This window comes from Aquarana catesbeiana, linkage group LG13, assembly GCF_042186555.1.
Source record: "Aquarana catesbeiana isolate 2022-GZ linkage group LG13, ASM4218655v1, whole genome shotgun sequence".
NCBI lineage: Eukaryota > Metazoa > Chordata > Amphibia > Anura > Ranidae > Aquarana > Aquarana catesbeiana.
In genome coordinates this window covers 53,069,376-53,213,554 of record NC_133336.1, presented here as the reverse complement: position 1 = coordinate 53,213,554, position 144,179 = coordinate 53,069,376, and the positions used below count along the sequence as shown (strand labels likewise).

The 144,179-nt window shown below is 44.1% G+C and overlaps 2 protein-coding genes across 2 annotated transcripts; one reads left to right on the top strand and one right to left on the bottom strand.

The window, feature by feature from the left end:
- Positions 1–48,741: 48,741 nt before the first annotated feature.
- Positions 48,742–89,991, bottom strand: BAG5 (BAG cochaperone 5). The gene is made up of 2 exons (XM_073609168.1): positions 89,678–89,991; positions 48,742–58,790 (listed from the first exon to the last, which is right to left on the bottom strand). The coding sequence occupies exon 2, from the start codon at positions 58,757–58,759 to the stop codon at positions 57,401–57,403; it is 1,359 nt and encodes a 452-aa protein (XP_073465269.1). The 5' UTR covers positions 58,760–58,790; positions 89,678–89,991; the 3' UTR covers positions 48,742–57,400.
- Positions 89,814–104,592, top strand: COA8 (cytochrome c oxidase assembly factor 8). Its single transcript, XM_073609170.1, has 5 exons — positions 89,814–89,979; positions 97,352–97,549; positions 98,015–98,078; positions 99,414–99,504; positions 104,198–104,592. Exons 1-5 carry the CDS (start codon positions 89,872–89,874, stop codon positions 104,283–104,285), a joined length of 549 nt encoding a protein of 182 aa, XP_073465271.1. The 5' UTR covers positions 89,814–89,871; the 3' UTR covers positions 104,286–104,592.
- The last annotated feature ends 39,587 nt before the right edge of the window (positions 104,593–144,179 follow it).

The following is a 144,179-nucleotide window of genomic DNA, read 5'->3' as shown; positions in this document are numbered from 1 at the left end:
ATCTGTGTTACATGTCAAATGCAACTGGAGCTAATGATTGCAGCATACGCTGTATTTTAAACACAGCAAATGTTACTTAGAACTGGATTTCTCATTAACGTGACTGTAATGTAAAGGCATATATATATATATATATATATATATATATATATATATATATATATATATATATACACAGTGGGGACGGAAAGTATTCAGACCCCCTTAAATTTTTCACTCTTTGTTATATTGCAGCCATTTGCTAAAATCATTTAAGTTTATTTTTTTCCTCATTAATGTACACACAGCACCCCATATTGACAGAAAAACACAGAATTGTTGACATTTTTGCAGATTTATTAAAAAAGAAAAACTGAAATATCACATGGTCCTAAGTATTCAGACCCTTTGCTCAGTATTTAGTAGAAGCACCCTTTTGATCTAATACAGCCATGAGTCTTTTTGGGAAAGATGCAACAAGTTTTTCACACCTGGATTTGGGGATCCCCTGCCATTCCTCCTTGCAGATCCTCTGCAGTTCTGTCAGGTTGGATGGTAAATGTTGGTAGACAGCCATTTTTAGGTTTCTCCAGAGATGCTCAATTGGGTTTAAGTCAGGGCTCTGGCTGGGCCATTCAAGAACAGTCATGGAGTTGTTGTGAAGCCACTCCTTCGTTATTTTAGCTGTGTGCTTAGGGTCATTGTCTTGTTGGAAGGTAAACCTTCGGCCCAGTCTGAGGTCCTGAGCACTCTAGATAAGGTTTTCGTCCAGGATATCCCTGTACTTAGCCGCATTAATCTTTCCCTCAATTTCAACCAGTCGTCCTGTCCCTGCAGCTGAAAAACACCCCCACAGCATGATGCTGCCACCACCATGCTTCACTGTTGGGACTGTATTGGACAGGTGATGAGCAGTGCCTGGTTTTCTCCACACATACCGCTTAGAATTAAGGCCAAAAAGTTCTATCTTGGTCTCATCAGACCAGAGAATCTTATTTCTCACCATCTTGGAGTCCTTCAGGTGTTTTTTTAGCAAACTCCATGCGGGCTTTCATGTGTCTTGCACTGAGGAGAGGCTTCCGTCAGACCACTCTGCCATAAAGCCCCGACTGGTGGAGGGCTGCAGTGATGGTTGACTTTCTACAACTTTCTCCCATTTCCCGACTGCATCTCTGGAGCTCAGCCACAGTGATCTTTGGGTTCTTCTTTACCTCTCTCACCAAGGCTCTTCTCCCCCAATAGCTCAGTTTGGCCGGAAGGCCAGCTCTAGGAAGGGTTCTGGTCATCCCAAACGTCTTCCATTTATGGATTATGGAGGCCACTGTGCTGTAAGGTCTTATATAGACAGGTGTGTGGCTTTCCTAATCAAGTCCAATCAGTATAATCAAACACAGCTGAACTCAAATGAAGGTGTAGAACCATCTCAAGGATGATCAGAAGAAATGGACAGCACCTGAGATATATGAGTGTCACAGCAAAGGGTCTGAATACTTAGGACTATGTGATATTTCAGTTTTTCTTTTTTAATAAATCTGCAAAAATGTCAACAATTCTGTGTTTTGAACGTAAATGATTTTAGCAAATGGCTGCAATATAACAAAGAGTGAAAAATGTAAGGGGGTCTGAATGAATACTTTCCGTCCCCACTGTATATATATATATATATATATATATATATATATATATATATATATATATATATATATATATATATATATATATATATATATATATATATTTTTTTTTTTTTTTAAATAACAAACCTGTTCTACTTACCTGCTCTGAGTAAGGGTTTTGCACAGAGCAGCCCCGATCCTCCTCTTCTTGGGTCGGTCTAGGCCCCTCCCTCCTGCCAAGTGCCCCCACAGCAAGCAGCTTGCTATGGGGGCAGCCGAGCTGCTGCTCTGTGTGTGTATTCTCACACACAGCCATGGCTCGGCCCCGCCCCCGCTCTCTCCTCATTGGCTCACTGGCTGTGACTTACAGTAGCGGCAGTATTCCTATTTCACTACTATGCGTGTACAATTAGTTTGGACATCTGCAAGTTAGTGTCATAGTGACAAATGCTAGGGTAAGAGGGATGTGCTGACAGCTGGTGCCACCCCCCATCTTTTCCTTTTGTAACAGGTTTGCTTAAATTTACAAATATAACAGGCAAAGCGAGACTTCCTCTTTGCAATTGCCACAGCATGTAGGCAGACCTGGAATCTCGCCCTAACAAATTACTGAGGAAACAAGTACATTAAGTAATTCTCCAGCACCTGGCAATGACACAAAGCCTAGTTTTCGGTTTACTGTCCCTTTTACTATTCTCCCATGTCAGCAGGTTTTCTTATTGAGTAATATTGGTTTCACTCTTCTATATGCACCAAGCAGATGTATCCCGCAACTCGTCTGACTTTGTTTCAACTTCCTGCAAGAGGTCAAGAAAGGTTTTTGCACGAATACAATTCTAACTGCAGCAGCAGATGTGAGTGCGGTGGGGCCCATCAACGCTGTAGACCCAGTCCAAAAAAAGACTAAGTTTCTAAGGATATTCCTGTCATTGTTTGTCTAAAGCAGGGGAGTTCTCTGTTTGATTCCCAACATGGAAATTGTCCACATGGAGTTTGTTTGTTTGTCCTATTTGTACAGGTTTGCTCCTAAAGACACATAGGTATGGTAACTCACTTCTGAACTGTCCCTCGAGTCATATCTGCCATTCTACAAGAATGTCCTGGCTTATTTACCACAATCCCAACGTCACATGAATCCGGGCTGGTGTTCTGTTCCAAAAGCTTGTGCCAACACCCAGCTTCCACATCTTTGCTGCTCTTTTGGGTAAAGTCATATCCAGCCTGGCAGTAGCACTATAGTTCTGCGAAAGTGAGGCAGCGGTGCAGGACGCAGAGTAGCAGAGTAAGCAATGTTGATGTTGAGGTCCCTCACTGACACCAATATTCCAGCTTTTCCCCACCATGCACCAGTGACCCCTCATTTAAAAACAAATTCCCCCTTTCCCTCCTTCACTTAGCACCAATACCCCTTCCCTCCCCCAGTAAACACCAATACCCCCTTTCTCCCCACTAAATGCTAATGCCCCTCCTTTTCTCCCTTCTGAACACAAATGTCCCCCTTCCCTACACTGAACATCAGGGCACCCACCTCTCCCCATTGAACACACCCCCTCTATTTCCTCCCCACTGAGCACCTATGACCCACCCTTTCTCCCCAGTGAACACAAATGCCTCCCCTTCCTCCCCAGTGAACACTAACCCCCCCCCTTTCTCCCCACTGAACACTAATGCCCCTTTTCTCCCCACTGAACATTAATGCCCCCTCGTTTCTCCCCACTGAACACCAATTCCCCCTTTTCTCCCCACTGAACACTAATACCCTATTCCTGCCCAATGAACACAAATGCCTCCCCCTCCTCCCTAATGAACACTAATCCCCCCCCCTTTCTCCCCACTGAACACTAATGCCCCTTTTCTCCCCACTGAACATTAATGCCCCCTCGTTTCTCCCCACTGAACACCAATTCCCCCTTTTCTCCCCACTGAACACTAATACCCTATTCCTGCCCAATGAACACAAATGCCTCCCCCTCCTCCCTAATGAACACTAATCCCACTAAAGTTTTTTTGGATAATACCAAGAAAACATTAACAATTTAACAAAGTGTATTAATACATAGTTAAAAATATATGTAGCATAAAAAGTTAAGAATATAATTTTATTGCATCACAGATGGCATAATCAGAGTAGGCGATGATATGATGTTATTATCCCGACATGTTTCGCCCAAAAGGGCTTCCTCAGGGGATTGAATCAAAGGTTCATCACTATTCAGAAAAAGAACAAGGAACTAATACCATGATAGAAAAAAGTTATGGAAAAACAATACACAATAACCAATACTTTATACATCAAATTATAATATTCACCATATCCAGCCATTCAATTGCTTACCTGGACAGAAACTCCCAAACAGCCAAAATGGAGCCAAATGGACAACCCAGAGGACACAGGACAAATCGTGCAGCCACAGAGGGCCCACAAAGACCAAGCTACAATATACATAATTATAGGTAAGTTACTTGGGTAACATAAAGGAATATGTAATATGTATCAAAAAATATGTAAGTGATACACCTTAAGCCAGCCATAAATGATGCGATTTTCTTTCCTGCAACTACGGGTTGCAGGAAAGAAAACTGCTTGATTTCCCCCATGGGGGGATGGGGGAATCCCTCCCGCAAAACTATTGTGTACTCCTGGCGGGGGGTGCAGAGGGCCGTCCCTGCCGGAAAAACAGTGATTATTTATTACTAGTGACTGTATATTTGCATGTAAATATCTTCCATGCTGGTTGTACGCAAGTTGATCAATGGACCGACTTGGGTACAATCAGCTTGCCCATGGATGGTTTAAATCTCGGCCGGTCCCTGCTGAAGCTGCTGAAATTCAAACCATCTATGGCCAGCTTTTGACACCTATGGCATGATTTGGTAAAATAAACCTGTTATAAGGAATGTATAGAGGCTTCTTCTGAACGTAATAGATGCAGTCTGGTATGTTGATCCACTGGCTTCAGTATTTTCTCCTCTGATGTAGAGGAAACGTGCAGATCTGCTGCTGGGACATCAGAACCTTCGCTTTTCATTGTGTGTATGCCATTTGCTGAAATTAAAAAGCAGCTTGCACAGTCATTATTATACCAGTGTTAATCTAGTAACTAATAATTATTACACGTTCATGTCTGGCTTCTCCAGTCTCCTGGGCTGGTTGCTGTCTATATATGATTCATTGGTCTATGATGCTCAAGCACTTGTTTACAGCAGTAATCTGGAACACCATGCATGCAGTCTTCTAAAGGTAACTGTCATTTATAGACTTACACTGCCTCCTGCTGCAAAAAAGGTGTTGGTGTAACTACATAGCGGAATAACTAAATATTCGGTATAAAGGAGGTAAAAAAATAACACAAAAAAAAAAAACAGACCATAACGCTGAAACAGATTTTTGCAACTTTAGCATGAGGTGCTAAAACTGTACACATCTTTGCAACTAGTTTGTGTATACAGATGATTGATACCTTCTTTTTTTAATATATATAACAGGGAAACTGAAAAAATTATAATTTAAATTAAATTATAAAAAAAACTGAAAGATATAAGAAAAATAAAAGATGGTAAAAAAATAAATAAAAAATGCACATATAATAACGGCGGTGTAGCACGCCACTTGAACCATCTGTCACCCAGAGTGGGTCTCCTTACTGCCAGCACTGTGATCATCCACCACAGCTTCATACAGCCTTATACCAAGTGGTTTAATGTTCTGCTGACTGCTTATGCTGAACTAAAGAAACCTATATGTGTCAGAGAGGTTACCTGGTTGGGCGCCGGTGCGCACCGGGGCGCGTTGGTGCGCGTGTTCCTGTGCGTGTTCCTGGGGGCGCCGGCGTGTCTAGTCTGGCCGGCCATGGTGTGCAGGGTGGCGTCTGGGCGCGTACGCGCATTCGCGCTAGCGCGCGTCCGCCTATGGGCGTTACTGCGGGCGTGCCTGGTGGTGCTGGCGTGCACGCCGGTGTTCGGGGACGCGCTCGGGTACGCACGAGCGCGGCGTTTGGCGCCAATCTGCTTATTTAGGTCTGCCTCAATTCCTGATCGGTGCTGCCTGATCAACAGCTCTGTGTCAAAGTTCCGTGATCCTCTCTGTGTTCCGTATCTCTGAAGTTCTGACCTGTTACGATCCGGCTTGCCTTTTGGACCTCCCTGATTGCTGCCTGAACCTGACCCTGGCTTGTTTGACCCCGCTTTTGCCTGCTCCTTTTGTACTTCTGCTGCCAGCCCGTTGCCGGCCTCTGCCTGTGTGTGACCAGCCTAGTAAGCTCCTGCTCAGCATCAGTTCCAGTGTTCCTGAGTTCTACCTGCTGCTAGAAAGACCACCTTTCTCCAGTATCCATATACCAGGCCCTCATAGCACTCCGTACTCGCGGGCTTCCTGTCTGCTCTATCAGGGGCCCCGAGTCGGATACATAAGGGAGCCTACCCTCTGCCCAAGCGGACTCACCTGTCTGGTAAGTGTGGGACCTGACAATATGTAAGTGCTATTTTATTTTTGTAATCAACTATACCAGCTTTTAATGAGATCCTGAGCTCCTGTTTATGTCTCCCTGTACACGGCACCTGCAGCTCCCCAGGTATGGGAAAGCGCTGGAGATATTATGCTCAAAGACTTTTAAGCTATTACATGTCCATGTGCATGAGGCCTTACAAAGCGAAAAAGTAGCTATTCACACATATATAGTATTAGGGGTTACATATACCTTAAAGCAGCCTTTTTCAACCAGGGGGCCAGGGCACCCTGGGGTGCCTTCTGGGTTCTTCAGGGGTGCCTTGGAAAATGCCTAAAAAGTGCCCCAAATAGCTCAAACATTGTCAACAAGCCAGAGGATGGCCTACTTTTTTGTTACACAAAGTTGAAGATTTTTATTGTGCAGCATTACAAACCCTGGGCACCGTGTGGGCCAACTAACCACCGATGACATTATAGGTTGAGAAGGAGGACGTCTGCCACCCAAAGATGTTCTTGTTTGCCCATCTCTTCAGCACTGGGGTCATGTTAGCTGATGGTGAGAACCCCAGAGAGCACTGAGAGCTAATAAGAGCAATGCAGAAATACTAGTCAGTACCAGTATGCAAAGGTGTATTTGTTTTGGAGGAATAAATTACCTCTCACGTTGTGTGTCCCATGTGTGTAGATGCTGCTGTGTTATGAAAAAATTATTAGTTTCATTTTTTACATTTTAGAATGTAAAAAACAAGGGGGTGCTTCGAGGTTGTGCAGAATTTCAAAGTATGCCTTGATTGAAAAAAGGTTGAGAAACACTGCCTTAAAGTGTATGTAAGGGCTCATTTGCACAGGTGCTTAGCCCTGTATCGCGTAGAGCCCTTTGTCTACCGAGCTGCGTGCAGGAAAGCCATATTAATGAATTGGCATGCATTGGTCGTACAGACTCACTGGACCCTGATGCAAAGCCTGTGCAACTGGATTCGTGTGGGTGAGTCCGTAAAGCCAATATGTGCCCATTCATTAATGTGGGCTGCCTTCGTGCAGCTTGGCGCTGGGACCCAGGAGTAAACAAGGGGCTATACAGAGCTGAATGCCCGTATGAATGAAACACATAACTTTAAGAAATATTTAGCCTTTTAATACCTGCAGCTTTCACTAAAATTACCTGAATCAGAGCAAAGAGTAAGAGAAAATCCACAAACTAGCAAAACGCACAAGTATCAGCTTCCAATGTCCAATGGCCGAACTAACAACGTGATGCACTCTAATTGGAAACCTAATCCAGTCAGAAGGATGGTCAGGAAATAGGACAGGATGATCCTGCAGCTTCCAGAAGAGACCAGGAATGATACAAAGCAGCTCAAATAAAAAAACAGAAGCGTGGGATCCTCATTAGTGTAATAATAATAATTTATTAAAAAAATAGCACACTTACAGCTAAAAGTTTTGAAAATCAGCACAGGTGGTAAGAATCCCCAAGGTAGAGACAAAGCAAGGCTGTATCCAGGAAACGGCAACCTCAGATCCCCTGGCCAGCATCACAGGGACCAGCTCTAACAGATGTCAAAAAACCGCCAATGGTCAGCATAAAGTGCTGCTGCCTAATGCCTCCTGGTAACCTTTGCGTGGTAGTGGAATGAGAAGGGTGCTAACATGTTTCAAAGGACAACCCTTCTTTCTCAAACTCTTTAGAGAAAGAAGTGTTGTGTCAGGGCTGAGCTCAGCCCTTCCTTCTCTGAGCTGGTCGCTCAGCTGTTGGCCAGTTGCCAGCTCCTATCTCTCCACAGTTACTCAGCTGTTGATGATATCCTGCTCGTCAGTCCTGCCTACTTAAGCCGTCCAGTCCAGAGGATCTCTGCCTTTGCCTTGGTCAACATCACAGAGACATTCTCCTGCGTTCCTGTTTAAAGACTTGCTTTGCTGACATCCCTTCTGGATCCAGATCCTGCTTGCTGTTTCACTACTTTGATCCCTGACTTCTGGCTCGGCTGACTATCTGTTCCAGTTACTTAACGTTGGCTATGTTTTGACTACATTGGTTCTTTTTACTTTTTTTATTAAACAAGTGTGATTTAACTGTACTTCTGTCTCGGTCTGATTTCATGGTTTCTGACATGTTGTCCTTCAAAACATAATTATTTATTTATTTATTTATTTATTTATTTATTTTAAATGTTGATGATTATGGCTTACAGCTAGTGAAAACCCCAAATTCAGTATCTCAGAAAATTTGAATATTACATAAGACCAATAAAAAAAAGGATTTTTAATACAGAAATGTTTGCTTACTGAAAAGTAAGTCTATGTACAGTATAGTATGCACTATACCAATACTGTACTTGGTCGGGGTTAATTTTGCATTACTTGCTGCATCAATGCAGCGTGGCCTGGAGGTGATCAGTCTGTGGCACTGCTGAGGTGTTATGAAAGCCTAGGTTGCTTTGATAGTGGCCTTCAGCTCATCTGCATTGTTGGGTCTGGTATCTCTCATCTTCCTTTTGACAATACCTCACAGATTCTCTATGGGGTTTAGGTCAGGCGAGTTTGCTGGCCAATCAAGCACAGTGATACCATGCTCATTAAACCAGGTTTTGGTGGTTTTGGCAGTGTGGGCAGGTGCCAAGTCCTGCTGGAAAACTAAATCAGCATCTCAATAAAGCTGGTCAGCAGAGGGAAGCATGAGGTGCTCTAGAAGTTCCTGGTAGAAGGCTGTGCTGACTTTGGACTTGATAAAACATATTGAAACAACACCAGCAGATGACATGGCTCCCCAAATCATCATTGACTGTGAAAAATGTTGCATTTAATTTGGAAATCAAGTTCCCAGAGTCTGGAGGAAGAGTGGAGAGGCAGAGAATCCAAGTTACATGAGGTCCGGTGTGTAGTTTCCAAAGTCAGTGATGATTTGGGGAGTCATGTCATCTGCTGGTGTTGGTCCACTGTGTTTTATCAAGTCCTTTAATGCAGTAATTCATGCAAAATGAGCCCTGACCAAGTATTGCTGAAGTGCATACTATACCATACATAGACTTTCTTTTCAGTAAGCCAACATTTCTGTATTAAAAATCCTTTTTTTTTATTGGTCTTATGTAAGATTCAAATTTTCTGAGATACTAAATTTTGGGTTTTCACTATCTGTAATCCATAATCATCAAAATAAAATAAAGAAATGCTTAAAATTATATCACTCTGTGTATAACACATCTATATAAAATATAGGACTTTCACCTTTTTGAATTGAATTACTGAAATAAATTAACTTTTTGATGATATTCTATTTTTTTGAGCTGCACTTGTATACTGCATCTAAGCACCACACACCAAAATCGCTATATAACCCATCCATTCATGTCTCCAAGCTTTATTTAGCTAAGAAATCAGTTTGAAAAACATTCTTCTAACATTTCTGGCCATAGCCATCTTGAGTAAAGGCAGATAATTCACGTAGCATTTACTTCCTAGAATCCATCTGCCATTAGCTTAGGCATGCATGCAGGAGGGTGTGCTTAGCTGAAAAACCCCCTCCTCCTCCTCTGTATGACATCATTTTCATAGGCCTGGAAACTGGGACGTAACTGAAGAAATGTAAAAAAAAAGTTTAAAACCAGTAAATATAATATAACTTTCTATCTATTTACTAATGCTAGCAGAATAAGGATTAAAAATAGTAATTCTTGATTGGAAGAGTGAAGTTCTGTTTTAACTTGTACAATAAAATATTTGGTGAATGCCAGGTGAAAGTATTGCTCTGTCAAAAGGCTGGTAGCCAAGAATGGAAATTAACAGTCCCCAAGAAGCCGGTAGGTTAGGTCATTTTTAAATGTATAGAAAATACATTGCCTGCAGAGCAGAAGTCAATGGGAGAACCTTTTCAGTGTGTTTGCTTACTCCTTATATTCTGCTGTGCTTTCTGCGTGGTAGTTTTAAATTAAGAGATGACTAAAGAACGTGTTTGTGTTTTTTACACCTAATTCAAGCTCCTCTATGCACTCTCCTGATTGAATCAGCATTTTGTCAGTTTTAACAATCATTGTAGCAGATTGACTAAAAGGCAGATCCAATTCTGACCAGAGCATTTGTAAAACTGGCTAGTTTAAAGGAGTATTAAAGGAGAAGTCCAGCCTGAGCTTTTTAGGCTGGGCTTCTCCTATGGGTCACAGGAGTGCAATTCGTTTTGTCCGATCTGTCCACCGCAATTTTGTGGTCTCGCTTAAAAAAAAAAAAAAAACGCAGATCGCCGCTATTTCTAGTAAAAAAAAAAAATGCCATAAGTCGATCCCCTATTTTGTAGACGCTATAACTTTTGCGCAAACAAATCAATATACGCTTACTGTGATTTTTTTTTTACCGAAAATATGAAATATGGCCTAAACTGATGAAGAAATGTGTTTTTTAAATTTTTTGGGGGGATATTTATTGTAGCAAAAAGTTAAAAATATTGCTGTTTTCAAAATTGTCACTCTTTTTTGTTTATAGCTCAAAAAATAAAAGCTGCAGAGGTGATCAAATACCACCAAAAGAAAGCTCTATTTGTGGGGAAAAAAGGACATAAATTTTGTTTGGGTACAGCTTTGCATGACCGCGCAATTGTCAGTTACAGCGACACAGTGCCGTATCGCAAAAAATGGCCTGGTTATTAAGGGGGAAAATCTTCCGGGGCTGAAGTGGCTAAATAATATACAGAATGTAGCAGGAGGGTTCCTGCAGTGTTGGGAAGATTTAGAGACATGGCTGCATTAGTTCAGAACCAGAATAATCAGTGGTGAAATGTTGCTGTTGAAATTCTTGAGCAATTTAAGGGATTCATCTAGACTGCATATACCCTAGCTTTACCCATGTAATTGTATATTTAACAGTCTTTTTTCTCATTGCTCTTTTTTTCAAAGAGTAATAATTATTAACTTCTCTTCTCAGAATGCCCAGTTTTCAGCTTTGATTTTCTACAAGCTCAAATGCCAATCTGCAAAGAAACAGAAATGAAGGGGAGAGCCGGTTTGACATCTGCAACACTCACCTGAATCAGCTGAAGTAGGAAGCCGTGCAGATGATCCAAACCATCAATCAGGCTGCATGCCTGCCAGATCTCCTGAATCTCACCCTAGAATGTGGTCACTATATCTTTGAGGCCCGATCCACACTGGTGCGACATACGCACCAACTTTGGGAGCACGTTGCATGACGTGTATAAATCAATGGTTCCCTATGAGAGCCGTCTTAACTGATCTGACACAAGTTGGTCCGACTTTGAAAAAGGTTCCTGCACTACTTTGGTCCGACTTTGAACCGACTTCAGCCCATTCAATATCAACATGGGGACAAGATGATTTGGGGTGGGGGGCACCCCCATGTTAGGGCATGTGGCCTGGTATGGTCCAGGAGGGGGCACTCGCTTGTCCCCTCCTCCGTTCCTGAGCTGCCGGGCTGCGTGCTCGGATAAGGGTCTTGTATGACCTTTGGGGGAACCCCACGCGTTTTTTCTTTTTTTTTTTTGGTGTGGGGTCCCCCCCTTAAGATTCATACCAGACTCAAAGGGCATGGTATTGTCAGATCAAAGTCGGATCTTGTTCATTGAAGTCACATGGAAGTCGGACATGAAGTCGTAGGGAAAAGTTGGAGCGGAAGTCGCCCGACTTCCATGTCGTACCAGTGTGAACTTGGCCTGAAGAAGGAATTCCTGATGATTGCAAGGCAGGTGGGCAGACAGTCTCTAAAGTTAATGAATATTTTCTTGGGGACAGAAGGAAAGGACTAAGATGGCCCCCAAGGGTAGGGGAATTCCCCAAGTTCCAGTGTGCAAGTGACAGTACACCCTGATGGCCTTGGTGGGGTTTTCAGTTCAGTGATCATACAGGCAAAGCAATACCTAGAGGGGATGGGAAGCAGTTCACTTCCCCCTCCATGCCATTTAAGTATCCCTGATCACCAATGACTTATATTTTAGCATTCTAAAAAGCCCAAAAAGCCTCAGGCAAGGTTTGACTGCAAGTATATTTGTTTGTTTTTTTAAATTAAACCTGCTATTTCTCAACCCTTAAGGTCAACAGGCAACCGGATATTGAGTTTTTCTTAGGTAAGTTTAAAGTGCCACATGTGACAGACTTCAGCCACCCTGACTGGGCATCTCCGCCAAGAAGCTGCTTCCCAAGCTCTGGAACACAAGACCAGTGAATCTGGCTATAGTTACCCCAAGATCTAGGCAGTACTAGATTTGGAGCAAACCGGAATGAGAACTGTTTATTGAACAAACTCACACAGAATATATACCCAACAGGAGGACATCCCCCCTTCTGATCATATTACCCTAACAATACAACCTGTACACAGGAATATAATTAACATGAGCTAATTAACTAGTCACTTAAACCAGCCTAGGTGACTCAATGCCCACCCAGACAATGTTGTGATTAATCAGATATCCCCACTTCAAGTCAGACTTTCCAGCACCGAGCTCACAAAGTACACTATGCATTATCATAAGTATAAACACAGATCCCCTTCAGACAATAGCAGGGAACCCCTGTAGCAGACTGTCCGGCTTCTACATTGGAGTGCATGGAACAGAGGCAAATGTGACCAGCTCTTTCAATTAACATGTATAGTTCAGAATCAAACAAACCAGGAATCGTCTTCTTCATATATTTCCTGAGGGATATTGTTGATAAGTATTACTGTCCCATTTGAAGTAATCCAGACCACATTCTTAGTGTCCATTAAGTAGTTGTCCATTATTTGCTCGGTCACCCTGTGCCCCTAATAGACACAGGGTGACTTACACATAAGAGGGGCATGGGGAGCCGAGACAGGGGTTTCCCAACCTCTCTAAGGTAAGCTGGGTTCCACGGGCCCCCCGCCCAAAAGTGACTCCCATCACATCTCTCCCCTTTCGGCAGGAGACTAACACAGGAGAAGACCCCAGACAGGTTGACTTCAAAGTTAGTCCAGTGCCCCAATGCCCGTACCCACGCAGTACCCCAAAAAAAATTGTCCCGAACAGAGCATGATTCACCCAGTCAACTTTTGCCTCTCTCATATAACATACCCGCTGCTGAGGAGACGTGCAGATTGGCCCTTCTCCCTGGAGTCCTTACAGCCACTGGAGAGAAGACAGGGTGGCTGGACTCACTCCATTATGCTGTTGGGCATCTGGGCCGACTGCCAGCACCCCTGGGGTATACAGGTGGGGACTGTAGTTTCATCCACTCCCTCAGGAAATCCATTCTTTGTATGTTGAGGCCAGAGGCCAGCAGCAATCTGCGCTGTTGCCAGTTCTTCTGCTGGGTTGGTGTCATCATTCTGCGGTGCCGCCTGCTGCTGGGAAGGGAAGCCAGCTGCTCCATCTTCCTTACCCTCATCTGGCAGTGATGACATTTCTCTGTCACTGTCTGCTAGGTGCATGGATCCTTGCTGGGGAGGGAAAACTATTTCCCCCATCCTAGCTGACTGTTGGGGAGGGAGGGCGAACACCTCCTCTCCTTTCTCCACCTTTATCCTGATCTGCTGCTGGGGAGTGACCACCACCTTCTCACCCTGGGCATCCGGAACTGCCGCGGGTGTGGGGCAGAGGTCTTGGACCCTCTGTCCGGTTGTCAGCGCTTCAGCTGGAGAAGTTTCTTGTAAAACTACAGATGCTGCTGGCAGGAAATCCCATGTCCCTGTCAGTGGTGTGGAAGAAAGGCCGGCTGCCTCTTCTCTCAGGAAGGCTGAAGCTGCTGTTGGTGCTCGGCAGAGCTCAGTGATGTTCGGCCCTGATGTCAGCTGTTCCACTGGGAAGTAAACTGAAAAGTCATTGGCCTTGCACACATTCTCCAGGGTCATCAACTGTTGCAGGCAGAGGTCAGCAGCACTCTGCCCTGATGCTAGCTCCTGTGCTGGAGGTTCAATTGGTTGTTCCTCTTCAGCAGAAAAGCCTATTAAATCCCCAGTCTCTAGAAATGTTGTCTGGGGATAGAGGTTCACCATCTCCTGTCCATGGAACCCAGAAGATGCTACTGGTGCTGGGCAGAGGCTAGCAGAGTTCTGCCCTGTTGTTAGCACTTCAGTTGGAATTTCAGTAAATGTTACATCCGTCAATGAAAAGTCAATTAACTCCATGCTTTCTGTAATCTGTGGCTGGAGAGGGAGGACGACCACCTCTTCTGCCGAGTCTTTGAACTGCTGCTGGGGAGTGACCGCCAGCTTCTCACCCTGGGCCTCTGGAACTGCTGCGGGTGTGGGGCAGAGGTCCTGGACCCCCTGCCCAGTTGTCAGCGCTTCAGCTTTGGGGACAGCAATCTCCGGAGTTTCCACTGTAGATTCTGGGGCATGCTGCTGAACGTGTTCTAGCAGTTTCCTGTATTCCCTTTCCAGGTGCTGTTCTTTCCTTAGCAAATATTCCAGATTAGGTTTAAGCTCTGAGACCCCTACAAGACCGAGCATAGCCTCTCTGTATTCTTGGAGGTCCGCGAGGGTAGGTTCCCCTTTATCGTCAAATACAAAGACATTTATAAGGCTCTCCCACAGCAATCCAGGTCATATCCCTCTGGAGAGCATTCTGTTGTCTCCCCTAAATATTCCTGCTCTGCGTTCCATTGCAGAACCCAATATCAATTGTCCAGCTCTATCTCCTGCTGGACCAGCCTGTCCAACTCAGTCACCCATTGCTCCTGGGGCCGCTCTCTCGGGAATGCCATCCGCAACTCCCGTTGGTCACTGGCCCATTGCTCTGGGGTTGGAAAGCACTTGCCCTGGTATATACCAGCGACCTGGGGGGCTCCAATCCAGAGCCCTACCCAAATCTGCTGCCTGAGCTACAGGTATTCATCCACAGACACAGTACTGGAGTATGCTGAAAGGACTATCCGCAGCAGCCCCGGGAACTCTGATGCCAGGTCCATATCTCTGATGCGGCAAATGAAGTGTGCTATCCCGATCTTGGATCTCGGTGGAGGTTTGGATGTCCCAGACTTCAGGAAGCATCCCACTGCTGCCAACCAAATGTGATGGACTCCAGGCACCCTGACTGGGTATCCCTGCCTAAGAAGCTGATTCCCAAGCTCTGGAACACGAGACTAGTGAATCTGGCTATAGTTACACCAAGAACTAGGAATAACCAGTTTTGGAGCAAATCAGAATCATCTTCATATATTTCCTGAGGGATATTGTTGATAAATATTATTGTCCCATTTGAAGTATTCCAAACCACATTCTTAGCTTCCATTAAGTAGTTGTCCATTATTTGCTTGGTCACCCAGTGCCCCTAATAGACACAGGGTGACTTAAGCATAAGAGGGGCATGGGGAACCGAGACAGTGGTTTCCCCACATCTCTAAGGTAAGCTGGGTTCCACGGACCCCCCCACCCAAAGTGACTCCAGTCACACCACACCCCTATACATTGTAAAGTTCTCCTGGCTCCTCTATCCCCTTGAGAGATTTATAGGTGTACAGACTCTCGGTATCCTTTTGATAGGATTTTTGTTTGTGCTGGTGTAAGTACATTTTCAGTCTTTGATGGCAGTCAAGCCTATGTTTTTTTCTGGGTCAGGGTTTGAATGACTCAGGTAGGCTGGATGACTCATCAGCAGCTTCTCTGGCAACTCCTCCCTGCTATCTGAAAACTGAAAGAAGATTCCAGAAGCAGTTGAGAGGGGGCTAGAAGGAGCTAGCTGGGGTGTTCTGAGGGCCCTAACCAATCCCTAACAGAAGGGTTGGCAGGGGGCAGGCCCCTCAAATACTCTGGGTCAGCACAACAGGGGCAGTGTGGAGTTCAGTTGGAAGATGGAGTGGAGTAGCTCCCCAGTCTGGGCCTGGGCACGGAAGGGACCCCTCTTCGTGACACAGAGGGATCCTGACCAGGAGGCATGGGAGCAAGAAGAGGAGAGCAGGACACTGCTGGGCAAATCTCCAGGGAGAAAGACAGTCACACAGGCTGAGGAGTGTTGCAGTCAGAGGGCTGAAAGGCATGCCTTAAGGAACTGGGTGCAAGCAGTCTGGAATGGACTGTGGAGAAGTAGCCAGGAGGGCTAGTAAAAGGGGCAGCTGCAGCCAAGCGGGCTGGCAGTGTCTGAAGAGGTGAAACTGGGAGCAGTAGTCACAGAAAAGTACAGCTCGCACCAAAGACCTCCCTTTTTGCTACACAAAAAGGGGCCGGCGTTCCCTGCCTGCGAAGGGCATTTACAGGGTTCTGACTGAATCAGTGTTGGATCAAAACCAAAATGCTAGCTGATCCTGGGAATTGTAGTTCTACAACTGGGAGGTAGAAGAGAGGAGTATGTACAGTGGATATAAAAAGTCTACACACCCCTGTCAGGTTTCTGTAATGTAAAAAAATTAGACAAAGATAAATAATTTCAGAACTTTTTCCACCTTATGTGACCTATAAACTGTACAACTCAGTTGAACAACAAACTGAAATCTTTTAGGTTGAGAGAAGTAAAAAAATAGGATTTTTATAACAGCTTACCCGTAAAATCCTTTTCTTTTGAAGTGCATCACGGGACACAGAGCTATAGTAATTATGTGGGTTATAGTCCACCTTCAGGTGCTGGACACTGGCACACCCTAAACAGGAAGTTGCCTCCCTATATAACCCATACCAGAAGCATCTCAGTTTCGAAGCAAAGCAATACACGTGTATACTAGAAAAAGGGGCGGGACCTCTGTGTCCCTTGATGTACTTTAAAAGAAAAGGATTTTACAGGTAAGCTGTTATAAAAATCCTATTTTTTTTCATCGTACATCACGGGACACAGAGCCATAGTAATTACTATGTGGGATGTCCCAGAGCAATGCCAACTGAGGGGAGGGAAACGCAACAAAAGTAGGGCACCATGAGATCAGAGGACTTATACTGCTGCCTGCAGTACACTGCGCCCAAAGGCGACATCCTCATGTCTTTTTACATCCACCTTATAGAATCTGGTAAATGTATGGATTGAAGACCAAGTTGCGGCCTTGCAGATTTGAGCCATGGAGGCTTGGTGATGCACTGCCCACGAAGCACTAACAGCCCTAGAGGAGTGCGTTTTGATTTGAGAGGGTAGAAACTACCTCTTTAAACCATAAGCTAGAACGATTACTTGTCGAATCCATTTAGAATAGTAATGATTTTTCTTCCATAGAACAGGGTTCTGGAAAAAATTAAGATAGAATAATATCCTGGTTTAGATAAAAACCTGATACTACCTTCGGTAAAAAGTTAGGATGAGGACGCCATACTACCTTATCCTTGTGAACAATAATAATATGGCTCTTTACAAGAAAAAGCAGCCAATTCTGATACCCTTCTTGCAGCAGATATGGTTACCAGAAAAATTAGTTTCCTTGTCAAAAAAGGACCAAGGGAATACGTCGTATTGGTACAAAAGAAGGCTGTTTTGTAATGCCACCAAAAACTAAATTCAAGTCCCAAGGGTTCAGGGGTGACCTAACCGGGGATTAAGCTGTGTTACCCCCGAATAAAGTTAGGAACCAAAGAAAGCCTGTCCTTAGAAAGCACTCAAGGCCAGCTTTATTTCTCACTCCATCTGCAGAAAGTCAAGGATTCTACCTTTGACCTATTTCCTGGTGGTTTCACACCAGGAGACATATGCTTCCCAGACTCCATAATATATAATTATGGAGGCTGGCTCCCTTGCATTAATCAAGATAGAAACCACTGAATCTGCAAGCCCACGTTTCTTCAGAGAGTGGGTCTCAATAGCTAAACCGTTAAATTTAGCATTTGTAAAGTAGGATGGAATACCGGACCTTGCGAAAGAAGGTCTGGCCGTGGCAGTAGGGTCTATGGGTCCCCTACTGTCATCTTTACGATCCCTGCATACCAAGATTTCCTGGGCCCCGCTGGAGGCCACAAGAATCACCGACTTCCCTTCCTGCTTGATCCTGCTAAGAAGTCGTGGACACAGGCAGACTAGGAGGGAATGCATAAATCAGTGCGAACCGATTCCACGGCAAAAGCAAGGCATCTGTTCCGCATGCTAGCGGATCCTTTGTTTTTGACACAAAGTTGTCGATTTCTTTGTTGCACCTGGACGTAAACAGATCTATGTCTGGGATCCCCCATCTTTGACATATTGACAGGAAGATATCAGGGTGAAGGAACCATTTTCCTGGGAACAACTGCTGGCGATTCAAGTAGTCCGCCTGCCAATTTTAAATACCTAAAATGAAGACCGCCGATAGGCAAAGTACATTGTTTTCTGCCCAAGATAGGATATGATTCACCTTTCTCTGGGCTGCACAACTTCTTGTGCCTCCTTGGTGATTAATATAGGCCATTGTTGTGGCATAGTTGGATCAAATCCTTGCAGGACAATACCGTAAAGGCACTCAGAACCAAGTGCTCTGCCTGAATTTCTAGAATGATAATGGGCAAGGTCATTTCTGATCTGGGCCATTTCCGTGGTAACTGAAGGAAGGATTTTCCTCTTTGCAGATTTTTGGATATTAACCATAAACTGAGGCTCCGACATACCCAGCCTACAGTACCTGATATTTCCAGGTGGTCCATCAGGGTGATGTGGCCAAAGGCTTTGGAGTCAGACACATTGGGAATCTAGAGCTTGAACCCTTTGTTCCAAGCCGATAGGATAATGTTTTGCAGCAGTCTCGAATGAAACTGAGCATAAAGGAACGGCCTCAGCACAGTGGAGCTCAGCACAGCACATCTTCACTCGTAACCAACACCTTAGACACTGGCGAAAAAACTGAGATGCTCCCGGTATGGGAGGGGTTATAAAGGGAGGCAACTTCCTGTTTAGGGTGTGCAGTGCCAGTGTCCAGCACCTGAAGGTGGACTATAACCCACATAGTAATTACTATGGCTCTGTGTCCTGTGTAGTACAATTAAAGAAATATAAACGAATATAATATGGTTGCATAAGTGTGTACACCCTTAAACTAATACTTTGTTGGAGCACCTTTTTATTTTATTACAGCACTCAGTCTTTTTGGGTATGAGTCTATCAGCATGGCACATCTTGAGTTAATATTTGCCCACTCTTCTTTGCAAAAACACTCCAAATCTGTCAGATTGCAAGGGCATCTCCTGTGCACAGCCCTCTTCAGATCACCCTGCAGATATTCAATCAGATTCAGGTCAGGGCTCTGGCTGGGCCATTCCAAAACTTTAATCTTCTTCTGGTGAAGCCATTCCTTTGTTGATTTGGATGTATGCTTTGGGTTGTTATCATGCTGAAAGTTGGAGTTCCTCTTCATGTTCAGCTTTCTAGGCGAAGCCTGAAGGTTTTGTGCAAATATTGACTGGTATTTGGAACTGTTCATAACTCCCTCTACCTTGACTAAGGCCCCTGTTTCAGCTGAAGAAAAACAGCCATAAAGCATGATGCTGCCACCACCATGCTTCACTGTGGGTATGGTGTTCTTTTGGTGATGTACAGTGTTGTTTTTGCACCAAACATATCTTTTGGAATTATGACCAAAAAGTTCAACCTTGGTTTCATCAGACCAGAACACATTTTCCCACATGCTTTTGGGAGACTTCGGATTTTTGTTTGCAAAATTTAGCCGGGCTTGGATGTTTCTCTTCTTAAGAAAAGGCTTCCGTCTTGCCACTTTACCCCATAGCCCAGACATTTGAAGACTACGGGAGATTGTTTTCACATATACCACACAGCCAGTACTTGCCAGATATTCCTGCAGCTCCTTTAATGTTGCTGTAGGCCTCTTGGCAGCCTCCCTGACCAGTTTTCTTCTCATCTTTTCATCAATTTTGGAGTGACGTCCAGTTCTAGGTAATGTCACTGTTGTGCCATATTTTCTCCACTTGATGATGACTGTCTTCACTGTTTTCCATGGTATATCTAATGCCTTGGAAATTCTTTTGTACCCTTCTTATGACTGATACCTTTTAACAATGAGATCCCTCTGATGCTTTGGAAGCTTTCTGCAGACCATGGCCTTTGCTGTAGGATGCGACTATGAAAATGTCAGGAAAGACCTACTAGAACAGCTGAACTTTATTTGGGGTTAATCACAGGCACTTTAAATGATGGCAGGTGTGTACTGACTCCTATTTAACATGAGTTTGAATGCCATTAGTTGTTAACAGCCCACCAAACACAGCAGCAAAAACACATTTTACCATGTGAAAAAACACAACTGTGCATTTCCTTGCACTTCAGAAATGCGCTGCACCAAAAATCACAGTAAAAAAAAAAACGCACCAAGCTCCACTCTAAAAAAAGAAGTTCTAAAGCTCTAAAAAAAAAGTTCTGAAGCTTCTTTGGAGAGACTGTTGCGTGCAGGGCAGCAAATGCAGGTGGATGGGCTGTCCTAAGTGTAATGAGTGAAAATGCTCCAAAACACCCCCCTCGCTAAAAAAAAAACAAAACACATGTGGGAATGCGAATTCCCGCTATTCAGAGATGCGAACTGGGCTTGACAGCTGAGTGTTTCTGTCCACTCCCTCCAATGTACTTGTATAACGAGGGCCATACACTATGCAATCTGATTGTATATTGTGTATTTAGTGAGAAGGGTGATCACTGATTGATTGCATTTCATTTAAAAAACATGCAGCTGGGAATGTGTGGATAGGTAGGTGGGTAGATGATGCAGTGTGTATGCTAATGAGGTCAGCTGGTCCACTCCTTCCTGTGTCATAACCTCTAGTCTGTCCAGGAAGTAAGACATTACTAATGGATACGTCTGGAAACATGGATGAGGACAAGTAAAGTAAGTGTCTGTAGATTTAATGGAAAGCTTGAATATTTTTGCAAAATAAGTACATGAATGCTATAGTGGTACATAAGGGAGCTGGAATTTAGAAAAAAAAAACGTGAACAAAAGGTGAACTTATCCTTTAATGCTTTTCCCCAACTTTTTTTTTTTAATTTGCAGATATTTTACGTATAGATAGATAGATAGATAGATAGATAGATAGATAGATATAGATATAGATATAGATATAGATAGATATATTTTACAAGGACTTTTCTCTTTTTCCCAGTGTGGCAAGAAAAAAAAAGTTTTAAAAAGAAATGATAAGCTTCTACTGCTGATCTCCTTCTAAAAATGCTACATTCCTGGTTGTCATACCGACTCTCTGGCTTCTATAATGGCCCGGAAGAAGTCTGCAGATCCTGAATGCTTGCTTGTTTCAGGCCAATAAAAAAAAGTACTAAAGTATGAAAAGCAACCTGGCATTTTGAAAGGTGGTTAATGAAGGCAGACCAGGTATTTCACTCATGAAAGGTTTCCTTTAGCCTCAGTTCACATTAGCGCAATGGGACTTTGATGTGATTTACAGTGCAACTTTGCATATTATATGGAGCCAAGTCACATGGTAATTCATGCTAAGTGGAAACATTTCCTAAAATCATACCATTCTGAGTCACACTGATTAGAACAGGCACCATTGAAAACAATGATATTTCCCTTGTCGTATGATTCTTTGCGACCCAAATCGCACTAGTGTGAACTAGGTCTTAATAATTGAGATTATTTTTTTTTCCAATCCAATAGTTTAATTTTTTTTAATAAAACAACAATACAAAAAAAAACCAATACATTTCCCACAAACCCCCCCCCAAATAAAAAACACATTTCCTTATTTGCGCCCACCAGACTACGCATCAATCTTTACTCAAGATCATTCTTTTCATAAATGCTCCTTAATGGAAGATATATATACTTATCACCCTCTTATACCACTATTAGTTTTCTTCAGTATCATTAATTCACTCAACTTATTGTTCAGACAAGCTGGAGATTAGCCACCAATGCCAACTTTTTAGGACTTTTTTAGAGCTCCTCCTATGTTTATATGTCAATTCCTCTCGTCCTAGATTAAGATTAATCGCCCTAATCCATTGATCTATCCATTTTTGTATTAGAAGTTTTATGAGCCATATACATAGTTCTCAGCCACAGAACATGCATTGTAGCTGGAAGGGTGCCTTCTAATATAATCCATAGCAATGCTATTTTTTTTTTGCTATTTTTTTGGTTCAAAATGAACTTGTGTGAAACATAACAAATGTAAAATATCAAGGACACCCTCCCAGTAGCGATGCAGTTTGGGACATCGCCACAGCATATGTATATGTGTACCTGTATCAGTATTGCACCTTTGACAGTTTGATGTATCTGCTTTACCCCAAGAGTATAGCATTAAAGGGGTATAGTGGGATCCATGGGCGTAGCATAAGGGGTTGCAGGGGTCACAATCGCAAGCCCGCCCCTAGCTCCAGGGGGCCCCTGCAGCCTCCCTGTCATATTATCATATCCTCCACAAAGTCCAGCTTCGATCTGCCCTAGGGCCCCACAGCCATGCTCCAGTACTGGGCTTCCAACTTGCCTTCCACAGTCCACACCCCTCTGTTCTCATTGGCTGAGGAGAGGCTGTGAGCCATTTCCTGAATGGAGAGGAGCACGAGGTGAGAACAGCCCAGGATGGGGAAGTGTCTGTGCTGTATGCTGGCAACATGGAATGGTAACCGAGCTCAGTGAGTTAAGAGGAGGAGAGTGCCGTCCTATAGCCACGATGGGAGCGATGTCACTGGTGAGGTAAGACACCGCTCAGTGTCTTCTAGTCACTAGCTGGGATTCTCTGTACCCCCATCAGGGGATGTCCACTTACCCCACTTCCCTGACAACTGGGGAAAAGACACGCACCTCCGGGAGATGACCTTCCCCCACCTGCCAACACTGACAGAGAAACCTTCAGAAAATGCTAAAACAAATCCCTTAACGCCTCCTGAGGGGCCCTCTGAGGGGCTGTAGGCTCCAGATTTCATGTCACATGGCTTTGCCCCCCCCAGATCTAAATTTTGCCCCCCCCCCCAAAACCCCCTGACCACCCCCTCTGCCCTGGATGCTATCCCACTGCTGAGCTTCTTTGCCAGTACAACACTCTATACTGCTCCTCCGCAGGGCTGAAATCACATTCCTTTACAACACAGCCAGTCAGCCATGATCTGCATAGGGTGTATTTGCCTACTGCAACTACACTGCCATTCCGACCAGGGGATTTCACGGGTCAGAATGGCAACATAACAGCCAGATACACCCTGTGAAGGCTGATAGACTGTGTGTAAAGTATGTGATTTCAGCGTTGTGTATTGTGGGGGAAGGAGCTGTTTACAGTGCTGGAATGGGAAAGGAGCTCTGCCAAATAACCTGCCAGGGGTCCCTGTCCTTTGATTCTCCAGCAGTGATCCCTGTCTTCTGATTCTCCAGGGGTGAACCCTGTCCTCTAATGTAAGGAGGAACTCTGAGAACTCTTAAGCCACTTTGAGTATTTTGGCGTGCGGTGGGTGTATATGCACACACGGTGGAAGTGGTGGGTGGTAGTGGGGGGGCCCAGGTCAACTTTTGCATCGGGCGCACAAGCTTCAAGCTACACCTCTGGTGGGATCTATAGATAATAAATAACTGAGACATTGTGAGGAGGATAAGGATACTTCAAATAGATTCTTCAGAGCTTGTTCCCACTCTTCGTCACTGAGTGTCTCTAGATCCCTACACCACCGCCCAAAGCTGTTCTCTTGTGGATTAGTTCTAACTGTCATTTGAAAAGAAGAACATATGCTCCCTATAAGTCCCTGATTAGAGCGTTTTGCAGTTACTGCCAGAGTTAAGATTGATGAAGTATTGTATTTTAATAAAAGAGTCCTTGCTTGACTCTGCAAAGCATGCCGTAGTTGTAGATATTGAAACAATAATTTTAATTAGGCAAATGATATCTTTCTGCCAGTTTATCAAATGGTTGCAAAACCTCATTATCAAAAAGTTGACAAAGAATTCCAGCCTTCTTCCATAAATCAAAATTTTCAAGCTTCACAGCCTCAGGCAATTGCAGATTATTCCATATAGGCATATATTGGGTGTTTTGTCCCATATTCAGTGTCTTTTTGAATATTAGTCCAAATCTTATTATTCAATTAAATGTATGATAACTACATTTACTATAAAAATGATAAGCTACTATTAACTGTACCGGTGAATATAATTTGCTGTATGGGATCCTCATAATCTATAACATTCCATCCATTTAATTGCTGAAGTTGGGATGACAGAAAATACAATCCGGCATTTGGGACAGCCAGCCCTCCTTCATCTTTGAGCAACTGCAAAATTTCCAGTCTAATCCGGGGATGTTTATATCTCTAAATATGTTTTCTAAACAGGGTGTCCATTTGTTTAAAAAATTTCCTAGCGAGCCATACTGGACAGTTATGCAACAAATATAATAATTGTGGCATCCATATCATCTTTATCAAATTTGCTCTATTATCATTAAAGGGAGTTTACTCCAAATTTACCCCACTTGCTCAAACCGCTTAAATAATGGGACTAAATTCCTCTCCACATATGTATTTACTTGTAACTTGTACACCTAGATATTTAAATGTAGAAACTACAACTATTTGAGAGGCTGAATTTGGCAGATTGGTCACCAGGAGTCTACAGGTAGAAGAACTGACTTATCCCAGTTAGTTGTAAAACCTGAGAAGAAGCCATGTATATTAAAGACATCACTGCCTTCAAAGAAGATGGCGTGTCTCCCAAAAATAAAAGTGTATCATCTGCATATAAGGCAATCATATCCTTTCCTTAGGGTCTACGAAACCCAATAATATTTGATGCTTGGCGAATAGAGGCAGCTAACGGTTCCAATGCCAGTGCAGTTGAGATGATTACATCTGAAGCCTTATCATGATTGTTGTGCATTCTCCCCAACCAGGATTTATCACATTAGTACTTATTCATGTGATAACACCTCTCCATATAGAAACCTAAACTATACATCTTACAAATGTAAAAAATTTGTATTGTAATAAAAGCTTTCCTTGTTTGTGGTGTTTGTTATTCCTACCACACAGTTACTTAGGTATTCTTCATACAGCTATACATCTTTAAGCTGTGTTGGAACAAGGAATACCAGAGGTTTAATATGTTAATTAGATGACCAGAGGAACATTCAACAATTGAATGTTACAAACTAAAAATTGAATCCATGAAGGCAGAGGCACGGAATTAAATATATTAAAGCAGAACTAAACTGCATCTGAGCACCAAAAAAAACCAAAAAAAACTGAAGTTAATTCATTTTTAACCACTTCAATACCGGGCACTTTTACCTCCATCCTGGCCGATTTTCAGCTTTAAGCGCTGCCACACTTTGAAAGACAATTGCGCGATCATGTAACACTGTACCCAGACTAAATTTTTATAATTTTGTTCACACAACTAGAGCTTTCTTTTGCTGGTATTTAATCACCACTGTTTTTTGTTTTTTTTTGCCAAATAAAAGAAAAAAGACTGAAAATGTTGAAAAAATGCATTTTCTTTGTTTCAGTTATAAAATTTTGCAAATAATCATTCTTTAAATTTAGGCCAAAATGTATTCTGATACATTTCTTTGGTGAAAATAACCTAAGTCAGTGTATATTATGTACTGACTGCCTATCATTTCCTGAGGCCCAAAAATGTTAGAACAATACAAATACCCCCCCAATTGACACCTTTTTGGAAAGTAGACAGTCCAGGGTATTTAGTAAGAGGCATGCTGAGTTTTTTGAAGTTGTAATTTTTTTGTCATCATTTTTTGGAAAATGAAAAAGTGAAAAAAAAAAGTCACAATTTTTTTACATACTGTCAACCAGTGCAGTCCAGCGTCATCATATAACTGGTGTGGCGGTGATCAGGGATACTGACTGGTGACAGTGCAAAATAAAAAATACAATTTAAAAAAAAAAAAAACATATATTTTTTTTCATTACATTTTTTTTCGACATTTTCTTTTAACACACTGTGACCAGAGAAATATAATGTTACCATAGCAACATTGTAATACTCTGGGAAAGTGATCATTTTCTTTTACACACTATGATTGCTTATAGCAATTAATTTTATTGCTATAAGCAAGCATTTTACTGGATTAAATCGATTTAGTTGGTTTTATTGTGATTAGCTGTGATTGGCCTTAGCTAAATCACATGGTACAGATGGGCTGTGATTGGCCCTGTCTGTACCATGAGATCACTGTGACCAATCACAGTTAGTAACACAATTGTACACAATGGATGACATGAAAGGAAGCCATCTATTGTTTACACTTGTGACGAGAGCGATTGGTCAGTCATCACATGGGGCCGGTACACTGATCAGTTATCGGGCAGGACTTTTGTCGATCTGGGTGGACTTCATATAACATTCTCACGGTGCCACGCTGTGCTAATGTTCAAAGCAAACTAACCCATCCATGTATGCATGCTTTATTTTGTAGAGAAGACACATGGAGAAACACCCCCTAGCATTTCTTGCTGTGGCCATCCTGAGTAAGGGCAGTTGATTCATGTAGCATTTATGTCCTGGAATCCATCTTCCCTTAGCGCAGGCATGCAGGTAGGAGGGTGTGCTTAGCTAAGAAAGACCCTCCTCTAGATGAAAGAAAAAATGTCCATGAAGACTCCTGGGATACATGACATCATTGCTTGCATTAAGGCAAAAAATGTTTAGGCATCAGCATCCCCCCTTCTACTTACCCGAGCCCTCATTTGATCCAGTGCTGTGCATGCCTTCAGCTCTTCTCTCCCCTCACTTCCAGGTCTTGCTGGCTTTGCTAAAGGCACTGGGAGCCATTGGCTCCCAGTGCTGTCAATCAAAGCCAGTGATGAGGGGATGGGGCCGAGTCCCGCTGTCTGTGTCAATGGACGCAGCAATGGGGCTCGGGTGCCCCCCATGGGAAGCAGCTTTCCATGGGGGCACTGGACAGAGGGGAGGGGCCATACAGAAAGGGTATCCCCCAATATACAAAAAGGGACTTTTAAGGCAACTAGTATACAAATATGATTGTGTAAATAAAATGTATTATTTTTAAAAAAATTGGTGCATACATCACCATATACCAAACATATTAAAAAATATGACAGAATTGAGTAAGATAGGAGAATTCTCCTGGTGCTTAGCCCGACGTGTTTTAGGACCTGTGAAGAGTCCTTTCTTCAGGGGCATTCCATAAGGAGATTAACAAATTACAACACTCAATCCAACAAGGATCCACATCTTATCTGTCAATGGATAAAAGAATAATCACTTGATCATCCGAGTCACTCCGGTATCCCTAAATGTATTTCATAGGAAGCAAGCCCAAGACCCTCTTTTCTCACACCCATTTAACTGAGAATTTAGGATGGTGATCACAGAGGGCTGGATGATGAAAGAATATTTCCAGCCGATCATGGGTCTTAGAGATGTTAGCTGTTAATCAAGGGTCTGTAAGTATGCCAAAGAGAAAATTCCTTTGAATCAAAGAAAACGGCTAGTGTGACTAGAAGAATCCAAGACGGCAGGGGGACTCGAAAAGAGTTTGCGGATGCTCTGTGCAATTCTATTGCACAGAGCAGGTAAGTACAGACATGTTTGTTATTTAAAAAAAAAATTACCTTTACGATCACTTTAAGAAATGTACAAAAAAAATGAGTAAAAAGATATACAAGTAAGGCGCTAACTCAAATAAAGAATGGTGCAAAATCATTCATTCCAAAAATAAGCGAGTTCCACAGTAACCCAATTCCATAGGTTAAGGCAAGGAAAGTCCTCACAGAATATTCCAATCACCGTGGTAAAGAAAAATATGTGCAATAGTGAGTTAATGTTTTGTCTGTGCGCCACCATCAACCGTATGTGAGAAATGCAAACTCACCAGAAACCCAAATTAAGTAAACCTTATGACAATCAGATTCCCTTGAACAGCCGTATATATGAAGGGGATGGGTCTCAGCTCCAGAGATGTCTCCTTACATTGATGTACCATAAAAGCTAGGGAGAAGCATAGAGGATATCATAGTGGAGTAGGTTTATTAAAATAAATGTCCCAGCAAGTGAATAACAAATGCCCACTTACATTTATAGGTGCTATAAATCAGCACCAACATGTACAGCCAACTCAATAGACTCACCATCTCTCCAAGTCGCGGTGTACGTTCCAAGACACTGGAGATCCGAACCTAGAAACCGGAAGTGACGTTGATAAGGGCGGATGCGCAGCCTCCATGCATTTTGTGATCAACACGTCATTAGGAAGCTTACCCGCTGCCATTTTCTTGAAGCCTTATATACCCCACCATTCATTTTCATTGGCTATTAAAGACTCTCAAAGAATCCGATTGTCATGAATCTGCAGTAATATGTTCATGCCCTGTCTGTCTGCTTACCTCTGGTCTGTGTATCAGCATTAGGGCCTGCACTCTCACACCTGCATGGTAAGTAATCTTCCCTCAGCGTGACTCCACCCTAGCCTCCAACAGGAACCACTATTTAACACTGCGTTCTCCAAGCCTGCCTTGCCCGAGCAATATTGTGTGTTTGGCTTCCTGTGTGCTTTTTGCCGTGTGCTCTATGCATGTTTCTGTTTACCGATCTTGGCTTGTTCTTTGACTATCCCTGCCTGCTTGATACCCCCTTTGGCATGTTCTTTGTCTATCCTTGTCTGCTAGTTGCCCCGACCTTTGGCTCATCTCCTGACTATCCCTTGTTGTACTGGACTGCTACTTCTTCTCTATCCTCCAGTAGCCTACCGTGAGCATGAGCTGGGAGACCCTGGGGGCCGCGACCTGGAGCCAGTTGCAGCGCAGCCAACCTCACCACTAGATGATCTGGTGAACACCTGCTGGCTCTTAGACTCCACGCCCTGGGGAATCTTATGCTCTAGCTCCCAGTGGGATCCGTGTTGGTGCTCCAGTGGACCTGCTTTCCTGAACCACCCAGAGTTCCATCTGCAGCAGTCAGCCGTAGGGTCAACTACCTTAGCGGGGCACTCCTGATCCCAACATGTGCATCTGTCACCTGGCCTCAGTTGACCTTACAGTTTGCTTGGGCCATGGATCCGGCTGATGTGCTGCTACCTGCTGCTGATCAGCTGCAGGGCATAATCCGCAGACTCGAGACCCAGGAATCTAAATCAGACCCAGGTTAAGCGATTCCTTCAGGATTTGGCTTCCCTTTTTGAACAACTTCAAGCCTCCTTAGGATCCCCGGTTCGACAACCTCAACTGCAATCTGCTGCCGTATCATTTACGGTCACAATCGCTAACCCTTTGCATTTACCAGCTCCGTCCCATTACTCTGAGGTTCCAAGGTCTGCAGGGGCTTCCTTAGCCAGTGTACCATTCATTTAGAAAATCCAGACTCAAAAGCTCCCATCTGATCGGGCAAAGATAGCCTATATTATTTCCCTCCTGCCCGGCGAGGCTTTAGCCTGGGCTGCCCCTCTGTGGGAGAGGAATGATCCAGTGGTTTCAAGCCTGTCTAATTTCTTGAAACTCTTTCGGAATATCTTCGAGGAACCAGGTTGTGTCTCTTCAGCGGCCAATGCCCTTTTACGTCTCTGCCAAGAGTCTGCTTCTGTGGGACAATATGCTCTTCATTTCCTCATACTAACTGCTGAGCTGAGCTGGAACAATGAGGCCTTAGTCGCAACCTTTTTGGGTGGCCTTTCTGATAGAGTGAAGGAAGACTTAGCAGGAAGAACCATCCCCACTGATCTGGACAAAGTCATCTCCTTGTATTTTTTTAATCAAAACTTTATTTGTTGATGCAGCAAATAATCATACAGGTATATCGCAAACATTGATAGGGCTGAATACAGTAACAATCTGTCATGTCTTCAAATATAACAATATATGTTGCGCTGCACCATTACATAACCTTTAAGGCAAACTTTTAGCACTTGGTTGGACAACTTGCAAATCAGAACATGGTATTTTGCTTTCACTTTCTTTTTGCCATCGGCTTTTGCTACACCAAGTGTTTAATATAACAGAACTGAAACTTTTAACTGTTTTTCTCTTTCCCTTCTCCTTCCACCCCACCTCTCCATTTATTTCTCGCTTTTTTAGAGTCGCAATAGTCTATCCATTACTAGTTGTGGAGGGGGGGGGCGAGAGCCGGATCAGACAGCCATGACTGCCAGATAAATTCAAATTTTGTCATGGCATTCCTGTGACGATAGGCCAGTTGTTCCCTAATCAAGAGTGAGTTTACATATATAATCCATTGTTTCCCTGTAGGTACAGTAGGTGCCATCCAGTGTCTGGCTATAAGCTTTCTAGCTAAGTATTGTAGTCTAGTAATCATAATGTACATTCCCCTCTGGTACGTCTCTTCATCAATCGCTACCAGTAGACACACCAGCGGGGTGGAGGGCACCGGTACCTGTGCCAGCCGGGAGACAGTCTGTGTGACCTCAGTCCAATACCTGTTGAGCTTTGGACACTGCATCAGCATGTGAATGAAATCACCTTGGTGTGTTTTACATTTTGGACATAAGGGTGAATCCCTCAGGCCCCATGCATACAGTATCGTTGGCGTCCGATAGGTTCTATGCAGAATTACCAGCTGGTTTAACCTATGGGAGGCCGAAATGGAGACAATAGGGATCGATTCCAATGCCATGTCCCATTGATCACCATCAATCTCTCCAATGTCCGTGACCCATTTAGCTCTACATTTCAACGAGGCATGGTCCTGGGTGTAGGACAACAGTACTGAGTAAATTTTTAAAATCTGCCCCTTCCTGGCATTCGCTTGAAGTAGCTCAATTAGGAGTGGGGGTGAGGTCGCGGTCCGGGAGGTTATCTGTCCCTGAGCCTGCAAAGCGTGTCTGAGTTGGAGATATTGATAAAAACATCTAGTGGGGAGTGTAAATTCTGAGCAAAGTTGCGCAAAAGATTTTAATACATTCCCTGTACATAGCTGTGGAAAAAACATATCCCCTTGCGTTTCCATAGGGTGAATCCCTCCAGTTTATTGAGTTCTGGGTATCTTGAATTATCCCAGAGAGGGGTGAATCCCAGGGGGCCCTTGACCTTCAGTGCCTCCCGGGTTGCCTCCCACATTTTTCTAAGAAGACCCGCCATTGGGGAGGTCGGGAGCAAGCAGGGAAGATCAATTTCAAAATGGGAGCCGGCTTTCAAGTCTGGGTTAGTTAGGGTTACTAAACGTACAATAGGATCATCTGAGACATCTCTTCCCCACCCTGTGATCTGCTGCATTTGGGAGGCCAGGAAATATAATTTGGGATGTGGTCATCTCCTTGTATAACCAGATCGATATTAGTTTTCAGGAAATGACCTTGGAAAAGTGACGCCAGCACTTCGTGGTCCATAGTCAGCCTGAGCTCCCCTCTCTTCCACCCGTGGGAGCATTCCCTGCCAGCTGAAGAACCTATGCAGCTGGGCCAGACCAGGCTATCCCCCGAAAAACGTGCTAGGTGCAGAACTCTGGGCCTGTGTCTCTATTGTGGGGCAAAGGTCATTTTCGTGACACATGCTCACTTCATCTGGGAAACGCTCGGGTCCAATACATCTGGAAGGTGGACCCCAAAAATTACCTTCCCGTCTCCTTCTTTTGGTGTTCCTTCATGTTGGTGCTTCCTCCCACTCGATCTTGGCTTATCTGCATTCCGAAGCCACTGGCAATTTTATGGACTGGAGAACTGCATCTTACTTGAACCTTACCCTTTGACTCCTCACCACTCCATTGGTGGTCTCGGCAATTGATGGCACTGTTCTTCCAGGGGGCCCTATCCGTTTCCTGATCCTCCCTATTCAGTAGGGTAACTCCACCAGGAGTGGATATCCCTCCTTATTCTACCTAAGGCCTCAACCCCTATCGTATTGGGCCTTCCTTGGTTGCAGCTCCACTCTCCACACGTTGACTGGACTTTTGGGCAGATCCTGGCTTGGGGTCCCTCCTGTTTCTCATCCTACCTAGTCAAGGTTGCCCCTAAGGAGAGACTTCCTGTTGCCACCACCTCAGTATCCTCTGCTAGCGATTTGCGGGATGTGTTCTGTAAAAAGTCAGCTGAGGTGCTTCCTCTTCACAGGTCCTTTGACTGTGCCATTGACCTTGTTCCCGGAGCAACTCTGCCCAGGGGTCGTACCTTTCCCCTATCCATCCCAGAGACCCAGGCCATGTCAGAGTATGTTGCGGAAAATCTAGAAAAAGGATTCATCCCGAAATTCTCATCGCCTTCAGGAGCAGGGTTTTTTTTTGTTGCCAAAAAGGATGGTACTTTTAGACCCTGCATTGACTATCAAGGCCTAAACGCAGGAACAATCAAAAATCTATACCCCTTACCTTTAATATCGGAACTATTCAACAGGTTGAAAGGTGCCTCCATTTTTACTAAGTTGGATCTCAGGGGTCCATACAATCTGATCTGGAACAAGGGAGGGTGATGAATGGAAAACTGCGTTTAACACTAGAGATGGGCATTACAAATACTTGGTCAAGCAATTTGCCCCAGCTGTGTTACAAAACTAACTAAATCTTCAGGGATCTGCTTTACCAATTTGTTGTCATCTGGATGACATTCTCATCTTTTCGGATAATCTGTTTGTTCACAGAGACCATGTCTGGATTGTTCTTCAGTGCCTTCAAGAAAATAATCTGTACGCCATGCTGGAGAAATGTTCTTTTGAATGTTCTGAGGTCCTGTTTCTGGGATGTTTTGTCTCCAACTTCAGTCTTCGAATGGTTCCTGTAAAGGTCTCGGCCCTTACCAACATCCCTCTTCCTGCCGGTTTTAAGGCCACACAGCGCTTTCTTGGGTTCACTAATTATTACAGTTCATTAGGAATTACTCCTCCTTTGCTGCGTCTATTATCGCCTTGATCAAGATGGGTGCTAATGCCAAGGAGTGGCCCCCTGAAGATGTCTCTGCCTTTCACGGTTTGAAACAGACCTTTATGGCTGGACCTTTGTTGAGGCGACCTGACCCTGGGGATCCATTTTTTATTGAAGTGGACGCTTCCTCAACTGGGGTGGGAGCTGTGCCTCTTCAATCCTTTGGAGGAAAAACATCAACCATGTACGTTTTTCTCCCCAAAAAATTCTTAGCTAAGCACACCCTCCTACCTGCATGCCTGCGCTAAGGGAAGATGGATTCCAGGACATAAATGCTACATGAATCAACTGTCCTTACTGGTCTCACATAGCCATGGACTTTATCACCGATCTACCACCGTCTGAGAATAGTACGGTCATTTGGGTGGTAATTGATCGGTTCTCCAAGATGGTTCACTCTTCCTGGTTTCCCTTCTGCTCCTGCTTTGGTTTCCATTTTTGTTAGAGATCTTCTGCCTCCATGGGGTTCCTTCCCATATTGTTTCTGACAGGGGTGTTCAATTTACATCTCATTTTTGGAGAGCCTTTTGCAAATCCATCAATATTGTCTTGGATTTTTCCTCTTCATATCATCCTCAATCCAATGGACAGACTGAGAGGGTTAATCAGGAGTTAGAGGTCTTTCTCCACACGTTAGTTTCTGCTCATCACGTCGATTGGTCCTCTCTACTCCCATGGACAGAATTCTCTCACAACAATCATGTGAACATCAGTTCTCAGAAGACACCCTCTTTCACAATTTATAAAAAACACCCTGAGCTCCCTCTTCCTATGACCTGTTCTCCGGCTATTCCAGCTTTGGCTACGGTTCAACAATTATTCAATTCTATTTGGGGTAATGTTTATGATTCCCTCTGGGCAGCTGCTGATAAATTTAAAGGTTTCGCCGACCGTAGTAGGCGTAAGCCACCTTCTATACAGACTGAAGACAAAGTCTGACTTTCCACCAGGAACATCATGCTCCGGGTTCCTTCTCTGAAATTTGCCCCAAGATTCATTGGCCAATACACTATAATTTCTAAGCTAAATCCGATTTGTTTAAAACTTCAAATCCCTAAAAGCCTCAAGATCTCAAACTCTTCACGTTTCCCTCCTGAAGCCTTTAGTCCTCAATAAGTTATCTTGTCCTCTCCCTACCTTGGTTCCAGTCTCTGAGGATGATCAGGAGTATGAGGTTAGTCCAATTATGGATTCCTGGCTCTGTAAAGGCAGTCTTTAGTACCTCGTACATTGGAAAGATTTTGGTCCAGAGGAGAGGTCTTTGCTCCCCGCATCTGATGTCTTTGCATCCTGTCTTTTGAGGTGGTTTCATTTGAGGTCCCCCTGCAAGCCTGGGCCAAGCGAGCGAGAAGGCCTGGTAAGGGGGGGGGGGAGTAATGTCATGAGACTGCAGTAATACTTTCCTGCAAAGTCTGTCTGCTTACCTCTGGTCTGTGTATCAGCCTTAGGGCCTGCACTCTGACACCTGCATGGTTAAGTAATCTACCCTCTGCGTGGCTCCACCCTAGCCTCCAACAGGAACCACTATTTAACACCGTGTTCTCCAAGCCTGCCTTGCCCAAGCAATATTGTGTGTTTGGCTTCCTGTGTGCTTCTTGCTGTGTGCTTGTCTGTTTCTGTTGCTCTTATGCTTTAGCTCCCAGTAGGATCTGTGTTGGTGCTCCAGTGGACCTGCTTTCCTGAACTACTCAGAGTTCCATCTGCAGCAGTCAGCCGTAGGGTCCACTACCTTAATGGTGCACTCCTGACCCCAAGGGTGTGCATTTGTCACCTAGCCTCAGGTGACCCGACACTGATTTAAAATTACCCAAACATTGAAGTATTAAGATTATCAACATTAAAAAGCCACTGTACATGTCTCACCTTTACAGGTACATACAACCATACTAACAAAAATTAAAACCATTTATTAACAAATCCATTTAATTGTTTAAAATTTTATTTTAAAAGTATTAAATTGCCAAGATCCAAGACTCAAAGAACCCCAGACCCAGAAAAAAAAACAGAAAATCTAAAAATAAATAACTCCCATACCTATATTAAATCATTTAGTTCCCATACAATATATCTATAGTGCCATCTTGTGGTTAGATCACACATTACATCTAAATGTTGTTCCAACCAGCAATCTCATTAAACCATATCTAGGATTTTAATAGTATAAGATTAATTTATTTATTCCTTGTATTCAATAAAGAAATGAATGCTAGTTAATTCTCTAAATTAGTTTAAGTAAAAATAGGGGTCAATAAAAACGATTTTTCAAAAAAAATAAAAAATAGGGGTGGGGTCTTAATAATCACACTAGGGTTAAATCATGACTGCCACAACCATTAACTTCAATATGAGGTGAATACCCTAATCTATATATCTAACAGTTAGAAATTTAGCAATTTAGATCAATATCTATATTGAGTCCTGATGGAAACAAATGTATTCACCAGGTTTCGTTCTGGGATATCTGTCTACGAAGATCACTTCCTCTCCAATGTCTGTAGACTCTATCTATGCCCACAAACCTTAGATCTGAGGGATCCCTATTGTGTATTTTCCTAAAATGACTGGACACATTATGTTTGATACATCCCTTTTTTATGTTATTAACATGTTCATTTATTCTTTTAAAAAGGGGTCTAGTGGTTCTACCCACATATTTCAACCCACACGGACAAGTGGATAGGCTACATGTTTAGTATGGCATAAATTTATTAAGATCATAATTCCTTCCTGTAACACCATGGAAATTCTTTACTTTCCTTCTTTTATCACTAGCGGTTCTACAGGAGATGCACTTGCCACATCTAAAGAAGCCTTTTCTGTCCAAGAAGGTGGTAGGTCTTTTAGGAGGATCCAAAATATTTTTAGCGATTCTATTTTTTCCATATATAAACATTGTTTTTTGGGGGCGTATTTTACTCAAACTAGGGTCTTTCAACAGAATCAGAAAGTGTTTACGTACATTTTTTTCTACGCTTTTATATTGGGTGTTCTATCCTGTAATAAAGGCCATATGAACCTGTTTTACCTTTTTTGTTTTTTGTGTCAAAAACTTATTTCTCTCCTTTTTACCAATCTCATCTGTTATTCTTAGAAGATCTTTTTTTTATAACCCTTCTCGCTAAATGTATCCAAGTTTATTTTATGCACCATAGTTTATGTTATTTGAGTTAGCGCCTTACTTTTATATCTTTTTACTCCTTTGCAAGATGGTGTCATCCATTTTTAAAGGGGAATCTGCACTCACGTTTTTTATTGTGATTATCTTTTGGCACCGCTACTTGTTATTTTACACAAAAACATCTTTTTTTTTAATCTAGTAAATATAATATAGCTTTCTACCCATTTACTAATGCTAGCAGCATAACGATTAAAAGTAGTTAATGTTGATCGACAGAGTTTAGTTCTGCTTTTAGGACCTAGTTTACAAGGCAAAGAATGATGCAGTAACCCATAACTAACCAAAGTTTCTTTCACCCATCTGAGTGCAGAAAACTGGGATATATTTGCTAATGCTGCAATACTTCTCTTTGGTTGTACTTTAGTGAAATTATCATGAAACAAAGCTTTTTTACGTGTGACACTCAATGATAGCCCCTGCATTCTGAAGGCTTCACTGAAATGGATCTAAAATTCAGACTCAAGATTGCATTGTATCTATTAGATTGTAAGCTCTCAGGTGCAGGGCTCTCCTAACCCTTTTGTACTGAATTGTAACTATAACATTTCCCTATATAATGTAACGCACTGCACAAACTGTTGGCACTATATAAATCATGTATAAAATGAATAGAGTGTCTGGCTTTAAAGCGGAGTTCCAGCTGGACCCATGCTTATTAAAAGTCAGCAGCTAAAACAATGTATAGCTGCTGACTTTTAAATAAATAAACACACAATCACCTGTCCCACGGTGCAGGGATGCGGCCACCCCAAGCTTCTGTTCTCTCCCCTCCCCCCCTGTCTGTGGCGCCACCACTGCAAGTGTGGGCACCCGGCTGTGACAGCTTCCGGCTTCACAGCCAGCCACAGTCACGAGTCCTGAATGGCTGGGCAATCTTCTGGGACCTGTGACATGTCCCAGAAGATTGCAGGGAGGGAGAGGAGTCGCCACCTGGTGGCGCAGGCAGAAGTGGGCAGAAGTGGGAGCTGGGTACCTGTCAAAACTAGGTACCCGCCCCCCCCAAAAAAAATGACATGCCAAATGTGGCATGTCAGGGGGATACCTTAAAGCTGAAGTTCCACTTTTGGGTGGAGGACCGCTTTAACTATATCTAAATCTATGCTGGTTCAAATTGGGCCATATCTGCACCCTGTGATTTCTGTAGTGTCTGGTGGCTACTAAGACCTGAAAATTAACTCTTAACCTACACCAAAAAAGGTAACTGATCACTTAACATTATTATTATTATACAGGATTTATATAGCGCCAACAGTTTGAGCAGCGCTTTACAACATTGGGGAAGACAGTACAATTACAATACAATTCAATACAGAAGGGATCAGAGGGCCCTGCTCGTTAGAGCTTACAATCTAGAAGGGAGGGTCAAGTGGAACAAAGGGTAGTAGCTGTGGGGGATGATCAGATGGACAAAATGAAAATTCAGTTGTTAGGTGTGGGTAGGATAGGCTTCTCTGAAGAGGAAGGTTTTCAGGGATCGTCTAAAAGCTAATAGAGTAGGAGATAGATGGACAGATTGGGGTAAGGAGTTCCATAGGCTTGGAGAGGCTCTGGAAAAGTCTTGGAGACGAGCATGGGAGGAGGTGATGAGAGAGCAAGAGAGCAGGAGGTCTTGAGAAGAATGATTAGGTTGGTATTTTGAGACTAGGTCAGTAATGTAGCTGGGGGCACAGTTGTGGATTGCTTTGTAGGTAGTTGTTAGTATTTTGAAATGAATTTGTTTGGTGAGCGGAAGCCAGTGGAGGGATTGACAGACAGGAGTAGCAGAGACAGAGCGGTTGGTAAGGTGGATGAGTCTGGCAGGAGCATTCATGATGGACTGAAGGGGGAATAGACTATGCAGAGGTAGGCCAAAGAGGATGGAGTTGCAGTAATCGAGGCGAGAGATGACCAGGGAGTGAATTAAGAGCTTTGTTGTGTCATTGGTTAAAAAGGGGCGTATTTTGGAGATGTTCCGGAGGTTGAGGCGGCAAGATTTGGACAGGGATTGGACATGGGGCTTAAAGGAGAGTTCAGAGTCCAGGACTACTCCTAGTACCTTAGCATGTGTGGATAGACTAATAGTTGTGTCATCAATTTTGACAGAGAGATCAGGGGAAGAGGCACGTGAGGGAGGAAAAATTATACGTTCAGTTTTGGATAGATTAAGTTTGAGGAAGTGGCGTGACATCCAGACTGATATATCTGATAGTAAAATAGTGATACGTGAGGAGACTGAAGGAATTGAGTTGAAGGGTAGAGAAATAGATTTGAGTGTAGTCAGCGTAGAGATGGTATTGGAAGCTGTGGGAGGCTATCAGCTGACCCAGGGAGGAGGTGTAGATTGAAAATAGGAGAGGGCCAAGAACAGAACCTTCGGGGACCCCGACAGAGAAAGGAAGAGGAGAGGAGGCAGTAGAATTGTAGGTAACGCTAAAGATGCGGTTAAATAAGTAGGTGGAAAACCAGCGAAGAGTACAGTCGCCGAGACCAAAGGCATGGAGTATTTTGAGGAGGAGGGGGTGGTTAACCATATCGAAGGCAGCAGAGAGGTCCAGAAGTAGGAGTACAGAATACTGTCCCTTAGTTTTGGCATTAGTAGATCGTGACAAAATGACAACCTTTTAAAGGAGGTTCACTTGCCAGCCCCACATGCTCACCTTTCCTTGGCGCCTTTACCACTCTGTTCAGTTGTGGGGAACAAGGGAAAATTAGTACTCTGTAAGCTCCAGGTTACGGCTTGGAGCTTACACAGGGTTGAGGACTCTCTGCTAACCCGCAGGTAACAATGCTAGGTGCCGAGCACTGCTGTGTTAATGAACTGCACTAATGTAAATGGCACCCAACTATAAGTGCAATATATGAAAAATGCACATTTTTAATTTGTTTTTGAAGCTTCAAGAAATGTATGGTGATATACTAGGTTTCCCATGGTTCTTTTCTCCTGAGTTTCTCCCTGTGGATGTATGGAGTACAAAGTCCTTGGATGGTGTCATCTTCAATGAAAAAACAGCAGCTTAAAACTCTGGTGACCCACCTTGGTATACAGTAAAGGGGGTCAAACCACGAACAGGGTGGATTGGGCTGGATATATGCACAAGAGCACTTTTTTTTTTAAAGATAGATTTGTGCAATTTTGGCACACAGCACTATTGGACATTTGCACTTTCTTTATGAACTTTTTGCACTTTATTATTTGCATACACAATTCAGTCATGCATTAAATTAGTTTCAAATAAAAGTCAGAAATACAAGGTAGTCCTCATCCCAGCGCTCAAATGGAACAGATTATCTGCACTTACAGCCTCTATTATAAAATACAAATCAATAAACAATATATATGCCTAATTTCAAACCAAGCATTAACAGAGCTTAATATAAAACATATCCTTCAATGTTATGTCTCAAATAGTGCAATAGTCAAATTGTCTCATATCATGCTTATAAAAAACAAGGATCAAGGGATCCAACTTCTACTGAAAATATCCATAATGATAAATACAAAGCGATGTGATGAATCCCCTCTTCCTAATGGCAATCCAATACAATCACTGCATGTAAACAAGTAAGTAGAAGAAATCTTATCCACCAGTGATTAAAGTGCATAAACCTTCAACTGCTACACCTTCACCGAACCACCTCGTGCTCACCCCTTTGTATATGTGCTTACCAGAGGTGTTACTTAACAGGGCCCGAGTTGAGTTTCTTTATCAATTTTCTACAAACTGCAGCAATTAGTATTAAAAAGTAAGAGGGAAAAAAATGGCATTATTAGAGAAAAAGATTTCTGAATTAAAGGGAAAAGTGGATCCCATAAAAGACACACAACAGGTAATCAATTTTGATAACAGTATTAAAAAGTTGGAGAAAATTGATAAAGAAACTGAAAAGAAGAAATTAAAGAAATACAGGAGAGATATGAATGACTTTAAAAATAATTCTATTTGTAGCAAAATATGGAGAATATTTCCACGTATACACAACAAAGCACAGTGACCAAGAGAGCAGCTGATGCATGCTGCAAATGACTTAAACACCTCTGGTAAGCACATATACAAAGGGGTGATCAAATGGACTGATGGATATTTTCAGTAGAAGTTGGATCCCTTGACCCTTGTTTTTTATAAGCATGACATGAGACAATTTGACTATCGCACTATTTGAGACATAATATTGAGGGATATGTTTTATTTAAGCGCTGTTAATGCTTGGCTTTAAATTAGGCATTAAATTAGTTTGTTTTGTTTTTTTTGTTTTTTTTTTTTTTGCATAATATGGTTTGTAGAGTCATATGGTTTTAATTTTTCTGTTCCAATGTATTTATTGTTTTTGTGCCAAAACGTAAGAAAATCAGAAGCAAGCATATAGGTCGCCCGCGTAGGGGCTAAAGAATGATCAGGTATTACAAAAGGAATACATGCAGGACAATCGTAGTTAAACCTTCATGCAATTGGGATGATATTGAAGGGTAACTAATGCTAAATAGGAAGGAAGGAAAAAAGGCTGTGCATGGTTTTATTTTTTGTCTCACTAGAAGAATAGAGGGGCTCTCCCTTTATATATACAGTGGGGACGGAAAGTATTTTTGTCTCACTAGAAGAATAGAGGTGCTCTCCCTTTATATATACAGTGGGGACGGAAAGTATTCAGACCCCCTTAAAATTTTCACTCTTGGTTATATTGCAGCCATTTGCTAAAATCATTTAAGTTCATTTTTTTCCTCATTAATGTACACACAGCACCCCATATTGACAGAAAAAGACATAATTGTTGACATTTTTGCAGATTTATTAAAAAAGAAAAACTGAAATATCACATGGGTCTAAGTATTCAGACCTTTTGCTGTGACACTCATATATTTAACTCAGGTGCTGTCTATTTCTTCTGATCATCCTTGAGATGGTTCTACACATTTATTTGAGTTCAGCTGTGTTTGATTATACTGATTGGACTTGATTAGGAAAACCACACACCTGTCTATACAAGACCTTACAGTGCATGTCAGAGCAAATGAGAATCATGAGGTCAAAGGAACTGCCTGAAGAGCTCAGAGACAGAATTTTGGCAAGGCACAGATCTGGCCAAGGTTACAAAAAAAAAAAAAATTCTGCTGCACTTAAGGTTCCTTAGAGCACAGTGGCCTTCATAATCCTTAAATGGAAGACGTTTGGGACAACCAGAACCCTTCCTAGAGCTGGCCTTCCGGCCAAACTGAGCTATCGGGGGGAGAAGAGGTAAAGAAGAACCCAAAGATCACTGTGGCTGAGCTTCAGAGATGCAGTCGGGAGGTGGGAGAAAGTTGTAGAAAGTCAACCATCACTGCAACCCTCCACCAGTCGGGGCTTTATGGCAGAGTGGCCCGACGGAAGCCTCTCCTCAGTGCAAGACACATGAAAGCCCGCATGGAGTTTGCTAAAAAAAAAAAAAACACCCGAAGGACTCCAAGATGGTGAGAAATAAGATTCTCTGGTCTGATGAGACCAAGATAGAACTTTTTGGCCTTAATTTTAGGCGGTATGTGTGGAGAAAACCAGGCACTGCTCATCACCTGTCCAATACAGTCCCAACAGTGAAGCATGGTGGTGGCATCATGCTGTGGGGGTGTTTTTCAGCTGCAGGGACAGGATGACTGGTTGCAATGGAGGGAAAGATGAATGCGGCCAAGTACAGGGATATCCTGGATGAAAACCTTCTCCAGAGTGCTCAGGACCTCAGACTGGGCCGAAGGTTTACCTTCCAACAAGACAATGACCCTAAGCACACAGCTAAAATAACGAAGGAGTGGCTTCACAACAACGCCGTGACTGTTCTTGAATGGCCCAGCCAGAGCCCTGACTTAAACCCAATTGAGCATCTCTGGAGAGACCTAAAAATGGCTGTCCACCAATGTTTACCATCCAACCTGACAGAACTGGAGAGGATCTGTAAGGAGGAATGGCAGAGGATCCCCAAATCCAGGTGTGAAAAACTTGTTGCATCTTTCCCAAAAAGACTCATGGCTGTATTAGATCAAAAAGGTGTTTCTACTAAATACGGAGCAAAGGGTCTGAATACTTAGGACCATGTGATATTTCAGTTTTTCTTTTTTAATAAACCTGCAAAAATGTCAACAATTCTGTGTTTTTCTGTCAATATGGGGTGCTGTGTGTACATTAATGAGGAAAAAAAATGAACTTAAATGATTTTAGCAAATGGCTGCAATATAACAAAGAGTGAATAATTTAAGGGGGTCTGAATACTTTCCGTCCCCACTCTGTATATATATACACAGAGATCACAGGTGAGGATGGTTACCTTGAATAGCCATCCAAACCCCTTTGTGTAAACGTGTGTGCATGTTATCAGGCCAAAATCACCAGGGTATGTACACTTTTGATCAGGGTCATTTGGGTAATTTCTGTTGTGATTATGATTTAAAAAGAGTAAACACAGTCGATTGATAATAAATGGCTTCAGCCAAACACTAACCATGAGTGAAAGATACATTTTTGTGTTATCATTCATAGTCTCTGAAAAATGGCCAAGAAAATTCAAGTTAGACTTACCGGTAACTTGTTTTCCAAGAGTCTTTCAGGACAGCACATGAGAGAGGCTCCACCCACTAGGAAACAGGAAACACAAACTCCACCACATTTTAAAAGGAGGCTCCTCTCCACAGCTCGTCAGTTGTAGTAGAGTACCTCCGGCCCAAGCTGGAACACATAAGCATAATACGGTTAATTCACAGCATATATATATATACACACACACTTCCATATACGTATAAATATGTATATATAAACATGAAGGGCGGGTAGTTTGCTGTCCTGAAAGACTCTTGGAAAACAAGTTACCGGTAAGTCTAACTTGAATTTTCCCTTATCGTCTTTCAGGACAGCACATGAGAGGATAATCGAGACTTACCAACTAGGGAGGGACAACAGCCTGCAGGACCTTTCTGCCAAATGCCTGATCATCAGCTGACAGAAGATCCAATCTGTAGTGACGGACAAACGTAAGATAACTTGACCACGTAGCCGCCTTACAAATTTGGTATGGGGTGGCACCAGCTTTTTCTGCCCATGTAGTGGCTAGAGCTCTGGTAGAATGTGCTCGTACTCCCTGAGGAGGAGACAACCCCGACTGGACATAAGCTTCTGAAATGGCCATTCTTAACCATCTGGCAATTGATCCCTTTGAAGCTTGCCTTCCTTTTCTGTTGCCAGAAAACAAAACAAATAAAGAGTCCGAAGACCTGAAGTCCCTTGTTTTCTCTAAGTAATGTAATAAAGTTCTTCCTACATCTAACTTATGAAATAATTCTTCCTTACTTCCTGAAGGATCTGAACAAAAAGTTGGCAGGATGATTTCCTGCGACCTATTATGGACTGATGCCACTTTTGGTAAAAACGCAGGATCTGTTCTGAGCACAATCCTGTCTGGGTAAATTGACATAAAGGGCTCTTTAACTGAAAGAGCATGAAGTTCTCCAATTCTTCTCGCAGTCGTAACTGCCACTAAGAATATCGTCTTTAGAGTTAAATTCTTTAACGAGATTGACTGTAATGGTTCAAAAGGATCTTTTGTGAGAACTTGTAAGACCACTGTCAAGTCCCATTTTGGAAAGTGTCTATTGGGAACTGGTCTGGATCTAGTAAGTGACCTAAAGAACCTCTTGACCAACGGAACTGAGGAAATAGGTTGATCCAGGTATACTCCTAGGGCAGCCACTTGCACTTTAAGAGTGCTAATTGCCAGCCCTTTGTCCACCCCCGTCTGCAGAAATTCCAGAACCGACACAATGTCTTCTGAATTTTGGTTTGCCGAGCGACACCAGGAGTTGTAGACTTTCCAAACCTTCGCGTAGATATCTCTAGTCACTTTCTTCCTACTAGCCAGTAAAGTAGATACTAGAGGCTCTGACAAACCCTTGTTTTTTAACAGCTGTTCCTCAGATACCAAGCTGTGAGACTTAGCCTTGCTATATCCGGATGATACACTGGACCTTGAAGTAATAAGTCCTGTCTGAGGGGAAGCTGCCAGAATGGTTTGACTGACATTAGTAGAATGGAGGAAAACCAGGCCCTTTTTGGCCAGTACGGGGTGATCAAGATTACCGACACCTTCTCCTTCTGTATCTTCCTCAATACTAAAGGAATCATCTGAAAAGGGGGGAAGGCATAACCCAGCTGGAAATTCCAAGGATGTGCCAGGGCATCTATCCCTATCGATCCGTTGTCTCGGTGCAGGGAGAAGAACTGAGGGAGCTGAGCATTTTCTCTTGATGCGAATAGATCCACCTGCGGGCATCCCCACTTCTGGGTTATTAGAGTGAATATTTCTGGATTCAAACTCCACTCTGCCTCCTGAATCCTTTGTCTGCTCAAGAAGTCTGCTACTCCATTCAGCGTGCCCTTGAGATGTACTGCTGACAGGGAAAGTAGATGACTCTCTGCCCATCCTAGGATCTCTGAAGATAGCAATAGAAGAGTCCCGCTCCTTGTGCCCCCTTGTTTGTTCAGGTATGCCACTGTGGTGGCGTTGTCTGACAATATCTGCACATGGGACCCCTGAAGGCTTGGAGAGAAGGCAACCAAGGCTAAGGCGACTGCCTTTAACTCCCTCCAATTTGATGACCTTCCTGCTTCCACTGGGGACCAAACTCCCTGAGCTATGTCTTGACCCAAGTGTGCTCCCCATCCCCAACTGCTGGCGTCTGTGGTCATCCTTCTCTCTGTTGGGAAGGACCAGAGTAAACCCCTTGACAGCACTGCCTGATTTCTCCACCACCAAAGGGTCTTTTTTACCCTGGTGGGAAGCTTTACCTTTGAGTCTAAAGCTTCTGGACTGTGATCCCAGATCTTTAAGAGAAAACTCTGAAGGGGTCTGAAATGGAGTCTGGCCCATTGAATGGCCGGCATGGTTGAGGTCAAGGTTCCCAGTACTGACATAATCCTTCTGACTGATACCTCCAGGTTCGTCTGAAGGCTGGATACTGCCTGCAATACCTTCACTTTCTTCTCTTCTGGAAGAAAGATCTTTTGATCCACTGAGTCTATCAGATACCCCAGAAATTGGACTCTTTGTGCTGGATTGAAATTTGATTTTTGGATGTTTATAATCCAACCTAAGGTCTCCAGATGACTGCGAGCCTTGATCAGATCCTCCTGTAATCTTTCCCTGGAAGGGGCAAAGAAAAGGAGGTCGTCCAGGTAAGGGATAACCGCAATCCCTTGTAGCCGGAGGGGAGCTAGGGCTTCCGCCATAATTTTGGTAAATATCCGAGGGGCGGAAGATAGACCAAACGGGAGGGCCCTGAATTGAAGGTGCAGAACCTCCCTCCCCATATTCACTGCCAGCCTCAGATATCTCTGGGACTGAACAGCTATAGGTACATGCAGGTACGCATCCCTTAAGTCGATTGATGCCATAAAGCATCCTCTGACTAAGAGATTTCTTACCGAAAAGATGGAGTCCATGCGGAATCGCTTGTATTGGACTGACCTGTTTAACGGTTTTAAATTGAGGATGAGCCGAAAGCTTCCTGATGGTTTCTTTATCAGAAAGATATGGGAGTAGAACCCTTGGCAATCTTCCTCCGGAGGCACCGGAACCACAACACCCTGTTTTATCAGATCCCCTAACAGGTTCTTCATGGCTAGGGCTTTTGTTGTGTCCTTTGGCAGATTTGTTATGCAGTACCTCTCTGGAGGAAGGTTCAACAGCTCTATCCTGTAACCCTGGGCTATTAAATCCAAAACAAAAGGGTTTTTTGTTATGTTTGCCCAGAGAGGAAGGAATTTTTGAAGCCTTCCTCCCACAGGCACCACCAAGTCATTGTGTTTTATTGGCCTGCGTAGGAGGATTGAAAAGGACATTCCCTTTGCCTTTTCCTCTCTGCGCCGCCCAATTCCTTCTTTTTTCTTGGGGCCTGTTACTCTTTTCCTGATTTTTTTGAGGTCGAAAAAACCGCCTAACTGGCTGCTTTTTCTTTTTAACAGGAAAGGATTTCTTCTTATCAGCTGTTCTATCCAAAATAGATTCTAGATCGGGACCAAAAAGCTGATCTCCCAAAAATGGCACTCCGCATAACTTATTTTTGGAAGCTGCGTCCCCAGGCCATGTCTTCAACCATAACGCTCTCCTGGCTGCAATGGTCAGGGCCCCTGACCTAGCTGACATTCTTATAGAATCTGCAGAGGCATCAGAGATATATGCTACAGCTGCTATAAGGGTTGGGAAGGAATCTAGAATCTCCTGTTTGGGTGAATCAGCTATAATATGTGCTTTTAGCTGATTCAGCCAGAACTCCATATTCCTGGAGACACAGGTCATAGCCATAGCAGGCTTGAGATTCCCTACAATGGACTGCCAGGCTTTCTTAAGCTGTTGGTCCGCCTTCTTATCCATAGGATCCTTCAAAGTACCCATGTCCTCGAATGCCAGATCCGTTGATCTAGATACTTGGGAAAAAGCTGCATCCAACTTCGGGATTTTATTCCAAAGTGACTCAGGATTATCATTAAATGGGAAACGCCTCTTGTGAGCTTTTGGGAAAAAGGGTTTTCTCTCTGGGTCAGCCCATTCTTTCTTAATGGTCTCCGAGATTACCGAATGTACAGGGAAAGTGCGACCTGTTGCTTCACCAAGCCCTACATACATTCTATCGTGCAGCGATAATTCTCTTTTTTCTTCCTCCATTCCCAATGTTGCATAAATTGCTTTCAACAGACTGTCTACTTGTTCCAAGGACAGTTTGTATCTAGAAGGTGCATCTGCCTCTTCCTCTTCCTCCTCCTCCTCTTCCCCAGAGTATGAGGGGGAATGCCCCTTTTGGGTAGTCGGGCCAGCCTCAGCCTCTACCGTTGGGGTTAAGTGTGAGTCCTGAGAGGGGTCTGAGGTAGTTGCCTGACTTAATGCTGGTGTTACAAGAGAAGAGCGAAAAGCCTGTATAGTAGCATCTAGCTCTTTCTTAACTGATGCGATTATGTCGCTGCACGCAGAAGAAGCCTCTTCCTTGACTAAGGAGTCAATGCAAATTTGGCATAAAGTCTTCTTCCAACCCTCCAGTAACTTTGCTTTACATGAGGGGCATCTCTTTTTAATGGCTGGTTCAGAGCTCTTAGCCTGCCAGAAAAAAATGACAAAAGAGAAAAAACACCAGCATTCATTAAGCCAAAGCTTCCTCCTAACGGACTCACCACAGGTGCACAGGAGGAACAACAGTTAACCCCATGTGCCCAGACAGGCCCCAGCCACCAAGGGGGAAAAAACATTTGTGAGAGGGGCACCAAAGTAATCAGGATATTCACTATAGCCTCTTACCTGGGCCTTGCTGGTGCCTGTGCCTGTCCCACATGCAGCTGCCACAGAATCCATAGTGGTGCTGCACCGATCGGTGGCTCTTACGAACGTCGGTTCCGGAGTCAAAAAACGCCGTTGCGCCCGACCGGAACCGGAATATAGGCACCAGGACCGCTCCTCCCTTCTTCCTCTGCGCCACTTCCGATCGGAAATGATGCGCCCGTTCCTAGTGCCTTCCCCTCGTCGGATACCTCACTTCCGACCGGTCGAGTCTGTACTCTTCCAATATGGCGGCGGCCAGTAACGCCGACATGCGGTTTAAAAAAAAAAAGGCCCGCGAACGGCTGCCGCCGCCTAAGGAGCGGCTCCAGGAACGGTTCAGCTCATCATGAGCAAAGAAAGAGAAAAAAGGAGCCCACTTACCAGCAACCCTGTGGCGCGGTGTGGGAGGATCGGACTCTCTTGGAGGAAAAAATTAGGTATGGTGGGGTAGGCAGCCTGGCCTCTCAGGATAGCACCATAAGAGATCCTGGCCCCTACTAGGTGTTCCCTTGCCGGAGGAAACAAAAAAACTGACGAGCTGTGGAGAGGAGCCTCCTTTTAAAATGTGGTGGAGTTTGTGTTTCCTGTTTCCTAGTGGGTGGAGCCTCTCTCATGTGCTGTCCTGAAAGACGATAAGGGAAATCATAAATTTTGCGAGGGTATGTAAACTTATGAGCACAAAAACAAATGTCACGTTAAAGATATAAAAGCCTACCTGGCTTTGGTGAGAAACTTGGTATTGACTTTTTGAATCTGAAGAGTAACTTGCCACCCCAAATCTGATGCAGAAGTCCATGATGATAGCAGAACAATTGGTACTGCAGGCTGGCTTGTTGGACTAGTTTCAGTCCTGGCTGTCTGGTCTGATTTCTGGACAGCTGATATAGTATGTAGGCCATTGCCCAGAGGTCAGTAGTATGTACAGCTGTGTTCATGAGTCAACAGTATGTAGGGCAGGGTACAAAGGTCAGCAGGTTACAAGGTAGTGTACAGGGGGTCAGAAGTTTGTAGGACGGTGTAGAGAGGTTTGTAGGGCAGGGTACAGTGGTCAGGCATTTTTTAGAGCAGAATACAGGGTCAGCAATTCACTGTACAAGGGGGTCAGAATGGCACTGCACAGGTGGGACAACAGATTGCAGGGCAGACTGCAATTTCCCCCACATGCAAAGCATTGCAGGGAAGTGGCAGTGAGACATCACTACCTGTTCTGGTGTGCTGATCCTCGCCATCCTTCCCTTCTTGTCCAAGCCATGTCATGTCACATACAATCATCTTGGATGGACAGGAAAGGAGAGCTAGTGGATTCGGAGCAGGACACATATCTATGCTGCTTCCCCGTTCAGCTCTGTATATGGGGAAGGAGAATTTCAGAGGTATGGTTGGCAAGATGAGGATGTGATCTGTCACCTACCCATGATCAATTAATATATCACAATTGACAGGTTGCTGGCTCCCAATTTAATCCCATAGATTTATTTTTTTGTCTATGTGTCCTGTACAAAGGATCACTTTGTTTACAACAAAAATCAAAAATCTTAAACATCATGGTTATAAAAAAAAAAAAAAAAAAAAAAAAAGTACTTATCCTTTCATGTGCCTAGTTGAAAGCAGGCAATATTTTATTTCATACACAGAGGAAATACATTTTCAGTCCAGTAAAATATTTTATTTAATAATCCATGCCAGTGTCCAAGTAAACACAGTTGGTTTGACATTCTTCAGTAAGTACAATTTATCGTACTGGACAGTGCATCAAAATGAACATTAATTAAAGCAAAGCTTTGAGAACAGCACAAATCAGTCATTTCATTTAAGAAGAAGCTGCAAGTAGCAGTTTCTGACTTTAAAAAAAAAAAAAAATACTCTATAGTACATCTACAAAAAGTATCAAATGGTCTGTTTGCATGAAATGTTAGGACAGCTGTAGGATTCAGCTCAGAGAAAATGACTACAGTCATACTGCGTTATTAAAATAAGCCACACATTAATGCAGAAAGCCATTTACAATTACTGATTTTCAGTAAGCCAAAAAGCAAGAGGACGTTCATTTCTTAATGGGATGTCACTTGAACCACGTTTGCATGGTCCCACACTGTCCTCAAGATAGACTGCAGGATTGAATTCAAAGCAGACCTTTTAATAACATAAGATCCCCTGCCACCCTGCACAATTATTTAAAGGGAGTATATTCGTATTTCAAGACAAAACTGCTTAGTGAAAATAAAAAAGGCATTTGAGCAGCATCAGACTCGCCTCCTGAATGTCTGGCAACCGCTGCTCTACTGCTCTTTGAACAGTGATTCACTGCAGAAAGCTTTTAGAGGGTTGTACACACTGCACCCCATGCGAAAAGGCCCTTAACCAGTTCCAAACCGGTTCACGTGTTTTTAAGGGAGCAGAATTGCACCCCTGCGCGAAACCCCGTACGGTTTTCCCTTAAAGAGCTACCAGAGGGCCGCACACCAGCTGCACAGCAGGGGACCAGATACACGTGGCCGGCGATCACATGCACAAGAGCCAGCACAGGGATTTGTGTGTGTAAACATACAAATCCCTGTTCTGTCAGGGGAGAGGAGACATGTTGTTTGTTCCTACTAAGTAGGAACAACGATATGTCTCCTCCCCTAGTCAGTCCTATCCCCGTACAGTTAGAACACACTGAGGGAACACGCATTTAACCCCTTCTCTGCCAGTGACATTAATACAGTAATCAACGCACTAATCGCTGTATAAATGTCAGTGGTCCCAAAAATGTGTCAAAAGTGTCCAATCTGTCCGTCGCAGTTCCACAAAAAAAAAAAAAAAAGAATATATCGCAGATCACCGCCATTACTAGTAAAAAAATATGTAAAAAATAAAAATGCCATAAATCTTTCCCATAGTTTGTAGACGCTTTAACTTTTGTGCAAACCAATCAACATACGCTTATTGCGATTTTTTTTACCAAACATGTAGAAGAATACATATCGGGCTAAACTGATGAAGAAAATTTTTTTTTTTTTTTTTTTTTAAATTGGGGCTATTTATTATAGCAAAAATAAAAAATAATTTTTTTTTTTCAAAATTGTCGATTTTTTTGGGTTATAGTGCAACAAATAAAAACTGCAGAGGTGATCAAATACCACCAAAAGAAATATATATTTGTGGGGGGGGGATGCAAATTTCATTTGGGTACAGCTTTGCATGAGCACGCAATTGTCAGTTAAATTGGCGCCGTGCCGAATTGTAAAAAGTGCTCTGGTCAAGAAGCGAGTAAAATCTTCTGGGGCTGGTGGTTAAAGTGCAACAGAATTTTTAAATTAAAGCAGAACGTTTTACTTTGTTTAAACACTCTAAAATTTAAAAATTATGCATACATGTACACTTGCAAAACTGTCATGTGGCTTTTCCCAGTTGCTGTGCAGGCACAGCAACAGGGCCTGAATTCTCTGTGACCTCTTGGTTTGAACTCTGCAAGCTGCACAGCCCAGAGGTTGTAGGCTTTGGAGAAGAAGTACAGCCAAATCTTGTTTGGCTGTACTTCTCCTGTGGATCACAGCGTTCTGCACTCGTGACCTATTTTCAGCAGAGGCCTGAACCCCACTGTCGGTTGACGTCACAGAGACGTTGGGATCCATCCAGATGCCTAACCACCAGCCGGCTCGGCAAGCCGCTGAGAGCCTGAGCTGGCCGCTCCCGCCCCTCCACATCCTAGCATTGGGGCAGAGCATAGAGCCAGTGACTGACAGTCACCAGGGAGCACTGAGCGATCAGCAGTTTGATCGCTCTGTTCTCAGCTTTCAAGCCGGTGGGGGACAAATGCGGCATCCACCTAGATTAGTGGGATTAGTTGCATTAAAAAATTACTGCAATGAAAAAAAAAAAATCAATACATGTCCTCAGTAAACTTGCACTACGCTTTCCCTTTAACATAAATATCAGCGGAAGATGTAATATAGTGATGTTGGCTGGAAAAATCACAGATATGAAATCCTATGGTATTTAGTCACATGATCTTCACTTACAACTGAACTGGCTGATCCTCGCATTCAGCAGCAAAGATTATGTGAAAAAAATGCATTTGGAAATATGGCCATCTGCAAATGGGATTCAGAAACCACAGTTTTTCCACCCAAGGTATTTCAACCCTTCTGCTACTGTTTATTAGTTCAGGGGAGCAAGATAGCCAAGGGTATAGGGGATCTTTTATTAACAGCATGTCTGCAAAAAAAAAAAAAAAAGGCCCGAGCAAGCTTACAGGACATGTTAGCTGCGGGGAAGGGGGCAATGTGCCTTGGTTTACATTCACTGAACTTCGTGTGCTTCCCCAGTAAAAAGAGAGTATAGTGTAGGCTGGAAAACGGAGGCAGAGCCTGGTGAACTGGCCAATAAGATATTCCCCTAATGAAAAACAAAATGTACCTATCTTGATCAGTATAGTACAAACATTTGGAGACTATGGGATGGTTACTTGACATAGAGAGCTTTTTGTATCATTGGCAGTCTGGTGGGTGATTCCAGCTTCAAGACCCCTGAGGAATTTCACAGCATTACATAAAATACTACTCCAGTTGCATTTTGAATCACATAAAATAAATGACAATTCTAACGTGGTAAATGTGTTTGTTTACTTGCCAAGGCAGATGTACAGACCTGGAGCACAAGAACATTGTCACTGGAATGCAGAGATGCAACATTCTGTACCAAAAACTGACATATTATTGGGTGGACTGATCTTTTAGTATATTTAATAATTAAATGTCAATTCTTATCGCCCCCCAATATTTTCAGTGTGGAACCAGCATTAACTTAATAAAAATAAATATGAATCAGGTGTACAGGTAACACAGCAAATAAATTGCTTGTAGCAACTATGTTGTCTGCAAGATAAATATGAGAACTTTAGTTACTGTTAAATATACACAGGTTAAAATGGAGATCATTACACATTGTGGTAGGACTCAATGATATCAAATAAGTTTGTTTTGTGACTTAGACTATTTTAACAAATAGTAGACTATAGATGTTAACTGCCAGGGTTTTTAGTGTTTGTGAAGCAACCGATGCTTAAAGTAAACCTTTCATTGAATAATTATGGGGGAACAGCCATTGCTGACCTACTTCTAAAAATTCTAGTTTCCTGGTTGTCTCTGGCTTCAATTGTTGCTGAATCAATGACATGAAAAGTAAGCAATAGCAAGTGGGTCAGTTGGACAGACAAGCAAATGGCATTTTCATAAGCAGAGGTCAGCCAATAGCAGCTTCCACATCACACGATGTCTCCATATAGCATTTTTTTCACTGTACAACCACAAAGCGCCTCTGTACTCTGTACTTATAAGTCTCAAATTCCACAACTTGGCCATTCTTGGGTACTGTTGGTTTGTGGATGGTGGGGTGGAGTTCTAACAAAGGGAGTCAATGATCTAATGCAGTGTTTACTTGAAAGTGCCTCCTTGTAACCCAGGAAAGGACAATGGAACACAACAGAGGTACCTACATAGGACATTTCCTATATGTGCTGAACTTTTACTTACAAGGAGCCTACTGTTAGGCTTACCTAAGTGCAGATTTTGTAGGCAGCAGATTTATTTTTACAAACATTGCAAACTCAGGACAGGTTTGCTTTAAAAAGTTATTACATTCCAATGATATTATACAGGCAGATATTAAAATCACGAGAGGAATCACCCATTAGCCTCTTTGTACTGATCAGACACAACAGGACAGATTATCTTGATGTTTCCACCCTTCAGTTTTAATGCAGCCATTAATTACAATCATCTGAGGAATTCTTAGGAATGTAAACTAAATAGGAATCCTGCAATGAAAATGTGATTTCGTAGTAATGGCCAAAGAAAAGAAAGGGGATGGGGCAGCTGGGTACTTAGACACAAGCCCCCTGAGACACACAAGTCAGTGGGTGACAACATATGTTTTAGGTGGGCTGACCTTTTATAGTAAATCTATGGTAAGGACATTCATATAGTAACAGATCTTAACAGGTCGTAAAAAAAGCTTTAAAACAAGCTCTCACTAACCTCTGTAGCTGCAGGCATTGCGGAGAAATATATCCTCAAGGTTCACAAGAGAAGTAATTCAAGTTAGGTGAACTGAGATGCTAAAAAGGAAAAAGTGCTTTGGCTGTAGACTTTGAGGAAGCGATACTCCACAGTGCCCACAGGTATAGCCATCAGTGAGGGCTTGTTTTAAAGCTCGTTAACTGCTTCTTAAGAATGGGCAAATATGGAACTGTCCATAGCTTAACCACAGTTCTATTTCAAAATAATCACATGAAGGTGTTCAACAGGCAACACTACAAAGAAGAATACGAACTGTAATATCATTAAACAGCATAGTAATGATATGTTCAGGCATTGTGGGGTAGCCAGCAGAATTACATGTAGGTTCCACACTTTTTAATAAGTTATTATACAGATTATATTAAGTTCAGACAGACTTTAGAGACCCTGTCTCTCTACTGTAGTGCACACCAAGGGACATAAGGGAGACAGACGCAAAGAACAGAAAAACAGCCCTTTTCTAACACATTCTCTAACCCCCTTGTGATTGAAACTACAGATATCAAAGAAATGTCATGGCAGCCAAGGAGGAGAAAGGAGGCAGGGCTGGGTCGGGGCTCCATGTCTGAATGGTATGGGGGCACTCACTAGGAGGGAGGGGCCAATAGAGCAGAAGAGTGACCCGAGAAGAGGAGGATCGGGGCTGCTCTGTGCAAAACCTACTGCACAGAGCAGGCCAGTATAACATGTGTGTTATTTTTATAAAATAAAAAAAAAAAAAAACACAAGACTTTACAATCACTTTAATTTATCAGGAGAACTTCAGCATTTTCTGTTAAAGAGACTGGTCATTCCATCTAGCCATCTGTGTGCTGGGTGACTGGTCTGCTTAACACCCCACTAGTTATTCAGAGTGCACCTTAGTGACTCAGGGGGGCCTACAGACTCCTTCACCCTAAAGCTAAAGATTAGGAACCCAGGAATGATGATATCACCCAGACTTCTCTCCCAACAGAAGAAAGGCAAGTAAAAAGGGGAGGAGGAGGTGTGTGAGGGATGCCCATTTTAAACACAGAAATAAAGCTCATAGGTTCCAATGGGTTTCTGAACATTGCAAATTGCTATTCTTTCTACTAAGAGCAGCCTTAGCTTTTTTAAGCTAATCTATAAATCATTTCAATAATCTGGTATGTGTTTCTTTATACGCATTCTATGTACTAATAATCAAGAATTAGGAGGAAGAAAATGTATTTATTCAATTACTCCTCCAGTCATATCCATGCTTTAATGTAAAGCGGCCATTAAGCTAAAAAGAAGAATGTGTCATTTAATAAACAAATGGCAGATGCAAAAAATATTTATGCTGCAGCTCAGAAAGTAGCCAATCAAAACATTGATCGGTATAGTAAATGCTAATAAAAACAGGCTTTGAGATTGCATTAGAACACATCTGCAGTATTTGAAAAAAGTCATGCAGACACAAAATGAAACCTTCTTTTCTAGGCATTCTCCATGACAACACCACTTAAATATTGCCTTGGCAGTACAAAAAGTTAGGAAGGGCACATCCTACCATATATCCTGTGTTTTCTCAAATAAACAGTTTCAGATTAACATAGGAGGCAAATAGGGAGGTTTCCAGAAAAACATTACCAATTCACTCTCCTTTAGGGTTTGTATAGATGGGAAAATGTGGTCAAGTGCATTCAACTTATGTATGAGAAGCTTCGGAATACCTTTATGGGAACATGTAACCTGCATTTGACCTCCTAAGCTGCATCACACTGCTTTTGTATTCCCAGTAACTTGGGAAGAGCAGTTCTGAAGCGTGTACAGAGGCCCTTACAGAAGCACCTGGAATAATTTAGCATAGGAGACGTGGCAGGGAAAACAATTACTTGAAAGCATCTAAATAGGAGGCTAGTCCATAGACATGCAAAGCGTGGCTCTGCCTCGACCCCTACAGGATTTGATTGACAGCAGCAGGATCATCTGTGCTTGTGTGTCTTATGAGAAGAGAAAGAGGGAAGAGCAACGCTGCAGAAGGGTACAGCGCTGGATCGAGGGGAGGGGCAAGACCGCTGCTGCAAATTTTTTTACCTTAATACATTAAAGGTAAAAAATGTCTTGACTTTAGAACCACTTTAGGTTCAATTAAAGAAGTTATTTTTTTTTTTTTTTTGTATGAATTTTGCTTCAATCACTATGCTAATTTTTTCCCAATAATCAGGCTTGCAGCTTTTCCTCTTGCCAAAAATGCAGCAGGTCCTCAGCTTTGCCAGCACCATTTTACCTCCTACACCCCCTCCCCCTCCCAATTACAGCCGGGGGGGATGCATAAAACTGAGTTCATGAAAGCGAGGAATTTGAAAGAAATTGCAAATTATTTTCTCAACAAAGTGCAATAATCCACAAAAACCAACCAGCAATTAATTATCTTACATTATTTAACGTTTAAGTCATGAGAGGCTAGTTCTGATTGTTAGCTATGTGTTACTGCACTGTATACATCTTCACTGTTCTTGCATTTCCTTAAGAAATAAATCTGGATGTTTTTTAAAGGGAGTTTACTCTTTCGGCATAAAAGGGAAAAATTTTGCCTCGCTATGCTCACGGTCTTTACTAAGTTTTTCCATGAGAAAACTACCCCATTTTTATACTTGGGACTTTATATTATGCTATACTGAAAAGACCTCCACTGACAGGTTGCCCCACCAGTTTTAAGCAGAAAACTCCAACCGGTTAAAAGCTTACATAATGTAAACTATGGTAAACGATCGCTTTCTTTTAATAGTGACCTCACTATGGCTTTTCTCTTGATGTGTTTGATTGCTCATTGTTATAGATCACTATTCAGTGCACATGAGGCCAACTTATGGGGATGAGTTAAAACAATATGTTCTGCTTATAGCAACAAGCCAGGATTTTTACAATGCATATTAAAGCAAACCTGTAACAGAGAAAGTCCTCCTCCAGAATGCCCTAAACCCAAGATTCTGTACAATCTTGCTACCCCCCCCCCACACCACACACACACACACACACACACACACACACACACACACACACACACACACACACACACACACACCCCTTCCTGGTTTATTTACCAGTAGGGAAGTTCACAACATGGGCAAGGTCCAACCTTAACCATCTGACTGTAAAGTCTGTATATGCCAACAGTGTTTATGTTCTGGGGCCTCAGGTTATTGTAGAAACTAAAACTTTTCAGGAACCTCTAGCTGCCTGCTTTTAGTTTCTTCTATCATTTCAATAACTTTATTCATGTGACAAGCGTGCTTTTAGGAAATCCAGTACTGAGACAAAATTAAGGGCTACCATTGCTGACCTCATTCTTCTTGGTTGGCTCTAGCTTCAGTGCTTTGAGACAATGACCTAGAGAAGAAGGCAAATTAGGAAAGTCAAAAATTCCAATATGCAGACTTGCTCAATGTCATTCAAAGTAATGAAACCACTGCCATAAACGCAACAGCCAGAGTATTAGTATTTTCAGAAGGAGATGTAAACAACGGCAGAGTCCATACCCTCTCACCACAGGCTTTCTTAAAAGCCATTCTGTCTTGATAGGTAATACTCACCTCTTACACTGCCTGTGCTGCCAGTTTAGGCTACAGTGAAAAGAAACTGCTGGCTGAAAAATATTCACAATCTGACACTTTTGGAATGTTTATTTAGAGGTCCCCCTCTGCGCTCTGTGGTTTCTTCCACGGCAATAACAAAGGGGCTGGCAGAAATGAACCACTGAGTGCTGCAGGGGACTGGAAAATTGACACCCCAACAGTTGCTCTTCACTATAGCAGATATTAGTGACAGCTGGAAAGGTACGTAATTTTTTTTTTTGCAGGAAAAACTATATTTTTAGCATCTATTTTAGAAGCACCGTCACATTAAAAAAAAAAAACAGTATTAGTAACACATTTTTTTTTTTCAGTCGTTATAAGGTTCTGAGTAATCATTTCAGTTCCAACCTCTTGATACGTCAATATAAGTTATAAATGATATGAACTATAATGCAACACAATGTAACATTTTTCGTATGGCATTATATGTATATTTCTGCCTTCTGAATGTGAACACAAAGAAAATCTGAGGAGGAAACTGAAAAACATATTTTGTACATCCTGTGTACAAATAATAAACTTAAAGCTTGATGAAACTTGATAACGACCACAATCCATTCCCATACAATCATAAATCATGTGCGATTTTAGTTAAAGAAAAATCTAATACTCCCATTCATCGGTTTTCATGTCCAGATAACTAAGGATATTATTGGCAAACTTTACAGCTTGTTTTCTGGCTTCTTTTGAGCGGTCGTCTCCTTGGGAATCAATGGCATCTAGAGCAAGGAGTTGATTGGTGAGAAGTTCTTCCAGTCGCATGTAATTTTTATCTGCTCGGTTGCCATCAAAAGAGATGACTTCTTTCTGAAGATCCGAGAGGTTCCCAAGAACTATCCAAACATTGGTGTAAGATGGATGTTCTGGGTTGGCCTGATTACAAGCACTCTGTCTCCTTTCAAGAGCTTCCTTGAGGTCGATATAGCTGATAACAGTTTGGACTTCCACCACTGCTCTCCTTCTTGCTTCGCGTATACAAGGATTTTTCTCTACACTTACTTCATCCAGCTGGGCAATGAGAACCTGAAGCTCAGACTTAGTTCCCACATGAATGTCAGACATATTGTGCCCTCTCTCTAAAACAGAGGCTTTTATTTCTGTAGATCTTTTACAAATTGACTCAATTTTGACAATGGACTGGTTTTTGGCCAGGTCATAAGCACTGGTAAAACAAGCTTCCTCCTCAAGATCTAGATATTTCAACAAGTTGTTTATTTCCTCCACTACCTCTTTTCTATAGTTCCTTATTTCCACATGGCCAGAAACATCTAATGCATCCAGGTCTGCAATGAGTCCAGAGAGAATGCAAGATAGATGTCTGTAGGTTTCACATTCGTTTACACCAGCAAGGAGTGCAATGAGGCTGCCTCGTGCCTTGTTTACCTCAAGCAGAACAGAGTTAATTTTAGAGATGGATGGATGTGCATCTGTAGAGAGAGGAAGTGCCAAGACCTGTTGTTTTAAGCAATTCTCTAATATCTCTTGAATTGCAAGAACTTTAGTAAGGGTGCGATATCGGGCTTTTCTTAGGGATGCTTTGCCTTCTGTTTTGACTTGTGTAAGTCTCATCAAGATATTCTGAATACCTTCTTCAAATTCCTCTGTGATACATCTTCTACCTCCATACATAGGGGCTATTTGCTGGGCTACAAGACATTGTGCCTCCTTAAATATCTTCTCAATCGCCAATCGGCAGGGATGGTTTGCATTCTCCTCCAATTCTTTAAGAAGCCTCTCAACTTCTTCTATGGCTCTTTTACGGGCTTGTGAAATATTGGCCTTCCCTTCCGTATCAATAGACTCAATTTCAAAGAGCTGCTTGGTCAGGGCTTTTGCCAGTTTTCTGAACTCTGGGTCACTCTGCAACCCACTGAAGGTAGCCACGCTTTGCTCAAGGTCTTTGACTTTCCGTTGGATCTCTTGAAGCGCTGTGATCGAAGGATGTTGGTTGCCCATATCCATTCTCAGAAAGACTTCCCTGTTATAGTCAAGACTGTAAAGTAAAACAAAAATGTTAGAAACATAATTTGTTTTATATAAAAAGGCACCAGAACAAGCAAAAGCAGATTTATAATGTAGAACATAAAATTCCCCTCCCCTTCCCTGATGTTCTATACATGGGGTCGGTTTACTGACATTCAGAATTTAGGGGGACCGAACTGTGGCCAGTGGGAGTAACCAAGGTTTCATTTTTATTATTGGGGGAGCAATAGTCCCCCCATCATTGGCATGAATAGTGCCCCATTCTAGGTGTCAGTGGAAGGAATAGAGTCCAACGGGTCCCTACACATGGGCGTTCCGTACATCCCTTTTTCCTTGTTCCGTTGGTGGATGAAAACAGATATACATATATGTCTATGGGCTAGCAGATGTTAGCGGATGATGATCTGCTAACATCGGCCTCTGTTAGGTTGTGTTTTTTTTTTTATTTTTCTTCTGTTTAAAAAACAAAAACAGACAAAAAAACGGATGTTAGCGGACGACATCCGCTTACATCCGATCCGCTGACATCCATTTTTTTACCCAAAAGCATGGGCATTTCGTTTTTTACTTCAGTCCAGTCACTCTTTTTTTTTTTTTAAACTGATGAAAAACGGATGTCAGCGGACATGAATACAAATGTAAAAATTGACATCTGTATCCGCTTTTTTTTACCAAAAACAAAGTGACTGAACTAAAAAACGGAATGCCTGTGTGAAGGGGCCCTTAGGTGTTAGTGGGAGGAATAATGCCTCATCATTGGTGTCAGTGAAGAAACAGTGACCCTTCATTGGTGTAAGTGAAGGAATAGTGCCCCCATCATTTGTATCAGTACAGGAATATTTGCTCTGTTGTGGAAGCAAGAGTGCCCCAAGGGCCAGATAAAAGGTAAGCAAAGGGCTGCAGTTTGGAGACCATTGTTCTATACATTTAATGCCATGGTGGGACCTATTACAGCCAAATACAGAGAATTAGCCAGGAATCATGTGGGACATGCAGAGCAATATTCTAGTGAGCCACGTTAACTGAAGAATCGTCAAGACACAGTAGCACTCTCATAAAAATTGAACTTTTTTTCTTGCCCTCTCAAAAGCCCCATTCTAATTTTTTGTTTTAAAGAAGCAAAGAATGAAAAACCCCTATACATACTCTTTCTTGCAACTTTTAGACCAGTCCAGTGATATCAATGGTTCTTCCTGATAACAGTCGTAGGTAGTCCCTACACCTGGACTGATCAGTGCTTACATAATGACATGTGAGCTTCTCAATCCAGGAGTGCTGCGAGCCTCGGCTTTGTGATGACCAACCAAGAAAGTGTTTTTAAAAGGATGGGCGTATATGAAGTGGGTTCAATGATGCTGGTCATCATTTAACCAGAAAATGTCTGGCACCAAGTCAGAAGAGGAAACAAGAACAGCGTTGGAGTGAGAAGTGGGTGAGTACTGCATGGACACTTTTTTTATTCATATGGGAGGCTATCAAAAAAAGAAAAAAAATCATCAGCAAGCTTAGCTCTTCAACAGAGCAAAGATCTGAGGAAAAAGCGGTGAAACAGATAAATATTTTTTTTTCCCTGCAGGTAGGACTACGTTTTTTGATCTAGTGCAAGTTGCTTTAAAACCACTGATCCAACATGGCAGCCAAGCAGCTCTCATTTTCAAAATGAGAGATCATGAACGGCTGTCTACATACCGGATTCTTAAAAAAACAAAAAAAAATCAAAAAAAAAATCAATGAATACATTTAGTAAAGGAATGATGATATCCAACAGTGTCAGCCTTTGCTTAACATCTAAGTGAATATATCAGGAAGGCTATAAAATGTTCAATAATTCTTACATTACAGACCTTAAATGCATCTTTCTACTAACAAGGGGATTTAAAGGGCACAATAGAGCTAACTAAAAATAGCAGCTGCAGCTTTGCCAGCAACACAGTGATGATGCAGAGAAAGCATATGCTGCTTTGCATCTGTTTGCAGGGATGTGCTTTTAACCCTTTGGCTGCCAGGCCCTGTGCTCCATTTTGTACACTCAGGTGGCAAGACCATTTTTGCAAATTTTCCTTTGCTTTTTTATTTTTCACTCATAGCTTTCAGAGTTTGTCTGACCCCCCAAACTATATATTTTCTGAAAGCACATGATCAGTAGAATAAAAAGAAGATGCTACTGATTTTTAAGGCAGCACGATATTTGCGCAAATGTTTATCAAAACAATATTTTCGCTAAAAATACACTAAAAATTATTAATATAACATAACTTACAAAATTCCCGCTAAATTGCTACGAAAGCATCATTCACAAATGGCATACTAAAGTGTACTCCCATGGAGGGCTGTGTTTACCCGCACAGGCATGCACAGGTGTTCCATGCATCCCTGTACAGGCAGTCCCATTATGTCAATTGGGATGCAATGGCTGCACAGGCATAGCTGCTGTTCCCAATCTGATGTCCGTGTGGGTACACGACCCAGAAAGCAGACAGTGTGAGCTCAGGGACATGCATGTGGACCACCATGGATGTAAAATTGGGAGCAACAGCTCTGTTCGTGCAGGTGCTACATCCCATATGACATCAATGGGACTGCTTGCAGAGAGATGCATGGAACACCTGTGCATCCCTATAAAGGTACGCTGTGTATGCCCTGTGTGAACAAGGCCTTAGGCCCCTTTCACACAAACACACCGATCAGATCTGTCTGTCCGTTTTTTAGGCGGGCCCAATCGGACCACCCATTGTTCCCTATGGAGAGGCTGATGTAAATAGACATGTGTCCGTTTACACCTGCCTGCATCTGATCCAGTCCGCTAAAAACAGACGGATGGGGATCCCATTCCCCATCCATCTAGCAGATCGGAGTGGATGGTATCTGATGGAACTGGACAGGCGGTGTTCGCGTCTGCTCTGCATCTGCGGAGCAGACGCATACCTGTCATCAGCAGACTGATCCCCCGCTGAGCAGGCAAATCTGCTTGACCGAGTCTGCTCCATGTGAAAGGGGTCTTACCAGGAGCAGCCAGTCTATTAGGGGTGCTGGGGCCCTGCCCCCCTGCAGGGTGCCTGACTCATACGTTTGTATGAGTTTTTTTTTTCAAGCCACATGATTAGAGCCTGAGGCTCTAATTGGCTTGTAAAAGGTTGGGCTCGGGGCGCAGAGCATTGCACCCCGAACCCACCCACAAATGAATATTTGCTATCGTCTTCCAGGTTCTCCTCCTGGCCAATCAGGACGAATAGGGTTGGCCGGGAGGAGAAGCTGAGGAAGCCATTGAAGTGACCATAAGCTTATCGGAGATGGAGAAAGGAGGTCCGTAAGCTGTACTAACTTGGCCACCTGCGGGCACTTTTGTAGGTCCGTACGGTGTATGCACTTAGCAGTGAAACAGTTAATCCACAGGCTGTGAATACTGTACAGTATCATGGAAAAATGATTGGACTTATATAAATAGGAGACAGTTGCTTCTAATACAACTTATGGCAAGAAGGTGTGCTGCTCTGCAGTGGCTGCATACCATAAAGTCAGCAAATACAATTCTGAAGGACAAATCTGATTGGGCAAAGTGTGGACTCAGCATTTCCGCATCTCATCTAAAGTGGAACACCAGGCAAACAGCTAAATACTCCACTATTTTACATATACAGCTTTGTGCAAAAGTTTTAGGCAGGTGTGAAAAAATGCTGTAAATTAGGGATGCTTTCAGAACTAAAAACGCGTTAGATTTGTTTTCATCATTTAACAAAAAAAAAGTGAATAAGAGAAATCGAAATCAAATCAACATTTGGTGTTTGGCACAGCGCAAACCCCTGGACCCTGCGCTCTGCCCACAGCGCAAACCCCTGGACCCTGCGCTCTTGCCCACAGCGCAAACCCCTGGACCCTGCGCTCTTGCCCACAGCGCAAACCCCTGGACCCTGCGCTCTTGCCCACAGCGCAAACCCCTGGACCCTGCGCTCTTGCCCACAGCGCAAACCCCTGGACCCTGCGCTCTTGCCCACAGCGCAAACCCCTGGACCCTGCGCTCTTGCCCACAGCGCAAACCCCTGGACCCTGCGCTCTTGCCCACAGCGCAAACCCCTGGACCCTGCGCTCTTGCCCACAGCGCAAACCCCTGGACCCTGCGCTCTTGCCCACAGCGCAAACCCCTGGACCCTGCGCTCTTGCCCACAGCGCAAACCCCTGGACCCTGCCCACAGCGCGAACCCCTGCACTCTGCCCACAGCGCAAACCCCTGGCCCCTGCACTCTGTTCACAGCCAAACCCCTGGACCCTGCGATCTGTCCACAGCGCAAACCCCTGGACCCTGCACTCTGTCCACAGCGCAAACCCCTGGATCTTTCACTCTATCCACTGCACAAACCCCTAAACATTGTGCTCTCTAAGTAACTCACTCTTGAACTCTGCATTCTGTATGTAGCACAGCTCCTGAACCCTGCCCTCTGTACACATCACACCCCGGAATTCTGAGCTAATTATTACTTAAATTAAAAACCAGTTATAATTAAATACAGAGGCAATTATTTAATATGATAAAGAGTAGATACATCAACCAATTTGAAGCAGTGTGCGTTGTATGGTATGAGCACTGACAGGCTGACCCCCCCCCACCCCTTCAACCTCTGCAGCAATGCTGGCAGCACTTATACATCTATTTCCCAAAGACAACCTCTGGATAGGACGCTGAGCACGTGCACTCAACTTCTTTGGTCGACCATGGTGAGGCCTGTTCCGAGTGAACCTGTCCTGTTAAACCGCTGTATGGTCTTGGCCACTGTGCTGCAGCTCAGTTTCAGGGTCTTGGCAATCTTAGTATAGCCTAGGCCATCTTTATGTAGAGCAACAATTCTTTTTTTCAGCTCCTCAGAGAGTTCTTTGCCATGAGGTGCCATGTTGACCATCCAGTGACCAGTTTGAGAGAGTAATGCCCTGTACACACGGTCGGACATTGATCGGACATTCCGACAAAATCCATGGATTTTTTCCGACGGATGTTGGCTCAAACTTGTCTGCATACACACGGTCACACAAAGTTGTCGGAAAATCTGATTGTTCTGAGCGCGGTGACGTAAAACACGTACGTCGGGACTATAAATGGGGCAGTAGCCAAAAGCTTTCGTCTCTTAATTTATTCTGAGCATGCGTGGCACTTTGTGCGTTGGATTTGTATACACACGATCGGAATTTCCGACAACGGATTTTGTTGTCGTAAAATTTTATAGCAAGCTCTCAAACTTTGTGTGTCAGAAATTCCGATGGAAAATGTGTGATGAAGCCCACACACGGTCGGAATTTCCGACAACAAGGTCCTATCACACATTTTCCGTCGGAAAACCCGACCGTGTGTACAGGGCATAAGAGCGATAACACCAAATTTAACACACCCGCTCCCCATTCACACCTGAGACCTTGTAACACTAACGAGTCACATGAAATCAGGGGAGGGAAAATGGCTAAATGGGCCCAATTTGGACATTTTCACTTAGTGCCGGTTCACACAGGGGCGGCACGACTTGCAGGTCGCCTCACCGAGGTGACCTGCACACGACTTCAGCGGCGACTTGCAAAACGACTTCTGTATAGAAGTCAATGCAAGTCGCCTGAAGTCGCCCCAAAACTACTACAGGAACCCTTTTCTAAGTCGGAGCGACTTGCGTCGCTCCTATTAGAACGGTTCCGTAGTACAGAACGGGAGGCGACTTGTCAGGCGGCTAGGTCGCCTGACAAGTCGCCCCTGTGTGAACCGGCACTGAGGGGTGAACTCACTTTTGTTGCCAGCGGTTTAGACATTAATGGCTGTGTGTTGAGTTATTTTGAGGAGACAGCAAATTTACACTGTTATACAAGCTGTACACTCACTACTTTACATTGTAGCAAAGTGTCATTTCTTCAGTGTTGTCACATGAAAGGATATAATAAAATAAAAATGCAAGGGGTGTACTCACTTTTGTGAGATACTGTGTCTGCCTGTATTTCTCAGCATTGAGGACACCGTTCATCCGGACCAAATCTCCAACTCCATTTGCAGAAATGCAGCCACAAACTTGCAAGGAACCTCAACCATGCTTCACTGTTGCCTGCAGACACAGATTAATGTACCGCTCTCAGCCCTTTGCGAACAACCTGCCTCCCGCTACAGGAAAATATTTGAAAATTTAGACTCAGTCCAGAGCAACTGCTGACATTTTTCTGCACCCAATACCTATGTTTTTTGCGTGTAGTTGAGTCGCCTAGCCCTGTCTTCACGTCAGAGGTAAGACTTTTGGGCCTTGACAAAGCACATGTGCAAAACACATTGTCATAGCAATGTCCTGGGTCATCACGGCGCGTTCCATCCATTACAGTTACAACTCCAGCCCGATTGGTATCTCTGACGTAATCTTCGGCATTTCAAGGTTGAGTGCTGTGTCCCCGCACAAAGGAATTCACTCTTCCGGCGGATTTCCCCCACCAGCTTCCGCTAATCAGAGGCTGCGGCCCGGCAGTGTTTTCTACCTCCCGTAGGATGTATCCAGCGGTTATCCACTGTGGCGATTAGTACAGCCAAGGGTTCATTACATCATCTTCAACAGCCAGCTAGCCTTACAATTTTGTACCTGATGTGACTCGGATATTGTTTTTTACCACAGTCTACTTTTATAAATATACTCATTGCGAGCACCATTGACTTGTGCACACACAATGCTTTGAGGTTTTATTCTTACAACATTACAGTGCCTTGCAAAATTATTCACCCCCCTTGGCTTTTTACCTATTTTGTTACCTTACAGCCTTTTGTTCAATGTTTTTTTTAATCTGAATTATATGTGATGGATCAGAACACAATACTCTAAGTTGGTGAAGTAAAATTAGAAAAATATATACATAAAACTATTTTTCAGAAATAAAAAAAATGATAATTGGCATCTGCAAATGTATTCACCCCCTTTGTTATGAATCCCATAAAAAGCTCTGGTGCAACCAATTACCTTCAGAAGTCACATAATTAGTGAAATGATGTCCACCTGTGTGCAATCTAAGTGTCACATGATATGTCATTACATATACACACACACACCTTTTTGAAAGGCCCCAGAGGCTGCAACACCTAAGCAAAAGGCACCACTAACCAAACACTGCTATGAAGACCAAGGAACTCTCCAAACAAACAAGAGACAAGGTTGTTGAGAAGTACAAGTCAGGGTTAGGTTATATAAAAAAAAAAATCCAAATCTTTGATGATCCCTAGGAGCACCATCAAATCTATCAACCAAATGGAAAGAACATGTCACAACAGCCAACCTGTCAAGAGATGGCCACTCACGGACTGGGCAAGGAGGGCGTTAATCAGAGAGGCAGCACTGAGACCTAAGGTAACCCTGGAGGAGCTGCAGAGTTCCACAGCAGAGACTGGAGTATCTGTACACAGGACAATAAGCCGTAACCTCCAAAAAAGTTAGGCTTTATGGCAGAGTGGCCATAAGAAAGCCATTACTTTCAGCAAAAACAAAATGGCACATTTTGAGTTTGTGAAAAGACATGTTAGAGATTCCCAAAATGTATGGAGGAAGGTGCTCTAGTCTGACGAGACTAAAATTGAACTTTTTGGCCATCAAAGAAAATGCTATGTCTGGCGCAAACTCAACACATCACATCACCCAAAGGACACCATCCCCACAGTGAAACAGGGTGGTGGCAGCATCGTGCTGTGGGGATGTTTTTCAGCAGTCGGGACTGGGAAACTGGTCAGAGTTGAGGGAAAGATGGATGGTGCTAAATACAGGGATATTCTTGAGCAAAACCTGTACCACTCTGTGTGATTTGAGGCTAGGATGGAGGTTCACCTTTCAGCAGGACAATGACCCCCAAACACACTGCTAATGCAACATTTGAGTGGTTTAAGGGGAAACATGTAAATGTGTTGGAATGGCTTAGTCAAAGCTCAGACCTCAATCCAATATAAAATCTGTGGTCAGACTTAAAAAGATAGCTGTTCACAAGTGCAAACCATCCAACTTGAAGGAGCTGGAGCAGTTTTGCAAGGAAGAATGGGCAAAAATCCCAGTGGTAAGATGTGGTAAGCTCATAGAGACTTATCTCCAAAGCGACTTGGAGCTGCGATAGCCACAAAAGGTGGCTCTACAAAAGTATTGACTTTAGAGGGGTGAATAGTTATGCACATTGACTTTTCCTGTTAATTTTGTCCTATTTGTCGTTTGCTTCACAAAAAAAAAAAAAAAAAAAAAAAAAAGTTGTGGGCATGTTCTGTGAATTAAATGATGCAAATCCTCAAACAATCCATGTTAATTCCAGTTTGCGAGGCAGCAAAACACGAAAAAAGGGAGTGAATACTTTTGCAAGGCACTGTAACTCCAGTGGAATCCATATATTTTTATGGAATCAGCACTGTAATCAACAAGCTGTGCGTGGATATACATCAAAGTCCTAAGTGCTCTTACAGAAGGTTTTGATGCAATTTTTCCATGAAGACCACTTCTGGCCAGACTTTTCCAGACAGTAGATAAGTGTACCTGGGTCCCACTGATTTCTGCAAGTTATGTGCTGATAGCACTGCTGGAAATTTTCCCACGTTGAAGGGAAGTAAGCATGATGTGACTTTCATCTGCTGCATTAAGTTTCCTTGACCGACCACTGCGTTTATGGTCCTCAACATTGCCCAATCGATGGTGTCCTCAATGCTGAGAAATTCAAGCAAATACTTATCTAGGGCTGAAGCAACTAATCGATTAATCGACAACTAATCGATTATAAAAATAGTTGTCAACTATTTTCATAATCGATTAATCAGTCAGCTGATTAGTTTGCCTGCATACAGAAAGCATTCATTGTTTAAATATCAAGAAATACAGTGCAGCACACATAAAGCTCAGTACACCGTCCATACATGTCCATAAATGCCTGAGAAAATGTGAATGTGTGAGGAGCAATGCCTCATGGAACATGTAGTCCTGGGCAGGAAGTGAGAGGGGTCTAAAGGCAGAAGTTTTTTACCTTGCTATAGGGGCACTCTATACTATAATTTGCAGCTTGCTATTGGGGCACTCTAAAGGCAGGAGGAGCCAGAAGCATCAGTGGGGGATGCCAGAAGAGAAGAATCAGGGCTTCTCTGTGCAAAACCATTACACAGAGCAGGTAAGTATAACATGTTTGTTTAAAAAAAAAAAATTACTATAAAGACTGTGCAGGGAAGATCAGCATCTGAACCCAGAGAAGGTGGAGGCTGATAGACTGGAGGCAATAAAAGGCATTATTATTACATTTAAAGTAAACTTTTACATGGAGGCAGGGCACATTACGCGAGAGCAGGGCACATTACGCGAGAGCAGGGCACATTACGCGAGAGCAGGGCACATTACGTGAGAGCAGGGCACATTACGTGGGAGCAGGGCAAATTACGTGGGAGCAGGGCACATTACGTGCGCCCCAGTGTGAAAGGGGTCTAAATAAAAAATGTGATCTCTGAGTCTGATGATATTTACCAGATACAACATCCAATAGTATATACTGTATATCTCGTCTGTTATTCTCAGAGTGGATTAGAGATTTTGCTCCCTAATCATAAAGTTGGTTATTTATAGTTAGCACTGCATATAGATTTTTAAGAATAAATTGCCTTTTTTTAAAAAACTTTACATATTAAATTATACACCACACCTTTTTTAAGGTTATTATCCAATTAATCAAAACAATAAATCGGCCAACGAATCGATTATGAAAATAATCGTTATTTGCATACCTATACTTATCCATCATGCCTTACCAGGAAGGCATGTGATTGGCTCCAAATGTATTCTACAGCAGGACATCGACCCCAAACATGCAGCCAATGTCATAAAGAAGAACAAGGTGTCCTGAAAAAAAGTGTGGCCCCCACAGAACCCTGATCTCAACATCATTGAGTCTGTCTGGGATTACACAAAGAGACAGAAGAATTTGAGGCAGCCTACATTACATAGTTACATAGTTAGTAAGGTTGAATAAAGACACCGGTCCATCCAGTTCAACCTGAGTGAGTGTACGTGTCTACAATTGTCCCTATCCCTGTACATTGTATCTCAAGGTACCCATATAGTGCTGTCAATTTATGCAGTGCTCCACACATACATCACACACTCACATCGGTCCCTACCCTCAAGGAGCCCACAATCCAAGGTCCCCAACTCACATTCATATACTAGGGTCAATTTTGGGCAGAAGCCAATTAACCTACCAGCATGTCTTCGGAGTGTGGGAGGAAACCGGAGTACCCGGAGGCACAGGGAGAACATGCAAACTCCAGGCAGGTAGTGTTGTGGTTGGGATTCGAACCAGTGACCCTTTTTACTGCTAGGCGAGAGTGCTATCCACTACACCACTGTGCTGCCACATTCACAGCAAACCTGTGGTTAGTTCTCCAAGATTTTTGGAATAACCTACCTGTCGAGTTCCTTCAAAAACTGCGTGCAACTGTACCTAGGAGAATTAATGCAGGTCTGAAGCCAAAGGGTGATCACACCAAATATTGATTTTTCTTCTGTTTACCTGCTTTGCATTTTGTAAATTGATAAAAATAACCACTTCAGCTCTGGAAGGTTTTACCCTCTTCATGACCATGCCATTTTTTTTGCTATGATCCTGTGGCGAATCTGCACGCGGGACCACCACTTTTAACAGACGCATGACCGGCCATAGTAAAAAAATTATACTGGTGATATGGCAGCGAGCTGTTGTCATAACCCTGGTATTAAATGTCAAAGTAATTACATATTTTTTACTATGGGTCAGTCATTAAGTGGTTAAACAAAGTATTAAAAATAACAGAAACATGTATTTTATTAAAAATATACATGGCGACTGATTCACAGTGTTTTAACAAACTAAAACATTCAGTAGGGTTTATATCTACTATAAACTAACAAGTTGACAAAAGGAGAGCAAAACAGGACATACCAATATATACAGATTGTTCTGCCAAACCGAATTTGTATCAACAGAAGAAAGTCAGAGTTATACCTTGCATAAATAAACCGTAATAGCTGGACAACACCACTGTCCTTCAAAATTGGAGATAAAGCTGACTCACAGTTTTGGGGAGGTCGTTATCCTTTCTCTGCTGCAATACAACCTAAAAAATGCTCACATAGGAGAGCATGCAGCAAAATGCAGCACAGGATTGCAGTATTGAGGAATGATAAATGAAGCAACCTCAACCTAAATGGTGCCTAAGCATTTGGTCACATGACTAATGCCCGAGGGACCCCAGTATTTTAGTCAGCAAAGAGATTAAAAGCCCAATTGATGTCTCTCGTCTTATTTTACCCCTCTGTGCAGCCCTGCACCACTATTGTTTAAATCTTTCACTGCCAGAGCAGTTTTTGCATTTCTTTGCACACATTTAAAAAAATTATTTTAGGCCTGAAGATTAGACAAAACCCCCAAACATTATATATTTTCTGAAAGCAGACACCCTAGAGCAGTGATGGCGAACCTTGGCACCCCAGATGTTTTGAAACTACATTTCCCATGATGCTCATGCACTTTGCAGTGTAGTTGAGCATCATGGGAAATGTAGTTCCAAAACATCTGGGGTGCCAAGGTTCGCCATCACTGCCCTAGAGAATAAAATATGAAAAGAAACCCTCTAGAGTTGGGACTGTATAGGCACTAAATAGACAACAAGTTATTCAAAATATTATTTATTGGGCCAAAAAACTAAAAATAACTAATGCGTTTTGATGATTCTTCTTCAGAGGTGTCAAAACACGATGATATAGATAGTTATTCTGAAAGTTAAGTGTGGACATAAATATACATGGCCACAATTATATATACAAAGAGTGTACAAAGATAATACTATACTAACCAAGTCACAGAGATTACATCACATATGCATGCCACTATGTTTTTAAACCAAGACGACAGGGGCCAAAGTATTGCGCTGATGCTTACACCCCGACGGATGCCCACCGTCGGGCCACATGGCCCTAACCAGGTATCACACTGCAAAAGATCCCCTAGTGATTGCTAGAGCTGAGGAACACAAGGGTCTTGTGGAGTCTATTATAAAGACAACCAGGAAGCACAGCCCAATCTATAAAAGTGCAACAACAAATTATATAACAATAAAAATAAGAGCAATGTCATCCAGACATCCTATAAAAGGAGCATATGATCCACAAATACATCCATAAGGGAGAGTGGAGGATCAGATAGCAAGATAAAACTGGGTCTTACGTTGTAGATGGCAATTGTAGAGGGTCGTGGGAGCCCTAGGAGACACAGTAAACAGGAGACCACAAATGGACCCGCAATCCTATTTTACACAACGGTATAAAATTTAAACCTAAACACTACGCAAATTGCAGGACTAAGGGGGTAGTCTACATGCTCATTTGTGACTGCAATTGTTTCTAGATTGGCAAAATACAGGCATTTTGGCAGAGAGCACATCACCATATTCTTAGCATGAAAACTGCCAAAAGCGGACTCCCCCTTGGAAGACACGTCATCTCCTTACATGGCGGAATTTTTCCTAAGATCTGTCCAAAATTAGGAAACGGAAAACACCCCAATTCTCAGGGTGGAGACTGGAATAAAAAACTTTTGCAGAGTGAACTACGATGGATATTCAAATTAAAAGCTACTACCTTTCCAGGGTTAGATGAAAATGTTTCATATAAACCATTTTGAGGGTTATGTATCAGGAGGATGGGACAAATAGTGACACCCATTGGTTGTATTATAATTTCTAGGTTACCCCCCTTTTAATTATTGAGCTTTTTTCTCCTAGTTCCGCTACAGGGTGAATTATGATGTTTAGTAGCTAAGATTTATTGAAATTCTGTTTCTTTTGTTTACAATACTGATCTGTTAATATGTTTATAAACAGACCAACGCAGTGTTTTGGTCCTCTGTGTTTTAGGACCAGTATTTGCATATGCCATCCTGTTTTCCAATGGCATTCCCCCCTGCTGTCTGCCCATTGTTGCAGCCTTCTGCCCAGCATGGTGTGTATTTTCACTCTGCCCAGCGCACCCCATCGGTGTGGCCGTTTTCATGCCCATCCGCTGGTGTGGTTCCATCCTCTGTTCCAGGAACCATGAATCAGACAGACAGAAGTGCAGTAAAAATCACACTGTTTAATAATAATAATAATAATAGTAAAAGGTAAACAGAGCAAACATGGTCAAAACATGGCAAAGATGTTCGGTAACCGGAACGGATAGTCAGACAAGCCAGGACATCAGGGAGCCAGGGATCAGCGTACTTCAGAACAGGCCAGGAAATCAGGAAACTGGAGAATCAGAGTAGTGGAACCGCAAGCAGGATCAGGAACCAGAAGGGACATCAGCCAAGCAAGTCTTAACAGGAACACAGGAGAGTGTCTATTGATATGTTGACCGAGGTGAAGGCAGAGAGGATCTGGACTGAACAACTTAAGTAGCCAGCAGGACTGAAGAGCAGGATATCATCACCAGGTGAGTCACTGTGGAAAGATTAGAGCTGGCAATTAACCAACAGCTGAGAGGCCTGCTTTGAGAAAAAAGGGCGGAGCCCAGCCCTGACAAATTGCTATGCCCTCAGATAGGGCTGGGAAAAAAATCGATTTAAATCTTGAATCGAGTTGAGAGGTCAAATCGATTCAAAATTTAAGCAAATCAATTTTTTTAGATTTTTTTTTTTTTCACCGCGCCGGTCCGGAGGCGCTGCGGGCATGAGTTTTTAGGCGAGGCCGCGGCTTCGGCCTAGTCCGCGGCTACGGCCGGACGCCACGGACTAGGCCGAAGCCGCGGCCTCGCCTAAAAACTCATGCCCACAGCGCCTCCGGACCGGCGCGGACACCGCGCCGGGCCTGAAGAACTGCGGGCAAGGAGTTTTTAGGTGAGGCCGCGGCTTCGGCCTAGTCCGCGAGGCCGGACGCCGCGGACTAGGCCGAAGCCGCGGCCTCGCCTAAAAGCTCATGCCCGCAGCGCCTCGGGACCGGCGTGATTTCCAAAAAAAAAAAAAAAAAAAAAAAAACTCGATTCGAATCGTGAATCGAGTTTTTTTTAAGAGAATCGAAGATTTTTTTTTTAAAGAAAATCTCCCAGCCCTACCCTCAGATCACTAGAAAGGGTGCTGTTTGGACGTCCTGTAAGCGGGCCGTTATTAGAATTACGGGAATGACACTTTAGTACTTTGATCTGCTTTACCCTTGTAACCATATGGATCCTTCTGTACTGGGGGTTTACCCTGTCCATTTGCGGTCTCCTGTTTACTGTGCCTCCCTCTGGTTCCCTAGATTTCCATTCTGGTGTGCTATATTGCCATCTACAACTCAAGACCCATTTTTATCTTGCCATCTGATCCTCCACTCTCCATTGTGGATGTATTTGTGGATCATATGCTCCTTTATAGGATGCCTAGATGGCATTTCTCTTATTTTTATTGTTATATAATTTGTTGTTGCTCTTTATAGATTGGGCCATGCTTCTGGTTGTCGTTATAATAGACTCCACAAGACCCTTGTGTTCCTCAGCTCTAGCAATCACCAGAGGATCACGTGTGGTCCGGCGGTGGGCGTCCGGCGAGGTGTAAGCATCAGCACAATCCTTTGGCCCCTGTCCTCTTGGTTTTAAAACAGTGGCATACATATGTGATGTAATCTCTGTGACTTGGTTAGTACTATATTATTTTTGTGCAGTCATTGTCTGTATAAACAATTGTGGCCATGTATATTTATGTCTACACTTACCTTTCAGAATAATTATCTGTATCATCATGTTTTGACACCTCTGAAGAACAATCATCAAAACGCATTAGGGGGTCTTTACCTTCTTATGATCATTTTGTACTATTACATATACATTTGTATGATTCTCTGTATGTTTTACAAAAGTTTTCCTTTTTGTACCAATAAATGGTATTTTGAATAACGTGAGGTCTATTTAGTGCCTATACAGTCCCATAAAATAGTTGTAGTTCCAATATTTTAATGTCACTTGGTATTACCGCAAAAGGTCAAAACACACTAAAGTGAATTTTAGCGTAAACAAACGCAATGAACTACCCACATTTTGGTGAAATATAAAAAGACGAGGTTGAACCGAGTAAATAGCTACTCAACACGTCAAACCTTAAATTTGTGAGCATCTGAAATGGCAACAAACTATAGTCCCCTATATTTTGTACAGGCAACTCTTCAAAAGCCCCCTTATAGGTCATTAGTTTTGTGTTACAGAGGAGGTCTTGTGCTAGAACTATTGCTCTCACTCCAGCGTGCACAGCGATATGTAATGTGTATTGCAATTGACGTTTTCACGCATAGACGCCCCTCCGCATGCGTTTAGGTTTATATGTGTGTATAGGTGGAGGACCACAATTTTTATTTGGGGGGGGGGGGCGGAATTTATGTGCTTGGGTGTAACTTTATGTTTTGCAAAAAAAACCAAGTTAGACTTACCGGTAACTTGTTTTCCAGAAGTCTTTCAGGACAGCACCTGAGAGATAGCGACTCCACCCACCGGAAACAGGAAACACCTTCTTCCTCCAAACTTTAAAGGGAGGCGCCTCCCTACCATACCTCAGTTGTAGTAGAGAAGACCTCCGGCCCCGGCTGGAACACATAAACACATACGTTAGTCACAGCATAGTATATACAATACAATAGGGCGGGATGTTGCTGTCCTGAAAGACTTCTGGAAAACAAGTTACCGGTAAGTCTAACTTGGTTTTTCCCAAGGCGTCTTTCAGGACAGCACCTGAGAGGATAACAGAGACTTACCCCCTTAGGGCGGGACAACAGCTTGCAGGACCTTTCTGCCAAACGCCTGATCATTAGCAGATGTGAGGTCCAGCCTGTAATGTTTCACGAATGTGTGAAAACTTGACCAAGTTGCCGCCTTGCAGATTTGTTCAGGGGTGGCACCAGCTCTCTCTGCCCAAGTGGCCGCTAATGCTCTTGTTGAGTGTGCAGAAATTCCTGCAGGAGGAGACACGCCTGCATGCGAATAAGCCTCTGAAATGGCTAGCTTCAGCCACCTTGCTAAAGAGATTTTAGAAGCCTGGCAACCTTTCCTGTTGCCTGAAAATAACACAAACAGAGAATCTGAACGTCTAAAGAGCTTTGTCCTTTCCAGGTAACATAACAAAACTCTTTTAACATCCAACATGTGAAAACAAGTCTCCTTCTCCCCTACTGGGTTGGGGCAGAAGGTCGGAAGTACAATGTCCTGAACACGATTTTGTACTGAAGCTACCTTTGGTAAGAATTTCTGATCTGTTCTAAGTATAACCCTATCTGGGAAGATAGATAAATAGGGTTCCTTAACTGATAAAGCATTAAGCTCACTGATCCTTCGTGCAGAGACCATGGCAATCAGAAACACAGACTTAAAAGTGAGATATCTAAGTGGCGCTTCTTCCAAAGGTTCAAAGGGACTCCTTGTTAGAGCCTGGAGGACTATCGACAGATCCCATTTGGGAAACAACCTAAGTGGTGCTGGTCTGGATCTCGTAAGGGATCTGAAAAATCTGGTTACCAATGGATCTGAGGCCACAGATCTTTCTAGGAACACTGCTAGCGCAGCCACCTGTACCTTCAAGGTACTAACTGCTAGTCCCTTGTCAGCACCAACCTGTAAAAATTCCAGAATGGTAACGAGACTCCCTGGGTCCTGGTCAGATGAATTACACCACGTATTGTAAACCTTCCAGACCTTGGAATAGATATTTCTAGTCACCCTTTTCCTACTGGATAATAGCGTAGAGATTAACCGGTTGGAAAAACCTTTGCTCCTTAAGAGCTGCTCTTCAGATACCAAGCAGTGAGCGCCAAAGTGGCTACCTCTGGGTGATTTACCGGTCCCTGAAATAGTAAATCGTGCCTGAGGGGCAGATGCCAATAAGGCCTGACCGCCATTTTCAGAACGGTTGAAAACCAAGCCCTTCTTGGCCAAAAGGGCGTGATTAGGACAACCGGTACCGTTTCCCTTTGAATTTTTCTTAATACTAAGGGAATTAACTGAAATGGGGGGAAAGCGTAGCAGAGATGGAATCTCCATGGATACGCCAAGGCATCTGTTCCTAGTGACCCGTCGTGATTGCTTAGGGAAAAAAATTGCGGAACCAAGGCATTCTCCTTTGAGGCGAACAGGTCCACCTCTGGCAGCCCCCACTTCTCGACAATCATGGCGAAAACCTCTGGGTTCAGCGACCATTCTGCTTCCCGAATGGGGTTTCTGCTCAGGAAATCCGCCACTCCGTTCAGGGATCCCTTTAGATGGACTGCTGATAACGACAGCAAGTGTCCTTCTGCCCAACGGAGAATGCTCATGGCTAGTACTTGCAGCGATTTGCTCCTTGTACCTCCCTGCCTGTTTATGTAAGCCACTGCCGTGGCATTGTCTGTTAGTATTTGAACATGCTGGGCCTGAAGCCCCTGAGCAAATGACTTCAGAGCCAAGTCGATCGCCTTGAGCTCTCTCCAGTTTGAGGACTTGGTCGCCTCTTTCCTGGACCAGTTTCCCTGAGTGAAACCTTTTTCTAGGTGGGCTCCCCAACCCCAGGAACTGGCATCGGTTGTCAGCCTTTTTTCGATTGGAAAGGCCCAGACCAACCCCTCCGATAGGATATCCTGCCTTTTCCACCACCATAGTGACCTCTTCACTTGGGTTGGAACTCTTACCTCTGAGTCTAGGGATTCTAAATTGTGATCCCAAGATCTCAGAAGAAAAGCCTGCAGATGTCTGAAGTGTAGTCTTGCCCACTGAACAGCTGGCATTGACGAAGTCAGAACCCCCAGGGCTGACATGACCAATCTTACCGTCAGCTGCTGGTTGGTCTGCAAAAAAGACACTGTATCCTGGATTTTTCCTTTCTTCTCTGAAGGAAGAAAAATTTTTTGGCTTACCGAATTTATTATATACCCTAGAAACCGAATCTCCTGAGATGGTTCCAGGGAAGATTTTTGGAGATTTAGGATCCAACCTAGAGACTCCAAATGGCTGCATGCTCTGCTTAAATTGCTCCTCAGCTCCTCTCTTGAGGGGGCGAAAAATAGCAGATCGTCTAAGTAAGGAATTACTGCGATTCCCTGAAGACGCAGCGGAGCTAGGGCCTCTGCCATTACTTTGGTAAAAATTCGGGGTGCGGATGATAGCCCGAAGGGTAGAGCTCTGAATTGCAGATGCTGAATTCTGCCTTCCAACCTTACCGCCAACCTGAGAAACCCCTGGGACTGGGATGAGATTGGAATATGCAGGTATGCATCTTTTAAATCCACTGACGCCATGAAACAACCTGGAGTCAGAATATTTCTGGCGGTGAAAATTGAGTCCATCCTGAACCTTCTGTATTTGATGGCTCTGTTTAGTGGCTTTAAATTTAGAATTAAACGAAATCTTCCTGTTGGTTTTTTTACCAGGAAGACATGTGAATAGAAGCCCTCGTGCCATTCCTCTGGTGGCACTGGGATTACTACACCCTGTTGCATTAGTTCCTCCAGAGAGGATTTCATGGCCAGGGCCCTCATTGGATCTCGAGGAGCATTTGTTACCAGAAACCTTCTTGGGGGGCTTCTGGAGAACTCGAGAGTATAACCCTGCGAGAGAGTGGTCAGAATAAACTGATTTGTAGTTACCACTGACCACTGCGGAAGAAACTCTCGTAATCTTCCGCCGACCCGCAGAGATGAGTCATTGTGAGTTTTCGGCCTGTGAAGGAGGACGGAAGAGAATTCCACCTTTGCCCTTCGCCTTTTGCGCAGACCAATTTTTCCTCCTGCCCTGAAACTTACTTTCCTGCTGTTGCTGCTGAGTTTTTTGAGGTCGAAAAAGACGTTTTGGGGTCTGCTTTTTCTTTTTGACCGGAAAGGACTTCTTCTTATCGGCAGTTCTGTCTAGGATATTATCTAGATCTGGGCCAAAAAGAAGGTCACCTGAAAAGGGGATACCACAAAGTTTACTCTTTGAAGCTGTATCACCTGGCCAGGTTTTTAGCCATAAAGCTCTTCTCGCAGCATTTGCTAAAGCTGCAGACCTAGCTGACATCTTGATAGCTTCAGCCGAAGCATCAGCAATATAAGCAACCGCAGAAATCAGGGTAGGAAAGGAATCTAAGATCTCCTGCTTGGGGGAATCTGCCACTATATGAGATCTAAGTTGGTTCACCCAGTATTCCAGATTCCTGGCTACACAGGTTGTGGCCATTGCTGGTTTTAAATTGCTCATGATTGATTGCCATGATCTTTTGAGCAAAAGATCCATGCGTTTGTCCATTGGATCCCTTAGAACACCCATGTCTTCAAAAGACAGGTCTGTGGATCTTGAGACCTGTGAAAAGGCCGCATCCAACCTGGGCACCTTATTCCACACCGCAGAAGGGTCCTCCTCAAAAGGGAAGCGCCTTTTGTGGGCTCTGGAAAAAAAGGGCTTTTTCTCTGGATCTTGCCATTCTTTAGTAATGGCGTCAGAAATGACCGAATGAACTGGAAATGTTCGCCCCTTAGGCTCATTTAACCCTGCATACATGCGGTCATGAAGAGATAACTCCTTCTTTTCCTCACTTAAGCCAAGTGTAACATGGATAGCCTTAAGGAGTCCGTCTACCTCCTCTAGGGAAAGCTTAAATTTGGAAGGAGCCACCTCCGCTTCCTCACCCTCCTCCTCCGAATCCTTAACGGAAGGAGTAGGGGACTGCTCTTCCCTGATAGGGGGGCCTTCAGGTAAAACTTCTACCATGGGGAAAGAAATAGAACCCTGGGAAGCCTCAGAAGTGGATGGCTGACTAGCAGCTGGATTAACTAAAGAGTCACGAAAAGTCTGAATCGTGGCGTATAGTTCCTTCTTTACAGAGGCAACCAGATCATCACAAACCGAAGCTGATTCCTCCTTAACTAAAGAAGTGATGCATGTACTGCATAAGACTTTTTTCCAATTTTCTCCCATTTTGGCCCTGCAAGAAGGACATCTCTTTTTTGGGTCAGAGCTTTTAGCCTGTGAGAGAAAAAACAAAAAAGGGAAAAAAACCAGGGGACCTTTTAGTGAGACCCGGTCTCAGCTACACAAGAATCACCCACAGGTGCACTAAGAAGAAACCAGTCAGCCTCCAGTGCCCAGACAGGCCCCTTGCCACTAGGGGGTAAGAAAAAAGAAAATAGACCAAACCCAGGAAAAGGAAGAAAGGCAGACTTAAACTGCTGCTCCTACCTGAGCTTTACTGGCGCCTGTGCCTGTCCCCACCGCTGCAGACGCTGAGTCCTCCATCTCTGGTGTGCAGCTCTCCACCTGTGGCTTCATATGCCGCTTCCGGACTCCCATAGTGCATCTGCACCGGACCGGAAGCGGAAGTAGGCGCCAGTTCCTGTCCTCCCTCCTCCCCTCTCGCATCCACGCCGGAAATGACGCTTCTGCTGACCCAGTGACCCGCCTTGTCACTTCCGCCGCGCCTGCCGGCCAAAAAAACATGGCGGCGGCGCACGCGCACCGCCGCTCCTATGACCGCGCGGATCACCGGGTCTACGGCTCTCCCCGAGCACCAGGAGGGGAAGAGGAGCCCGATTGCTACCGCTGCCAAGGCTTGGGTAGGCCGGGAGGACAGCGGGTCTCCAAAAAGGAGGAAAAAATGAAAAGGAAGCCCTGTCTCCCAGGCATCTGAGAGACCTTGACTCCCCTTCAAAAAGATGTTCCCTCCGGGCCGGAGGAAACACAAAAACTGAGGTATGGTAGGGAGGCGCCTCCCTTTAAAGTTTGGAGGAAGAAGGTGTTTCCTGTTTCCGGTGGGTGGAGTCGCTATCTCTCAGGTGCTGTCCTGAAAGACGCCTTGGGAAAAAGTTTTGCTTAACTTAAATTTTTTTTACCCCTATCACAGGGGACTTTGAGGTCCCCCACCCACACATTTATGCATGATTTTAGGGTTACAGGTTCTCTGTAATGAGACCCTGCATGAGACCCAGGCACTACTGATAGGCACTAATAAGGTGGCACTGAGAGACGCTGATAGGCACTGGTAAGTGACACTGATAGGTTACAATGATGATGAGGCACTGATGGGCACTGATAGGCAGCACCGATATGCACTGACAGGTGGCACTAGTGGGCACTGCTTAACAGCAGTGGGTGTCCGTGTGCAGGACCAATATCCCTCTGACAGAAGCTGGTAATCTGCTTTTTTTTTCCTTCTCACGTTGTTAGCGTGAGGGGAAAAAAAAAAAAAAAGCCGATTACACCTTCTGTTTACATCACATGATCAGCTGCCATTGGCTGACAGCTGATCACGTGGTAAGGGGCCGGGATCGACTCCATTCTGCTGATCACAGATCCAGAGTGTCTCATTGACTCGCACCTCACAGAGCGCGCCACGTAGGGGTCGTGCAGGCAGCTTGTGCATGATGTTTTGGCTATAGCATGTGCGGAAAGAGATTTAAGGAAAAGTACGGCCAAAGCTTTTTTGGCCCTACTTCTATGGATCACAGGACTTAAAGTGGTAGTAAATGCTTGTATTTTTTATTTTTAACTTCAGGTAAGCTTATGATAAAGCTTACCTGTTGTAAAATGAATATTTCCTAAATGTGCACCATCTAGGAGATATTCCAGCGAGCAGCAGCCGGTGATGTCACCGGCACGTGCACTCTGAAGAAACAGCATACCCGTGCCGTTTCTTCAGAGCTGTGCACTGCGGCCGAGACACCCATGTGCATGCTGAGCGCTGGAGGGGCAGAGCAGAGAGCCAGTGCTGATCAGTGCAGAGGCAGCAGGGGACAGATACAGCACCAGATTGATGCTGTGTGTAATAAATATATATAAACACTTTAGGGTTTTTTACCTTAATGCATTCTGTGCATTAAGGAAAAAAAAAACAAAAACAAAAAAAACACACACAACACTTTCCATAGTCAGCTCCCTCTCTAAATACTTACCTGAGCCGGATCTCAATCCAGTGTTGTGCCTCAGGGCCGTGTCGCTGCTCTCTCTTTCTCCTCACTGGACATGTAGGCAGCAGCGGGAGCGATTAGATTCTGCTGCTGTCAATCAAATCCTGTGAGGAGGGAGCAGCGGGGCAGGGTCAAGCCGCACTGTGTGTCAGTAGATGCACACAGCCTGGCTAAGGATCGAGCCCGCAAGTCTGCCCCCCCAGCAAGCAGCTCAGAAAAGGAGGAGCGGACAGTGCCAGTTGGGGACCCCAGAAGAGGAGCTTCGGGCTGCTCTGTGCAAAACTATTGCACAAAAGCAGGTAAGTATAACATGTTTGTTATTTAAACAAAAATGCTTAAACTTTACAATCACTTTAAAATGTACCAAGGCACTGGAGTTTAAAACCCTTTCTTCATTATTGGGGTAAATTTCCACACCAAATCTGAAACTCACATATGATGCTTACTGAAAGCTTTACCTACAGAATGCACTCTCCAATATTAAGTATAATCTCCTGTCCTTTAATAAGGATTAGTATACACATCATCTCTGCAAAGCTTTAACATGTCAGCACTAGCCATGGAATGTACCACGTTCAATTTTATCATATAAAAAAAAAAAACCTGCTTTCTTACATACATTTTCAGCTCTCTCTACAGATATTATTCCTTACCTACCCGTAAAAACAGGTATCTCCGTATGTGTGACAGGGTACTGCCTTGGTGCTGAGGTGTATCTCCGATTGTGCTATCGGTACAGCTAAACAGGACCTGTCAGTGAAGCTTGTGCCACACTCAAGGAGATGCTTCCTCCAAGAGCTATGTGCTGCAAGGCAAGCTTGCGCTCTACTAGGAATATAAATAGATCTTTGTCTGGATTCTACCTGAAAGAGGCTAAGCTTGTTCTGTGATAGTTGGGTAAGGTCTTGATCAGGGTGGAGTGCAGCATTATTTTTGGAGCAGGATCTGTCAAGCTGCTCAGGTAGGAATAATGACTTTTGGCTCACATTCAATTCGAATGAAAGCAGACATTGATTGCTCACAGATAATTATTTGCTAAACTAATTATTTGGAAGCATCCTTGGTGGGAAAGAGATAACAGATTAACAAGTCTGCAGTTGCCTCTTCTCTGAACTTAGGTCTCACAAGGACTAATGACCCCTGACCTTTACCTTTTACATAAGGGCAGCTGTTGCACCTTGCTCTGCAGCAACAGATCACCAAATAAAAAAGAAAAATGATTCCTTTCCCAGATTAAAGTAGTTCTAAAGGCTGAAGTTTTTTTACCTTTATGCATTCTACGCAAGAAGGTAAAATAACTTATGTGTGCAGTGCCCCCCCCCCCACCAATTCTTACCTGAGCTTCCTCCGATCCAGCAATGTTCACGATAGCCTTGGCTGTCCTGGGAATCGCCCTCCTCATTGGCTGGGACAGCAGTGGGAGCCCATTGACTCCCAATGCTGTCAAACACAGCCAGTGAGCCAATGAGGAGAGAGCAGAGGGGGGCCGAGCCACGGCTTTGTGTGTCTTATGGACGCATGGAGCAGCAGCTCAGGAGCAAGCATGCAGCAGTGCCCCCAGCACAGGCGACTTTCTCTGGGGGCACTGCTTGAAGGGGAGGAGTGCCTGCAGGGAACCGATAAGAAGGAAGATTGGAGCTGCTCTGTGCAAAACCACTGCACAAAGCAGGTAGGTATAACATATTTGTGATTTGAAAAAAAAAAACAAAAAAACAAAACAAAAACAAAACAAAGCTTTAATACCACTTTAATCCCTAGGTCCCAAAGCTGAAGTTAAAACAAAACAGTTGCGGTAGGTATCCGTGAGTTCAAAAAAAAAAAAAGGTATCGGTACTCTTAGGGTTCCTTCCAACGGACGTGTCCGTGTACGGAGCCCGCTCTGCTCAGCGGGGGACCGTTCCGTCGATCCCCGCTGAGCAGAAAGATGACAGGTCCGTCTCTGCACACTGTGCAGGGACGGACCTGTCAGATCGCCGCTCTCCCCTATGGGGGATCGGATGATGACGGACCGTAGAGTCCGTCGTCACCCGATCCGATGACGGATGGAAAAGTAGGTTTTTCCTCCGTCACTCTTTTTTGGATCGGAGCGGGTCGGATGTCAGCGGACATGTCACCGCTGACATCTGACGCTCCATAGAGATCTATGGAGCATCCGTTCAGCTCCGCCTGTCAGTTTTTTAGGCGGACCTGAACGTGTGAAAGAGGGCTTACTCGTAAAAAAAAAAAAAAAAAAAATAATGGTATCGGTGCATCCCTGTATGTTTATTTAAAAAAAAAAAAAAAAGACGAGGGTTTTGTAACCCTTTAATTATAACCCCTTACCCTTAAAAAAAAAAAAAAAAAAAAAGTATAATACGAATTAAAAAAAAAATAAAAGCCAACAGAAAAGCTAAAAAAGCTGAAATACCTAGCAACAAATGATGCAACGGATAATAATTATTTCTATCGGCTAATTTAAAAAAAAACGCCAAAGCTCAAAAACGCGCAGTCGTACATAACGCATCAAAATTGTGTTAAAAACCACTGAGAAAACGCTCAAAGACGCTACGCTAAGGTGTGAATGCAGCCTTAATTTCCTACTGGATACTTTTTCAGGGTATTTTGCATTCCCTGCTGCACCAACTTAGAAGCATGAGAGAAAGAGATCTATGGCCAAAGCTTTTTTGGTCATACTTCTTTTTTTGCAATTTTTTGCAGTGCTCAGCCAGACTATTTTGTTCCAGGAGCAGGACAGAAAATCTCTGTACCAGTACCGCCACACAGCGCTATATATTGTATGTAGCTGATGTTACGTACAGTGCTGACAGCCACTATATGTGTTAGAGAAGGAAAGTGTTTTTTTTTGCATCAGCTTGGTCCAAATGAACTATTTAAGTTGCGCTTCAAAGAAAACATGTGCAAACTAATTTTGTCATTATACTTACATGTCTTACATTGATTTCAATGGGCAGGGGCGCTTTAGGTGCGGTGTATACACCGCTCCTAGAGCGCCTCAAAGATGCTGCTTGCAGGATTTTTTTTTTAACGTCCTGCCAGCGCAGCACCTCAGTGTAAAAGCACTCAGGCTTTCACACCGGGGAGCATAAGATGTTTTTCAGGCGCTTTTTTAGCCCAAAAGCACCTGAAAACCGCCTCAGTGTGAAAGGGATCTAACTGAGCTCTGCTCTCATAACCGCACCCCTCTCCTTAGAGATATCTAACAAGACCTGAAAGCATGGGACAAAATATACCTCTCATGGCTTTAAAGGGCAGCAGTTCTGAAAGTGTACATCCTCCCATGTCTCATGTATGGCTTCCAAACTATCCCAATACTTCTGCTAAGTTCTTTGTTCCCCTAAACGCAAGTTTAGGGCCTTCATTTGGAAAAATGCCACCCCTCGGATAAGCCTTACACAGTTATCACTCCCCCAAACCAAGGGGGAATAGTTATTTTTGGGCATGCCAGCTCACAAGAATAGTGGACTGGAAAATCAACTCAGCCTACAAGGTGTGGGTCTTAAACAAGCTTAAATAGCCAAACCTATATCGTCAATGCCTTGATTCAAACTCAAACATAACCAGGGTTGGATCTGGGAAATCCTCCTATAGCTAGCACCTTGAAATGTTTTGGGATAATTGTAGGTTCCTTGGTGTTTCTTTAGTCATGGGTCCTCCTACCCGATTCGCTTGAACCCTGATTTTGAGCTAGTGATGTCAAACTTTCCAAAGGGCTGTTGGCTGCACGCTCAACCAACGGATCACCATTTTTTCAAGAACCAGACCTTTTGCAACAAGATCTGCTTTAGCTGATCACATACAACTCAACTAAATACACCTGTGGTCATATCTTTAAATCCGCCATTATCGGAAGGATCCTAGAACTCAACACCTTTTTCTCGACTCCAACCTTGGCTCTGATGAAGAAAGTATATCCTTTAAAATGCATCATCTAGTTAAGAACCCAGCGAGGTCCCCCTCATCTGTGGAGCCTGCTGAGTCCAGGACCTTTTGGGCTATGGACGAATAGCTCGATGACCGATTTTAATTCACGCGTTTGAGTATTTTTTATCTAGTTCGAATTTTAAAGTGGGAGTAAACTCCCATGCATGATTTTAACCTATAGGTAAGCCTATATGTAATAAGCTTACCTTAGCTCTTCCACCTAGCAGCACTGGGGTCGTTGGTTCAAATACCGACCACGGAACTACCTGCCTGGAGTTTGCATGTTCTCCCTGTGCCTGCGTGGATTTCCTCCGGGTACTCCGGTTTCCTCCCTCACTCCAAAGACATGCTGATAGTTTAACTGGATCTGGTCTCAGTTGGCCCTGGTATGTGTATGTGAGTTAGGGACCTTAGAATGTAAGCTCCTTGAGAGCAGGGACTGATGCGAATGTATAAAATATATGCAAAGCACTGCGTAAATTGATGGCGCTATAAAAGTACCTGTAATAAATATGCAAATTCTGACTTGGACAAGAGAAGTCAATAATTGGCTGGCCTCCTCCCACCTCACTATTGGCCCTTGAATGCAACAACCATGCTCACCAACCAAAGAAGGAGAAATGGACTTTCGTTGTCCCAGTTAATTTGTTTAGCCACTTGCTGACTGCAATACATATAATATTATATACATATATATATATATATATATATATATATATATATATATATATATATATATATATATATATATTTAATATATTATATATATATATATATATATATATATATATATATATATATATATATATATATATATATATACATACATACACACACACACACAGTGATGACGGAAAGTATGCAGACCCCCTTAAATTTTTCACTCTTTGTTATATTGCAGCCATTTGCTAAAATCGTTTAAGTTCATTTTTTTCCTCATTAATGTACACACAGCACCCCATATTGACAGAAAAACACAGAATTGTTGACATTTTTGCAGATTTATTAAAAAAATAAAACTGAAATATCACATGGTCCTAAGTATTCAAACCCTTTGCTGTGACACTCATATATTTAACTCAGGTGCTGTCCATTTCTTCTGATCATCCTTGAGATGGTTCTACAGTTTCATTTGAGTCCAGCTGTGTTTGATTATACTGATTGGACTTGATTAGGAAGGCCACACACCTGTCTATACAAGACCTTACAGCTCACGGTGCATGTCAGAGCAAATGAGAATCATGAGGTCAAAAGGAACTGCCTGAAGATCTCAGAGACAGAATTGTGGCAAGGCACAGATCTGTCCAAGGTTACAAAAAAATTTCTGCTGCACTTAAGGTTCCTAAGAGCACAGTGGCCTCCATAATCCTTAAATGGAAGATGTTTGGGACGACCAGAACCCTTCCTAGAGCTGGCCGTCTGGCCAAACTGAGCTATCGGGGGAGAAGAGCCTTTGTGAGAGAGGTAAAGAAAAACCCAAAGATCAATGTGGCTGAGCTCCAGAGATGCAGTCGGGAGATGGGAGAAAGTTGTAGAAAGTCAACCATCACTGCAGCCCTCCACCAGTCGGGCCTTTATGGCAGAGTAGCCCGACAGAAGCCTCTCCTCAGTGCAAGACACATGAAAGCCCGCATGGAGTTTGCTAAAAAAACACCTGAAGGACTCCAAGGTGAGAAATAAGATTCTTTGGTCTGATGAGACCAAGATAGAACTTTTTGACTTTAATTCTAAGAGGTATGTGTGGAGAAAACCAGGCACTGCTCATCACCTCTCTAATACAGTCCCAACAGTGAAGCATGGTGGTGGCAACATCATGCTGTGGGGGTGTTTTTCAGCTGCAGGGACAGGACGACTGGTTGCAATGGAGGGAAAGATGAATGCAGCCAAGTACAGGGATATCCTGGACGAAAACCTTCTCCAGAGTGCTCAGGACGTCAGACTGGGCCGAAGGTTTACCTTCCAACAAAAGAATGACCCTAAGCACACAGCTAAAATAATGAAGGAGTGGTTTCACAACAACTCCGTGACTGTTCTTGAATGGCCCAGCCAAAGCCCTGACTTAAACCCAATTGAGCATCTCTGGAGAGACCTAAAAATGTCTGTCCACCAACGTTTACCATCAAACCTGACAGAACTGGAAAGGATCTGCAAGGAGGAATGGCAGAGGATCCCCAAATCCAGGTGTGGAAAACTTGTTGCATCTTTCCCAAAAAGACTCATGGCTGTATTAGATCAAAAGGGAGCTTCTACTAAATACTGAGCAAAGGGTCTGAATACTTAGGACCATGTGATATTTCAGATTTTCTTTCTTAATAAATCTGCAAAAATGTCAACAATTCTGTGTTTTTCTGTCAATATGGGGTGCTGTGTGTACATTAATGAAGAAAAAATTAACTTAAATGCAAATGCCTGCAATATAACAAAGAGTAAGAAATTTAAGCGGGTCTGAATACTTTCTATATATACACCAAAATTTCGGCCACCGAAACATATTGCCCGAAAATGGCCTTTTTGGCAATTTGCTGAAAGAGAAAAATGGCTGATAATGGAGCCGAAAATGGGGCAGGGCCTGGGTTCCGCCCCTGCTGCTGCCCATCACGGGGTGTCCTATAGCGCAGAAGGGAGAGCCGCCGCTGCCTGGTTGGTTACAGCGCCGGGAACATAACAGCTTTCAATTTCAATGGCTGTGCGTTCCCCGCCGCGCGCTGTCACATACAGCCCCTCCCCGTTGTCCGGGGAACTTTGATAGACAGATCACCCCTCCATTCCTGGGACGGCGCTGTAATCAACCAGGCGGCGGTGGCTCTCTTCCCCTGCACAGGCTGGCCGCGCTGGGGACACAGGCTGGCTGCATCTGATGGGCACAGTGAGGCTGCATTGATCTCTTGTACCATGTCCCCAGTCTCTGACCATCTCCTGTACCATGTCCCCAGTCTCTGACCATCTCCTGTACCATGTCCTCAGTCTCTGACCATCTCCTGTACCATGTCCTCAGTCTCTGACCATCTCCTGTACCATGTCCTCAGTCTCTGACCATCTCCTGTACCATGTCCTCAGTCTCTGACCATCTCCTGTACCATGTCCTCAGTCTCTGACCATCTCCTGTACCATGTCCTCAGTCTCTGACCATCTCCTGTACCATGTCCTCAGTCTCTGACCATCTCCTGTACCATGTCCTCAGTCTCTGACCATCTCCTGTACCATGTCCCCAGTCTCTGACCAACGCCTGTACCATGTCCCCAGTCTCTGACCAACGCCTGTACCATGTCCCCAGTCTCTGACCAACGCCTGTACCATGTCCCCAGTCTCTGACCATCTCCTGTACCATGTCCCCAGTCTCTGACCATCTCCTGTACCATGTCCCCAGTCTCTGACCATCTCCTGTACCATGTCCCCAGTCTCTGACCATCTCCTGTACCATGTCCCCAGTCTCTGACCATCTCCTGTACCATGTCCCCAGTCTCTGACCATCTCCTGTACCATGTCCCCAGTCTCTGACCATCTCCTGTACCATGTCCCCAGTCTCTGACCATCTCCTGTACCATGTCCCCAGTCTCTGACCATCTCCTGTACCATGTCCCCAGTCTCTGACCATCTCCTGTACCATGTCCCCAGTCTCTGACCATCTCCTGTACCATGTCCCCAGTCTCTGACCATCTCCTGTACCATGTCCCCAGTCTCTGACCATCTCCTGTACCATGTCCCCAGTCTCTGACCATCTCCTGTACCATGTCCCCAGTCTCTGACCATCTCCTGTACCATGTCCCCAGTCTCTGACCATCGCCTGTACCATGTCCCCAGTCTCTGACCATCTCCTGTACCATGTCCCCAGTCTCTGACCATCTCCTGTACCATGTCCCCAGTCTCTGACCATCTCCTGTACCATGTCCTCAGTCTCTGACCATCTCCTGTACCATGTCCTCAGTCTCTGACCATCTCCTGTACCATGTCCTCAGTCTCTGACCATCTCCTGTACCATGTCCTCAGTCTCTGACCATCTCCTGTACCATGTCCTCAGTCTCTGACCATCTCCTGTACCATGTCCCCAGTCTCTGACCATCTCCTGTACCATGTCCCCAGTCTCTGACCATCGCCTATACCATGTCCCCAATTTCTGACCATCTCCTGTATAAAAATATTTTTTTAAAGACAGTCATTTTTGGTATCGGTCAGTTTCAGCATCGGTTTTCGGCCTAGTGTATTTTTTATTTCCGGTATCGGCACCAAAAAACCCATTCGGCGCACCCTTAAAATATATATATTATACACGTTGCAGCTAGCAAGTGGATTACCGGGATTATGGCTGAAGATTAGAGGTGCACCGAATGGAAATTTTGGTGCTAAAACCAAAAATGCAGGATGAACTTAGCCGAAAACGAAAATGACAGGTTTTTAAAAAATATTTAAATTTTTGTATATAAATTGTATTATATTTGACTTTTTAATTAATATCATCAATTTGTTTGGGGGGTTATAATTTCCTAGCAAAATGCCTCCGGGCTCCTGGGGCACCGAGGGCTCCCGCTTCTCCTTCCTGTTGCAGGTTCATCCATTGGTTTACTTTACTGCCTGGTGCGGTGGGGGGGCTCTGCTGTAAAATCACATCCCCCACCCCCAGCGCCTCCAGGACCACATTTATTATGGAATTCAGGCAGATCACGTAGTCTGAGGCCACACAAACGCTGCTGGCGATGTTAAGCAACCCTTGGACTGCTCCGCACATCTGAACCGGCCAATGTGAACCCAGGAACGTGCTGGACGCCGTGCTGGAACACACACAAAGGCGGCGGAGGGTCCCGTTCTTCATGTGATGTATCCATTGATTTTATTGCTGAAACACATGACCACAGCGGGGTTCTGGATCCAAAACTCTACAGAGGCCACCATGGAAGCAAACAAGCCCACGCTGTGACGCAAAAGCTAACGCAACAAATGGTGTTAATCAAACCTGCGCTCGGCGGATACCCCCGACGCCAAGGGGCGCTCGCTGGCGTCAGGAGTGCGATTAAAACGCCTGCACACTCACCAAGCCTGCCCCTCAGCTCAATGCCTCCCCCTATCTCTGTCACTGACCTATAGAAGGAGCCTGCACTCACCTCACACCCAGTCAGGGTCACTGGAAGAGCCGGCCACGCCCCTCCTCGGGCTCCCAGGCACACCGCTCAGCGGCGGCTTCACCGGGGCCCAGCTGTCTGGCATGCAGGCTGCAGACGTCTGCGCAGTTCAGCGTTGCCATGGCGACCCCGGAGGTGACGTCCTGCCGTAAAGCCGCGCAGTGCGGCGCTGGAACATGGCGGCGCCCTGCGTGCGTGTGACCTGCCTCCGTCCCCGGCTCGTCCTATTCTGCCGGTACCGGCACCACGGAGACACGTCCGGCTCTGAGCGGAGCGCCCCGCAGGTGACGTCACCGGGCTCACCCAGAGTGCTCTGCGGCTGAGCTGTGTTTGGGGGGGGGATATGGCTGTGGAGGGGTCAGAATGGCGTACTAAGGAGGGACTGTGCTGGGACTTATCAAGGACTAAACCTATTAGAGGACCAAACAAATCTAGATGTATTATATATCCACCTACATGGGCTCTACAGCGTTTTCCTTTCTTCATTTTTGGCATTAAGATAAAAAAAAACCCCAAATATTCTATATTTTCTGAAATCAGGCGACCTGTAGAATAAAAAAGATATTATACAACATAAAAAAATGCATCTTTTATCTTTTTTATTCTACGGCTCGTCTGATTTCAGAAAATATAGAATATTTGTTTGTTTTTTTTTAATTTTACAGCAAAAATTTCCATTCGGTGCTCTTCTAACCCACATTTATTTCAGTATTTTTTCCCCAGAAAATATAGATTTGATAAAACACTTGTACAGATATTATACAACGTAAAAAAATCTTATATTAGTACAAGTTTTATATATGTACAGATATTATACAACGTAAAAAAAAAAGCAAAAAAAAAAAAAAATAATTGCATCTTATATCTGTACAAGTGTTTTATCAAATCTATATTTTCTGGGAAAAAAATACTCAAATAAATTTTGGCTAGAAGAGGACCGAATGGAAATTTTGGTGCGCAAACTGAAACGTACATGTAGCGCTACCACCAGAGGAGCCGCTTAAACGCTTCAGCCCCGGAAGATTTTACCCCCTTCCTGACCAGAACACTTTTTGCGATTCTGCACTGCGTCGCTTTAACTGACAATTGCGCGGTCGTGCGACGTTGCACCCAAACAAAATTGACGTCCTGTTTTTTCCCCCACAAATAGAGCTTTCTTTTGGTGGTATTTGATCACCTCTGTGGTTTTTATTTTTTGAGCTATAAACAAAAAAAGACAATTTTGAAAAAAAAAAAAAAAAGCAATATTTTTTACTTTTTGCTATAATAAAAATCCCCCAAAAATATATAAAAAAAAAAAAACATTTCTTTCTCAGTTTAGGCCGATATGTATTCTTCTACATATTTTTGGTAAAAAAAAAATCGCAATAAGCGTATATTGATTGGTTTGCGCAAAAGTTATAGCGTCTACAAAATAGAAGATAGATTTATGGCATTTTTATTATTATTTTTTTATTAGTATTGGCATCGATCTGCAATTTTTATCATGACTGCGACATTATGGCGGACACGTCGGACACTTTTGGCACTATTTTGGGACCATTGTCATTTATACAGCGATCAGTGCTATAAATATGCACTGATTACTGTATAAATGACACTGGCAGGGAAGGGGTTACACACTAGGTGGTGATCAAGGGGTTAAGTGTGTCCTAGGGAGTGATTCTAACTGTGGGGGGATGGGCTACCACTGACATGACAGCTATCACTGCTCCTGATGACAGGGAGCTGTAGATCTGTCATGTCACTAGGCAGAACGGGGAAATGCCTTGTTTACATAGGCACTTCCCCGTTCTGTCGTTCTGTGACACGATTGCGGGACACCGGCGGACATCGAGCACGCAGCGGGTGCGTGCACCCACAATGCCACGTCTTAAAGGGGTCGTACATGTACGCCCATTTGCGCAGCAATGCTAATGTGCGGACGTATATCATCGTGCACTGGTCAGCAAGCGGTTAAAGGAGAAGTCCAGCCTGAGCTCGTTTGGCTGTACCTTCTCCTATGGGTCACATGAGTGCAATACGTTTTGCACTCCTGTGACCCGTTTTTAACAGAGCGGTCTGAAGTCTGCTCTCCACTGACGTCACACAGATCAGTCCGGGCACCGCGTCATCCTGACTTCGGAAGTCTGGATCCGCCAGGTGCCTGGACTGACACCCGGCTCAGCCTCTCAGCAAGCCGCTGAGACGTCCGCTCCCCACCCCTCCACAGCTCAGCGCTCCAATGAGCGTAGATGGAGCAGAGCAGGAGAGCTGCTGATTGACAGACAGCAGCTCTCTGCTCGGGGAGCTGAGAGAACCGAGCCATCTGCAATGTTCAATCGCTCAGTTCTCAGTGAAGAGGCGCCGGGGGACAGATGCAGCATCAGACCGATTCTGCATCCACCTAGGTAAGTATGATTCTACAATAACCCACAAACCCATACTTCTCTTTTAAGTTTGCCAGTCTGACTCTGCCTCTCAACCCCAATAACAGCCTCAGCCCCCTCTGGCAGACCTGACAATAGTGTAAGTGCAAGGACCAATGAAACCACACACGTTATGATAAAACACAGAAATTATCTTTACTGCAATGTTTCTGTGGAAAAGAGTAACAAACAGTAACCGTATATATTAAAGTAATGCAACTGGAGAGCAATAACTGAGATTAAGAGCAATATAGCTCAATACAGGCTGCTTTCAGGGAATTCAAAACCTGAGAATAACCCCAAGAGCAGAGGCAAACACTTCAATATAAATAAATAAAAAAACAAGTTAGTGTGCACAGGAAAATGAACAAATTGCATTTTCATAAAGACCTGAAAGAGGAATCTCCCGTCAATAAACATAGGAAGGAAGGTTGTCCTGCCTACAGGCCACCTTAATTGGAATGGCCCAGCTAGTTGCTCCAGGGGGTTAAGGTTGCCCTTCACTAAATCTGTGGTGAGAAGGGTCCCTTGAGGAGTGAGGATAACTTCTCACCCAACACATGATGGGTCGGTCTCTTGAGAGGATGCTTAACTCTTCACTTTGTCTTTTCCACTGGCTCAAGCACAGTAGGCTCACTGGCCTCTTCTACCTCCTGCAGATCAGTTTCTATTGCTTCTGCGGTGGATCCTTCTCCATCCACTGTGGAAGAGGGAGACACCTCTGGCCCTCCTGCTGGTAGGAATCACATCTGAGGACAATAGGGGCTAACAGCCACTTCACCAAATCTGTGTTGGTCCCTACAATTAACGAACTTCCCGTAGATCCTGGCAACCAAGGACACACAATGGCCAGTGTCTCAAAATTCTGGCTTTCCAACCCTCAATGGATCTCATGATAACCTGACCCACAGGTATCTATCACAAGGGTAATCCTCTGCTTGAATACCCTAGATCTCTATATCTTCCAACTTTTGCAGGGACATGTACGACAAATACCTCTTGTAAAAGTCTCTGGTCAGCAAAGTCACCTGAGCACCCGAATTAAGAATGGCTTTTGTATAGATTCCTTCCACCAAAACAGGCACTACAGGCAGAGGGCCTACCAACTAGGCAGGAGACTTGGTGGAAACATCTGGAACAGCAGGTTTGCGTGACTGGACTCATGCTTACTTGGTCTTCCAGCGCAGAGAATGCTGTTTCTGGTAACGTTTTGGAGGCTGATAGCGTTCCTCACTCAAACAGGGAAGGTTCTTCTTGAGGACCCAGGCCTTCTCTCCATCCTTGGGTCACTTCTCTGCGGTCCACGCCAGTCTTCTGTCCACCTTGGTGGACTAAGACATTCTCGCTGGTAGAGACCTACACCTCCACAGTTTAGACGGACGTCTGGATTCATTGGCCTCTTGCCAGGCGCTGTAGACAAAGTCGGAGGCACACCAGACAACTCAGTGAATTTCGCTGTCAGCGTGTTGATCATCTCCATCATCTGGGATACCTGCATCTTCAGTGCGACTACCTCAGACTTGCCGCCCAACGATCCGGTTATCATCTCTACTAGCTGCGACACCTGAGTCTTCAGAACCCTGATCTCCGGAGCACTATTAGCTGTGCTGGCCAACTCTTAATCTGACAGCAGATTCCGACCCCTGGCTCTTGTGTTTGTTCTCCAGAATGGCTTCTTCTCTCACTAATTTAATGAGCTTAGGATACTTCATGGACATGGCATCGGCTGAAGTCTGCAGCCGAATTCAAACTGGATCAGAGCGTGAAGCACCTCTCAGGATCTGCTGCATTCTAGTTTGATCTACGGCAGAAGGTTGCATCCCCTTCTTTGATATGATCTGATGCAACATCCTATTCAATCATCTGATATATTTGGACAGGCGTTCACCTTGGTGTTGGAGGGCATGCTCAAATAGATAAATTAAGTCTGCCGCTGTCTCCATGCGCCCAAACTCCTGTAGAATATTCAGGTAATCTTGAGTGATGCAGTCTTTCTTACTAAACTTCAGATTGCGGATAGCTTCTGAGGCAGGGCCCCTTAGATTCTTTGCTTCTTGAGAGTCTCAGGAATGTTCCATTCATCCAAAGCTTGTGTGGCCTGGTCCAGCCACTCTTCAAAGTTGTCCTCTCCTGTAGGCACTGGATTTCTTCCAGGAAAGGGCCTGAGTTTCTGGTACTTACTTCCAGAGCACGTCAAAGTGTCCTTTGGCAATTTTGACACAAAGTCTCCCATAGCAGCGAAGAGCTCCGGCCCAATCATGACCGAAGACAGCATGGAGGGCACCTCTTCCCTTGTGGCCTTAACTCGACTGGTACTTGCCAGACACCTGTCTGGTGTGTGTGACTGGATTAGATGAAACTCAGCCAGCTGCACGCTGGACCCTCGGAAACGATCAGGAATCCCTTGCTTCCATTCCAGCAGCACATGTGTGCAGGAGGCCTCACGGTCGGGTCTAACATCGATCACCCATGTTTTCTTGTCTAAGGACAATGTCTGTCTAAGGACAATGTCTGTACTACCGATCTGCTCTTCAGTCCAGTCCTCCCCAAGAAGTTCAATCACTACATTAGATTCTGGGCTGGCGCCTTCTTCACGACACCATTGTGTCACAGCAACATTTTTGTAAATATTTTATTATCTTTTCATGTGACAACACTGAAGAAATGACACTTTGCTACAATGTAAAGTAGTGAGTGTATAGCTTGTATAACAGTGTAAATTTGCTGTCCCCTCAAAATAACTCAACACACAGCCATTAATGTCTAAACCGCTGGCAACAAAAGTGAGTACACCCCTAAGTGAAAATGTCCAAATTAGGCCCAAAGTGTCAATATTTTGTGTGGCCACCAATATTTTCCAGCACTGCCTTAACCTTATTGGGCATGGAGTTCACCAGAGATTCACAGGTTGCCACTGGAGTCCTCTTCCACGCCTCCATGATGACATCACGGAGCTGGTGGATGTTAGAGACCTTGCGCTCCTCCACCTCCTGTTTGAGGATGCCCCACAGATGCTCAATAGGGTTTAGGTCTGGAGACATGCTTGGCCAGGCAGTCACCTTTACCTTCAGCTTCTGTAGCAAGGCAGTGGTCATCTTGGAGGTGTGTTTGGGTTTGTTATGTTGGAATACTGCCCTGCGGCCCAATCTCTGAAGGGAGGGGATCATGCTCTGCTTCAGTATGTCACAGTACATGTTGGCATTCATGGTTCCCTCAATGAACTGTAGCTCCCCAGTGCCGGCATCACTAATGCAGCCCCAGACCATGACACTCCCACCACCATGCTTGACTGTAGGCAGGACACACTTGTCTTTGTACTCCTCACCTGGTTGCCGCCACACATGCTTGACACCATCTGAACCAAATAAGTTTATCTTGGTCTCGTCAGACCACAGGACATGGTTCCAGTAATCCATGTCCTTAGTCTGCTTTTCTTCAGCAAACTCTTGTGCATCATCGTTTTGTGTGGGTACAGGACACTACAGTGGGGGGTGATGTGAGGGAGGTCAGAAGAAACTGTTTTGGGGGTATACGACACTACAGTGGGGGGGGGTGATTTGAAGGGGGCAGAAGACACTGTTTTGGGGGGTACAGGACACTATGGGGGGTGATGTGAAGGGTGGCAGAAGACACTGCTTTGTGGGGGTACAGGACACTACAGTGGGGGAGGGGGTGATGTGAAGGGGGGCAGAAGACACTGTTTTGGGGGTACAGGACACTACAGTGGGGGGGGTGATGTGAAGGGGGCAGAGGACACTACTTTGGGGGTTTGGGGGGGGGTGGTCAGAGGACACTACTTTGGGGGGGGGGGGGGGTTGTCAGAGAACACTGCTAGAGGACACTAAAGTGTGGCGGGGGGGGCGGGTGATGTGAAGGGGGCAGAGGACACTACATTTATATCTTTTTATTGGGAGCTTAAATTTTTTTGTTTTTTTGCTTTTTATTTTTTTATTAAGGGTGCCACCTAGTACCCTCCTCCTGCCAGGGGATCTTTGCTTTCCTCCATGTTGTCCAGGTGGATCTCAACCTCTGAAAGGTTGCCTATCCCTGCTGTAAGGCTTCCAGGACAGACCAGAGCTATTGCTGTCCTTAGTTTTCTAAATAAAAAAAAAAACGACAGGATGGCATCTTGTTAATTTAGACTGAGCTCAGCAATGGTAACCCCAGATTTTGTTTGGTAGAAGTCTCCTTTAAAAGCAGCCAGGCAGCTGGAAGTCAGCAATTGCAGTCTGCTTTTTACATCTCTGGCTGACTATAGTTCCTTTTTGATAAGAACAGTAGATGCTGCTCCGATATAGTAAAGATATGTTACAAACTATTTTTCCCTCTTTGTTATAGCACCCCATTTCCAGCAGATGTCACTGTTGCTATAGATTATAAAAAATTTAACATAATGGTTGTACTGCACTTTCTCCATATATTATACATGCTATATATACCCCATATATAGAATTTGTATTATTAAAGTACATTAAAGGTTATGTATAGGCATTTGTTTCACTTTAGAATCACTAGAACCCCTGTCAGTTTATTTATTGCTGACTGTCCCGGTTGGGTAGTGTTGCCTTTTTTATTAGTCCTGGTGACCTGTGGTAAAGAATAATAAATGCTCACTTTTTACTTGCACAAATTAGCATTTTATTATTTTTTTGAACAAATGTGAGCCTTTAAAAGGTAACTGCATTATGTTGGAAAAAACATAGCAAATAAAAGAAAAATAATATAGCACATACAATTGCTACACAAGCTATATTCTACTTTGATGCTATTAAATATTACCTTTTTACTTTTCAATCTCCAGTTCTGTAAAATTCAATGCAATATGGCAACCTGGAGGCATTCTGTACACTGTTGGTGTACAGGACTTCCCCAGAAATTTCCTGGCACCTGCAACAAAAATCTCATTTTTTGTGAGATACTCCCAAAGTGTTAATTACTTCTAAAGGGATGCAGACCCTGCAGCTTTCCTCATTAGAACTCTGAAAGTGCATCAGCTGATTAAGGTCCCTTTCACAAGGGCGATCTGGTCAGATCTGCCTGTCAGTTTTTCAGGCGGACCTAATCAAAAGGTCCATGAATTCCTATAGACACTGTCACTTTGCCCTGAATGGATAGAGTGACCATGTCTTTTAAAGCACCGCAAAAATACAAGCTTTGGTGTGACTCATACCGCAATGCAGCTTAGACTTTTTAATGTGAAATGAGTTTTGAATTGTAGCAAGCTATATTCTGTATGTTTGTGTTTCAGGCCATCACCTTCTGTCCTCCAGCACAATCTAAAAATGACTGGATTGGCCCTCCTGATCGATACTCCAATCTGCGACCTATAAAATACTTTATTCCTAATGATGAGTCCGATCTGGAAAGAAAACTCAGAGAATTGAGACAGGAAACACAAGAATGGAATCAAAGGTTTTGGGAAAACCAGAATCTTTCATTTTTTAAGGTGATTGTAATAATTGTTTGGGGGTCAGCTTTAAGTATTAGTAATAACAATTCAGATATTCATTTTTATGCACTCTAATATGAGCACCTGAATTTGAATTTGTCTTACTCTCTAGTACAATGACTGGGGGGGGTGCAGCACTAGGGTCTAGGGAAGAGATAAAACAGATGAACTTATCCTTAGGCTGCTGCTTCTTCTTTACTGTCCTATAAAAAGTTGAAAGTTAGTAGGTTACTTGGCTGTACTAGATGATTGCAGCAAAGAGTCGAGTCGCAAACCAGCAGGCCTCCTGACAGGTAGCCCAGCTTGGATTTTAACGGGGGAAAGACTGATAATTATGCACATGCCTCTCTTCACTCAGCAAAGTCAAACTTTAGCTACCTCTTAAAAAAATGTACCAAAACCACTGTCTGCCCTTCAATATGTATAATGCAATTGCACTGAGATTTTCTTTTGTGTTTTCAGGAAAAGGAAGCATTTATAATTTCAAAACTTAGCGCTTTAGGTCTGGGGCTGAAAGATGAACAAGGTAAGATGTGTTAACTTAAAACAGGAAGCTGTTTTATAATATCATCTTTATATGAAGCACTGTAGTCTACCGCTTATGACTTGCTTAACATGTAAAAAGTATTTATTGCATTTTAAGTTAAGACAAGTAAGGGATACAGAATGTAGAAATGAAGGGGAAAGGAGTTGAAAATATGTTATAAGTGAATCAAATTTCTGAAGCGAGAGGCAGGCTTGAGCCCATAACAACCTTTTTGGAAGAGTCCACCTGAAGACAATGGCGTAGATTAGAGAAATTGTTTGTGTTGTGAGAGTCCTGTAGAAGAAGGCTCCCAAATAGGGTAGATAGAGACGATATATCCTAGTAGAGTCTCAGCCCTGTAACAAGCAATAAAGTGACCATATTGCTGTTGATCCGCATTGGTGAGAGGACCAAGTAATCTTGTAAATGTTTGGAGGATGCGGGCAGGGGAAACACTATTTTGTCCAGGGGATTTTTAATTGTAAGTGCGGGGATGAAGAGACCTTGCAAGAGACCGGCCATGTCATTTATTTTAGGTTATTTCCATGTTTAACTTTTTGAGCCCTTTTTTATAAGCCTTTTTGCAGTTTGTTAGATGTCTGCTCATATGTTTTTGTTATTATTTCAAATATGGACATTTGTAGAATAGCCACTAAAGAAAGCGCTGTGGCCTAGAGTGTCATTTTGCTTTCGGCATAAAGGAGGCCTCCGATGAGAGAAATATGGAGGCTGCAATTGCTGAGCTTTTGTTTCTCTAAATTTCCTTTCCTCAAGTAAAACTTGTATTCTGATATAAAGGCCTATGAAGGTGTTCAATGCTCAGGAATCATAAACTTAAAGTGGTTGTAAACCCTTTTTAAAAAAATCCAAAAAAAAAAACCTGCAAGGCAAAGGCATGAATTACTTACCTGAGATCGCAGCCCCCACAGCGGTCCTCGTTCACCGCTCCGGCGGCTGTCATCTCTCCCGGGGGGTTACTTCCGGGTATCGCGGTTCCAGCGCTGCATATGGCCGGAGCCGCGATGACGTCACTCCCGCGCATGAGTGCAGGAGCCGCCGGTAATAGCACAGTACAGCTGTTTGCTTAAGTGCGCATGTGGCGATGACGTCGGCACATGCAAATACAGGGATATCTCCTAAACCGTGCAGGTTTAGGGGATATCCAGTGTAGCTACAGGTAAGCCTAATTATAGGCTTGCCTGTAGTATAAAGTGGTTGTAAAGGGTTTACAACCACTTTAACACACATCTCGTCTATAGCTTCCCTTAAAGCAGGTGATGTCTTTGTAACTGTTTATTGAATACATACTGAGAACATCCCAACTTTCCTTCACAGGACGCAAAAGGACATTAGATGCAGACGTGATGGCAGATTTTTATCAGGATTTCCTAAGTAAAAACTTTGAGAAGCATACACGCTATAACAGGTAATGGTCACATCTCTTTTTTGAATGTCATTTTTCCAGGTAGAGGAGTTGGAATAGCAGCAGGGCTTTCCACATTCAGCAAGTTACAATAGAAAGCTATATGACTTAAAATTACAGGGCCTAAACCTCTGTTTTAAAAAGTATTGCCATACAGTGAGAATTGGGATTCAACTGAATCCCCAAAAATGCTTATTTCTCTTTCTTGGCAAAATATCTGAGTTGATTTTCTTTTTATACAAAGACAGTAGGGTTGCCACCTGTCCGGTTTGGACCCGGACAGTACGGGTTTAGAATGCTGTTCCCGGGTTTCCCTCTGCCTGACACCCGGACACCAGTGCCGCTGACAGGGGGTACCATTGTGCCTCCTGTAGGGGGCCCAGCACACAGGGGGACCCGGACAGCCGGGGGATTGGAGCGGCAGGGGGGGACGGGGACAATTACAGAGGCGTCAAAACATAAGGGAGAGAGAGAGGCGACATTTAATACATTTAATTGTTTAAAAACAATCCGCTCACTCTCCATGTCAAAGCTGTAGGCATGTCAGTCTGTGAAGTCTGCTGTCCCATTCTCCCGATCCATGCTGCTGTTTCACTGAATCACTGGAGGAAGCAAAGGATACAGAGCCGCAGGGAAACTGCAGTGAGCTGTCAGCCTGGGGCGCTGTGACCAATCAGAGCGTTGCGGAGGCTTAACCACGTCTCCATCATCAGAGGCTAACAGTTCACATGAGTTTCCTGCGGCTCTCTGTTTTCTCCAGCAATTCAGTGATAACAGCAGCATGGATCGGGAGAATGGGACAGCGGACCTCACAGACTGACATGCCTACAGCTTTGACATGGAGAGTGAGTGGATTGTTTTTAAACATTTAATTTATTAAAAAATACCGCACCAGCAGCTACCTGTCGCCTCTCTCTTTCCCTTATGTTTTGACTCCTCTGTAATTGCCCCCCCCCCCCCCCGTAATTGCCCCCCTGTATGCTGGGGCCCCATGGTACCCCTGTCGGCTGACATGGGGGTATTGGAGGGAGGAGGATTTGTGCTGGTAGGGGAAGAAGATTTGTAATAGGAGGGGATGGGGATAATGGCACCCCAATCGTGAAGCAAAACTTCTTTTGGGTGACAGGCATCCCACAATTCTGTTTACGTGATTTTGCCGCGATTTGTCGGGGGACAATTCGTGCCGCGTTTGGGGTGCCATGCCATGCGCCGCTAAAGTGTTTAGGTTTGGCTTTAAGAAAAGGTGGCAACCGTAAAAGAGAGATTGGCTAATCTCCCAACAAAACTCAGTAGAGAGGTCTCTTGTAGACAGATGTGTTATTGGTTTGAGAAATGGACATGTTGGTTTTCTATTACACTGATTGATAGGCACTGCACTGAAATCTAGAGTAAGAGCAAATTAAAAACAGGCTGTAAAAATTTCTTTGAGGTTTATAGCATGTCAACCTCTATTGGAAATGGTATAAAGATCACATTGCAAAACCATGATTAATCAGCCTGTGCCAAACAGATTTCATGCATCCTGAGAGCCCTAAGGCTAGGTTCATACATATAAAGTTTCCATGTGGCCACGCTTGCGCTGGCACAGCAGCCCATTCACATGAACTGGGCTGCTGTACCTGCAGGAAGCACAGGGAAAGGGTCCTAGCCCTTTTTCTAAAACTGCAGCCACAAAGAAATAGTGTAATGTGTTTCAGCACACGGGAAAATGCGTCATGGTGGTGCCATTAAGAATTAATAGCATCCCCACACATCTGCTAAACAGCAGCCCATTTGTGCAGCGGGTGCAGTAACATGTGCGAGTCACATGCAGTGCCGCAGCCACATCGATGTGAACCTAGCGTAAAGCACAATGTGCGACAGTTCTAATTTTAACTGGACCTCATCTTCCCTGTAGAATTTATTGTGTAGCTAGCATTTTGAACTTTCCTGCAAAATAGAGGAAAACTAGTCATGATCGCACATAACACCTGCTTTGTTTTATTATGGTTCTCAAATGTCTTTGATGTATTGACTACCATTGAAGAAATATATACACAAGCGTTTCTTGTTGTGAGTCATTTACAAAGTGCATTTTTTCCATTATAGAAATCTTGAAAATGTTAGAATTTGATGTGTGTGTCTGTGTGTGTTGCATGTCCTAAGGGGTAAGTGGTCTTAGGGGGCCCTGCTATTCTCCCCCAGCAGTGCTACCAGTGCATATACTTGCCTGTCTCTACCAAGCCCAGATCTGTGCTTTGTAGGATGCCCAAATGCTGTACAGCTTCCTTTTTAAGCAAATATGTTAGGATTTTGCACAGTGCAGCCCCGATCCTCCTCTTCTCGGGTCCGCTGCCGGTGCTCCTGGCTCCTCCCTCCTACCAAGAGCCCCCAGAGTGAACAGCTTGCTGTGGGGGCACCCAAGCAGGCTCGCTCCCAAACCGCTACTTTGCGTGTCCATTCAGACACAAAGCTGCAGCTTGGCCCTGCCCCCTCTTTCTTCCCATTGGCTCACTGGCTTTTTTGGAGGGATGAGTCCCCAGAGAGCCTAGGCTCTTGTGCATATCGCTTGCATAGATTGCATTAAGGTAAAAAAACCTTGAGCCTTTAGATCCACTTTAAATCCGCACAGTCAGACCCTGCATCTTCCAAGCATGTGCACTGCAGACTCCTTTCATTACAGTAAAAGCTATATATACGGATACTCCTCGTTTAACGACCACTCGGACTTACGACCAGCTCTCCCCACCCGAATGATGGGCTATACATCATTGTATTGTACAATACAGTACAGAATATTCGTTTGTGTTCTGTACTTATGCAAATTAAAACAACGTTGTTGAGCTGGAGTTGTGTGTTAAGACCTTTTTTTCACAATACAGTACAGTACAGTAGTTAAGAATGCTTCAAATATTGATTACTTGTGACTCCTCGTTTAACAACCAATTCGTTTAACAACCAATTCGTTTAACGATCTGGTCGTTGGGACGAAACCTGGTCGTTAAGTGAGTACCTTTATATTACCTAAATGAGAGAAAAGTGTGGATGGCAAAACCTAAATGGAAAAGCCACCTTTATTGAAAACAATGTATCAAAACAGGTGAAAGCATCAAAGATAAGCAGCGGATGAGTGAGGTAACACGTTAGTGCGAAATGCGTTATGTTAGCGCTTACTCATATAAACCCATACCGGCACCATGTATCCTACTATACAAAAATGCAGACAAATCAGATGCTGGCCCAAAAAGACAGCTCTCTTTTTTTTTTTTTTTTTTTTTTTATTTGAATGCATTAAGATAAAAAAATCTTCTGCCTTTTAGAACCACTTCAACTTTATTGCTATGATAAGAGGGGCTAAAAAGCTCCTATGGGATAGCAACAGCAAGCGACGGGTTCCTTTTAAGGGGATAGCGGGGTACTATAAGGCCCCTTTCACATGGGGTAGACTCTATTATGGTCAGCAGGGGATCTGAGCGGGGGGGTGACAGGTCTATGTCCGCTCAGTTTATGCAGAGAGCCTGCTCTGCTCTATAGGCGACCTGGTTAAACGAATTCCGCTGTTCCTTTACACCGACTACCCTCCATCCGATCCACCTACATGGAGGAGAGCGTATTCCTTTACGTTTTGTTTTTAGCGGACTGGATCAGATTGGAGGTAGGCGTGTGTAAACGGACGCTGGTCTGTAGGGGTGAATGGAGGGTCTGATCAGTTCTGCCTGAAAAACTAACAGGCGGACCTGATCTGAACGATCATGTGAAATGGGCCTAAAAGTGATCAAAGAAAAAATACCAAGTTCACGGCAGCTACTGCCACTGTGAGTTTGTTTTAACCACTTGACCTTAAAGAGGGAGTCCACCCAAAAAAAAATATTAAAAGCCAGCAGCTACAAATACTGCAGCTGCTGACTTTTAATAAATGGCCACTTACCTGTCCCAGGGTCCAGCGATGTCGGCAGCCGACGCCGATCACTCGCTCGACTCTCGGCAGCTTCCGCCGCCATCCTAGGTGAGGGAATCAGGAAGTGAAGCGTTGCGGCTTCACTTCCCGGTTCCCTACTGCTCATGCACGAGTCGCGCTGCGCGTCGTAACTGGTCCCCGCTATCTCCTGGGACCTGTGTGTTTCCCAGGAGACAGCGCGGAGGGACAGGAAGAGGCATAGACTCCCGTGGGAGTCTATGCCAGAAGTGGGTGCAAATACCTGTCTTAGACAGGTATCTGCAACCCCCTCCCCCCTGAAAGGTGCCAAATGTGACACCGGAGGGGGGGAGGGTTCCGAAAAGCGGAAGTTCCATTTTTGTGTGGAACTCCGCTTTAAATCTACGTCATTAATGTTGAAAGAGTAAATTCTTGTGTGAATTTTCACCTTAACCCAGGTGTGTGTGTTTTACAATGTACAATCTGTAAAACTAACAAAATGTATTGATTGCAGGGATGAATAAATAACTGGTGGCACCTATTTCTATTCTTTCTATGTGGCAAAGGATTGATTAGATTAGATGCCTAAAGGCTGTACAAGCATAACTGAGCATTCTATGTAATGGATGCTATTTGCAAGGTGCTTTGTTGCATTGCTGTGCTTTACAATACCAAATTCAGTTGGAGCTTTGAGGAAACATTGTGAATAAGTAATGCGGAAGGATTATATTATGGAGCGCATAAAATAATGTTCTACCTTATTTTATTTTTTTTTTTTCTTTTCTTGCTTGTTACTTTCAGAGAGTGGTATAGAAAGAATTTAGAAATCACATTTCTTATGGGAAAAGTCAAACTACAGAGAGCATTGAGAAAGATCGGCTGGGAATAGACAAAACAAGAAAATTGACAATATTTGTTAAGTGGAAAAAAAATCGCCATCATTTACAAGAATACAGCCGAGTCTACAGACGTCATCCCTGCTGGCTGGACGGTTTATTTTTCCTAACAGTGTCTCAGATTACCTCGCATTGACATTCGGCTGAAGTTTTTTCGATAGGACAAGTGTTCAGAATCAGAAAATATCAGTCTATATTGTAAAACCTCAACTCAAGGATGCCAAATCCGTTCTTTAACCAGGGAGAGCTGTATACTAAAGGGTGTATATTTCTAAATATTAAAAGACTTTGAATGTTTAATGCTGTGATCTGTGTTCATTCATGGCTGCTAATGTTGGCTGCGTTGAAGCTCATTAGTCATTTCCTTCTTTTGAATCATTTTTAAAAACAGAGATGCTGCTAAGGAACAGTTGGCAGCATTATTTTATGTTTATTGTGGCAGTGGATTGGAAAGAGATGGCTACTTTAAAGGGAAAGTATAGTGTAATTACACTAAGCTTGTATTTAGTTATTTTAGTGTTTTCCCTAAAGAGACCCTGTCACCAGACCATATATGTCAAGAAAAATGTTCCTATAGAATTTTATATGTGCATTTCACCATATTTCATCCATGTTATTTACCTATAAAAGCCTCCCTTGTGTAGCTGTCCAAAATATGTGACTGCTGCTGGGTGCCACCATCTTGGATGTCAGCATAGTCAGAGGTAGCATTCAAGTGACATTCTATAGTATTCCCCTCACACCCCATCCTCCACAGCAGCTACATCAAAGGTTATATATGGAGGTGACGGCGTAGCGAATGACCTGGGCCAGCACTGACAGTAATCGGATACCCCCAGAAGACGAGGGGGTTGGGCCAGGCAATTTCTTCTTGAAGTAGAGACATTTGCTGGTAAGTTCAGAAGCACATTGCAAGTGAATAAAAAAATAATTTTTGGAAAGTAAAACATTTAATTTTTTGGCTGGGCATAGGCTCTCTTTAAAGTGACCAATTATTTTGCCCATTCAAGGCCTCCTCCCAAAACTGCACATACTACCCTTTTCTTTAGCCCCTTGATGGTCTATTTAGCCTCCAGGAGTGAAGAAAATACTCAGTACTTCTGAATATGGGTGAGCATTACTTGCTTTCCTTACCCCTAACATGACAGCATTGGTGCCTGGGGATTGGATCAGCACATAAGGGCAAGAAGAGACTCCTCAGTTCTGTATAAGCTCAGACAAATTAGTTTGGAGCTTACACAGGAGTTTTTTTCTTCCCAACAGGCAAACATGTCATGGCTGGATTGAAGGTCAGCTTGGTATATGCTGCTGGTGAGGAGGAAAATAATGAGTTAATTTAAAGCCTGTTCCCTATTTATTAAAGAAAACATTGGTTGTTCAAGTCCAACATCATGGCACCTCTTTCCGTATATGAGACAGAAGCTGAATCCAGGACCACCAACTGATCTTTTTTCCTGCCTTCTGTGTCCTGATGCCACAACTTTTGGGAAGTGTTCATGTTACCAGGGTCAACATGGGCAATGAAGAATCCTCCACAGACTTCATTCCATAAAAAAAAAAAATAGAGTAGAAACATGCCTATTGTATATCCTACAATTTGGGTAAGAAAGTGTCTTAATTTATTTATTTTTTTTTTTTACTGCTCTATGCACACTATAAATCCCATAATTCCTAGTCTCTAGTCCATCTCAGGAAAGAGGTTGACTGCACATTACACACAGTGGGACTATAGAGAACAGATGTAGCCAGAAAGTTGGATCACCACAGCAAAAAAAAAAAAACAAAACCAGGAATTTACATAGTTACATAGTAAATGAGGCTGAAAAAAGACACAAGTTCATCAAATCCAACCTATGTGTTTGATTATATGTCAGTATTACATTGTATATCTGTGTATGTTGTGGTCGTTCAGGTGCTTATCTAATAGTTTCTTGAAACTATCGATGCCCCCCGCTGAAACCACCGCCTGTGGAAGGGAGTTCCACATCCTTGCCGCTCTTACAGTAAAAAACCCGCTACGCAGTTTAAGGTTAAATCTCATTTCTTCTCATTTTAATGAGTGGCCACGAGTCTTATTAAACTCCCTTCCGCTGAAACATTTTATCCCTATTGTGGGGTTACCAGTGTGGTATTTGTAAATTGAAATCATATCCCCTCTCAAGCCGTCTCTTCTCCAGAGAGAATAAGTTCAGTGCTCGCAACCTTTCTTCATAACTATTATCCTCCAGTCCCTTTATTAGCTTTGTTGCCCTTCTCTGTACTCGCTCCATTTCCAGTACATCCTTCCTGAGAACTGGTGCCCAGAACTGGACAGCATACTCCAGGTGCGGCCGGACCAGAGTCTTGTAGAGTGGGAGAATTATCGTTTTATCTCTGGAGTTAATCCCCTTTTTAATGCATGCCAATCTTCTGTTTGCTTTGTTAGCAGCAGCTTGGCATTGCATGCCATCACTGAGCCTGTCATCTACTAGGACCCACAGGTCCTTTTCCATCTTAGATTCCCCCAGTTCTCCCCCCGGTGTGTAGATTGCATTCATATTTTTGCCACCCAAATGCATTATTTTACGTTTTTCCACATTAACCCTCATTTGCTATGTAGTTGCCCACCCCATTAATTTGTTCAGATCTTCTTGCAAGGTTTCCACATCCTGTGGAGAAGTTATTGCCCTGCTTAGCTTAGTATTGTTCGCAAATACAGAGATTGAACTGTTTACCCCATCCTCCAGGTCGTTTATGAACAAATTAACCCCTTGCCGACTGGCTCACGCCAATATACGTCGGCAGAAGGGCACGTACAGGCATATTAACTTACCTGTACATTTCCCTTTAAGACGCGGCATTGTGGGTGCGCGCGCGCGAGCACCGTGAGTGTGATCGCGGGTCCCGCGGACTCGATGTCTGCGGGGATACCCGCGATCGTCTCACAGAGGGGAAGAACAGGGAAATGCTGATGTAAACAAGCATTTCCCCATTCTTCTTAGTGACAGGACACTGATCACCGCTCCCTGTGATCGGGAGCGGTGATCAGTGTCGTGTCACACGTAGCCCATCCCCCCCCACAGTTAGAATCACTCCCTAGGACACATTTAAACCCTGCAGCGTCCCCTATCACACTGATCGCTGTATAAATGTGAATGATTCCAAAATAGCGGCAAAAGTGTCCGATCTGTCCGTCATAATGTCGCAGTCATGATAAAAATCGCAAATCGCCGTCATTACTAGCAAAAAGAAATTATTAATAAAAATGCCATAAAACTATTCCCTATTTTGTAGACATTTTAACTTTTGTGCAAACCAATAAACGCTTATTGCGATTTTTTTTTTTTTTTTTTTTTTTTTTAATTTGTGGAAGAATACGTATCGGCCTAAACTGAGGGTAAAAAAAATGTTTTTTTTAGATATTTTTTGGGGAAATTTATTATAGCAAAAAGTAAAAAATATTGCGTTTTTTTTTCAAAATTGTTGCTCTTTTTTTGTTTATAGCGCAAAAAATAAAAACTGCAGAGGTGATCAAATACCACCAAAAGAAAGCTCTATTTGTGGGGAAAAAAGGACGTCAATTTTGTTTGGGAGCCACGCGCGACAAACGCACAATTTTCAGTTAAAGCGGCGCAGTGCCGAATCGCAAAAAACGCTCAGGTCTTTGGCCAGCCAAATGGTCCGGGGCTAAGTGGTTAAATAGGATTGGTCCCAGCACAGAACCCTGAGTGACCCCACTTTCCACCTCTGACCATTTTGAGTACTCATTTATCACTACCCTCTGAACTCAACCTTGTCGTCAGTTTTCAATCCACGTACTCACCCTATGGTCCACGCCAACGGACCTTACTTTGTACAGTAAACGTTTATGGGAACTGTGTCAAATGCTTCTGCAAAATCCAGATACACCACATCCACGGGCCTTCCTTTATCTAGATGGCAGCTCACCTCCTCAAAGAAGGTTAATAGATTGGTTTGGCAAGAACGATTTTTCATGAATCCATGCTGATTGCTGCTAATGATACAGTTTTCTTTACTAAAATCTTGTATATAGTCCCTTATTATCCCCTCCAGGAGCTTGCATACTATTTATGTTAGGCTAACTGGTCTGTAATTCCCAGGGATGTATTTTGGCCCTTTTTTAAATATTTGTGCTACATTGGCTTTTCTCCAATCAGCTGGTACCATTCCCGTTAGTAGACTGTCAGTAAAAATTAAGAACAATGGTCTGGCAATTACTTGACTGAGTTCCCTAAGGACCCTCGGGTGCAAACCATCTAGTCCCGGTGACTTATTAATGTTAAGTTTTACAAGTCTTTCTATGATTCTGTCCTCTGTTAGCCATGAGGATAAACACTGCAGTGTTGGTTACTGAAGACCCCAATTCCTTTGTGAAGACTGAGGCGAAGAATAAATTCAATACCTTTGCCATCTCCCCATCCTTTGTAACCAGATTTCCTTCCTTATTCTTTATGGGGCCAATACAGTCTGGCCACCCTTTTTTACTGAATGGTAAAAATACCGCGCTAACAAAAACAATAACAAAAAAGCAGCAGCATACAGTGCGATCACACCAAAAATTAAAGAGATAAAGAAAGCTGCGCTAAAAATTAAAAAAGTGTCCGGACACTATAAGGGTTTGCCATGCTGTTACATCTCTCCTGACGAGATAACACCTTTTAATCTAGGCACCCTTGGCCTCTTCATAGACCCAGTCTGGCCATCTATCACGCTGAATTGCCTCTAAATGTCTCAGTACCAGCAGCGCAGGATCAAATACCTGTAGTGCCATTGGAAGCAGCGTCTCCGCAAAATCCTGGAGCTACCTGGGTTTTCCATTTGAATATGTGGATACGTGGATACCGCAAGTGAGCCTTGGAGATTTACCCCCCGCCATCCGAACACCTGGATCGTTTGCAAGCTTAGAGGCCTTGGCTGGGCTAAAGCCACTTGCCTTTTTAAGCTTGCCATCTGGTAAGCTGAACTAACAGCTACGGTGGATGGGCACATTATTTCATAGGCACACTGTGGTGGTGTTTTATGTTCCTAATGGACATTTGTTATCCTTGATGTCATTTTTTATGGACTCTAATTTTTAGCGCAGCTTTCTTTATCTCACCCTTTTTTACTGTTGATATACTTAGAATTTCTTGGGATTTTTTTTTTGCTCTCCTCCGCTATGTGTCTTTCTGTCAGAAACCATGAATCAGACTGAGACAGAAGTACAGATAAATCACACTTGTTTAATAATAATAATAATAAAAAAAGGTAAACAGAGTAAGCGTAGTCAAAACATAGCCAGAGTTCAGGAACCGGAACGGATAGTCAGACAAGCCAAAACATCAGGGAGCCAGGGATGAGCGTAGTAGAACAGCAAGCGGGATCTGGAGCCAGAAGGAATGTCAGCCAAGCAAGTCTTTAATAGAAACACAGGAGAGCGTCTCTAGAGATGTGACCAAGGTGAAGGCAGAGATCATCTGGACTAGACGGCTTAAAGTGGAGTTCCATCCAAAAATGGAACTTCCATTTTTTGGATTCCTCCCCCCCTCCGGTGTCACATTTGGCACCTTTCAGGGGGGAGGAGGGAGCAGATACCTGTCTAATACAGGTATTTGCTCCCACTTCCTGGCATAGATCACTGCAGTTATTGCAGTGACCTACGCCACTTCCACCGCCTACCCCGTCCTCCCCCGCTGTATTCTGTGAGACACAGAATACAGCAGGGACCTGTGAGGACGCGCAGTGCGGCTTGCGCATGCGCAGTAGGGAACCAGGAAGTGAAGCCGCACGGCTTCACTTCCTTATTCCCTTACCGAGGATGGCGGCGGCAGCAGCCGAGAGCCGAAGGACAGATCGGCTTCAGCTGCCGACACCTCGGGCTCCCTGGACAGGTAAGTGTCCATATATTAAAAGTCAGCAGCTGCAGTATTTGTAGCTGCTGGCTTTTAATATTTTTTTTTCAGCAAACCTCCGCTTTGAGTAGGCAGGACTGACGAGCAGGATATCAACAACAGGTGAGTGACTGTGGAGAGACAGGAGCTGGCAATTAGCCGACAGCTGAGTGGCTAGCTTTGAGAAGGAAGGGCTGAGCCCAGCCCTGACACTTTCATGTTCTATCTTAGCCGTCCTAATTGCACCCTTACATTTCTTGTTGCAGTATTTGTAATGTCTGAATGCTGATGATGATTCCTCAGCCTTGTATTTTTTGAAGGCCTTCTCCTTTGAATTGCAATTTGGCAGGGCTGTAGGCATAGAAGGTACTTTTCTGCGTTATTACATGCTTTAATAGATTTTTCTTTTTGTGTAATTTTACCAACTGTTGACATAAGATTTCGCATGGGGGGTGAATTATTTTCAGTTCATCAGGTTAAGAAATTAAAAAAAAACGCAAATCGCTGCAAAAATGCTCTAAAAACACGGTACTTGTGTTTTGGATGCGGGTCCATTAAATTCTATTACATGCAAAATGCTGCATTTTGCATGAAAAAAAGTCCCTGACCCTTTCCTAAAACGCAGAGGCACAGAAATGCATTGATGTGAACATGTTCTATAGGAACCCATGTTAAAAAAAATTCCATGCAGTTCTGCAAAATGCATAAAAAAACGCATTAGTGTAAATCGAGCCTTAGCAAACAGCTGCAGCCCAGAAGCCTGTACAAAGCAATGATGGGGTGGCAGGTGTTGTGGCTGTTTGCTCGTATTTGCGCAAGCAGCAGTTACTTGCCGTTAAAGACAGATGTCTGAGCCTGAACGCAATCTTTCTGCGTCCAGGGTCGTTCATAGAGAAAGTGAGGCCAGCCTGTAAATCTCACCAAAGACACCTCTGCTCTTTCTGAGACAGTCAGGTGTCACTGCTGTTTGCAATATCAGCATTAAAAGGTTGGCTAGAGATGGAAATGAGGGCTTAGCTGTTGACATTTCATAAAAAGTCTACATTTATGTATCTGTAACAGGGCTGTTCAAGCTGCATGTTTTGGGGATAGGTGAATCTGAAAGACAAGATGGATCATATTGTTGAAGTTCCACTATATCAGTGGTCTCCAAACTGGGGCCCGATGTGGCCCTTTGCCTCTATCCGGCCCTTGGGTCACTATTCCATCCACAACTGACACTAATGAAGGGGCACTATTCCTCCCACTGACATCAAGGATGAGGTGCTATAACTCCCACTGATATCAACAATGAGGCACTATTCCTTCCACCAATGACGGGGCATTTTCTACTCCCTCTGGCCCCCCTGAAGTCTGAAGGACAGTAAACTGGCCTTTTGTTTAGAAAGTTTGGAGACACATTTGGAAAAAAAGGAGCACTTTAAACACTGTACTGTATAGACCGGTAGAACTGCTCCAACAGTCTGTAGAGGAAGTCTTTGGCGAGGAGAAATTTCCCATCAGGCCTTCCATTGCCACTGGGCTCCATAGTGGCCGGTGGGCTTCTTTGGCAAAAGTTCTGCTTTATCTCTGTAACCAAAACATAATGAATATTTTAAAGAATTTGTCTTTTACATGGCCTAGTGAAGAGTAGATTCTGCATTTTTCTTTTGTTGAAATATTAATGGAAAGGTGCTTGGAAAGGAAGGGCTGTTTTATATACAGCGGAATGAAATACACATTTTACAATAGGAGGGGATAAAAAGGAGTTGACTTTGAAAATGTAACGTCTAAAATATGTGGGAAGCAGTTTTTAAATCATTCTTACATAGCAATGTTAACAAATTGCACATAATGAGACCTGTAACATTCGGCAGTGCTGTACTCATTAACTATTCATGAGATATATCTGAAGCGCTGTTCAATGTCTAGATTTTCTTGTATCTGAAATAAAAAGTCAATGTTGATTTCTTGACTTTCATCTTGTATTGTAGAGAATGTAACTCTATGACAGCCAAGATGACTAATACAAGCATCAGTTGCTTGCATTGATCTGACAGTGAGGCTCTATTATTGTGAACTTAGTCGTATTAATTTTCCCTCCTCCACATGTAAGTAGCACTGCAGGGGTTCCGCTATTAGAAGATAATTACCGTATTTATCGGCGTATTACACGCACAGGCGTATAACACGCACATTCATTTTAAGGGGGAAGTTTCAGGAAAAAAACTTAATTTTTAAATAAGGAATGCACATCTGCAGCCTCACAAGTGCCATCAATGCAGCCTCATCAGTCCACATCAATGCAGCCTTACAATTGCCATCAATGCAGCAGCATTGCCATTAATGCAGCAGCCTCACCATTGCCATCAATGCAGCAGCCTCACAATTGCCATCAATGCAGCCTGATCGATGCTCATCTGCAGCCTAGAGGGGACAGGGAGGGGGGGCGGGACGAGCACCGACAGATTACATACAGTGAGAATCTCCTATGATAGACAGAACAGTGGTCCAATGGCGTCCCAGGAGACGGGACTTCCTATTACAGAGGCTGCCAAGTAAACAGGAGATTCTCACTGTATTTAATCTGATGGCGCTCGTCCCGACCCCTTCCCTGTCCCCTCCGAGGCAGCTAAAATTTAAGTATTGGCGTATAACACGCACGCACTATTTGCACCCAATTTTCATGGTGAAAAAGTGAGTGTTATACGCCAATAAATACAGTATCTTTGCCAGAAATTGTAAGATACACATTAACAGGTCAAAGTACATGGTATTCTATGGAAAATTATAAGTGGAATGGGAAGTCTAAAATAGAAGCCTCATCTAGCGTCAGCTGGAGATCAACCACATCAAAGGGCCTGTTTTGTGATACCCTATTCAACCCTTATGGAGTGTACATATGCCACAGTGATATAGGCATAGGTTAAATAGTTTGCTGCAAATGGGCAGACATGGGAGTAAAGGCCTCTTTAGGTCATTTTTGTTGGGACAAATAAGGGCTGGCTCTATAATTGCCTGTGTAGGCATTAAAGGGCAGTTGAGGAATGATTTAATCAATAAATATTTTCTTTTCTTTCTCGTACAGGACGCAGGCAGATTCAGAGAACATTGGGTTAGGCAAGCACCTCAGGTAATTGGTCACTGGCACATAAAACTGCGCAGACTCCTGCTTCTAGCAAGCCATAGTTATTTTCTAGTGTCTTAAGGAGGTTGTATTACCGACGAGGCAGGGCTTACCTGTAATAAGGCTTACCTGTAGGTAAAATAAATATCTCCTAAACCTGCACGGTTTAGGAGATATTCACCCTTCATGCAGCCACTAACGGCTTGCGTGGGACTGATGTCATCGTGGCTCCGGCCACTCGCAGCGCTGGAGCCTGTGAACCCTGTAGAAATGCAGAGGAAACATGTCAGCCCCCTTGGCGGTGACAGGCGAGCTGCGGGAGCTTCGTTCTAAGGTAAGTATTTTATGATGTGCTAGTATGCGATGCATACTAGCACATTTGTCAGAAACCATGAATCAGACCAAGACAGAAGTACAGTTAATCACACTTGTTTATTAATAATAAAAAGGTAAACAGAGTAAGCGTAGTCAATACATAGCCAGAGTTCAGTAACCAGATTGGGTAGTCAGCCAATGCCAATGTCAGAGAGCCAGAGATTAACGTAGTAGTACAGCAAGCAGGATCAGGAGCCAGAAGGGACGTCAGCCGAGCAAGTCTTCAACAGGAACGCAGGAGAAAGTCTCTGAGATGTGACCAAAGGCGAAGGCAGAGATGAAGTGAGCTGGACCGCTTTAAATAGCTAGGATTGACGAGCAGATCATCAACAGCTGAGTCACTGTGGAGAGAAAGGAGCTGGCAATTAGCGGATAGCTGAGAGGTCAGCTCAGAGAAGGAAGGGCTGAGCCCAGCCCTGACAGTACCCCCTCCTCAACGACCCCTCCCCCTCGGAGGACCACCGGGCTTGAGGGGAAAACGTCTATGGAAATCACGGAGGAGGACAGGGGCATGTATGTCCGAGGATGAAACCCAAGAGCGTTCCTCCGGACCGTACCCCTTCCAATGCACCCGGTACTGTATGCGCCCACGGAACCTACGGGAGTCAACAATGGATTGTACTTCATACTCTTCATGGTTCTCAACCTGCATAGGGTGAGGACGTGGCACCGAAGTGGTAAAGCGGTTGCAGACCAAAGGTCTCAATAAGGAGACATGAAACACATTAGAGATGCGCATACTAGGAGGAAGGTCCAACGCGTAAGCCACTAGGTTAATCCTGCGAAGGATACGGAAAGGCCCAATAAACCAAGGTGCGAACTTCAAAGAAGGAACATGAAGTCGGAGGTCGCAAGACGACAGCCAGACTCTGTCCCCAACCTGGTAGAAAGGCGCAGGCAGGCGTCTGCGGTCAGCATGGAGCCTGTACCTATCGTTAGCATGTCGCAAAGCCTCCTGGACTTGTGCCCAAGTGGAACGAAGGCCATGGAGATGCTCCTCTAACGCAGGAATACTCTGCGGAACAAACGAGACAGGCAACACGGAAGGTTGAAAACCATAGTTCGCCATAAATGAGGACAAACGGGAAACTGAATTCAAGGCACTATTGTGAGCAAACTCCGCCCACGGTAAGAGGTCTGACCAGTTGTTATGATGGTCAGAAATATAGCAACGTAGGAATTGCTCCAAGGACTGATTGGTTCGTTCTGCGGCCCCATTAGACTGCGGATGATACACAGAGGAGAAAGCAAGCTGAATACCCAACTGTGCACAAAAGGCTCGCCAGAACCGGGACACAAACTGACTACCCCTGTCTGAGACAATCACCTTGAGTAGCCCATGTAAGCGGAAGATCTCGCGAGCAAAAATAGAAGCCAGTTCCTTAGAAGTAGGCAACTTCTTGAGTGGAATACAATGCAACATTTTCGAGAACCGGTCAACCACCATAAGGATAACTGTGTTGCCCTGGGAGTTAGGTAACTCCACAATGAAATCCATAGACAGGTGGGTCCAGGGCCTCTCTCCATTGGTTATGGGTTGTAGGGGGCTCACTAGAAGGTGTCGTGGAGTTTTACTCTGAGAACACACGGAACAGGCAGCTATGAAGGATGTTACATCAGCACGTAGACTAGGCCACCAGAATTGTTGGGAAATGGCCCAAAAGAGTTGATTCTTCCCAGAGTGGCCAGCAGCCTTGGGAGAATGGTGAGTCTGGAGCACAGCAGTACGAAGACTCTCGGGAACAAAGCAGCGGTCACAAGGTTTCTCAGGAGGAGCATCGACCTGAGTAGCAAGAATTTTATCACCCAAAGGAGAAGTAAGACTGGTGCAAACCATAGCCAGAATATGATCAGGAGGAATCACAGGAACCGGAACCGACTCCATCTTGGAAGTGGAGGAAAATTGTCGTGACAAGGCGTCAGCCCTTACATTCTTAGTACCGGGTAAGAAAGAGACAATGTAATTAAAACTCAACAAGAAAAGAGCCCATCGCGCCCTTCTGGGAGAGAGGCGCTTAGCCTCAGACAAGAATGTGTGATTCTTGTGGTCAGTAAGAATGAGAACCGGCACAGTGGTACCTTCAAGGAGATGTCTCCATTCTTTCAGGGCTAAAATGATCGCCAACAGCTCTCTGTCACCAATCTCGTAATTGCACTCTGCCGGTGACAATTTCTTGGAAAAGTAGCCACACGGATGCATAGCACACTCAGAGAAAGGACGTTGAGACAGAAGGGCGCCAACTCCAGTCTCAGAAGCATCAACTAGAATAAAAGGCAATGTAGGATTAGGGTGTGCCAACACAGGAGCAGAAACAAAGGCAGCCTTGAGACTCTCAAAGGCCTTAGTTTGCACCAGTTTGGACTCCGGAGACCAACTCTGTGGGCTGCCCTCATTACTGGTCATATCAGTCAAGGGCTTGACCAGAGATGAGAAGTTACGAATAAACTTCCGATAATAGTTGGCAAAGCCAAGAAAACGCTGCAGAGAACGTAGACCCACAGGTTGAGGCCACTGTAGGACCGCTGAAAGTTTCTCTGGGTCCATCGAAAAACCAGCTGTGGAAATGACAGCCCAGGAATTTAACCTGTTCACAATGGAATTTGCATTTTTCCAATTTACAATAGAGATTGTTCGCTGTTAGTCTCTGAAGCACACGACAGACATCTGTGTGGTGGCTCTCCAGGGACTTGGAAAATATGAGGATATCGTCGAGATAAACCACCACACATAACTGCAACAAATCTCGGAGGACATCGTTAATGAACTCCTGGAAAACTGCCAGAGCGTTACAAAGGCCAAAAGGCATTATGAGATACTCATAATGACCTGATCTGGTATTAAACGCAATTTTCCACTCGTTGCCCTCCTTAATCTTGACGAGATTGTATGCCCCTCTCAAATCAAGCTTTGTGAAAACCGTTGCTCCCTTGAAGTGGTCAAATAACTCCGTAATCAACGAAATGGGATAGGCATTCTTAATTGTGAATCGATTGAGACCCCTATAATCGATACAAGGTTTCAGCTCACCACTCTTCTTCTTCACAAAAAAAAAAACAGCAGGAGACGAGGATTTGCGGATGAAACCTTGAGAAAGTGCGTCTGCAACATACTCCTCCATGGCCTTACCCTCCAAGACCGACAAAGGGTAAACCCGGCCACTAGGGGTATGGCACCAGGTTGAAGGTCAATTGCGCAATCATACGACCGGTGTGGAGGCAAAGTACTGGCTTGACCTTTGTCAAAGACATCACTAAAATCACGGTACTCCTCCGGCAGGGAGGAGAGTGAAGAGGTGCACAGGACCTTGGCTACCTTCTGGAAGCATCTCTCACTGCAATGTGGCGACCAGGACAGAACCTCACCACGGAGCCAATCAAAAGAAGAGTTGTGCCTCTGTAGCCAAGCATAACCAATAACCAGCGGAAACTTAGGTGAGGAAATAACTTGGAATTGGATTATCTCATTTTGAAGGGCCCCTACGGCCATGGACAACGGAACAGTCTCATGAGTCACATGGCAGGCTGTAGAGGTCTCCCGTCAAGAACCTCAATGGCAAGTGGAGTATCACGTAGCTGCAGCGGAATTGAGTGCTTCGATACAAAGGCAGCATCAATGAACAGGCCTGCAGCCCCAGAGTCGATTAGAGCCTGTATCTGGACGGATGACTCAGCCCAAGACAGGGTAACCGAAACCAGGGACTTATCTTTCTGGGAAACTGGAGACGAAACAACGCCACCTAAGGTCTGTCCGTGACAGGACCTCAAGGTTCGGGCGTTCCCTGGACGGGTAGGACAAGACTTCAAAAAGTGACCAGCCAGGCTACAATAAAGGCAGAATCTCTCCCTCCTCCTAAGGGCTCTCTCATCCGCAGAGAGACGTGTGAAGCCCAAGTGCATAGGTTCATCATCACAGACCAACTCGGTACCAGGAGGCATGGGAGGTGAGGGAGGCAAGGGTGGGACTGCAAAGCTCGGAGACAAATGTACAGGAGGCTTGCGCCAGCGCTCCTTAAAAGAGAGTCTTTCACTGAGTCTGGAGTCAGTGAGGATGGCAAATGTGATCAACCTCTCCAGCTCAGTGGGTATATCTCGGGCTGCTATCTCAATCTTGATGTTATCCGAGAGACCATGAGAGAAGGCAGCCACGAGGGCGTCATTGTTCCAAGCAACCTCTGCTGCCAGAGTACGAAATTCAATGGCGTAATCGGCAACAGTTCTCGTACTCTGTTTGATGGACATGAGGCTCTTGGCAGCAGAAGCAGAGCGTGCAGGAACATCAAATACCCTTTTGAAGGAAGCCACAAATTCTGGGTAACTCAGGACTACGGGTTTTTGCGTCTCACATAGAGGGTTTGCCCTGGCCAAGGCTCTCTCAGAAAGCAAAGATATCACAAAACCTACTTTGCTTCTGTCCGTGGGAAACGCCTGGGGCAGCATCTCAAAGTATATCTCAACCTGGTTGAGGAAACCCTCTGCATTGAACTGGATCGCCCCCAAATCGCTGGGGAAGCGGAGCGCAACCAGACTGTCACGTACCTTTCAGCGGAGTCCGAAATGACGAGCGTGGCCTCTTGCACGGTCCCGGTCCTAGCACCCCTGGAGGTTGAGACAGGGAGACAGGGCTGCTAGGGCAGCGGAAGGGTGCAGGTGCCTACTGGCAGGATCAGGAACACCGGAGCCTTCATGGAGGAGGTGGGATGCTGATCACAGGATTGGTTTAGAAAAAGTCCAACAGGAACACTTGCAGAGTCAGGGGCAGGCAGGAGTTGGCAACGTGCTGGCAGTAAGGTACACAATCGGCAGGCAGGCTCGTAGTCGGGGACTGGCGGTGGTTGGCAACAGGCTGGCAGGAAAGTACAAGATCAGGAGACAGAGCCGTAGTCAGAAGTCCAAGCCGGGGTCGGTACAGGAAGCAGAGGCAAGCAGAGATGCAGGGGTAATCCGGGAGAGTAGTCGTGGAAGCCAGAAGTTCAGGATCAAGGTAATCAAACAAGGCAGCAGTAAGGATACGGGAACGAGCTGAGACAATCCAGCACTGACACTAGTATACTGATCATTTAAATAGGGCGCCTTGCGCTGTGATTCGTTGGCGTGCGAACGTGCCTGCGCTGACGTGCACTTGTTCGTATGGGTGCGCCAAGGTGCGTGCCTGGTCTGGGGCTCGCTTGTTCCTGCCATACGTTTGAGCAAAGACTGCTGGCTGGCGCACTGGAATGAGCATTTGTTGCGATGGTTCTCTGACACAGACATGCCTCTTATAGAGGTAATACTCGAGGCGAGTGCCTGCACAGAGACAGGAGCAGCAGCAGGGATGGCCTGCAACACAGGTTGTACCGGAGCAGCCATAGTGGAAGATTCCAGGTGACCCGTGCGACTCAGGAGCGTTTGTAACGCCAAAGAAAACTGATCCATGCGGTCATCCTGGTCATCCAATCTGGAAAAAATATTGCCAATAAGTGGACTGACTGCATCTTCTGAATTCATGGCCTTCGCCTACTGTCAGAAACCATGAATCAAACCGAGACAGAAGTACAGTTAATCACACTTGTTTAATATTAATAAAAAGGTAAACAGAGTAAATATCACGTACCTTGAAGGTGAGCCTGACGTGCAGAGGGAGACCTCTCGTATGGCTCTGGTTCCAGGATCACTGGAGTGGAAAGTAACCCTCGGAGCACAGCAGGGTAGGAGAGCCTCTAGGTTCCTTTTGACTGAAGATGGAGTCTGCTTGGCGGAGACAGGAACAGGCTTGATTGCTGCGGATGCAGGAACGCTGAGAAGTAGCAGGAAGGTGCGCACAGATGCAGGACTTGTAGGCAGATGTACACGGATGCAGGACTTGTAGGCAGATGCACACAGATGCAGGACTTGTAGGCAGATGCACACAGATGCAGGACCTGTAGGCAGATGCACACGGATGCAGGACTTGTAGGCAGATGCACATGGATGCAGGACTTGTAGGCAGATGCACACAGATGCAGGACTTGTAGGCAGATGCACACAGATGCAGGACTTGTAGGCAGATACACATGGATGCAGGACTTGTAGGCAGATGCACACAGATGCAGGACTGCAGGCAGGCAGGCAGGGTCAGACAAGCCAGGTCACAGCAGCGGATCAGACAGAGGCAGCAGGCAGAGAATAGTCAAAGTCCAGGCAGGATCGGCAACAGGAGATCAAACAAACAGGAACACAGAGCAGGTCAAAGGCAAGCCAAGGGGTCAGGACTGGAGACAGCAGCGAGGTCAGGAGAAGCCGGTAACACTGGAGCAGATGCAGGTTCAGGATCGGGTACAGGATGAGCTGCAGATCAGACAGTAAGAATGCATTCTGAAGAGGCCCCTTTTAAGGATCACTGGGCGCCAAAGCTGTGTTACTGGCGCACGTCTATTCACTGCTGAATGCCTGTGGACTGGAACACATCCCAATGGACCCATGCGCCTGCAGCCAGTTGCAGAGCCATGCGCAGTACGTCCATGACAGTAAGCTTAGTCGATACATAGCCAGAGTTCAGTAACCAGATCGGGTAATCAGCCAATGCCAATGTCAGAGAGCCAGAGATCAATGTAGTAGTACAGCAAGCAGAATCAGGAGCCAGAAGGGACGTCAGCCGAGCAAGTCTTCAACAGGAACGCAGGAGAAAGTCTCTGAGATGTGACCAAAGGAGAAGGCAGAGATGAAGTGAGCTGGACGGCTTTAAGTAGCCAGGACTGACGAGCAGATCAACAGCTGAATCACTGTGGAGAGAAAGGAGCTGGCAATTATCGGACAGCTGAGAGGCCAGCTCAGAGAAGGAAGGGCTGAGCCCAGCCCTGACAACATTATGCTATTGTCTTGAAGGTTTTTTTTTGGGAGGGGGGTGTCATGATCACTTAGTGCCCCTGTTCCTCATTTCAGCACCCAGGGTGTTGGCTGTTGCTTTTCCTCCCTGTCTGTGTTCACCTGTTAACTGATTGATCTGGTCAGTCACCTGATTAAAGCAAACCTAACACTCTATCCCTCGCTTGTGATAGAGACAGACTTGCCTGCATTGTTCTAGATCTAGCCTCCCATTAGTCTGCCTTACTTGTTGTTGGATCTCCTGTGTATGACTCGGATTGGATACTGGATTATCCCCTGAACTCAGCCTGCCTTATTACCTGAACTGCCTTTAAACCACGCTACCTGTCTGCTAACTGCAAGTACCTGTTTGCTTTGCTCAGTTCGCATCTGCCCTGGCGTGGTGGCCAGACTCTATAGCATTGTGTATAAGTCCTGAGGACAACCAAGTACCGGTAGGCCTGCTTGTCTTAAGGGAAAGGGGGCTTCTATAGGTGAAGCGCACAGTAGCCAGCTATAGTGTCTGACCACCTGGATTGGGGTAGACATGATAGGGGGTTTGGAGGTTTACTAACGCTTTAAGGCATTGGATGTCTCCTCTTTTTCCACCTACTGGCAGGTGTTCCGTGGCAGCTCCCACACTGGCTTTGACAGCCTGGATGTTGAGGGTTTACTCCTTAGAGATAGGGATCTGGCTGATTCAGTCAGTGGAAGGTTAATCCTCAACAGTATTCTGTGGCACGTCTTGGCCTTCCTTCAATTGGGGCTGCATAAGAGTTTGTCCCTGAGTGGAAGCAAGGGCCAGATTTGGCTTTGGCCATTCTCTTTCAACAGCTGCTGGCATCTCACTCACTGGTAAAGTCTTTTATTAAAGAGGTAACTAATATCATTCCCCCTAGATGGCCTCTGGTGGTGATGTGGGACCTGAACTAGGTGCTGCAGGCTCCTCCTTTTGAGTCATCAGAGATATCCCCTTGTCTGGCCTCACTGGTACAGTAAGATACGTTCCTGATTGTTATTACCTCTGCTAGAAGGTAATCCGAGTTGGTTGTCTTAACCTGTTGGGAGCCGATACTGGTGGTTCACAAGGATAAGGCCATCCATCAACCTAAGGTCTTCTTTCTGCCTAAGGTGGTGTTTTCCATTCACCTTAATCAGGGTATAGTTCTTCTGACCCCTCCAAAGAGGTGGTACTTTACACCTGGATGTGGCTTAAGCTGTTAGCCTACCAAGCAGCCTTCATCACTGAGACAATCTGACTACCTTTTTGATGCTGGCTTTGGCTTGCAAGGTGCTTCAGGCTGCTATTTTAGTTGGATCCCTGACCCTTATGGTTGTTGCAGAGGGCCTGTTTGCGTTGTCTTGTTGCCGCTTTGCCCTCGCTTCATTGGTATTGCTTTAGGACAAGAGGCTTTTTTTAAAGCCTTTTAAGTGGACGTAAAGCTTGGTAGTGGGGGTGGCCAGCATTTGCCATAATGTGCAAATATACACAGCATACTTGCACATTATGACACATTTCCTTCTGGGTGTGTTATGTCTCTTCTGCAATAAAGCAAGCTTGCCTGCCTGCTCGCTTAATTACAATGTATTTATGGTGGGAGACATGGCTGTCACTGGTCTAGTACCCTGATTTGGACTGCAAACACCTCTTCATTGGTATTATGTGGAAGAATTATGCCGTGTACACACGGGCGGACTTTTCGACCGGACTGGTCCGACGGGACGGTCGTCCGAAAGTCAGTCGAAAGTCCGTCGGACAGACCGTCGGACGTTTCATGCTGAAAAGTCAGCCCGTGTGTACACGGCTTTAGTCATTTACAATAGATAGCTTCAAAGCTATACGAATGTACAAAGTAAAGCCCATGTGTACAAGGCCTAACATACATGCCCAAGCATGCATGTTAATGCTAAAGCTGGCCATACACTCAGATTTTTTTTTTCTTACAGGCTTGAACAAAAGAAATCCTACGATTCCTTCATCCACGCTACAAACCAGGGTGGATAAATTCCCCTTGCCGGGTTATTTTATGCTGAGAACCACCACCAGCAGTTGCATATGTGGATGGAGTTGTTTTTTTTTCAAATCGAAGGATGTTAATTGGGGGGGGGGGGGGCGACAGGGTCACCCATGAAGCGAACTTAGGCCAGTTCCTGAAATTCAAGCAGTGTATGGACAAGTTACAAATCTGAAAAGGGAAAGATCATCTAGACATTTCTGAAGTTGGGAAACATTAGTGTCTGAAGGTCTCAAACAGGGCTGGACTGGGGCAAAAATTTGGCCCTGGACTTCATCCAGACTGGCCCACTTTAACAAGTCTCTCCCATGCCGGCTGGACAAACACGCCCCCCCCCCCCCCGGGCCTGCCACCCAAGCCCCCCCCTCACTAGCCATTAGCCCTTCTACATTATTTCTCTTATAGGCAGTACCAGTGGGGAAGCTAGACATTATTTCACCGGGGCAAAGAATCAGTTTGACACGCCCCCCACCTAATGGGACAAGATTAGACAGGAAAGTGAGAAACTCCCAGGCCATAGCTGTTAAGTCAGCTGTCTGTCCCCTCTCCCATGCTCCTTCTGATCCCCCCATGATCCTCTGTTCCCCCCATGCTCCTCTGGTCCCCCCCATGTTGCTCCCCTATTCCTCCCCCATGCTGCTCTGGTCCCCCATATACTCCTCTGGTTCCTCGTGTGCTCCTCATCCCCCCCCATGCTGCTCTGGTCCCCCCCATGCTGCTCTGGTCCCCCATGTGCTCTGCATGCTCCTCTGGTCACCCGCATGCTCGTCTATTCCCCCCCATGCTGCTCTGGTCCCCCATGTGCTCCGCTGGTCCCCCCATGCTCCTCTGGTCCCCCCCATACTGCTCTGGTCCCCCCATGTGTTCTGCTGGCCCCCGCGTGCTCCTCTGGTCCCCCGCATGCTCCTCTGGTCCCCCGCATGCTCCCCCCCCCCCCTCATGCTGCTCTGGTCCCCCATATGCTCATCTCCCCCCCTTATGCTGCTCTGGTCCCCCATATGCTCCCCTCTTTCCTACCCCCCCAATGCTGCTCTGGTCCCCCATATGCTTCTCTCTTTCCTAACCCCGCTCATGCTGCTCTAGTCCCCCATATGCTCATCTCCCCCCCTCATACTGCTCTTGTCCCCCATATGCTCCTCTCTTTCCTACACCCCCTCATGCTGCTCTGGTCCCCCATATGCTCCTCTCTTTCCTACCCCCCACCTCATGCTGCTCTAGTCCCCTATATGCTCATCTCCCCCCTCTCATTCTGCTCTGGCCCCCCATATGCTCCGCTGGTCCCCCCATGCTCCTCTGGTCCCCCCCATACTGCTCTGGTCCCCCCCATGTGTTCTGCTGGCCCCCGCGTGCTCCTCTGGTCCCCCGCATGCTCGTCACCCCCCTCATGCTGCTCTGGTCCCCCATAAGCTCACCCTCCCATGCTGCTCTAGTCCCCCATATGCTCATCTCCCCCTCTCATGCTGCTCTGGCCCCCCATATGCTCCTCTCTTTCCTACCCCCCCAGCTCATGCTGCTCTGGTCCCCCATATGTCCCCCCCCCGCGCGGCACTCACCTCCTCTCCCTGGCTAGTTATACAGCGCGACTGAATACAGACATGATGCTCAGGAGTCAAGACTGAGAAGGTCATCATATGATCCGGAAGGAGGGCGGCCACACACAGCTGTAACATAACCTTCTCCGGCACTCGTTCTCCTGCTCTTTCCTTCCCCCACTCTCCATCTAGATTCTCTGTGGCAGCAGACAGGATGGAGAGCGGGAGAAGGAAAGAGCAGGAGAATGAGTGCCGAGGAAAGTTATGTTACAGCTGTGTGTGGCCGCCCTCCTTCCGGATCATATAATGAGCTTCTCAGTGTCAACTCCTGAGCATCATGTCTGTATTCAGTCGTGCTGTATAACTAGCCAGGGAGAGGAGGTGAGCGCCGCGGGGGGACAGAGGACCGGAGGGAGGCGGCGGCCCGCTGTCACTGAAACCGGCCTACTGAGCCATCGGCCCACCGGGAAACTCCTAGTAGTCCCAATGGCCAGTACATGCCTGGTCTCAAACAAAGATAATTATTTTATTTTTGCTATCCTTCATTTTTTATAGTACCCACATTTTATGCATCACTGTACAGAGATAAAAGGGTGTAGCATGTCACCTACAGGCTGGATTAAAATATAAAGAAATGACGCAAGAAGAGAAGAGAGCCCTGCCCATACAAGCTTACAGACCATGGTTGAACCCAACGAACAATAAATCAAAGTGGAATGTTCTTTATTATAAATAACATAAAAAAGCAGACATATCCATGGTTGTCTTGCAGAAGGATGAACATGCTGAGCCACCATGGCTGCTATCTGTGTTTTTCTTCCTATTCACACGAGCCCTTTTGCAGTGTAATATGTCTTTCCTTCCTATGTAATGTCATCTTAATGTCTAAGTATAGCACAGAAAATATTAACTTTGTTCCCTGTAAGAAAATGTCCTTATCATCAATTTGCTTCGTCCGTAATTTTAATTAAACAGGACTTTCCAAAAGCTTTGATTAATGCATAGGCTCGGCACATCCTTCAAACAAATTGTTAATTAACAGACTAGGCACATCCTTCAAACAAATGGAACCCTTCCTGGGAACGTCATTAAGAGTTGGAGATGGGAATAGGATATGCACATATCATATTTAAAGCATTTCTGGCTTATATTGTCGAGAAATGGTACGTATCATTTTTCTTTGGGGTAGTTAGTTTGATAATGGCAATAGAGAAGTCCTTTAATTATTAATACTTATTACTTATGTTACTACAGTAGAATGGTGCTGAAAGCTGGCCACATATGGCCAAATGTTCCTTTAGGTCCTGTTTACACTCTGTTTTGTGATAACTAGTAGCTAGTGTTTTCATGCTTTCAGGTGTGCTGCATTAAGGTAGCCCATTCATTTTGAGTGGGGGACTGGCAGCGCAACATACCATTTTACTTCAACGTAGTGCACCAAAACGCAGCAACAGGATTACTTCTGTGACATGTCATTGCTTTGCTTTGTCTTTTATGGTCATTTTGCGGTAAAAGCAAGGAAGCATAAAAACTTCTGCAGTGTATTAATGAGCTTTACTAAACAAAATGCTGTACCTATAAACTATGCATACAAGTATTACAAAATATGCATACAATAAGCACATGCTCTCTATGCTATCTATATAATGAGCATGGACGATGTATGCGATTACATTAAACAGCTACTTAACTGTGTTTTTCCTGGTGATGGAGTCTTCTTCTAGACTGCCCCTTGCTTTTAGAGTCCTGCAAATTAACCTCCTTTTTGTGGTTTGTTCCCTTCCCCTACTTCCTACCAACATCGTTTCCTGTTCTGAACTTCATGAACAAGTCCAACAAGTTCATTTGTATATGAATAGGGGAAACGCATTTACACATGTTAAGTCAATTGCAATTAATGCATGCTTGTTAACACACATTGATAACTGTTGCATTTCTTCTTTCACAGTGCACTGCAATGCTTGGTTATGTTCTAAATGAATGGCACTGCAGCACACTAATGCCACGTACACACGATCTGGATTTTGGTCGGAAAAAGATATGATGGCTTTTCCGACGGGATTCCGCTCAAGCTTGTCTTGCATACACACGGTCACACAAAAGTTCGCTGAACTTTCGACCGTCAAGAACACGGTGATGTACAACACTACGACGAGCCAAGAAAATGAAGTTGAATGCTTCAGAGCATGCGTCAAATTGTTTCCGAGCATGCGTAGGAATTTTGCGCTTCGGAATTGCTACAGACAATCGCATTTTCGGATAGGAACTTTTTCCGACCGAAAAATTGAGAACATACTCTCAATCTTTTGCTGGCTGGAATTCGGCCAGCAAAAGTCCGATGGAGCATACACACGGTCGCATTTTCCAACCAAAAGCTCTCAATGGTCTTTTGCTGGCCAAATTTCCGATCGTGTGTACGCGGCATTAGACATTGAATTGCATTAATGCACATGCATTACAGCGACACAGTGAATAGGCCCTTGGACTCCAATGACAGGAAGTCAGCTGAATATACATTTTTTCAGAGTGCAGTCACTATAAAGTTAGTGGGCTTCTGTGGGGGCACGATAAAAGGCATTAGCTCTTTCCTAAATAATTTAAGGGATTTTATATAAATAAAACCTCATCACACTAATGTAAATATGCCCCTAAACTGTATCTTGAATGTTTATCATTATCATTATCCCTTGACTTTTACATGGATCTCTAAAACAGCCCGTTTCAACCAGGATTCCTTCTGTGGTTGCTAGGGATTCAATTAGCTGTTAGCCATGTCGCAATCAACTTCCACCTACAAATCCAGGCAAAGCAACAGGGCAATTTTCCCATTTTTCTTTAATGCTATCATTATTCATTTCATTTTAAAATTTAAACTGAAAAACAATGTATTCGTATATAGCAGGGGTTGTTGAAAAAAATATTTGTCCTGGGTGTTAAATACTCTAGGTATGTCATTTTCTTAATTCTTTTATTTCAAACATTTTATGACTTTTTATGATCAAGTGTAAAAGACCAAAACGTGATAAGGGATTTTCAGGCACCACAACTGGAAACATACGCCAATATTTTATCAAAGAAAAATGTTATTTTCAGTATTTTATTGAAAAAAATGTCTTTATCATGGTAAGAATACGTGAGACTTTACATAGAATGAAGTATGCATTTACCACCCCATACTTTATGCTACTCTATGATTTTCAGTAAACAGATTAAAGCTTATATAACATATTTAGTTAACAGATCTTCATTTTGTAATCTATAAATTTTAAAAGGTGACGGTCTCTACGTGTTTCATGGCCAATGACGCAGTTTCCTTAGAAGGGTAGTATGGAGGGATACCAGCTTAGATGGGCCCTGCAAAGCTTCAGAAGGCTAAATGTGGACCCGCAGACACCTCACTCCCCCCACATTCGAGCCACTGGGGTACACCAGTGGGCAGAAACCACCCACTGACACACAGCCAAATGCAGCCAGATCAAAAAAAGAGACCTTTCAGTCTGATATAACTGACATAAACTGGTCCACAGGGCAGTACCACAATGATCTGACAGGCTGCACCGAAAATTCAAAGTCCTCTGCTCCCTCCAATACCTCCACAGTCTTAATATTCCTGTCCTGCAGGGGTTACTACCAGTGCTTGACCCAGGGCCGTCTTTAAGGCAGGGCAAAAGGGGCAGCTGCCCAGGGCCCCATCATTGTGGGGTCCAGAGCAGCTGCTTCATGCTTGCCAACTATCCCAGTTAAAATTTCCTTGACCCCTGAAGTTTTAGTCCCGTGCTGTATCCCGATATCTCAGTGTGAAGTTCTGTTACTTATGCTGCCCAGCTCTGCCCTATAGCCTTGTACAGATGACTCACCTGCAGACCCTTTTTTTACATGTAAATAACCTGCATTGCTATATAAATCGCTGTGGCATTAATATGTAAATAGCCGCAGACCGGATGCATTGATATATAAATAGAGGCAGCATTCATATTTATATCATGCCCCCCTGAGGCCATATCTACCATCACTTCTGCTGAATGCTGCCCATTTGGGAGGTAAAGGGGCATGGTGGAAAGTTTTGCCTACAACTGTGGCCATTACGCCCAACATGCAAAGGTTAACAAATTGGAGGTGGAACCCTTTTTCAAAATAACATGGTGCCACAGCACCCTGAATTTTGGTGCATGTGAATATGCACATTTCAACAGATGCGTGATGGTGTAATTAACAATTAATGGCACTGCTGTGTATCTACTAAAGCGCAGCACGTTTCTGTGGTGTCAGGAAAGCGATTTTGCATGCATTCCTGATACACACAAATGTGAACGCAGGCTAAATGTCTCAGTTACATTGGTGGTCAGTGTAAATCTTCTCATTACATTGGGGCTTGGTGTACAATCCTTTCATTTACACTAGTGGCCAGTGTGAAGGTCCCCCTTACATTGGTGGTCAGTGTAAATCTCTCCTTACATTGGTGGTTACTGTGAATGCTCCTATGACATTTGTGGTCACAGTGTAAATCCCCATTACATTTGTGGTCAGTGTAAATCCTCATTACATTAGTAAAAATTAGATTCAGTCAGCGCAAAACTATAATATAAATCCTAATCACAGCAGCTGAACACTTAAGGCCAATATATTGCAATCCTTAAATCAACATATAATACAAAAATAGTGTAGTGCTGAAACATTGACTAAAATGCATATAACTGCTATACAAACGCATAAAAGTCCAAGATATAAGAAATCCTGTAAAGCCAAATGATAATAAGAACACCAGCAGTCAGGAAGAAAAATCCTCAATGGTGACCAGGGTGCTCAAGACGATCGTAAACTGTGTATGATCTTATCTGTGCTTCCACCACCACAAGTACAGGCTGCTCACCTTAGTGTGTGGACCTCTGATTTAACAGAAAGGTCATACAAGCAGTCCCCAACTGGGTAATCATAAGAAACAAATCTGTTAAACGGCTGATCCAACGATCGAAATCCAGCTTCAGTAATGCAGCAGCAATAGGGCAAGTCTCTTATGCAGTTATGGTTCATGTAAAATCAATGAGACATACTGTATATAGTGCTCTCTGTTTTAACTAAAACCAGCTTTAATAATAATAAAATGTTACTTACAAACATAGCACTGCAAACCCAGTGTTAGGATATGAGGCATACAGCATAAAATACATGAATCAATGAAGGTGGCTGTAATGACGTCACGGTTCTGTTACATTGGTGGCCCATGTAGAAGCCCCCTTTAAATTGGCGGCGAGTGTAAATCCCCCCTTATATTTGTGGCCAGGGTATAAATTCCCCTTTATTGGTTGTTGATGTAAAATCCCCCGTTACATTGGTTGTCAGTGTAAATTCTTCATTACATTGGTGATCAGTGTACATTTCCCTTTATATTCGTGGTAAGTGCAGAATTGCCCTTACACTGGTGGTCAGTGTGAATCCCCCTTTACATTGGTAGTCAGTGTTAATCCCCCTTAACATTGGTGGTCGGTGTAAAAGTGTCACCTTACATTGGTGGTCAGTGCAAATCTCCTCGACAATGGTTGTCAGTGTAAATTCCCCCTTACATGTGGGTCAGTGTATATTCCCCCTTACACTGGTGGTTGGTGTAAATGCTTCTATTACATTGGTGTCAGTGTAGAAATCCCTTTTTATACTGGTGTAAAATTCCCCATTATATAGTGGTCAGTTCAAATTCCCCCTTATATTGGTGGTCAGTGTAAATTCCCTCTCACATTGGTGGTCATTGTAAATTCCCCATTACATTGGTGGTCAGTGTAGAATCCACCACTAAATACTTGCCAAAGATTTCCAGCTTTGTTCTACATGATTCAGAATTTCCCACAGTGTACTGCCTCCTAACTAACCCCATCCCCCCACCCCTGACGCTGATCCCATCAACCCCCCAGCATTGCCACTGATCCCAGGAGTCCTAGGATCCCTAGGAGTTTTCTGTCTATTGATTGGTCCCCTCACCTCCCCAGTCCATGGTGTGCAAGCAGTGAGGAGATGATGTGCTGTAACCTTTAGCAGCCAATCAGTGAGCAGTAATGATGTGCACTAACCTCTTGCAATCAATCATTGAGCTGTAAGGATATGCAGTAACCTCAAGCAACCAATCAGTGAGCAGTAATAATGTGCAGTAACCTCTAGCAACCAATTTGTGAGTGGTAAGGATGTCCAGTAACCTCTAGCAACCAATCAGTGAGCAGTATTGATGTTCAGTAATGTCTATCAACCAATCAACAAGCAGAAGTCATGCGCTGTAACCTCTAGCAATTATTCAGTGAGCCATAATGGGTGCTGTAACCTCTGGCAGCCAGTCAGTCAGCAGTAATGATACACTGTAACCTCTGGCAGCCAATTGCAATCTCTGTCTGATCTGATTCAGCAAACTGATTTTGAGTCTAGCTGCAATTTATTGTATGTTTAGAGCAGGTGGAGAGCGAGATTGCATGGAAAGGGGGGCCAAGAAAATTTTTGCCCAGGGTCCAATTAATATTTAAGAGGGCCTAGCTTGACCTGTGGCAGACATTCATCAAGATTACTGGCTTTGCCCACCCTTTCCACCCCATTCCTCCATTCTTAAAAGCTTTACTACAGCTTCCATGAATGAAAGCACTCTATGAATGGAGGATGGGCAGATGAATGAAAGGTCCTGTACCTTGTGCTGATTAAATAAAATAAACTTAGGCTTTAAGTAGCTTGAGTCAAGGCTTTAACTTGGAGGTTGTAGCTGGGGGTGGCTGTCAGGTGGCAAGTTCGGCATCACTGGGAGGTTGGGCATTGATGTCAGTAAGAGCATTTTGGCCACACCCACTGTTTGCCACCGCCCCTACATCCTTGGGCACCCAAAGGTGTCCTGTGTCTTTTATAATCCTCTAGTGTATACTACGAAGAAAAAAAAATGCCCAGTGTTCAGGTCTGGCTGGAAGAAAAGGTGGCAACTCCTACCTGTAGGGAGTAGTTCTTCCAGCATTGGCTTTTGGTTTACATGATCCTTTCATGTCTGGTCTATACAAATTTGGAAAAGCAAGTAAAAAAAATCAATGAAAATGAGTGGTGTTTTATTTGTTCTCCATTCAGCTTACCACTTGTGCTTGTGGCTGAATATTAGATGGCAGCAGCTGATACGATAATGACATATCATACCCGTCAGATGGTTGTGGAATTTTACACTAGCTCTAAGGAGCTCACACATACAGTACATCCGATGATACACATTCTGATCATCTTGTTAGGCTTGTTATATTCATCCCACACGAAAGCAGATTGGAATGTGAGACACTGTTGGATATGAGGAACTTTGTAATGCATAGCTGGCTGTTTTACTATAACTAGCGGCGAACATTATTTTACATTTTTTCCAGCAGTTTCTATGCTCCACTTTTCACTTTTTAATTTTCTTCCCGTTAAAGTTGAAGTGACATTAAAGTAAAACTATAGTCAAAACTTTTTTTTTTTTCATTTTGTATAAAGTAAGGGAGAGTCATATCCCCTGTCAGTTTATAGTTTGCCATCTGTGTCCCATTGGGGAGATTTCCCTTCACCTCCTGTCCCATAGCCAAACAGGAAGTGAGAGGAAATCTCTACAAAATTAAGGGAATCCATTGGGACCCCCAGGTCACAAGAACTAGTGTCCCCATTGGAAGATTTCCCCTCTATTACTTTTCTGGGGACAACCCAAAATGTGGGATTTTCTTTTACTTTCAATGATAATGCAGAACGAGCGGCCTAGGGATATCAATACTATTACAGTAAGTATAAGTACCATCATCCAAAATGTCAAGATCAAGAAAGAAGGGGGAAGGGTAGGCGATGGCTGCAGTTGCTGCTACTGCCAGCCGGCATCCCCACCCCCCAACGAGGGAAAGAAGGGGACTATTACGGTACTGGGTATAGGTATGCAATAAGGGTAAAGAGTAAAAGACAAAGATTGGAATATTTTATAAAATAAAATTTTAATAGAGGACAATGTTTATAAAATTGCAGTGCCGTATACAATTACGATCGTAGACGACAAAAGTAACAACATTACATATGACCATAAAAAGGGGAAGATACCACATAGTCTGAACAAGTGGATTCCGCACACTTTAAATGGCAGATATGTGTACAACTTTATTTCTCGACCGGTTTTGCGGTTAACACCGCTTCTTCAGGAGAACCGTATCTCTAATGTGACATAGAGTAGTTTTAGCATATACAAAACAAATCATCAAGTACACAAAGGGTTATGGCAGCAGGATTGTTAACAAAATAACTAAACATTCCATACAAAACATGAACAATAAGGACAAGCTCACCCAGTTCAGGAAAACTCTGTGGGCATGCGGAGCCCCATAAAATTCCCCCTGCGGCGGACACAGGGGATGACAGACAGCCTCTGATAAATAAATATTAGATTAATCAAATATATATATCACCATACTGTGATATCATAAAGGAGGGGGGAGGGGGGTATAAGTGCCAACGCCCACGTCCTTAAGATAGCCCAGGGTAGTGATGTAGTAGAGGGACAGTGTGAAATTATTAAAAAGGACCAAAAACAAGCGAATAGGGGGGAAAAAAGGGAAGAAAGGGGGATAGAGAAGGGGGGGGGGGGGAGGGGGGGGGGGGAGGAGGGAAAAGGGAGGGGGAGGTAGTGAGCGAGGATGGGGGAAGAATAAGGCAGAGGAAAGGAGGGGGGGGTGGAAAGGAGGGGAGGAAAAAGGAGGAAGGAAAGGAAGGAGAAGGGGGGGGAGGGGGAAGGGAAAGGAGGGGGGGGAGGGGGGAAAAAGAAGGACAGGTGAGAAAGAGGGGGAGGGGGAGGTGGGAGAGAGGGAAAGGGAGCCCAGGGAAGGAGAAGAAAGGGGAGGGGAAGGGGGGGATGGGGGAGGGGGGGAAGGGGGGGGGGGAGGAGAGGAGCAGCCCAGGCTCCCTTTCCCTCTCTCCCCCTCCCCCTCTTTCTCACCTGTCCTTCTTTTTCCCCCCTCCCCCCCCCTCCTTTCCTTCCCCCTCCCCCCCCTTCTCCTTCCTTTCCTTCCTCCTTTTTCCTCCCTTCCTTGTCCTCATTTCCATCTCCCTCCTTCCTTTCTCCCCCTTCCCCTTTTCTTCCCCCCTTTCTCCCTTCTCTCCTGTTTCCCCCCCCCCTTTCCACCACCCCCTCCTTTCCCCTGCCTATTCTTCCCCCATCCTCGCTCACACCTCCCCCTCCCTTTTCCTCCCTTCCCTTCCCTAACCTCCCCCCCCCCCCCCACCCCCCCTCTCCCCCCACCCCTTTTTTTTTTTTTTTTTTCCCCCTTCTCTTCCCCCTTTCTTCCCTTTTTCCCCCCCTATTCGCTTGTTTTGGTCCTTTTTATAAATTTCACACTGTCCCTCTACTACAATCACTACCCTGGGCTATCTTAAGGACGTGGCGTTGGCACTTATACCCCCCCTCCCTCTTTATGATATCACAGTATGGTGATATATATATTTGATTAATCTAATATTTATTTATCAGAGGCTGTCTGTCCATCCCCTGTGTCCACCGCAGGGGGAATTTTATGGGGCTTCGCATGCCCACAGAGTTTTCCTGAACTGGGTGAGCTTGTCCTTATTGTTCATGTTTTGTATGGAATGTTTAGTTATTTTGTTAACAATCCTGCTGCCATAACCCTTTGTGTACTGATGATTTGTTTGTATATGCTAAAACTACTCTATGTCACATTAGAGATACGGTTCTCCTGAAGAAGCGGTGTTAACCGCGAAACCGGTCGAGAAATAAAGTTGTACACATATCTGCCATTTAAAGTGTGCGGAATCCACTTGTTCAGACTATGTGGTATCTTCCCCTTTTTATGGGTCATATGTAATGTTGTTACTTTTGTCGTCTACGATCGTTAATTGTATACGGCACTGCAATTTTATAAACATTGTCTCTATTAAAATTGTATTTTTATAAAATATTCCAATCTTTGTCTTTTACTCTTTACCCTTATTGCATACCTATACCCAGTACCGTAATAGTCCCCTTCTTTCCCTCGTTGGGGGGGTGGGGACGGCGGCTGGCAGTAGCAGCAACTGCAGCCATCGCCCTACCCTTCCCCCTTCTTTCTGATCTTTCAATGATAATGGTAACGGGGACAGACAGTAATACAAACTGACAGGTGTTCTAATCCATATCCCACTCTAGCCCAAAACTAAAAAAAAAAAGTTTTGTCTTTAGTTGTACTTTAAATTCTGCTTTAATAAAAATATATTCTATTCAAGTATGTATTCTTAAAGCAGAGTTCCGCCAAAAAAAAAAAAATTAAGAGTCAGCAGCTACAAATACTGCAGCTGCTGCCTCTTACAATAAGGACACTTACCTGTCCAGGGCGCCCGCGATGTCCTTACCTGAAGCCAACCTGTCCCTCGACCCCCCGGGTGGAGGCGCCCGCATCTTCAGGAAGTGAAGTTTTGTAGTTTCACAGCCTGGTTCCCTACTGAGCATGCGTGAGTTGTGCAGCACGTCCTGACTGGTCCCTGCTGTCTTCTAGGACCTGTGTGTCTCCCAGAAGACAGCAGGGGGGGGTGGAGGAGGGGCCGGACCATGGCATAGATCACCGCAGATACTGTGGCGATCTATCACCAGAAGTGGGAGCAAATACCTGCTCTGCTCCCCCCCTCCCCCCTGAAATGTGCCAAATGTGACACCGGAGGGGGAGGGAGGAACAGGATAAGTGGAAGTTTCATTTTTGGGTGGAACTCCGCTTTAACTGAAAAAAGTCCCTTCTCTTGCTTTCAGCATCCTCCAAATCTTTACATTCCTTTTGTTTTACTGCTGTAGCCATTCATTCTTCATAGCGGGACCATGAAGAATGAATGGCCAACATTCATTCTTCATGGTCCCACTATAAGTAACAGTGTAACCACCCCTCATTTTTATTCGTAAAAATGGACTATGGACTATGAGAATTGTAGCATGCATTGAATAGTGCACACTGCACTGCATATTCCAAACAACAGGATGTGTGTGTGTGTGTGTGGGGGGGGGGGTTCAGGAGCTCACTGAGGTTACAAGGAGGTAGAAAAAAAGCACAGCACATTTTTTTAATGAAAAATAGATTAAAGAGAGACATGATCTCCACCTGAGCCGTTCACTTCATTGTTTTATGAATCATCCACGTTTTTCTTTTTATCCTGAGAGATGTGAGACCTTTTCCCCGGGCACTTCCAATCCTTCCATCACATTTTATACTCTCAAATTGATGGACGAGAGGTTCCTAAACAAATGAATTGACTATCCCACACCTTGAGCTGTCTCTGTCCTGATGTTTATTATGCTATTTCAGGTATTTGATTTGGGTATGCCTCTTTGTCCAAGATGCCGTAATGATTAACATGACTGTCTTATGGCTCTACGTATTTTCTTGCACATTTCTCCTTTCGTCGTAAGACCTTCAAATACTCCCATGAGCTAAAACCAAGTGATTTTTATTTGTTGTGTGTTTGTTTATTATTCTCCACATATTTCCCCTGTTCTTCCCATGTTCTTTGGAAATTATAAACTCAATAAAATAAGATTTAACTAAAAATAGATTACTGGGTCATTAAAATTGTTGTAAACCTGTGAAATATGAACAAAGCATATCCTTCTATAGTGTGCATTTGCCTCAATCCAAAGCACCTGGTGTGATTTCTGTCTCCTCTCTCATTCCTCTGCTATCTGCATGAGTCACTTCTGACAGTCTACGTGGACACTAGACAATCCCGCGAGAAGGTCCTGCCCCCCCTCCAGCACACAGCCGATTATTGACAGGCTCAGCTGTGCATATTTTGTTATGAGACTGTGTAGAGTGGAGCGGGGCTATTCCCTCCACTCAGGTCTCAGTTTACACTCAGCTCCCTGCTCTATGCTGTACACCTCGGCTTACTGGAATTCAGAAATTCTGGAGGATGTAGAGAAAAGAAGACTGCAGATAAGCAGGTACAATTTATGAAGGAGGATTTGCTTCATCTCTGTGTATTACCTAAGGTGTATATGGAGGCACACACAAGCGTGCTTAGATGCAGATCAGCGGTCAATGTGGCCCAATCCCACTCCCTCTGAGCACTACAAGTATGATTCCCCCGTAATTCAGCTATGGTAGGCCCCACTGTGTGGATGGTCGGAATGATCTAGGTGAGGTCTGGTATATCAAAAAAATTCTTTTGAAAATCTCTGGTTCCAATGCGGTCTTCTACTCATTGGAGATAACACAAGTCCCCTTGAAGAAGATTACGACTTGGTTAGTCAAAACGCATTGGAGGGTTTATCTGGGGCAGGATTGTTTATTGCAAAATTTGCTTTGCGTATACCTGTCCATTTGGTATGTCATCATGACTAATGGGTCACGATAGAAGTCTTTGTAAACAGAGCTCATATTTTAAAAACCTTTGAGGCTTTTAACATTTATATAATAAAATACCTTTTTACATATTCACATTTGTTTGCTGCTAAAAAAAAAAAAAGCTGGGGGTGCCTTTAATTCTTTTCCACAATATTGTGTGGGGCGTGCAGCTTTATTACCTCCATTTATCTCCATGTGTCTTCCTAGATTCTAAGCATTAAAATAGAATTCCCACACTACTTCTAAATTTCCTTTATACATTATCTGGCCGATCAGGTAACTGTCCGGGACTTCTCCCTTAAGCATCAGTGGGTGGTCCTTATTACTGCAGAGAGTGGTGCTATGTTATAATATCAGCACTGCTCTCTACACTATTGTACTGTGAGCCCAGGCTTACATGGCAAACCAGGGAGTGGGGCTATGACTGAATTACATTACATTAATTACATCACCCTTCATTCAACTCAAAAGAGAATTGGTGGCCAACAGCTGAGTTTTTTCTGGGACAGTGGTGAGTATTTCAGTGTATTTACAATTCACCTATACTGGGTTCAAACACCTAGATCAGAACCGATAGTAGACTAGGCTTATAGTCACTGATTCTACAAGTATATGTACTGAGTAGGAAACTGGCCTCCAACACTTTTTTCATCCCAGCCTTGGTTAATCTGTGGTTTATAATGTTTGATTTTGTTAGTGTTATACTGAGGCTAGCCAATGGTTTTGGCGTAGCTCCCACCTGCTCCTCATTCTTGTAATATTTGCCTGGAGATTGGCTTTAAACAAACTGGTGGTGACCCAACAAAAACTTGGTGACCCATCACAAACACATTTAAGTTTGGTTCCTGGCCCTGGTTTCAATTGAGCTACCTCCAATCCCTGGAGAGGTGTGCCCAGCAGGTTGCATATAGTCTGAGCTTTAGAACAGCAGGGTCTTCCTGTTGAAGGGATTCCACCCGTCTGGGTGGGGGTGGCTACTCCCACTTGCAGCAGTCCTGCTGATGCCAGCTGATATTCATCTAAATCTTCTTGAAGCTAAGGATCTGGCCTGGAGAGTGCCTGGTGGAAGTTGAAAAGGGTCTAGCTGTCCTGTAGCATTGTGGGCATTTACTTCTCCCTCACTGAAGAGTGTCCAATGGATACTGGAAGGAGACATCCAGCTATCCTGTGACATTGTGAATGTGGGCCTGTGCTCCAGGCCCTGCTGATTGAGTGCTGGGGTCCTTTGGGTGAGAGTGCCAGTGGGGATTCTGGTTGAGACAGCCCTCAAAAAGGTCTCTGTTCTGGCTATTCTACTTTGTTTCTGGTGTAAGACTGTTCGGAGAAGCTTAGCACAGCATCGTGTGTCCTCCTGTTCCTACATAGAGTTACGGAGTACCCCATGCTGCCCTACACCCTCTCCAAGTTTATTCAGCAATAAGTACTAAAAAGACGTTCTCTTGACTGTTTATTGAGCCGGAGTGAATGGACTGTTGCTGTGCCTGGCTGCCATTGCATTACCTTGGAAAAGAACAATTTAAGACTACAGCAGCTCCATTGGGGGTAGTGCTACAACTGTACAGTGCTTTTGCTAAGCAATTTATATTATAGGGTTTATACTAGGGACTGACATGGAATTTGAATGAACTGTTGAAACCATACACTGAAATAAATTGCTAAATACACAGTATGCATAGGACACTGTGGGCTATATGCCCTCATCTTTATAAGGCAGTATACACATGTATAAAAGCAGGAATGTTTATTGTTTAACAGCATTAAAATTAACTCTACAAAAAGCATTAAAATATATCTGCCTTTACATCAGCAATGAGAGCGGTAATACGGGCGTGGACAGTGGCAAATTCACTACGCCCCATCCCCTCTGGACACATTTCCCCTTATAGCCCTCTTTGGTTCAATCCGCAATTACCAGAATTCGGGTCCATTCCCGACCCTGGGGTATGGGCATGCAAGGGCATTAAATATATAAATCAAATTTGTCTTGAAGGCAAAATACAGACTTTTGATAGGTTGAAACAACAATATAATTTACCTAACTCACACCTGTTTAGATTCCTGCAGCTTAGGCACGCTTTCAACACTCAGTTTGCAAATGCTTCCGTGGCCTTTTACACCTCGAATCTAGAGACCCTGCTCAGAGATGAAGCTCTATCTAAACCCTTATCTTCCATATATAAGATCTACTCCCTAACGTACACACGGGACTAGAAAACCTTAAGGCAAAGTGGGAGGTAGATTTTCCTGCATTGGACACAGAAGATTGGGAAGAAATGTGGGAATACCCCTTCTCACAGCTAGTATCAGCCAGAGATAGATTGGTGCAATTCTATGTGTATTTTTTTTGTTTTGTTTTGTTTTTCTATGTAGTTGTAGACCGAGCCTGGGTATGCCCAATAGGCTCTGTTCTGTTTTGTACTTACATTGAAATTATAATAAAAATAATTTACAAAAAAATATATATATATCTGCCTTTAGGTTCACATAGATAGAAAAATCCACAGATATACTCAATGCGTTTCGAATGATCTTCCCCAGGAGTACATGTAAAAAGAATCAATACAATGAAACCTAGTTACTATTTGGAGTTAGGAAAGAGAAAGAACAACGCCCTTTAAGTGCAGCAAGTTAATTACTTTAATAGTTAAGAATAAGCATAGGAACTCTCACAAACGAGCGTCATTTTCCAGCATAAGTGTATAGTATGTATGTTCATCTGCGCTGTCCCAGGGTGAAGCCTGGCGTCACTGGCTGATGATGGTGATCTGTTGTGTGGCCACGATCTGGCTGCACTGTTGGCTCACAGCGCTTCCGGATAGCTGGAGCAAGGCTCGCCGGTGCTCTGTGACGACGTCACTTCCGGGTACAGGGTCAGAGTTCGGAGCATGCATGCTCCTTCCTCAGGCTTTGTTGGTGGCCATCTTTGAGTAGGTTTAATATACTATACAAGGAGGGGTTACTGAGCGGCTTACATGGCCAGTAACCATAGCAAGTCATAACAAAATGCAATCAAGCGGCTAAATACTGTGATGTCTAATCAGCTAACACATATGACTAATTTTAAAACTATTTTAAAAAATTCTACACAAACTATAATACTTACACCAACAGAGGACCAGTAGAACCATGATTGTCTGACATCAGTGTCTAAAAGATAATAATAATAGTAATAATAGTTTAAAATTTTCAATAATATACTATATTGTATTGCATTGTAAGCTAGCATTTACACTGGTGCATGCATTTACACACACACACACACACACACATATATATATATATATATATATATATATATATATATATATATATGATAGATAGATAGATAGATAGATAGATAGATAGATAGATAGATAGATAGATAGATAGATAGAGGGACAAAACTATCAATTATTAGTTAGTTATCTAACTCCATAGGATAAGGATCAACTGGACCTGAACTATTTAACCGTATATTTGGAGTTACAGAGTACAATATCGACTGGAATAAACATTAAGTGAGTTATCTTTATCGGGCTTTCACACTGGAGACAATGGAGCAGCTGTTTGAGGGCGGATTGCAGGCGCAATCTTTAACGCTATAGCGCCTGCAAAATGCTCTCGGTGTGAAAGGGGTCTTAAAGCGTATCTAAACCCAAAGACAAACATTTAAAGTGATACTAAACACACTGTTTAATTTACATTGTCCCTTTTATTTACTATATGGATGATGGTGCTGTAATTATTTTAATGAAAAAAAATCCAAGTACCTTTTTCCTAATCAATACACCACTGTCACATGACCCAGCTCTTTCCCAGCCTGTCTGCAGAGAAACAAAAGCAGGAGGAGCTTCTAGTCCTCTGCTGCTAGTCATATGTTCAAAATAAAAAAAACAGCCTTTGGAATGCAGAGTAAAAATAAATAAATAATATCAATAAATGGTTTTAAATTGGGTTACAAATATATATTGCCATGACCCTCCAGCCTGTGTCTTAGAATAATAGGGAGGTGAAGCCACTATTAATCTTCATGTACAGTGGGGACGGAAAGTATTCAGACCCTCTTAAATTTTTCACTCTTTGTTATATTGCATCCATTTGCTAAAATCATTTAAGTTCATTTTTTTTCCTCATTAATGTACACGCAGCACCCCATATTGACAGAAAAACACAGAATTGTTGACATTTTTGCAGATTTATTAAAAAAGAAAAACTGAAATATCACATGGTCCTAAGTATTCAGACCCTTTGCTCAGTATTTAGTAGAAGCACCCTTTTGATCTAATACAGCCATGAGTCTTTTTGGGAAAGATGGAACAAGTTTTTCACACCTGGATTTGGGGATCCTCTGCCATTCCTCCTTGCAGATCCTCTCCAGTTCTGTCAGGTTGGATGGTAAACGTTGGTGGACAGCCATTTTTAGGTCTCTCCAGAGATGCTCAATTGGGTTTAAGTCAGGGCTCTGGCTGGGCCATTCAAGAACAGTCACGGAGTTGTTGTGAAGCCACGCCTTCGTTATTTTAGCTGTGTGCGTAGGGTCATTGTCTTGTTGGAAGGTAAACCTTCGGCCCAGTCTGAGATCCTGAGCACTCTGGAGAAGGTTTTCGTCCAGGATATCCCTGTACTTGGCCGAATTCATCTTTCCCTCGATTGCAACCAGTCGTCCTGTCCCTGCAGCTGAAAAACACCCACACAGCATGATGCTGCCACTACCATGCTTCACTGTTGGGACTGTATTGGACAGGTGATGAGCAGTGCCTGGTTTTCTCAACACATACCACTTAGAATTAGGGCCAAAAAGTTCTATCTTGGTCTCATCAGACCAGAGAATCTTATTTCTCACCATCTTGGAGTCCTTCAGTTGTTTTTTAGCAAACTCCATGCAGGCTTTCATGTGTCTTGCACTGAGGAGAGGCTTCCGTCGGGCCGCTCTGCCATAAAGCCCCGACTGGTGGAGGGCTGCAGTGATGGTTGACTTTCTACAACTTTCTCCCATCTCCCGACTGCATCTCTGGAGCTCAGCCACAGTGATCTTTGGGTTCCTCTTTACCTTTCTCACCAAGGCTCTTCTCCCCCGATAGCTCAGTTTGGTCGGATGGCCAGCTCTAGGAAGGGTTCTGGTCATCCCAAACGTCTTCCATTTTAATATTATGGAGGCCACTGTGCTCTTAGGAACCTTAAGTGCAGCAGAAATTTTTTTGTAACCTTGGCCAGATCTGTGCCTTGCCACAATTCTGTCTCTGAGCTCTTCAGGCAGTTCCTTTGAACTCATGATTCTCATTTGCTTTGACATGCACTGTGAGCTGTAAGTTCTTATATAGACAGGTGTGTGGCTTTCCTAATCAAGTCCAATCAGTATAATCAAACACAGCTGGACTCAAATGAAGGTGCAGAACCATCTCAAGGATGATCAGAAGAAATGGACAGCACCTGAGTGAAATATAAGAGTGTCACAGCAAAGGGTCTGAATACTTAGGACCATGTGATATTTCAGTTTTTTTTAATAAATCTGCAAAAATGTCAACAATTCTGTGTTTTTCTGTCAATATGGGGTGCTGTGTGTACACTAATGAGGACAAAATTAACTTAAATGATTTTAGCAAATGGCTGCAATATAACAAAGAGTGAAAAATTTAAGAGGGTCTGAATACTTTCCGTCCCCACTGTAATATCTATATATACTGTCGCACCCCTCCAGCCTGTGTCTTAGAATAATAGGGTGATGAAGCCACAATTAATCTAATTAATACACTGCCCCCATTGTGTTTAGCTGGTTAGTGGACATGGGGAAGGAGGGAGGGAGTGGGCTGTCACTTACCAGTGTGTATACGCCCACATGTGTGATTCTATAGTCACATGGGCTGCTCAGATGTGATAGGGAGAAAATGCTCAGCATAGAGACTGTCAGGTCTGCCAGGAGATTCCAACTGTCACTCCGGTTTCCTGACCGGTAGTCTTCTTATCCCAGTATCGGGTGGAGGGACAGTTGAGAACCTGCAGTCAGTATTAGGGGACCACAAAGGTGCAAACAGCCTAACAAGGAACCACCAGCAAATAACTCACGGTTAGTAGAGGCCGAAGACAGGAACCAGGTGGGAGAAAGGACAATCCTAAACGATCCAAGTCAGCCCACCAAGGCAGAAGTACACAGAGGTCAACCAGAAGGCGGCGGCAGGAACATGCAGGGTCGGCAGCAAGATCAGTGTAAATCCAAGGGGTAATCCAGGAAGTGGAGTCAGGAACAAGCAAAGTCAGCAACCAGAAACACATTAACATACACCAAAGAGCAGGAACCTATACTAGGGCGAAGACAGGAAGGGGAAGTGATCATTTATAGGGCCACTAGATCAGGTGACTGCCTACAGCTGGTCACAGGATGGAGCCAGCATCCAAACTCAAGTAGCAGAACATAATCCTGGACATGGTGTGACAGAGACTCACTGAAAACTGAGCATGTGCAGAGTTGCCACCACAGCTGCAAAATCCCTAGCTGAATTGGGGACATGAACAGAAGGTGGAGATAGAGAGCATTAGGATCAACCAAGTTTTTTGCAGAACACAGAAAACAATCTCATAGTGACTGAGTGAGTATGAACAGCATGTAATACAACATTGTATTGAAAATTTGTATTGCAGCTTATTGCACCTTGCCCATCCATGAGGTGAATGTAAACCCCTACATATACCCAGTGAATGAATACCTTCAGGTGATACACAGAGATTAAACAAAGTTGTATATTATATAATATTATATACGTTGTGCCTGTTTATCTGCAGCCCTCTCTCCTCCACAGCTTTCTAAAGCACACGTTTTACATAGCATCTCTGAGATTCAGATGGCAGAGGCAGGAATCTGATGTCACACAATGCACAGCATAGAGCAGAAAGCTGAATGTAATCTGAGACATGGGTGTAAGAAAGGAACCCCACCTCTACACAGTTTTATAGGGAAACATGTACAGCTGAGGCTTTGCAGGCGCTTTTAACTCTTTATTCAGCCGCTAGCGGGGGTTAAAAGTGCCCCACTAGCGGCCGAAAAGTGCCTCTAAAACAACAGTAAAGCGCCGCTAAAACTAGCCTCGCTTTACCACTGATGCCCCCCCGCCTCAGTGTAAAAGTGCCCCAAATGTATTTTGTATTTTAAATGCAGGTTGCAGTTTGCATATTCCAGGTGCATTTTGTGTTTTTCAATACACATTTTTGATCCATTGAAGTCTATGGAACCAAAAACCAGAAAAAAGTCCCTGGCCCTTTCCATAAAATTCACAGATGTGAACTACATCCATAGGAAACCATGTTAAATGGGCTGTAGTGTGTTTCTGCAAAACTTAAAACGCACTAAAAAATGCATAGGTGTGAACCAGGCCTTACTGAGATCTGATGGATGTGACCTACATTGTTTTTACACTCAGCATTGAAAGGCTCCCTCCACAGGTCACTTCTGCAGAGGGCAGACCCATAGACTTCTGTCTCCCAGCCAAGAGAAAGCCGCATTGTATTTGGGCTGTAATGCACATTTTCAACCAACTGAGGAAGCCCTTAACTGCTGAATGTAAACAAATGGAGGACAGGCCTGTCAGATCTCAGCAAGTGGAGTAGAGTGGGATTAATTAGGTCAGCCCTCCAGCACCGCCATGTCTCCGATGAGAGGGCTGACATCTTTCCCGTCTTCCTTTCTGGTTCACAGCCTCCAGCTACATGAGTGGCCAGGGTGCGATGACGTCACTCCAGCACATGCGCCTTTCCGGCACGGGCTCTGAAGGTCCGGCACTGTAAACCATGATGTCACCAGCTGCATGCACTACAAACACTGCAGCTGCTGACTTTTAAAATATGGACACTTACCTGTCCAGGGCACCCGC

Excerpts from the sequence above, each read along its gene's own strand:
- BAG5 (XM_073609168.1), bottom strand. The coding sequence starts at position 58,759 with ATGGATATGGGCAACCAACATCCTTCGATCACAGCGCTTCAAGAGATC.
- COA8 (XM_073609170.1), top strand. The coding sequence starts at position 89,872 with ATGGCGGCGCCCTGCGTGCGTGTGACCTGCCTCCGTCCCCGGCTCGTC. Across the intron at positions 89,980-97,351 it reads CTGAGCGGAGCGCCCCGCAG|GCCATCACCTTCTGTCCTCC; the intron begins GTGACGTCACCG and ends TTTGTGTTTCAG. Across the intron at positions 97,550-98,014 it reads AGAATCTTTCATTTTTTAAG|GAAAAGGAAGCATTTATAAT; the intron begins GTGATTGTAATA and ends TTGTGTTTTCAG.